At 37.6% G+C, this 140,320-nt stretch overlaps 14 protein-coding genes and 1 pseudogene across 26 annotated transcripts in view; 8 read left to right on the forward strand and 7 right to left on the reverse strand.

The window, feature by feature from the left end:
- Positions 1 to 5,279: 5,279 nt before the first annotated feature.
- Positions 5,280 to 9,552, forward strand: LOC149009484 (adenylate cyclase). 2 transcript variants are annotated; one of them, XM_089163600.1, is made up of 2 exons: positions 5,280 to 6,238; positions 9,316 to 9,552. In XM_089163600.1, coding segments are annotated over exons 1-2 (603 nt in total). In that variant the 5' UTR covers positions 5,280 to 5,636; the 3' UTR covers positions 9,317 to 9,552. The 2 variants fall into 2 exon arrangements, with proteins under 2 accessions (XP_089019726.1, XP_089019727.1); XM_089163601.1 differs by lacking the exon at positions 9,316 to 9,552 and having other exon boundaries at positions 5,280 to 6,239.
- A 1,478-nt stretch (positions 9,553 to 11,030) lies between these two features.
- LOC149009485 (boron transporter 4 pseudogene) lies at positions 11,031 to 14,656 on the forward strand (annotated as a pseudogene). The gene is made up of 2 exons (XR_016174626.1): positions 11,031 to 12,363; positions 12,516 to 14,656. The product of XR_016174626.1 is annotated as a boron transporter 4 pseudogene (transcript).
- A 3,769-nt stretch (positions 14,657 to 18,425) lies between these two features.
- Positions 18,426 to 22,225, reverse strand: LOC149009486 (uncharacterized). The gene is made up of 3 exons (XM_089164115.1): positions 21,636 to 22,225; positions 19,092 to 19,150; positions 18,426 to 19,013 (listed from the first exon to the last, which is right to left on the reverse strand). The coding sequence occupies exons 1-3, from the start codon at positions 21,759 to 21,761 to the stop codon at positions 18,653 to 18,655; spliced, it is 546 nt and encodes a 181-aa protein (XP_089020241.1). The 5' UTR covers positions 21,762 to 22,225; the 3' UTR covers positions 18,426 to 18,652.
- Positions 22,226 to 25,060: 2,835 nt separating this feature from the next.
- On the reverse strand, positions 25,061 to 32,267 carry PTAC17 (plastid transcriptionally active 17). The gene is made up of 10 exons (XM_089163226.1): positions 31,878 to 32,267; positions 31,484 to 31,549; positions 31,110 to 31,290; positions 30,120 to 30,316; positions 29,717 to 29,767; positions 29,520 to 29,611; positions 28,326 to 28,438; positions 26,856 to 26,938; positions 26,493 to 26,597; positions 25,061 to 25,865 (listed from the first exon to the last, which is right to left on the reverse strand). Exons 1-10 carry the CDS (start codon positions 32,187 to 32,189, stop codon positions 25,728 to 25,730), a joined length of 1,338 nt encoding a protein of 445 aa, XP_089019352.1. The 5' UTR covers positions 32,190 to 32,267; the 3' UTR covers positions 25,061 to 25,727.
- Positions 32,268 to 34,765: 2,498 nt separating this feature from the next.
- Positions 34,766 to 48,284, forward strand: TIP1 (Ankyrin repeat family protein with DHHC zinc finger domain-containing protein). Its single transcript, XM_089160993.1, has 13 exons — positions 34,766 to 35,301; positions 35,721 to 35,861; positions 36,573 to 36,685; positions 37,769 to 37,848; positions 37,987 to 38,150; positions 39,542 to 39,680; positions 39,779 to 39,878; positions 45,469 to 45,526; positions 45,701 to 45,778; positions 45,890 to 45,988; positions 46,641 to 46,719; positions 46,851 to 46,999; positions 47,282 to 48,284. The coding sequence occupies exons 1-13, from the start codon at positions 35,032 to 35,034 to the stop codon at positions 47,669 to 47,671; spliced, it is 1,860 nt and encodes a 619-aa protein (XP_089017119.1). The 5' UTR covers positions 34,766 to 35,031; the 3' UTR covers positions 47,672 to 48,284.
- Positions 48,285 to 50,202: 1,918 nt separating this feature from the next.
- Positions 50,203 to 65,416, forward strand: LOC149009489 (uncharacterized). Of its 7 annotated transcripts, none has more exons than XM_089161028.1 (16): positions 50,204 to 50,475; positions 51,904 to 52,206; positions 52,296 to 52,427; positions 52,528 to 52,735; positions 52,908 to 53,054; positions 53,730 to 53,804; positions 54,282 to 54,353; positions 55,515 to 55,586; positions 57,723 to 57,794; positions 57,935 to 58,006; positions 58,885 to 58,956; positions 59,444 to 59,515; positions 60,652 to 60,795; positions 62,567 to 62,656; positions 63,618 to 63,764; positions 64,076 to 65,414. In XM_089161028.1, the coding sequence occupies exons 2-16, from the start codon at positions 52,009 to 52,011 to the stop codon at positions 64,258 to 64,260; spliced, it is 1,758 nt and encodes a 585-aa protein (XP_089017154.1). In that variant the 5' UTR covers positions 50,204 to 50,475; positions 51,904 to 52,008; the 3' UTR covers positions 64,261 to 65,414. The 7 variants fall into 7 exon arrangements, with proteins under 7 accessions (XP_089017159.1, XP_089017154.1, XP_089017156.1 ...); XM_089161030.1 differs by having other exon boundaries at positions 50,205 to 50,475; positions 52,299 to 52,427; XM_089161031.1 differs by having other exon boundaries at positions 50,206 to 50,475; positions 62,585 to 62,656; positions 64,076 to 65,412.
- A 1,810-nt stretch (positions 65,417 to 67,226) lies between these two features.
- On the reverse strand, positions 67,227 to 76,610 carry LOC149009490 (topless-related protein 1-like). 5 transcript variants are annotated; one of them, XM_089160738.1, is made up of 27 exons: positions 76,430 to 76,610; positions 75,955 to 76,055; positions 75,650 to 75,829; positions 75,448 to 75,561; positions 75,196 to 75,354; positions 74,716 to 74,893; positions 74,498 to 74,621; positions 74,256 to 74,368; positions 73,956 to 74,124; positions 73,673 to 73,782; positions 73,498 to 73,567; positions 73,267 to 73,340; positions 73,077 to 73,172; positions 72,905 to 73,000; positions 72,637 to 72,764; positions 72,308 to 72,542; positions 72,044 to 72,208; positions 71,886 to 71,963; positions 71,572 to 71,718; positions 69,860 to 69,970; positions 69,568 to 69,747; positions 69,361 to 69,489; positions 69,180 to 69,275; positions 68,848 to 69,036; positions 68,598 to 68,764; positions 67,938 to 68,135; positions 67,227 to 67,734 (listed from the first exon to the last, which is right to left on the reverse strand). In XM_089160738.1, exons 2-27 carry the CDS (start codon positions 76,032 to 76,034, stop codon positions 67,677 to 67,679), a joined length of 3,444 nt encoding a protein of 1,147 aa, XP_089016864.1. In that variant the 5' UTR covers positions 76,035 to 76,055; positions 76,430 to 76,610; the 3' UTR covers positions 67,227 to 67,676. The 5 variants fall into 5 exon arrangements, with proteins under 5 accessions (XP_089016864.1, XP_089016862.1, XP_089016865.1 ...); XM_089160736.1 differs by having other exon boundaries at positions 75,955 to 76,058; XM_089160739.1 differs by lacking the exon at positions 76,430 to 76,610 and adding an exon at positions 76,142 to 76,406.
- Positions 76,611 to 89,055: 12,445 nt separating this feature from the next.
- On the reverse strand, positions 89,056 to 94,594 carry LOC149009491 (uncharacterized). The gene is made up of 8 exons (XM_089163972.1): positions 94,048 to 94,594; positions 93,034 to 93,118; positions 92,705 to 92,773; positions 91,604 to 91,716; positions 90,824 to 90,935; positions 90,613 to 90,756; positions 89,806 to 89,980; positions 89,056 to 89,683 (listed from the first exon to the last, which is right to left on the reverse strand). The coding sequence occupies exons 1-8, from the start codon at positions 94,097 to 94,099 to the stop codon at positions 89,558 to 89,560; spliced, it is 876 nt and encodes a 291-aa protein (XP_089020098.1). The 5' UTR covers positions 94,100 to 94,594; the 3' UTR covers positions 89,056 to 89,557.
- Positions 94,595 to 95,119: 525 nt separating this feature from the next.
- LOC149009492 (protein PHOX1-like) lies at positions 95,120 to 102,049 on the reverse strand. The gene is made up of 3 exons (XM_089163193.1): positions 99,373 to 102,049; positions 99,009 to 99,274; positions 95,120 to 96,148 (listed from the first exon to the last, which is right to left on the reverse strand). Exons 1-2 carry the CDS (start codon positions 101,333 to 101,335, stop codon positions 99,126 to 99,128), a joined length of 2,112 nt encoding a protein of 703 aa, XP_089019319.1. The 5' UTR covers positions 101,336 to 102,049; the 3' UTR covers positions 95,120 to 96,148; positions 99,009 to 99,125.
- A 1,523-nt stretch (positions 102,050 to 103,572) lies between these two features.
- OS9 (ER lectin-like protein) lies at positions 103,573 to 111,976 on the forward strand. Its single transcript, XM_089162982.1, has 8 exons — positions 103,573 to 103,827; positions 104,549 to 104,625; positions 105,508 to 105,711; positions 107,309 to 107,380; positions 108,345 to 108,460; positions 108,538 to 108,604; positions 108,701 to 108,807; positions 111,699 to 111,976. The coding sequence occupies exons 1-8, from the start codon at positions 103,743 to 103,745 to the stop codon at positions 111,817 to 111,819; spliced, it is 849 nt and encodes a 282-aa protein (XP_089019108.1). The 5' UTR covers positions 103,573 to 103,742; the 3' UTR covers positions 111,820 to 111,976.
- A 4,941-nt stretch (positions 111,977 to 116,917) lies between these two features.
- LOC149009494 (Transmembrane amino acid transporter family protein) lies at positions 116,918 to 119,459 on the forward strand. Its single transcript, XM_089163465.1, has one exon. The coding sequence runs from the start codon at positions 117,387 to 117,389 to the stop codon at positions 118,830 to 118,832; it is 1,446 nt and encodes a 481-aa protein (XP_089019591.1). The 5' UTR covers positions 116,918 to 117,386; the 3' UTR covers positions 118,833 to 119,459.
- Positions 119,460 to 119,661: 202 nt separating this feature from the next.
- CRR2 (Tetratricopeptide repeat (TPR)-like superfamily protein) lies at positions 119,662 to 122,451 on the forward strand. The gene has a single exon (XM_089163464.1). It carries the CDS (start codon positions 120,275 to 120,277, stop codon positions 122,204 to 122,206), a length of 1,932 nt encoding a protein of 643 aa, XP_089019590.1. The 5' UTR covers positions 119,662 to 120,274; the 3' UTR covers positions 122,207 to 122,451.
- A 1,214-nt stretch (positions 122,452 to 123,665) lies between these two features.
- On the reverse strand, positions 123,666 to 131,465 carry LOC149009496 (calcium uptake protein, mitochondrial-like). Its single transcript, XM_089163136.1, has 7 exons — positions 130,855 to 131,465; positions 129,567 to 129,634; positions 128,667 to 128,890; positions 128,429 to 128,512; positions 125,385 to 125,598; positions 124,321 to 124,617; positions 123,666 to 124,232 (listed from the first exon to the last, which is right to left on the reverse strand). The coding sequence occupies exons 1-7, from the start codon at positions 131,258 to 131,260 to the stop codon at positions 124,032 to 124,034; spliced, it is 1,494 nt and encodes a 497-aa protein (XP_089019262.1). The 5' UTR covers positions 131,261 to 131,465; the 3' UTR covers positions 123,666 to 124,031.
- A 3,233-nt stretch (positions 131,466 to 134,698) lies between these two features.
- LOC149009497 (Sterile alpha motif (SAM) domain-containing protein) lies at positions 134,699 to 135,969 on the forward strand. Its single transcript, XM_089163069.1, has one exon. It carries the CDS (start codon positions 134,829 to 134,831, stop codon positions 135,387 to 135,389), a length of 561 nt encoding a protein of 186 aa, XP_089019195.1. The 5' UTR covers positions 134,699 to 134,828; the 3' UTR covers positions 135,390 to 135,969.
- A 175-nt stretch (positions 135,970 to 136,144) lies between these two features.
- The window catches only part of LOC149009498 (Major facilitator superfamily protein), a 6,205-nt gene continuing 2,029 nt past the window's right edge, over positions 136,145 to 140,320 (reverse strand). Inside the window, exons 2-3 of the mRNA XM_089163068.1 lie at positions 137,783 to 138,693; positions 136,145 to 137,358 (exon numbers count right to left, since the gene is read on the reverse strand). Of these exons, the coding sequence (XP_089019194.1) occupies positions 136,872 to 137,358; positions 137,783 to 138,693 (1,398 nt within the window). The 3' untranslated portion in view covers positions 136,145 to 136,871. The remainder of the gene's footprint in view (positions 137,359 to 137,782; positions 138,694 to 140,320) is intronic.

Genomic DNA, 140,320 nt, shown 5'->3' on the forward strand with positions numbered 1-140,320 from the left:
AATTTTGTAAATCTAATTGATCTTTCTTCCTTTTGACCATATTGGTTAGGACGTATTGTTAGAATATTCAACTTCAAAGTTAACTTCAATGGCTAGGTTCAAATATTTTTGGCTGGGGGGAAATTTGTTTGATTAAGTTTTGACAAAGATAACAGAAATGCCATTTCTTTTTTCTTTTTTCTTTTTTTTTTTCTTTTTTTTTTTTGTTAAACAGAAATGCCTCTTCACTATTCCAATGGATGCTTTTCTAAGCCATGCAAAGAATCAATCCCCAGGAATCCAGCATTTCTCGGTTCCATGGGGAAAAAACATAATATCTACTTAGGTGATTCCCAGGAAACAAGAGTACATTTTAGAGTAGGTATTCACCAAAATACTTCAACATGAAAACCAGACAAAATCAAATATGAAACTCCTACAGATTACTAAAAGGTAAAACAATGAACCAAAATGCATTATCTAGACAAGGAAAGGAGAATTAATAAGGGGGAAAAAATACTAAATCCACACGCACCTGATCACGATCCTTGATCCCAAAACTCCTGATACAACCAATGTAGTTTCGACTTGAGCAAAAATGACTTCATACGTGTGACTTGCATTTATGGGGGTTGAAAGCAAGAATCAATCTGCAATCCTTGTAATTTCACAACAACAAAATATATGCATATTCATGGCAAAAGAAGCAAACGATTGTTCAAACTTACCAAGAAATTGCAGATGTTTCACTTTTCTCTATTATTTATGTTTTTCCTCTATCGCCGCTCGCAAGGGTTTTCTAACAAAACTGATTTACAGGGGGAAAATGATCAAAAGAATATTTGAAGAAACCTACGCAGGAAGATTAAGAAAGAATTGGCATTTTTTCTCTTTTCGTTTGGGGAAATTAGAGGGAATTCACAAAATTTTCGTTTTCAGTTAGATTTGTTTTTGGTAATCCTTTTCGGTAATCCTCAAAGTGGGATTCATTATAAACATTAGGAAAAAACTATAGAGACATTTTTAAAAGATTGATTCTAAAACTTAATTATTAAGACATTTACTTAATTAATTCCTCTAAATATCTTTAAATAGTGACATTATTTAGGCATTTATTAATATTGTCTCAAATATAAAATATTAGAAATAATTTTTTATTAATGCCTTTAAAAATATGTTATAAATTTTTCTAAAACCCTATTTTCTTGTAGCACAGTTGATATAGTAGTAAAATTCATCACGTGGGCAGGTCTTGCTGGACTCGAAAGCGGTTTTCCTATGACTCACCACCGCCAGAGAAGAAGAAGAAGAAGAATAAACTCTTGATTAGGGTTTTCATCTTTCTTGCTTTCTTCTTTTAAGCTTCTATGTTGTGTAAAGTTAGCCTCTATACAATGTTGTGCATTTATTCGGTGAGGGTGTGGGTTGAGTCAGGATCATCTCCCCGTCGAAAGCGGTTTTCCTATGACTCACCACCGCCAAAGAAGAAGAAACTCTTAATTAGGGTTTTCATCTTTCTTTCTTTTTTGTACCTGAGGTTCATCTAGACCAGCTTTTTTGCGCACCTCGATTGCATCCTCAGAGGGTGCTTTGTCATCCGCAAGGATCGAACCCATGCCCTCTCCACCGAGAAATATGGATCTTACCTCTACCAATCCTGCATTGACAAGGTTTTCATCTTTCTTGCTTTCTTCTTTTAAGCTTCTATGCTGTATAAAGTTAGCATTTATACAGTATTGTGCATTTATTCGGTGAGGGTGTGGGTTGAGTTAGGATCATTTTCCCGTCGGGGGAGCACAAACGGCTTCCCAACCACAAAAACACAGTGGGGCCCACAGGTTAAAATTTGAGTTTTTTTTCCAAAAAGTGTTTTTCATTTGTGGGCCCATTATTTCTGTGGTTGGAAAGCCTTGCTCTCCTGATGGGGAAATGATCCCGACTCGTGTGGGTTTGGAGACGGCTCAATTCATGAAGGAAGGCTGCACTCAAGTGATTATGGCAAGGTTTGTAATTACTAATGAAGAGCTTGAGTTAATGCAGCAGAGAAGAGTGAGATGATTCAAATTTAATATTAGCTGGATTGCCTGGATTGGTTCACTTCAAAGTAAATGGATAGAAATCGAACCAAACCTAAAGGTTTTGGAGCTCGTAGATTATTTGAATTGATTTATAAATATTTTGGTTGCATGCTATTCTAATATCTCTCTTTTCTAATCTTTCTCTTTTTTTCTTTCTTTATTTTTTTCTTTTCTTTTCTTTTCTTTTTTTTTTTTTTTTTTTTAACCATGTTTTAGTTTTAGATCACTTACGCACACATGAAATCTTTTTTTTTTTTTTGGTAAACAAAAAAAGAGGGGATGCAGTAGCGGCCCCTTGCTACGCAACGTTTGGACTTTTTTATCGAGTGCTAGTCCACAGGCCGGTAGCACTCATGCCCAGGCCACAACTGTCTAATGCAAGAAACAAAAGAGCAGAGGGGATTCGAACATGAAATATGAGGTTTACCAAACCACTTGGGAGTGAGCTTGGGACCACTAGACCACCCCCGGTGGTACGCCACACCGAAATCGAAATTAATTTCTGATTTCAAATTATTGCAGGAGGACCAAAAGTATAATAAGTGATGAAAATCTTGTGATTTAGTGCAACTCATCGGCAAAGGATGTGTCACACACACTTGTCCGAGAAAAATGATCTTTTAAGTTTTAAGTGCTTCAAATAAATTTCACGTACCGTAGCTGTTTCCTGAAATAGGAAAACAACAAACTTCTTGACTTGAGCTCCCTTTTTTTAATTGCTTGTTTCTCTCTTCTCTTTATGCCAATACATTAAGCCTTTACATAATCTATGATTTTGCTTCCGTACAACACCATTAATGCTTGTCTCTGTGTTTGTGTTTCTCTTTTAAGCTAACTCTTGACTTGGGCTTCCCTTTAATTGCTTGCTTCTCTCCTCTTTATGCCAATTGCCAATACATAGTAAGCCTCTACATAATATCTATGATTTTTATTATGGTTCTCTGTGAGTGTGTTTCTCTTTAAGCCTTTGGTTAGGTTCGACTATCTTGGCCTTGATTTTTAGGGCAGAGTCAACCTTAGTACTGTCACTAGTACTCTGGGTTGCCCTTTTTGTGTTGATCAGCAAACTATACGTAAGGAGAGATTATCATTCGCTCGATATTGTATTCTAATCAACGCAAAAGATGGTCTCCGTAATCTTGTAATGATGGGGAAAGAAGGTGAGAAGTCATTTATTCAATCGGTCCAATATGACTAGAGACCACCCCTATGCGATAAATGCAAAAATTTTGGTCATGATACCAACTCCTGTTCATCTGTTCCTGTTGCATCTGATGTACAAATGGTGGTTACTACAGAGATGGGAGAGAAGGCGATCATGGTTGGACGATGGTTCAAGGCAGGGGCAGAACCAGGATTCAATATTGAAAGGACCGAGAATGGAAGTCCAAATTGGGGAAGCACCAATGTTTTTTCGGTGCACATATTGTATGGGCCGTTATAAGACCCATTGGGGTCCCACCTATGAATTATTTTATTATATTAAGGAATAGGCCCCATATATTTTATGGGGCCCACACATATTTGACAAAAATAGGTAAATTATTGATAATGATTTTTTTAAAACAAGATATAGGTAAATTAAAGCATCAGTACAAAAAAAAAATACATGACTTCAACCCTAAAAAGTCAGATGCAAACCAAATTTTCTTGTTTAGGTAAGAGATGCAAACCAATTGTAGTTATTTACCTTACTAACTATAAACATTTTATTCACAATATAAAATCAAATAACAAAAATTGCAGAAGAAATAAGAAACAAAGAATATAAAATCAAATAAAGAATAATAGAAATAGTGTTTTTTCCTCTTCAATATGGTTAGTGTTGGAGGTTAAAAATATCTAAAGAAATGACAAATCATTATTTTGATTAGTTTGATAAATTCAAACTAAATTTTAGATAGTTTTGTTTAGTGAAATATTGAGTGGTTATTTTGCTAAATAAAAACTTAAAAATAGCTTATCAAATAATTTTACTGTTTTCTTACATAAAAATTTTACCTTAAATTATCCTTGCAATCAAACAAAATTAGTATGTGTATTATGAATTCGGATCATCACCCCATCAGGGAAGCACTCTGTGCTCTCCAATGACTTTACCACCACAAATCATGTGGGACCCACAAGTAAAAAATAATAAAACATAAAACTATAAAAATAAAAACCCATCACCCAACCCCTAGGCCCCCTGTAATTTATGGTGGTAAAGCCGTCGGGAAGCACAGAGTGCTACCCCGACAGGTTGCAAATCCGGACTCGTGTATTATTAGCTATGCATAAGAGTGTCAATCAGTACGGTTTCGGTAATTCGGTACAGTTTTAGTACAGTACCAACTTTGAATACCGAAAACTAGAACCGTACCGTACCGAATTTAAACTGTACGGTACGATTTCAGTATTTGTAAAAACAGTTTGGTACGGTTTTGGTATTAAATCGGTACCGAAAAACTGTTTAAACACGGTATCTAATGCGATACACTTTTGATACAAACAAACCCAGGCCACTTTTGTTATTAGTTCATTAAGATCCTAACGGAATTGAGACCAAACAATTGATAGAATTTGATATTAACATAAACAAAACAAGTAAATCTAAGAAGAGGTGAATGACGAAATGAAAAACTGAAATAGGTAATTATAGATAGGGTAAATGTGAAGTGTTTTCATTGTAAAATTACATTTATATCCCTTAATTCGGTACAGTACCAATTCGGTACGGTTTTAGTACATACCGATGGTATGAGTACCTAATACCGGAACCGTACTGAAGAAATTCTGTTTCGGTATGTACCGTACCGAAATTAGAACGGCACGGTTCGGTACGCAATTGACACCATTAGCTATGCACATCTGTGAAGCCTAGATTTCTGGGCTTATTGGGTGGGCTTGGGATTGGGCTCGGGCTCGGAAGGGTGGATGTAGATATATGAAAGAGTAACAAGGGCCAATCTTCAAACCCTACATCGCTGGGTTTAAGCAGTTGGGCGTGGAGAGCTAATCCGGTGAAGTCTAAATCGCTGGGCTTCTTAGGTTGGGCTTGGGCTCGAAGGAGTGGACTTGGATTTGTATGAGAGTACCAAGGGGGCAGATCTCTTCAAACCCTTTACATCGCTGGGCAAATTCGGTTGGGCTCGGAGAGGAGAGGTTTTGGATTTGTTTCTCAAGAACAAGAACAATGACAGGAACAGAGAACAGCGAGAACAAAGATTCGCAGGATTCTCATCCATCACTCACCAGTAACCAAAGTTGTATTGTGATTTGTGACTGCTTAAAGAATAAGGGCCACAACGTCGAAATCCAGAACCAAAAGTGGAAATCGACAAGAGAGATGCTGAGAAGAAAACCAAGTAAGATCGAGGTCAAAATCGAAGACAAAGAAGAGCTTGAAGAAGTTCGCAGGCGATCCGCCACCAATTCCGCCACATCAACAGCCACCACTGCCGCCACAGCCGCCGTCCTCGGTCACCTAGACCGCAACAAAGACCCCTCCAACAAAGCTCAACGCATCGGCCTCTCTAACTAAAACCTAAATCATCACCCCAACCTTCAACAAGGGAGAGCGTTCGGTAGATCAGATAAATGGAAGTAGAAATTAAGCTACGACTCCCTGATTCCGCTTCTCACCAGAACCTCGCCGACGTCCTCAAACCCTACCACATCACCACCCACTTCCAGGAGAACGTCTTCTTCGATGGCGGCTCCGGCGAGCTCTCATCCAAACGCGCCGTCCTCCGTATCCGCTTCTACAACAGCGACTCTCGGTGTGTCATCTCTCTTAAAGCCAAAGCCGTTCTCGTCGATGGCATCAGCCGCGTTGAAGAGGACGAGGAAGACATCGATCCCTCCATTGGTCGTGCTTGTGTTGCTGAGCCATGGCGGCTTGGTTCTGTTGATTCGAGGATCATGAGGAGAGTAAAAGAGGAGTTCAAATTTGCTGATAACAATTTCGTGTGTTTGGGTGGGTTTAGGAATGTGAGGTTGGTGTATGATTGGAAAGGGTTGAAGTTGGAGCTGGATGAAACTCAGTACGATTTCGGGACTTGTTATGAGATTGAGTGCGAGAGCGATGATCCTGAAAGCGTCAAGAAGTTGCTTGAAGCGTTCTTGACGGAAAATGGGATAGCCTATTCTTATTCGGAGGTCTCCAAGTTTGCCATTTTCCGATCGGGGAAGCTGCCATAGTAAGTAAAGCAATGATTCATTGTTGAATTCGTATTAAATTTTTTTGGGTATTCCTCTTTTTTTAATTTTTTTTTGAAGGTATTTCCAACAAAAAAAATCCGGTTTTTCCCAAAGGTATTGAAATTGTTTGTTAGTATGTTTAAATGAAAAAGAAAAGGTTCTACATTTGTTAAGTACATTTGTCCATCAATAGTTACTTTACTCTTGTATGTTATGTGTTGCTCTGATGGGACCTTGCCTGACCATCATAATTCCATCTTTATTTGGGAAGATGTTGATAATCTCCATCTGATTTTGCTATAGTTGTGAAGGTAGTGTAAGCCATTCAATTGGGTTTTAAAGTTTCCTTCATGAAGTCAACTTTACTAACTGAGGTCTCTTTAGTGTTGACTAACTATTTATTCCAAATAGCAAGAGTCCCTGAATGGTCCTCCTACTTGACATCAGGGCTTCAGCATCCTTGATGCAACTTTCATTTCAGAAGTGTGAGATCTGCTGCCTTGACAGCAATTGATTTTCCCAGTCTAATAACCTTTACCTTCTTTGCATTCTCAGTGGTTCGTTTTTTCTTGGGGTCCTGCTTAGACCTTTATTTATTTTCATATAAGCGTACACCTTTATTTATTTTCATATAAGTTATTCATGTCCTATTGAATATCCTCTGATCCATCACTTTACACTATGACATCTTTTTCTGATGATAAATCTCTCTGTTTTTAGCAATCCATATAACAAAAATCCAATGCACTGAATCTTTAGTGTTATAAAAGCTAGAATGCTGAAGTGACCCTTATTCACAGAAGTATGTCGCACGGCTGTTGTAACTTTTAACCATTTTTTGCTATCGTCAATAATCTACTGAGGATTAGTGCTTTGTTCTGCCTTTTTGGGGTACAAAAAAATCAGTTCATTTCGAAGTTAGAAAGTATTCAATATTGGATTTATCTGGAACTCCGGATGACTCCTCAGAAGGTGAAGTTTGGTCATTATTAGTTTAATCAGAGCATAATATTTCGAGATAGTGTTAGAAATTGTCATTTGACCAGGAAAAAAAACTACTGAACCATTTACATCAGTGTCAGTCCTCTGAAGAAGCCTCTCCAGTCTCATATTTGCAACCATTCTACACTGGAAAGCTTTTGCAATCTGAATATTCGGCTGTTATTGTCATCTGCATCATCACGCCTTTCAAGCTCTTTCCCTTGAGATGACAATTAATCTTTCAGGATACTAGGGCCTGCAGGCAAGGTCAGAGCAATATTTAAGTCAGTGGTAATTGTTTCTAAGAGCAGAGTGGACCATGAAGAGCAATTGAGATGATATCATTGGAGTCTTGGTGGGGATGGTGTTGACCACTTAGTTTCTCAAATAATTATCTTAAGATAAATTAGATGAGAATGAAGGATTGATGACCTGTGTTTGTATCATTTAGTAGTCGCTGTGATCCAGTCGAAAAGGCAGTATTAACTTGATATCTCTATTCATTCTAGTTGTTCATTGTTGTTGTTACTCTTGTTGCCTTAAAGAGAGGACTTGAGGGAGAGAGAGGGATGAAAGAAGACTTGAGATGGGGAGGAATTGCTGAGGCCAAAATGCACCCGAGGAAAGGGTAATAGAATTACCATGGAAACCCCTCCTAAGTAATACTGTGTACTAGCATGAAGGGTAAAAGGAAGAGAGAGAGATAAATTTGAGACTAATAATATTATATGAAGCTGAATGTTGGTAACAACACATCAGCATAATAATAATAATAGCTGAGAAGAGAATGTTGAGATGAACGAGTGGAAAAATAAGAAGTGTGTTATGTGCCTAATGGAGCCCACTCTATTGTATGGGTGCTAGATTAGTCTAGTGTGAGATTGGTTAAAGGGATTCACTCAGCTCATTCCATCAGTTTTGGATCAAGTATCTAACAAAGAGAGAAAATGAGAAGAGGGAATTCTTGATGTTAAGGAGTGGCTCCAATAGAAGTTGAAAATATGCATTTTAGTGGAATAGGCATTTGCAGCAGAGTTTTTGAATGTGGTGGCAAGAGGACTTGATATAATGCAGATTGGAGGAGTTTAAAAAACCACATGCGTGGATTGGTCCAAGTGGAATTGTTTGATGATATAGGATTCTTGTAGCTGACCCCATTTAATAGTGAAATGTTTTGAGAGTCTAGTTATACTTATGAAAGCACCATCTTCAGTTGTTTATTTCGCACTTCTTTCTTTACATTCTGCTCTAATTTTATGACTTAGTTCGTTGTAAAGAATCATGACATTAGGACATGTTGGAAAACAAGGGTCCCATCTCAATGATTTCCAGCAAACATTGTAGTATTTGAAAACTGAGCAATTACTAAACCTTCATGGTCCATGCTTCCAATTTGACCCTGTGCAACCCGATTGGCTAGTCAACAGGGTCTGCAGGGTGGGTTAAGGTCATTGAAGAAAAGAAACCAAAGGAGTCTTTGTAGATGGTACAGATTGTGGGTAGCAGTTCTGTTTTTTATGAGGCTGATGAGGGGTTGAGATTACAATTATTATCTGGAAGGATGACTTGAATAATAGAGGTTATGGTGAACATGAGTGCTTGCAAAATAAAAATTGAAGGTATGGTCTCACTGTTCTATCCTTAACAGCAGCTCTAGGAAGAATTGATTGATATATGTGATTGTGATCCCACCACTAGTTTTTTCTACAAACCACTATATTCATTTTCTGGTTCTTGCAAATTTCACATCACCATGATCCTAAAATTTCCTTTTTTTTTTCTCTCTTTGCCCAGAAGAAACAAAATGTAGTTCTGCATTGGAAGTAACAATAGTTTCAACTGCCAACTGCGTTTGATCATTTTGGTTTGAGGGATGTCCAAATTTGACTCTATTTCTGGCATTTCATTGGTTGAGTTGATGTTTATCAGATACTTCAAATAATGCTTCACATTTCTGATTTAAGTTGCATTTTATCTTGCCTTCAAGTTTATTTTAGATTATCTCTTGTAATTATGAATTCTGATTTGATCGCAAAAGCTGTTTAACTTGGTACGTTTTTCGTCTATTTTGACAGGGTCTTTATTCATTTTCCAGGATTATCATGGATTTCTGTTAATGTGGAACTCATGAATTTATTGGTGATGATGAGATGGCTAATTGATCAATAAGAGATGATTTGTTCCCCTACTGTCATAATTTTAATTTATAAATCATCCTTGTGTATCTTTCTTCCTTGGAGCTTTGTATTAACTATCTACCACCAAAGCATGTCTTCGTTGCTACAATTGCTATTCTATCCAATTTCAAGTATTTTTATGATCTTGCTGATCATTTCTGGGGATGGGTTACATTCTTCGCTTTTGTAAATGGTAAAATGTTATAGTTGGGGTGGATATGTCCTTTATTTTTGGATTGAGTTTTCCTCTTAACCACCTTTTTTATGGGTAAAATCCTCTTTACCACTTCATTCCCTTGACCACGGCCTCCTGATGGTGTCCATAAAATGTAGGGACACTGGGAGTATTATCGGCCATTTGTGAATAATTGTCGAACAGAGTTTCCAGTTGTCCTTGACGGCTTGACGTCTGTGTGTTCTAATTTCTTTTTATTTCTGCGTTTTAACAGAACAGCCATGCTTGGACTTATTGGTCTGTGTCCTCCTGGATGTGGATCCATTCCCATTTTGTTTTGGATCCAGTGTCTGTTGCTTGTGCCTCATTGGAATGAATTGCAGATTATCAATGCCTTCCTTTTGAGCAAAAAACGTTAGTATTTGTTAACCAGATTCTCGTCCCCTCTCCTCCGTTTTCCTGGTCCTATCCTACACCTGATCAAAACTTGGCACTTAGTTTTTAATTGCTTCCTTTCTTTCTATAGTCCTTTAATTTCTTCCTCTCCTTGTATACCTAGTAGACTATAGAATTAAAATTTTATTAGAGAAACCTCGGGTGAGCCTAGAAGCAATTATAGGAGCTGGCTGTGGATTTATGGACAATATAGCTGAAAAGAAAACCCATAAAATTAAATCAAACTCATACCGGAACGATACAAAATGATTTTCCTGTTTTTTCGCTGTATAAAGCATTTCAAAACCAGACTACGGGTTATATACTTCCCTCTCTCTCAAAGGCTATAGATTGATGAAGTTGGCTTGCTCTCTTGCTGGGGTAGTCTCAAGGTGATGCTTCAATGGGGTGAAGGATGGAGCAAATTATGTGGTCACTATGTGTTGCAACTTGCAATAGAGTCTATTATCTACGAAACTCATTCAAAGTCCACTTTTAGGTGTGACACCGTAAGTTGCACCTAGAATTTTGATTAGGGTTGTCTAACAAGGAAATCCATTTCGATTCTCCAAGGTTTCTTCTCTAGGTGTTTTTATTTTTTTTTTCTTTAGGTGGCAACAAACTAATACTTACAAGGTTCATTTATCTCTAATTTTTTGGTTAAGCGCACATTGGGGATTTGCTAACTTTTTTTTTTTTTTTTTTTTTTTTGTTGTTAAGTTAATGGCATGGGTAGGATGGACATGAAATATATATTTTTTTTAATATAAAAAAGCTTTTTTAGGTGAGGATGGAACTATTATACATATCATTTAAGAAAAGTCAAATTTTTTACCTCTTTACTAGCAAGTTATTACCAACAAAACAACCCCATGATGGTACATGAAATATTCTTTTATTTATTTATTTTCAGAATGCTCGATGTAGAGGAGACGGGGAGAGGCTGAAAAAAAGAATCTAATTGAGATTTATGGAGTTTTAACATGATACTTATTTAAATTCATAAAATAGTTGTCAGGCTCTTCATGGTTCTAAATTAAACTCTGATAGAGCTGAGAACAGGTAAATACATCGAGTCCAGAACAGATAGATTTTTGTTTATTTTTAGTTAGAGTCCAGAAGTCCAGGAGAAAGAATATATAGATAGAATATGATGGAAGGATGTGTGGTGTGGCTTGTGGGTTTTCACTAATATTGGACTTTTCAGTTACTGTGTTGTTGGTTTTATGAGTTGTTCCAAACGTTTCATACACGTCTTTTGTTTGTCGGAGGGGTTTCCAGGGCAATTGCAGGGAAGAGCTCTCTCTCTATATATTTCTCATACTGTCAGCCAATCTCAAACATCAAACATTCAAACGATCACAATACACGCTCTTCCCTGCAGTTGCCTTTGTTTCACATTGTTTCCCCGTAATTTCCTTGTTTTTTGGCTCTTGGATTTTCCTTACAGATATCGTTTCTTAAGAATATTTGCCGGAAAACCCATATGCTCTTGACAGTTTGCCACTTATTAACTTCCAACTTCGGTAACATTCTTTTGGCGAAGCATTCATTGGAAGGCTTGCCTTTGAATTTTTCCTCCTTCTAAGCTTTGCCCCATTTCAGTATGGCCTGTGGTTGCGCTCCTTAAATATATTCTTCCAGTTTTAACAGTTAAGAGCTCCTCTTTTCTTCCTTCTCAAGCTCTCACCTCGTTCATCTTCGATATGGAGTGTGGTTTCTTTCGCTAATTTCTTTAGCTTAGAGACCAACTGCTCATTCTTTTTTCCTCTTTTCTTTAAACTCAGGCTCTACCTCGGTTCTCTTTAACATGGCCTGTGTTTTCTTCCGCTAAATTTCTAGCTTTAAGCTTTGTGTGCTCTCTCTCTCTCTCTCTAATTTTCCAGTCTTTTCTTCCTTTTCGGGCTCTCACCTCGTTCCTCATGGCTTGTGGTTTTTTCCGCTAAATTTCTAGCTTCTAGGCGCTACGGTTGTCCTGATTTTCTTCCCTCTGAAGCCCTTAGCTTGTTGAATTTAAATATGGGGTTTAGTTCCTGCCGTTAGATGTTTAGGTTAGATATTTGATTTTTCTTCCCTCGCAGGCCCTCAACTTGTTCCTCCACAGTATGGGTTTTGGTTTGTTCCGCTAAAATTTGTAGCTACAGGCACTAAGGTCTCTTGTTTTGCTCCTTTCACTGACTATTAGCTCGTTCCTCTTCAATATGGATTTTGCTCTGTTTCGCTAGTTTTTTTTCCTTCCCCCTTCAGGCTTTCAGCTCGTTCTTGAAAAGAATCTAGGAGGAGCCACACGAACAAAAAGCTATTGTATCTCTTCCTAGCAAGCAGTCTCTAACCCTGCATTGGAAATACTCAAGAGGTCTTGTCCATTTCTTTCTCTAATATTTGTTGGTCTAAACTTGGAAGGACTCTAATTTGTTTTAGCTATGCTTTGGAGGTTTCTGTTCTTAAATTTCATTTTTCTTTTTGGGAACAAGTTGTTAATTCATCTGGACGTTGATTCTTTTTCAGATTCTTCAAAAATGGAAAGCTTCCATGCACCATTCGAAGGTGTTATTAATGATTTCGAGAAAAGATTGACATTCTACAAGAAAGATTGGACCTCTGGACTTAGTTCATTCAGAATATTGGCTCCCAGTACCTACATTTTCTTTGCTTCTGCTCTCCCTGTTATTGCCTTTGGAGAGCAGATTAGTAGAGAAACAGAAGGCAGATTGAGCACTATTGAAACCCTAGCTTCTACAGCTATCTGTGGTATCATTCACTCAATTTTCGGTGGACAGCCCCTGTTGATTGTAGGTGTTGCAGAGCCAACTGTTATAATGTATACCTATCTATATAGTTTCACCAAAGGAAGAAAAGAACTTGGGGCAGATCTCTTCTTAGCTTGGGCTGGATGGGTCTGCGTTTGGACTGCTATTCTGTTGTTCATCCTTGCAATATTCAATGCCTGCAATATCATTGCTAGGTTTACGAGGATTGCCGGGGAATTGTTCGGCATGTTGATTACAGTACTCTTCCTTCAACAGGCCATCCTGGGTGTCATCAGTGAATTCCACATCCCTACACACGAAGATCCAAATCAAGCTCAATATCAGTTCCCATGGCCATATGCTAACGGATTGTTGGCTGTTGTGTTCTCATGTGGCGTACTCTACACTTCTCTGGGAAGCAGGAACGCAAGGTCATGGTGGTATGGAGCGGGGTGGCTTAGAAGCTTCATTGCAGATTATGGTGTTCCTTTGATGGTCATGTTGTGGACTGCATTGTCATTCTGTGTGCCAAGCAAAGTTCCTTCTGGGGTTCCTAGGAGACTTACCAATCAATCTGGATCGCTATACCATGCCACAGTAATTTCTGATATGGCTACAATCCCAGTTGTATATATTTTTGCTGCTATAATACCAGCAATTATGATAGCCGGTCTTTATTTCTTTGATCATAGTGTGGCTTCAAAGATGGCACAGCAGCAGGAGTTCAATCTCAAGAAACCTTCTGCTTACCATTACGACCTAATTTTGCTTGGCGTCATGGTCTTGTTCTGTGGTCTACTTGGCCTCCCTCCTTCAAATGGGGTTATACCACAGTCCCCAATGCATACAAAAAGTCTTGCAGTTCTAAAGAAACAAATGCTTCAAAAGAAGATGGTGAAGGAGGCCAAAGAATGCATCAAACAACATGCCAGCAGCTCAGAAATATATGGCACATTGCAGGATCTCTTTATTAGAATGGACAAAGCCCCTCCAACTGATTCAGTGAAATGCGAACTGCAAGGATTGAGAGATGCAGTTATGATGAGTATTGAAGATCCAAAGAAGAACAAATTTGATCCAGAGAAGCACATTGATGCCAATCTACCTGTTCGGGTCAACGAGCAGAGGGTGAGCAACCTTTTACAGTCTATGATGGTGGGTGCAATAGTATGTGCTATGCCTGTCATTAGACTGATCCCCACATCAGTTCTGTGGGGTTATTTTGCATATATGGCCATTGACAGCCTCCCAGGAAACCAGTTTTGGGAAAGGATATTATTCCTTTTGGTCACTCCTCGCCGCAGATTTAAGGTTTTGGAAGGTGATCATGCTTCATATGTGGAACAAGTGCCATTCAAGAATATTGCCATGTTTACAATCTTCCAATTTGTGTATTTCCTGATATGCTATGGGATGACATGGATACCCGTATTTGGCATACTTTTTCCAATGCCATTCTTCATGCTGATAAGCATAAGAGAGCATATCCTACCCAAATTCATGGATGCAAATGACCTTTATGAGTTGGATGCCGCAGAGTATGAGGAGATCCCTGGTGCTCCGTATCAGAGGCTGAAGGACCCGGAAGGAGCCCAATCTGAGGATAACGAAGCAGGGGTGGACGTGTGTGATGGTGAGATATTGGATCAAATGACCACACGTAGAGGAGAGTTGAAGATTCGAACCTTGAGCAGAGGGAGAACTATGAGCATGGAGAGAACAATTAGTAGAGAGAGAACTTTGACCAGGGAGCACCGCTCCAAAGCAACAATTTACCCTGTGTTTACAATCCAGGAGTAGTATAAACGAGTGGCCTGTAGAGGGAAGATAAGCGTAATGATTATTGTTGTATCTTATGATAAACTAATTGAAAGATTGATCTATTTTTATGGCTCTGGTCTCTGGGGATGAAACTATAACATTATTTTTTTTGGGTACATCAAAGGGGGTTATAACTTAAAACCCAAAAACCAAAACTTGAGAGCTGTTCATATCTCTGCCTAAAGGACTTCCTCTAAGCCTTCGAGGGAGGTCCTGAAAAAAAAAAAGCGTTTGAGGCTTTCACTATCGTTGGCCACTTCGCCATCTAGTCGCCGACACTAATGAATCTCTGTTCGAATAGCCAAGCCTTATGCCACCTTTTATACCATTAACTTCAACTGTAAGCACCAATGTGGTTGTCTTTCCTTGAGCACACGAGCTTGGCTTCCATAGGAAACAACAATTTTGTTTGGCACTCCCAAGCTGAGATCCTGGGAATTCCCTTAAGGTATCAGGCTTCACTGGATTACCAAATATGGATTGGCAGTAAAGAATGGGCAATAATACTCTACCAAGCTTGGTTGTCATTTCCTGTGCAACTAGGAGGAAGCAAGGGAAGCTCAGCGAGCGACATCATCTACCTCTTCTCATAGACGATGGCATCTCATAAGTCATAACCCATCCTCATGTTCGAAACTTTATTTGGTGGGCCTGCTCTGGAGGCATAGCATCAGGTGAGAGGCTCATTTTAAGGAACCTCGTAGTCGTAGTGTATTCAACATGTTTGCATTGTGGAATAGGCATTTTTAAACTCAGCATTTGATGCATCTCTCAAGGAGGAGATACTGGAGGCATAGGAATACTTGCTCGAGATTAGGAAGGAAGGCCGGAGCTCGCAATCTCTTCCCTTGTCTAATTGCCATTGCATTTCAGGGAGAAGCCATAGGTCTCAAAGAGGGTCTTAGACATTGCTGCTTAGCTATGGGCTTTCAGATGGTTGAAGCGAAGATAGATTCAAAAGAGTTACATTACACAGGCTCATCATTAGTCATCATTTCTCAATGGACCTCACTTATTTTATTTTACATCAAAGCCTCGCAACAATAATTTCTGTTCTTTCCACTGTACGTATATGTTCCGAGGGACTCCAACTCAGTTGCAGGTTCTCTTGCATTGAAGGCCATAACTTGTACGAGTGAGTTAGTTTGGCCCTTATCCAATCCCCGGATTCTACAGGCTTGTAATCTAGATTTCAGGTATTTTACCCTAATGAATAAGTCTACTTTTCACCCCCAAAATAAAATTATCAGAGGATGTAAAATATTTTCTTATTTCCTACCATGAAAAATATATTCCTTCTATTGTTATTTTCTTCCTCGAACGCCTAATGTATGTAGAGGAGATGGAGAGGCATCGAATTCAAATTTATGGAGTTTTCAATAGTAGTAATAGCTGTTTAAATTTATTAAAATGCTTATCAGGTTCTTCTTGGTTTCAAGTCCAGAATAGACAGATAGTGTCCAAAACAACGAATAGATAAGAGTATGATAGAACTATAGAAGGATGTGAGCTGTGGCTTGCGCGTTTTTTCTGTACCAATCAATAATCAACTCCATTTTTTTTCTTTTTTTTGGGTAATGAATAATCTATCTCCTGAACTTTGCAGTTACTGTGTTGTTGGTTTTATGAGTTGTTTCTAACCTTCCTTAAATCGTTTTTTGTTTGTAAACCTAACTATGTATTTCTCCTACAGTCGCGAATCTCAAACATCAAACGTCAAATGTTCGCAACAAACTCTCTTTCCCTCTTTATAGCACTCTCTTCGCTGCAAGTGCCTTCCATTCATATTGTTTCTTCAAAATATTGCCGGAAACCCTTGTGCTCTAGATAGTTTGCCATTGATTTCTTCTTTGCTTCCAACGCCTGTAAATTTCTCTTGTCGAATCATTCATTGGAAGGCTTGTCGTTGAATTTTTCTCCCTCCTAAGCTTGCCCATTTCAATATGGCCTCTGGTTGCGCTCCCTAAATATGTTCTTCCAGTTTTAACAGCTTTAAGGGTTCCTCTTTTCTCCTTCTCAAGTTTTCATCTCGTTCATCTTCGTCATGGAGTGTGGTTTTTTCCGCTTTAAGCCCAACTGCTTAATTCTTTTTTCCTCTTTTCTTGCTACTCAAGCTCTACCTGGCTTCTCTTCAACATGGCTTGTATTTTCTTCCGTTAAATTTCTAGCTTTAAGCGCAACTACTCAATTCTTTTTTCCTGTTTTCTTCCTACTCAGACTCTACCTCGTTTCTCTTCAGCATGGCGGCCTGTGTTTTCTTCCGCTAAATTTATAGCTTTAAGCGTTGAGTGCTCTCTCTCTTTCTAATTTCCAGTATTTTCTTCCTCTTCAGCTCCCGCCTTTGTTCCTCATGGCTTGTGTTTTTTTCCGCTAAATTTCTAGCTTTTAGGCGTTCGAGTTCCCTGTTTTTCTTCCTTCTCAAGTCCCTAGCTTGTTAATTTTAAGTATGGGTTTTAGTTTCTGCCATTAAATGTTTAGGTTAGAGATTTGATTTTTCTTCCCTCGCAGGACCTCAACTCGATCGTCCTCTGCAATATGGGTTTTGGTAGTAGCTATAGGCACTAAGGGCTCCTGATTTTCTTCTTTCATAGACTCTTAGCTCGTTCCTCTAAAGTATGGATTTTGTTGTATTTTGCTAGTATTTTCTTCCCTCTCAGGCTGTCAACTCGTTCCGAAAAGAATCTAGGAGAAGCAACCACGAGCAAAGAGCTATTATATCTCTTCCCAGCAAGCGGTCTCTAACTCTGCATTAGAATTACTTGAGGTCTTGTCCATTCTCCTTTCTCTAATATCTTGTTGATCTAAACTTGGATTGTTCAAGGTTCCTGTTCTTAAATTTCCTTTTTATATTTTTGGATCAAATTGTTAATTCTATTTGCTTCTTGTTATGAGATGGATGTGTTTGGACGTTGATTTTTTCAGATTCTTCAAATTGCTGGAAATGGAAGGCTTTCATGGACCATCATTCGAAGGTGTAATTAATGATTTCGAGGAAAGTTTGACATTCTAAAAGAAAGATTGGACCCCTGAACTTAGTTCATTCAGGATATTGGCTCCAAGTACCTACATTTCCTTTGAGGAGATCACAGAAGGACGCAAAAGAAGCACAATCCGAGAATAACGACGATAGAGTGGGTCTTATAAAAAATTAAAAAAAAGGAAGACGGAGTGGACGTGTGAGATGGTGACATATTGGATCAAATGACCACACGTAGAGGAGAGTTGAAGATTCGAACCTTGAGCTGTTGAGCAGAGTGAGAACTATGAGCATGGAGAGAACTTTTGACCAATGAGCAGTGCTCCCCAAGCAAGAATTTACCGTGTTTACAATCCGAACGAGTGGCCTGTGGAGGGAAGATAGCAGTAATTGATTATTGCTGTAACGCGCTTGCGTCACTGTACAGAGCTTGTAACAGGTCTAAATCTGGCAAAGAACAAAAGTCTATGTTCTAGGACTCCGAAATCCTGTGAAACAGAGGCAGAATAGAACGCAGAGTAGCAAAGGGGGGAAAAAAAATGAGAAACTGGAAACGAGATTACTAAAGCATGCAGAACAATTATTTCGGAGAAAGAATCCCTTCATGTGCAGGTTAAACTGCTTGGCTTTACGTCGAACCACCAAACTTGGACAACCCACGGGCACGCATATAAATACACGAGGCAAAGAAACCTGCTGATGTCACTCACCAGGATGTCTTTCATACAAAATTCAAAGCAAGGTTATCGTAGGTTCCCATAGGTGAAACATGATAGATAGGCATTCCCTTCGTTGGATAGATAAAGAATCCTCATTCCTCGGATTAGAAGCACATGAATCATCAGAATCCAACACTGGCCAAACAGGAAAGATAAAACAGATGGCCTGCAATCCTATATAAATTAAGAGGCTAGTGTGTAAGGTAAAGAGAATTGTAACACAAGTATGACCAAAAACAAGTTCATGTAGCAACAACAGGTATAGCAAATTTTCCTACCCTAAGATGGACAAGTTCTAAATCCTCCCCCAACCCTCTCCTACAATGATTAACTACTCAAAAGGATAAAACAGAAGACCCCATTGATAATCAATTGACCTCACTTCCTCTTCTTGGAAGGTGGCTGGGGAGTCTCTTCATCCTCATCTTCCTCATCATCCTCTTCTCCATCATCATCCTCATCTTCCTCGTCATCCTCTTCTCCATCATCATCCTCCTCATCATCATCATCATCATCGTCTTCACTCCCTCCATCACCATTGGCCTCAGCATCATCTTCGGGGTCCCCTCCATCTTCAGCATTCGCCTCATCACCTGATTCATCTCCCCCGTCATCGTCTTCATCATTGACATCATTGACATCATCATCATCATCGTCATCGTCGTCATCCTCAGTTTCACTTGCATCCTTATTTTCAGGACCAGCTTGTTTAACTCTGTGAAGCTCTGCCATTGGAAACCTACAAACCTAGACAGGTAAGTGACAATCCTGCTAGTCAATGACGCAAAATCATAGACTGACAACAATTAGTTCTTACCCTTCGTCAGTGCTGGGCAAATCTGGGATCACATAAGTATCTTTTGACAGAGATCCTATCTGAAACAGCATTTAACAGAGGATGAGAAAATAGACTGAACAGATATAATAACGTACAAATAACCAGTACCAAATCAAATTCAGATATATTAAAATGGTCGAGCATCAACCAACCCGAATAAGTAAGTTAGGTAATATCAAACAGGTAACAGTCCTGGTTCTAGTTAGGTTCCCATTTACGATTTTGGTTCTGGACTCAATGGAAAAGCCGTCTAAAAACCATCCCAAAGAGTATTAAACAGATCCTAACAGTTCCAGTTTAAGTTGGTTCCAAGTTGAATTTTGGTTCTGGACTCATTGGGTAAAGCCATCTCAAAACCATCCCAAATAGTAATGGGACAGTTCAATTACTGAGTTTTGGCGGGATGGTTCCTGGATCCATCCCCAAATAGACAGCTTCAACATTAAAAGATCGATTTCAGTACACATAATGCGATCATCTATATTCAAATTCAACAATTGTAACTGATATCTGACTTTGTTTGGTTTCCACAGGAGATGTAAAAATAAATTCTAAATTTGATTTTGATTAACAGATACCGCATCCAAGATATGCAGTTGCAGAGCAAAAAGATGCAGCCTCTGCATGTCATCTCCAACTGGACTTGAAAGAGAAAACTGGAAACTACAGGACTAACGTCGGCCATAATTCATTAAAGACATCACTTCTTGACATACAAGTTAACAATATTTATCAATCAACAATTCAAAAAGGATGATTTAGAAGAAGTTAAACAAATCAGCTTACATCAGATCAGATATTGAGAAATCTGAATTTTTCATCTGATCAGAATTTCTTTTTCTTCTTTTTTTTACCAGTAAGAGTCCCATCAGATTACGAACAGATACATATAGTTTTCATATAGTTATATTCCACTTGCAGATAGCTTTATACAAACGCAAATATAGATCAAATTCCAATATCCAACTATCCATTGACATAGCTCACACATGATTGTGGCCACCAAAATTTCTTGGCCTACTGCCCCCAACACTATTAGATGTATAGCAAACAGAGACAAAATCAAGCAATATGGAACCTGAGACAGACTTCAAAAAATGAACTGGACACAACTCCCAAAGATATGCAAAAACCAATCAGGTCCCAAATCCAAAGCATGTATAAGATGACTTCCATGTGTAAATATTGATATGGAGCTGACTGTACAGCTGCCATTTTTGCTCCATCAACCATAAATATTAGTTATGCATCTGAATAATGCTCCCCTTTGATTCTATCAATAATCAAATTCTAATCTATATATCAATTTAAAAAAAACCCACCATGTGACATCAAATACCACAGCACCACAAATATAAGAAATAAATCCCCACTTCCAGAGAACTACTAGGCTCCTCTTAGGGCTGTATTAAGATTAGCTCCTTGAAAACCTTAAATTAGAAATCATTAGAAACTCTAAGCAAACTCTAGTCAACAGTAAAAGCTAAACAAAGATCCTTGAAACAAGACAAGAGTTCCAAAAAGATCTTTAAATATTCAAACAGCAAAGAAGCATTAAAATCTGCATTGTATGAAAGGCACAACCACAGCAAAGAAGCATGAATATCTGCACTGTATGAAAGGCAAAACTATTTGATTTAATTGGTTGCAACAACACCACAGAGCTATTATCACATGCCACATCAAACTTTAACTCACAAAAATTCAATCATCAACAAAGGTGAACAGTGTGAGGCCCATATCAAATGTGCCATATGAAGACAAAAAATGAAAATAACCAGGTAGAGAAGAGGGGAAAAGAGAAGACAACGTCTTGGAAGTCAGAACTTCAAATAATTCCTATATCCTAATTCCTGAGTTGAAAGTCCTGTAGAACTGGGTATTCAACAATAAAAGGCAGCACAACATTGTCTTTTGAGAGAAACAATGATTTTCAAAATACCATTCCATAATTTAAGCAAAATCCAGAACTCCATCCCACTAAATCCTGTGAGGAGATCCCCTAATTTCGTAGAACGTTACAGATTCACAGATTCGAGCAAGCAAACAACAGGAACAGAACCTAAATCGCAACAAACAAAAGGAAATGCAGGGGGAAAAAGACAGAGAAATATGGGTCTAAAAAACCCTAGAAACTTAAGAAGCAAAAGCCTTAATATCAGAAGAAAGAGAGATCATAGAGGTTCTAAAAAAATTTGAAGTTACTGTCCTAATAATATCTCAGATTCAATCATTCGAACAGCCAAAAAGACGTAATACAACTGCTTCTGTAACTTTTTAAGCTTGAAAACCCTAGTAGCAACCTTGCAAAAAATCAATCTTTTTTAGGCATATAACGGAAAAAATGGGGAAACATAACAGAACCCTACTAACAGAACTAGACTCCTAGTTCCGTAACAGCAGTACATAAACATATTCATTCTGTGAAGAGATCCTGAGGACTAAAGCACATAACTGAAAAGTAGAATCTTTACGGTTAACAAAGAGATGACATTTTGTGTTCAGCAAAGAAGAAACTCATACCGCGATTAGAAGACACGCCAAAGATTTCCCAGCAACTAAATACGTCTCCACTACCATAGCTCCCAAAAGAGAAGAGACCGTCCTCTCCAAAACAAGCACATTAGGGCAAAAAGTCTCCATCTCCATTGCAGGAAAATTTTATTTACTTTTCTAAAAATACAGAAGGTGACAAAAAAGAAAATCTAAGAGCAAAACAAGAAAGAAGTATAAGTAACAACAGAAGAATAGTAAGACTATGAAAGGAAGGTCAGGGAAAATCTCTCATAGTCCATGACTAAACAAAACAGAACAGACAGAGAGAGAGTTGCAGAGAAGAGAATTTGACACGACAAGTAAAACAAACGTACTTTTCGATTGGGGAAGAGGACGAGTGAACTCGGGTTAGGGTTCTTCTGGGTGGACTCGGGTAAAAGCGACAAGAGAGAGAGAATTAGGGTTTTTGTTTTTTCGGCTTTTCGGAAGGATATCCTCCGGTTGCCTCCGCCCCTACCAACCCTAGGTAGGATTCTTCACTCACGACTTCACACTGTACTAAGATTAGGGTTTTTGGGGAGGGCGGGTCATTAGAGCTTAATTGCGTATCACTGTGTCATTAAGCATCTAATGGTCAGGCATTTGCCTCCAACGGTTACATTTAAATCTTACTTTTTGTTTTTCTTAAATTAATTAATTAATTAATAAGACAGAGGTAGTTACACCGGCTGCGTAGCTTGTATCATCATTCCCTTTGAAATGATGTCATGTTTTTCTGCACGATGTCCTATCACTCCTATCCTACGACAGCTTGTTTTCCCTTCCCTCCTCGTTAATATAGTTTTTTTTTCTACCATCCTCAGCTAGTGAATAGGGATCCCCGTTCCTCATATGCCCTTCCAACGGTTGAGATGGTGGTCGTAAAATCATGTAAGGAAACTGTCCAGAAAAAGAAGATAATATTCTTTTGAATTTAAACTAAGATTCTGGTTTTTACCAGCTTCATACCAGCTTCCTCCCAGAAAGAAAGTTTTTTCTTACCTCACCCTAAGGGTGTCAATTCAGTACAGTAACGATAATTCGGTATGGTATGGTACAGTAATGAATTTAAAAACCTCAAACTATAACCATACCGTGCCATATGTATGAAAACGATATTTTAAAAACATACAATAAAGATGGAATCGGTATGTAAAACGCGTTTCGCATGTTCTCAGATACGGTATTGTATGGGAACAAGTGAAAAAAATCAAACCTAACCAGAAAACTAACAGCAAATTATGCATATGGCAATTGACAAGAATACTTCGGTTAGAAGAAAATTATGTACATGATAGCTTGACGGGTGGAGATAAAAAATACATGATAAACCATTAGCAGCTCTTAAGATAGCCTAAAAGACGTGGATGACAAACAAAAATGGAGACAACATTAGCTATTCTAAAATTCAAACTTGCCCATATGTTTGTCTATTCTCTCCTATACAGGACAACATTTTTATGCTTCCAATATAACGAAACACCCATGTAAATTTCATACTTAAAATGCTTGGAAATTTGCAAATACAAATGAAACGCTATGCTTTTTTGGCTCTTGCTGATAGGAGGTTAATGGTTATTAGGCAAATAAGCACCCTGTTCGGTGGGGAAACAAATAATAGAAATACAATCCCAAATTAGCACAAGTTGTTTATAAACTAACTGGTTAAGATATACGGAAATGGAAGAACCATCTATTACAACTATAATCTTTTAGCACCTTGGTTATTCACCTATTAGGGTTTAAAGGTTAAACTAAAATTACAAAACTAACCTAAAACGGTATTCGGTACCGTTGGTATATCGGTATGTATCAATGGTATACCATCTAAAACCATAACCGTATCGTACTAAATTCCAAAAAACGGTTTTGGTATATACCGTACCGAATTTGAATCGGTATGGTACGGTGCGAACAGTGCGGTTTTAAACGGTATGGTATGGTACGGTATGGTTAAACAGTTTCAGTACCGTATTGACACCCTTACTCACCCCTATAATGCAAAATGAAAAGAAATTTCCCTTTAAATTAACAAAATTTAAAAAATTGTCTTAAAATTTTTCTTTTCTTAGTGTTTTCCTTTAAAATTGTCTTAATTTTTTTTTTCTTAGACAATGTTTTTCTTTGCACAAAACAAGCAATCTAGCTTTATGTCCAGAAAGAATGGGGTGGGAAAATTCTTGAAAAAAATATAGATTTTTTATTTTTCCCTTAAAATGGTAGATAGTTTTGCTGCTTGGGATGGAAAATTTGTCTGGTGATGTGACAGTCCAACTTTTCCATCACAAGCCATTTTAAAACCTTACATATTTGGTGGGACTTTGTGAGAAAGTTAGGAAAAGTAAAATGTAAAACCCACCACTATCACTTCCACAAACCCTTTTCTTTCTCCCTCACCCCACTATACATGGGACCCACATTTTTTTTCCCCACCCCACCTATGCAAACAAATGCAGCCGTATATCCGCGGTGGATATTTATTTCTTCACAATGTCCAATGAGAAGAATATCTAACAATCTGATCGCTGCTCTTCTTACGAATGAGAATCTGCAAGACAATGTGTCTGATAATTACAGCCTTACAGGAACATCTTCGGTGATCAAATCAGTAGAAGCACAACAACTAAAAGAGACTCTGGACGTGAGAGATCACAGAGCCTGAATGTTGAGAATGAATAGTAAAAACTCATACCCCCACATGGTGAGCAGTGAGCAGTAGCGTTTAAATAAGTTTAGCATGTCTACCGTAGACCGTTGGATGAGTGGTAAGTCATGGATTGTTGATCGTTAGATGTAGGGCATCCCCACATGCCCTAGTTGTAGTGCTATACTCACATAAGAAAAGTGGTTATTAGATCAGATCATTCCTCGATTGTTAGGGATTCCATCTGCAAATCTCGAAGTGGCCGCCCCACCTACCGGTCCCTTCTAAGTAGGGATTCTTTCCTTCAAGGTTTAAAGTATCCCACGATACCATAAGATACTAGGAACTGTCGATCATCTCCGTCTCTCTTGTTAACTATCTTGTGCGTCTCGCGCGCGCTCTTTCCTTCCGCGTCCTCCTCTTTCTTGCTTTTCGTTAGCTTGTGCCTCTTCTTTCCCACGTACAGGTTACCAGGAGTATAGTCTAACCAACCGGTTGAATCCTTCCCCAATGTTGAGCACTTTTACCATTTTTTTTTAGGCAGGAAGACATTTACTTGTGTAAGGTATAATTTGGCTTGTGGGAAGACAAGATGAAATTCTCATATGGTACGAGAACTGAATCCCATCATCTTCAAATTTCAAGTTAAAAAACTAGCCTAAAAATTGCATGGTGGAAAAAGTTCTTGATTGATGCAATTTTTTGCCTAGAGATAAAAATAAATTTGAAGATGACTTACACGTGTTGCATTGGCTTTGCCTGAATCATTTAAAAAGACATACAAGGTAGTGATGGAATTTACAAGCATTCCTTTTGATAATTCAAATAATAGTCTTTTTTTTAAGTCTGAATGCCAAGAAGAGGCAACAAAATTAATCGTAAAGTCAGTTCGGCAGGGTACCCCAAACAATTGAAAGAAATTCATTATCTTCAAGCATCCAATTTTAGTGTTTCCCCACCACCTCCTAATTGGTTAACAATGACAAACAGTTGCCTTCCATGTCGTCTTCTTTTTCTTTTCTTTACCTACACGAGATAATATCCTTTTTCATTGCTACAAACTGAGATCCAAGCTTCCAGGGTGGCAAACTGCTAACAATTTCATATAGATGTCCTCCCATTTTCCCATTTGGTTTTCAAAAACAAAAACAAATAGAAAAACACCTGCAAAACAATATTCCTCAACTTTTCTCCAAAACTTACCTCAGACGAGAAATTAAGCGTTCAGAAGGATAAGAATTCCAATGACCTTCACATTGACATATTCTATGGCATAAGGTAGCCACTGAAAGAGCGAGGTTGTGAGCTGCAAAAAAAAGAGCAGAGACAGCATTCAACGTCCAAGAAGAGCTTAACTCTTCTTACATCCCAAAGCAATCTTGCCCTCTCACTATATTGAACGCTATACATCAAGTGACCTGATGTCTTTTATCATCTCACAGTAAACAAGCTTTGAATCCTTTCTCCAACGCCTGTGCATCCAAGTTCTTCCCTATGAAAACAATCTTGTTTAGTCTAGTTTCGCCAGGTGCCCATAATCGATCTGGAGAACCTTGGAATATGTCATGTACTCCCTGTACAATAAAACCATATGGAAATATCATAAACCAATCTTACCTCCCTTCCAAAAGAGATTGACCTTAACCCCCCCCCCCCCCCCCAAAAAAAAAAACACCCAAAAGAGAGGCCAGTAACTAATTGGGTAGTAAATAGCAATTAATAAGCTCAAACTACACTAAAAATTAAATTCCTAAATACATCAAAAGTCCTAATAATCTACAATCTTGTATGCCCATAAATCTCAATGCAGACAATAATCTAGAGTCATGCAAGGACCACAAACCTGAATGCAGGCGTCTTAACATTGACTCTGACGATCTGAATGATAACATTCCATCTACAGGCAAATAACAGGAAGAAACCAAAGACTTGGGTGTCTCATCTAATATGAACTTGTTTCCCATTATTATGGTTTAGACACATCACAAGCACAGCATAATAAGAATATATTCCAGGAGCCACAATTTTCACTGTTACTGTTTACTGTATTTTTTAGAGGTACAGGGATTAGGAATTAACAGCATCATCCAGACAAAAAACCCTAAACGGTACCAGCTCTATAAAGCAAGGAGGAGGCATATCCCAAAACACATGCATACCATAGCAGAAGGCAAATATAACATCAAACCAGATTTACTTACTTGAAAGACGAATCTCTCACCCATTCCCTCAACAGATAGGAGACCTTTCATTCGATATATATCATCACTCCTTTCCGTCAGTAGTATACCCAACCACATATTAGCCTGCATGGGTTACTGAAAAGATTAGCAATCTAATGCATCAGTCTCCAGTCTTGTACCCATGCCAACTAGATGAAACTAAAAGGCACTCCTACAAGGAGCAGTTAGACAAAAACAGTTTAAGAGAAATGCTTTTAAACTACATAGACTACAATGATTGCTCAAAGCACTCTAGTTGAAAAACATATGACCGAAACAATTTTATGTGAACAGACAAAGTACACATGCTACCAAAGAATACATACGAATCTTAAAACCAACCTTCTCAAGATCCAAATTGCCTTCACAAACTATGCTCACAGAAGAAACCCCAGGATCATGAGTGTGATCGTGACCAGCATGTTCTGCATCCAAAATCTCAAGGATATCATGCATTTGCAGTTATGTACAACTTTAAGAGTACTATGTCAGGAGAAGATCCCAATTGAGCATATAAGACACCATCAAATGATACAGATAAGAAATGGAAGGTTAGTCTCTTTACAATCAACGAAACTATCATAGACCATCATAAGTGTTACAAATAGGCCTCAAATTAAGGAAACAGGCATTATACACCTTTACAAACACGTAGACATGTTTGATGCAATACAGGCATGGATATTAGTTTATTCATAAAATCGTAGGAAGGCAAACACTGCCAAATAATGTGGGTACGTCTGCAATAAACCCAATAGAATTGATTTCGAAACAAATTCTGCCCCAAGATTGGGTCTTCTTTTGCCTTGAAAAGATAAGGATGAAAACCTTTACAAATTTAAGAAATAACCAATAAGTAATAATTTATGGGACCTTTGAGTAAGTTCAGTGATCAAAACAATATAATGGCATATGAAGCTGCATTTGGCCCAAGGAGGAAAAGAAAAGAACAAAATCAGCCCAAGATTCTTAAGCATATCGTGATAAAAATTCAAGAGACATAGGAAGTCATCAGTCTCAAGTTATTTATGAGCCATATCTAAGTAGTGACATAAAGAAATTATATCTTGGATAGTTACTATTTTAATAACTTGTGAAGCCTAGAACTCGCCTAATCTTTAGCCCTCTTGGCCTGCAGCAACCAATTACCTCTCGATTGGGATGTAAACAGGAAAAATTGCAAACACATGTTCTATGCTCCACAAATGGACCTTTTAAGCCCTAGTCTAGTCCATATTAAATGTCATAGATGTCTTCTAACAATTGAAACAGATAGTGAGACTCAAATTAACAACAACAAAATAGTGAGATAGTTGCAGCTTCGTTAACAATTTAACTAGTGCAAGCGATAAGAAAAATAGAATCAGATACAAATTTATTATCAAGTAGATACCAGATTCTGAAAATTAAAACAGAATCACATAAACAAGAAGAAAGAAAAAGCCACAAAGATAATAAGCAGCTGTAAGAAATCAGTTTGCTAGGTCTGAAAAAGGATACATGTTTAGTCAAACAGCCAGAATTACAGAACTCTATCATATTCCGAGATAAATAAAAGCCAACAGATGACAGCAACTTCAAAAAAATGCAAACAAAAATCAACCAGTTATTACCAAAAAAAAGAGTTGAGCTGCTGCTAAGAATGTTGTCCAGTTAATTATGAGATAAGCAATCAAACATATCTTGACCATATCAAATCGCATTGTACTCAGAGACACACATCTATAAGCACCAATAAACTGAATTTAAGAGATTCGTATATGATGGAAAAACCGATGCTTCTATACTGGGAACTGATACTAAGCAACTTACCATGTTTATGGTTATGTTCCTCATGATGGTGGTGGCCATGGTCATGGTCATGATCATGATCATGACTTGCATGATCTTCATGACCCTCCTCCGTATTAACAGCACTCTCAATCCTGGCAATTGTACAATGCTGTTAGTTACCAGCACCCATGCATACAGCTAAGCTCAAAAAGTGTAAGGGAAAAAAAACAACATGCATGCATTAAATCAGTAAGAATAACCTTGGCTATAAAATCCTCAAATTTACATCATTTTATTGTGTCAAACTGCTGAAATATGACAAATTCACTAGTGGCAGACCCAAAAAAATAAGTAGAACCGAAATTGGAATAGATGAAGCCTACAACAGACTACTCAAAATTCACTGCTGTGGTTTTCTAAAAAAGGGTTCAGTAAATACAGTCCAACCAGTGACGCAGGAAGAGGTTTTTTCAAAGATAAGTGCACGTTTGCTAACAACTCTGTTCCTTGCATCTGGCATTTTTCTGTGCTAGTAGAACAGGAAACAGAATCTTCTGTTTGGCTATACAACTCTGTTTTTATGTGCCAACGAAACAGACCAGTTTCTTCATTGTACCAGAAGCAAGATTTTGGAAACACCAAAAACCTTGTTTCCTAAATTAAAAAAATTGACTCCAAATAAAGCACCTCCTCCCGAAATTTTCCATCGAAGGCTCAAACAAAAAGAGAGAAAAGTGAACACATGCAATTCCATTTCCATTGTCTTCTACCTCTATCTCTGCCTCTGCAAAGAGTTTTGGAACAGGTTTACCAAGCACCATTTTATGGTTCATTAACATTTTTTAGCATACAGACATAAAAACATTTTGGATTAAAAATGAGTTTCAGAACAGAAGCATTACCAACCAGACCTAAATATTCAACACAACAATTGAACAAATATTGCAGCATGGTAACACAAAACAAATACAGATGCAAATATTTATGCAACCTCCCATGCATGTGGCACACAAAAGGGTTCTGGAGATGGATCCAGATGGACGGAACATTTTGTTGAGCAGTAAATAATATGAAAGAAATTGGACTTCAACAACAAGATGGAAAAGTTTAATAAATTTAGAGGTACATGATATAAATTTAAATGAACAAGGCAAAAAATTATTTGCAGCTCACTGGCAAATGGAATCCACAATCAAGAAACCAAGAAAACATTGAAATGGAAAGAAATATAACCTCTCCAGATCGAAGCCTCCAATCCCAAGAACATAATCCAAATCAACTTTGCCAAATTGAGTACGTTTTAGATGTGCCATGCTATTTATGGTCTACACCAACTCACCAAGTAGCAGCACCAACAAAAAAGTTAATACATAAAATAGTAAACCCTCAAGGCACATGTAAATTTAGATCAGGAGACTATTTTTTTTTACCTTTATACGCTGGATCAAGGAAGCAGTTTCTACTTCTGTGACAAGGTCAGTCTAGGAAAAAAAAAAAAGCAGAAAGCAGGTAAGCGTGTCAGTCTCAGTTGAAAGCAAATCGTTTCATATTTTCCAGAAAATTGATTAAATTATAAAAAAATTTAAAAAAAAACCACAGGACGATCATATTTCCCCTTTAAATTGACGGTTCCAAAAGCTGATTAATTCCTTTGAGATCGTAAAATCATTAAACAGAATAAACTCATGATTGACATCCACCATTTTAATCAAAGCAGTGGTCTAGTTTCAGGTTTCCAACAATTCTAGCTGCACAAACTAGGCCAAACAATGGTTGGCCGACAAAAACCAATTCCAACAGTAAAATACACATGTATACATATATAACGCCTACCTTGTTCACTATAATGCGATCAGCATAAGCAATTTGTTCAACTGCCTCATTAACGACACCTTTGGGCTTAATCTCATCCAAGTGAAAACCAGCATGTTTTGCATCAACCAGGGTTACAACACCATCCAGCTTGACATCATTGAAAATTGTATCCTCAGCATAAAACGTCTGGATGATTGGTGACGGATTTGCTAATCCTGCAAAGTTAGCAAATAGGTTTGGGGGAGGGATGGGGTTAATCACTAATCCATACATATGGAAAGATCAAATAATCATATAATCTAAATTGAAGACTTGAAGCCAGCTGAATTAGAAGTTCAAAGGAAAATAGGATGGATTCCCTTATAGAATTATTATTCTCCACTTCCTCCATTAGATTTAATTCAATAAAGGAACAGAGTTTGAAGAGCTGATAGAACAAAGTTGTCACGCTAATCATAACTATTTTCCTTTCCCCCGTATTAATTGTAGAATACACTGGACCAAACAAAGTGGGAACCTATATTCTCTTCACAACTTCACATGCATTACATAAATAGACAACAAGAAGCAGCTAATCATTAAAACATATGAACTGATAGAAAGTTAAAAAAAAGGTTACGTTTTCCCTGAGCTGCCAGGGCATACTACACTAGCATTTCTGTCTCTGACTCTATTACTCTCCTCACAGGAAATGACCGTACTACTTCCTATGTATGATGTCACTATATTGGACCTCATTTGTGTGGTCCCCCATGCCACTTGGTCAAAGAACCCTCTGACCAAAACATATACTCTTTCATCAGAAAAACTGATGACTCATTTTCCTTGAAGCACGTAACAGGACTTAGGGATGCCCTCACTCATACAATATCATAGGTAAATAAAAAACCCACAAGTCATTGCAATAATTGAGGTCTCCACAGAGCATCTTAACCCAATAAACTATAAACTACAGGAGAAATGCATTGCCTACCAGTAGTTTCTATCACTGTGTGATCAAATTCCTACCTGTAGTTTCTATCACTATGTGATCAAATTTTCCTTTCTTTTTCTGCACCAACTCTGAAATCATCCGAACAAGATCACCTCTCACGGTGCAGCAGAGACAACCATTATTGAGCATGACTATGTCCTCAGCCCCAGTGGTCTTGGCAGCAACTAAAGAACCATCAATGTCCACTTCACCGAACTGGGAATCAAATGAATCAAAATTAAATGTGGTTCATGTTATAGCTATGTAATCTTTTTAACTCCTAGTTTAATGGGCAATATTCAAAAGTATTTCCACAATGTTAAGCAAAAGGATGTCCACACACCCCCCGGCCCCCCTCAAAAAGAAAGTAAATAAACACAATAAAAGCCAGTAGCAGCTGAACCCTTACCTCATTCTCAATCACTGCTATACGCTTTCCATGGTCAGCAGTCAAAATATGGTTAAGTAAAGTAGTCTGCATAAAACAAGACCAAGTTCAAGCAGATTAAAATATGCAATCTTTCCAATTGAACGTTCCACCAAAGAAGTATCCGTTCCAATACTCTACATGCACGACTTCAGATCCACATGAAGAGTGCATCAGATCCCAAACACCATGCTTTCTCCCTAAAGCCCAGAGGAATATTATAAAATGACCCATTTAGAACTTTCTGTACTTCATAAATTTTCAAAACACCAATCCGTCTTCTCGTCATCAGTGAAATGATTATCTCCGGATTCTTGCTAAGAATACGAAAAATTAACCAGGCAAGAGGGACTAACGAGTAAGTATAAGAAAGTACCTTTCCAGACCCCAAGAATCCAGTGATTATTGTAGCAGGAATTCGACCATCGGGAGGAATCTTAGTCAAAACATCGGCGTTCTCGCTCTCGGTTGTGGTAGCTCCCGCTGTAAACAGGCGAAAACGCCCATTCGAATTTGAGAAACCCGAGACCAGTTTCAGGTGCGCTGAAGATGTTTGTAAGCTCCGACATGGGTGAAGCTTGGATCTCCATTGGAGTGAAAATAGTTTATCTGGAACTCTACGACTAATCGCCTGTCGCTTTGCTAATCCAATGAAGGTTGTCGCTAAGTCCACCGATATCGTAGCCATAGCTGCTTGTTCCAGTACAGTTGCTACAGTACAGATAGGAGAGGGAGAAAATAGGGGTTTTGGGTTTAAACTGTTTCGCCTTTCAACACTTGAGCTATTTGAGATTGTGAAATGAGAACAGGGTCTTATCCGGAATTTTCAGGGCCCAGTTGAAAATTAAATTATAGACTTCTAAACATGATGATCTCAGTATCCTTCTAGACAACTCTAGGTCTTTCTCCAATATCATTCTCCTTTTCTGAGAGAATATGATAGTATGTCTTTCACTCTTTCTTCAAAGGACTATGATGGTAACACTGTTTTATTTTTTAATTTTTTTTGTGGGTTTTAATTCGAAGAAATGCCATCGCAGGGTGAACTCATTACCCCCCCGGAAATATGGATCTTTACCACTCAACCAACTTTGCATTGGCAATAGTAATACATGTTTGATTTGGCAATATGGCATCCTAAACAAACGCCACTTTAATGGAATCTTCTATAGTTCTATTCTTTATTATATTTTCCTGTCTAGTGTGAAAAAAAGTGTTACTGTCCCACTTCTATTAGGAATGCCTACCAGAGTCCTTAGTGAAAGTGAGTCTTCATATGGCAATTTTCACTATTTGTAGATTCGAATTTTGCTGATCTATCAATGATCAAGATGAAGCTTATGTGATAGGTTGTGAAAGTTCGAAACGATTGATGTTGAATAATCAACGGATGAGTTGTGGTTATGGGTAAAATGTCATTCAAACTTACAGCTAGCTAGTTCTCTTCAAAATGCATTGACGCGCACTAATTGACAAAATTAAACACCATTAAAGTATAATTACAAAATAATATTAATAAGATTGTCCCAATCTTGATTTTGGGTTTACAAATACTTCAAATACCCTAAGATTTTTTTTAAAAACCATTACCCTAAGATTAATTACAAGTCGTTTCTTTTATTTTTCTCCTATTAATTAACATAAATTAAAGGGAATTTGGAACTTTATCTTGAGTTTGAAAGCTCAATGCAATTCAACCACAACCTTAACTTTAGAAACGGAAATTACACAAGCCATCAATTTGATTCAATGCAATCATTGGGTAACAATAACGATAGCACGAGGAATATGACTATAATATAGAAAGAGCAATGAAATATATAGATACCCCATTTGAGATGGGTGAACAAAAAAAAGATACAAATGAAATCCAGAGAGTTTTTTTGTTACGTTGCCTTAAATCAACATGCGTTGGGTTTGTTTTAGTCTTGTGGATGGCATATAATAAGAATAAAAAACAAACATAACTTTAGTAAGATTTGGTTGGGCTACAGTCAATGCTTGACAGCCAATTCGACTTTGTTTTTAGTCATGATTTCCATTTTATCCAATCGTTAAATGTGACCTTTGTTATGCCTTCTCGTGCTATTTCTTTTTACTTTAATTGGTTTAGAGAATAAACTTATTCAATGTCAACTTTTCTTTGCTATTGATATCGATTGGTAAATTTTGATAGCCATGAATGAGCTTTTCTTTAAAAATCCTAAGTGCCTCCATAAAAAATTATTAAAATATATTTAAAAGCATTTAATGAGATTTTTTTACAATTACTGTTGAGTATGGGTAAGATGTCTACCTAGTATACACTATCCCGATCAGTTCAATAGTAATTACCCCACACTCTAAGAGTTTTTATAAGGTCAAACATGATGATGTTTCACATACAAAGGGTATTATTAATCGAGATTCACAAGGTTTTCCTTTATTGGCCTTTGCATAGGGGGTTAGATGTGAATCTCCTTTTATAGCAAATGCAATAGAAATTTGTTTAGGTGTTTTTCAAGCTTGCAGAAGCCGAGCGAGAATATTATTGTAGAATTTACATGTAAATATCATTACAAATTTCTTTGATTTTAAGATATTCGACTTAACAACTCTTTCGGTTTTTTATGAACCCTTAAGGACCTGTTTGGTTACATGAGTCTGAAGATTTCAAATATCTAGAGATTTCAAATTTATAGATTTCAAATCCATAGAATCATAATTTATAAAATTAAATGTTTGGTTGTGGAATGAAATCTGTGAATTCATTCAAAACTATTTGATTGCGTGATTTTGGATGGCATGTATAACTTTTTGAAACTCGGATTTCACCCCTTCCATTCCGCTACGACTGATCAGATAGATTTTACACCACGGGTTTTCCGTTCGGAGATGAATCTCGATTCTCCCGCCCAAAAAATTTGTGGAGATAATTCCATATATGTATGGTTGTGAACCGTGCCTAACTAACATTCTACCGTGCACTACTATTTAATATAAATATAAATATAAATTCCATCAAAAGTCTACTGTATCATGCACGACCGTTCAGAATTATTTTGGTAGGAGACCGTTGAGATAACCTTGTATCAAAATATGAAAGAAATAGGGCATCACTTATTTATTATTATTATTTATTTTTTGGTACAATAGGGCGCCAACGTAAGGAATAATCTCTGAATCGTTCGGATAAACATATACACGGAAACATTGTAACCGGCGTTAAGAAAAATAATCTACACGTTAGCCCCACTTCCAGATAATAATCAAATTGAAAATTCTACGGGGGTGGGCTTGTGGATTATTCTGGTTTTCTGTTTTGGCCTAGGGAAAAAAAATCATTGAGAGGCTAACCCAACCCAGTCAACACGGAAGGTGCTTTCATCGTTCCTATCTCGAATTCTTCCCTCCTTGGATGGAAGTGAAACCCTAGAGCCTGTAAACTTGAATATACAAATGGTGCGAGGGACGAGTCAAAGCATTTCATCTCTCTAATTGCATATGTGTTTGACCTCGTCTGATGAATTGGCGTAAATCTCTGAATAGAGATGACATCCGAGATCGAGGTCGTTGATGAAGGAGAAAGCCAGAGGGGTTCTAATAGTCGACTTTCGACGGAGGCGACAGCAATCGGGGCAGGTGAGGAGATTCTAAGGAACGATGTATACACTGCAGCGGCCTACGGTGACTTGGAGAAGTTGCAGAGGTTGGTGGAGCACGAAGGGTGTTCAGTGTGTGAACCAGATGGGCTTGGATATTATGCGTTGCAGTGGGCGGCTTTGAACAATAGGACCGCCGCCGCACAGTATATAATTGAGGTTTTTGATCGGATTCTACTCTCATTTTTTTTTCTTCATTTTTTTCATATTGAACCTTCATTGATTGGATGATCGGATTTGCAGCTTGTCTTCTTATTCTTCGTTATTGATTCTGTATTTTGTTTTTAAGTCCCACATTCTTCTTTGTTATCTTTTGAAAGATGCCAGTTGACTCTTACGCTGTTGTTCCTTGGTCCTTGAGCTTAGGTGGTGAATTTTGCTTATTCATCGTTCGTCTCTCATAGTAATTATCAGTTGTACTTTAGATGTGGCAGTTCAATGTTGATATTCGGCTATCTACGATTAATTCGCATTGCATTCCGTTGGATATACTTTGAAGACCAGAATACCAATATTTTTCTTCTTGTTTTTTTCCCATTCATTTTCAAATTTTTATATTTTTCGCCTTCATATTCCAGCGAGGGGGAGATGTGAATGCAGCCGATCACACTGGGCAGACAGCACTGCATTGGAGTGCCGTGCGGGGAGCGATTCAGGTTGCCGAGCTGTTACTCCAAGAAGCTGCTCGTGTGGATGCTGCTGATTTATATGGTTATCAGGTTAGTCTTCCTCCCTGCCCCCCCCCCCCAACACCGCACAGCCCCTCTTTTTTTGTTTATTTTCCTCCAGTCCCTTCGCTTTCCAATCGTTATTGGAGGTGAATTTGTTGTGGTTTGTTTGTTAGGAGAGTATTCTGTTAAAGGCCAAGGAGTAACTTTTATTTGAGTAAACAGAGACAAGTTACTGACATTCCATTTTTTGTGACTTCTGATCATGTGGGCATCCGTGTGCCACAGGGTTCTGTACTACAGTGGAGGATGTTGATGTTGAAATTGAAATGTATAAGTTTCTCATGATTAAATGGAGAAATGAATAGGGTTACTGATATTTCAGTTTTTATTACTTGTGAGCATGTGTGTATCTGTTACCTATGGTATTATGCTCAACACTTGAAGATGTTTATATTGAAATTGAAAGGCGCATTTTAGGAATTATGGAAAGTTAAGAAAATCACCTCTTTAATTGTATCTAGTTTATTTGGGTGGTGGGATGGTGATTTATTTTTCGGGCGAGAAAGAGAGGGAGGGGGGAAGACAGGGTTATTAAATATTGTGCTTCTCATAGCCCATTGTTTGGTAAATTATATACTTCCTGAGTTGAATGAGTCCTGTTTCTCTTGACTTTGCTTTCATTTTCCTTTTAATCTCAATGCATTTTACTGCTTAAATTCTCTGGGCACTAGTTACATCTTTAATTTCACCTTGATGCAGACAACCCATGTTGCAGCTCAGTATGGTCAAACAGCGTTCCTTTATCATGTTGTTACAAAATGGAATGCTGATCCTGACATTCCTGATAATGATGGAAGAAGTCCTCTACACTGGTAAATTACGATTTGGACTACACTCCTTTCCTTTTTCTTTTAATGAAGAAATTTTTGACTTTGCTTGCTTTCAGTTTTGTTTTCAATCTGTATGTGCACTGCCTGGCAGAGCAACAAATTAGAATGGGAAAAGGTTTCACATCTGGGTTGTCTAAGTCTCCTCAATAGAAGACCTGTTCTATTTCCTTGTAGTTATGACAGGGATGATCCTGGTGTAGCCTCAATTGTATGAGGGCCAGTTGCCTTACTGCTGTTTCTGATACTTGCACCCATGACCAAGTATTCCAAGGGAGCACTTGACCAACATGTCACCTTTGTTTTTGTGGATTGGAGAATGATGCTTCCCCTTCCGTTAATAATCCTGTTAAAGGGATTGGTTAGCCACCATACTCCACAACCTCCCAGATATTTCCACAATTGTATAGCAGAATTTCATTTAGGCCTGTTGTCTTTCTTGCATTCATATTTCTTAAGGCTTATTTGGTCTCGTCCCCACTAGCCTTTCATAAATATCTATAATTTTTGGTGGGGTGTCTTGTTGAATAATGTAATCTTCCAGGTCATTTCTGATTGACCTATTTCCATGCAGTTGGTGACAACATACTGATCCCATTTCTTCATAATGTCCCCATCCCTTGCCAATTCTCTTCCATCGTTACCCTTGATTTACTTTGCCTGATTGGAACCACACTATTTTTCCTTTCTCTTATTGCCCTTTAGAATATAGTGGATCATGAATTATAATATGTCCCCTAAAATAGAATAAGCATATTCTGAGGCTTGAATTGGATAGGTGGTTGCTGGCCCAAATCAGTGGTAACCTGTCTGTAAAACTTCAGGTTATCTCATATGTGCTGGCTCTATTCTTTGCTCTATTCTTTTCCAGGAATGTTATACTTTATCTCTGGTGCTGTCACATTCCTATCATACACATATATATTATAATTACCAAATTTTGTTTTAAACTACTTGTTAAGTTTCATTGGTCCATAATTATGGATGATTGCCTTTGTTAGATATGTGCGTTATTTTATCGCTGAAATGAGATTTCCCCTCCCCTAACTTTTCTTTTGGGTTTCACAGGGCTGCCTATAAGGGTTTTGCTGATTGTATACGACTTCTTCTTTTTCTGGATGCATATAGGGGACGGCAAGATAAAGAGGGTAAAATACGCTCCATGCTTTCTCATTAAGTAACATTATGCTTTTGGAGGAGATAGATTCTACAGATTCTACTTTCTATGTTAATTCATCTGGAATCTTAAATGATGTTACTTAACTGTTGTCTCCACCTTTTGTTAGGTTGTACCCCACTGCATTGGGCTGCTATTCGCGGTAACCTGGAGGCATGCACAGTGTTAGTGCAAGCGGGGAAGAAAGAAGACTTGTTGGTGACTGATAACACCGGCTTTACACCAGCACAGCTTGCTTCTGATAAGAATCACCGACAAATTGCTTTTTTTCTTGTAGGTATTCTAAAACCAAAGCACTTCAAGTTTACTAGTGGTGTTCATTTAAACCTTACCCCATTTAGTTGGGATAGGTTATTTTTTGCTATTGTATTAAGACTTTCAGCAATTCACTGTTGGAATCAAATGTCTCTTGATTCTGAACCATGCCTCATGCACTATCTGCTCACCCATTATTATAAGATTGCCAAAAGTTCCTTAAGAAGTACATTTACAAAGAGAATAATCTTTATGGCATTTATCATTACAGATCAACTCAACCTAATTCCAAACAAACAGAACTAGCTGCATAGATCGTTTTTCAAGAAAAGGAAAAACCTTTTAAGGGGAAAAAAGAGAACATAGAGAACTTTTAGTGAATGAGATCATTTGATGGGCTTCTATTGGTTAGGCTTTATGTATTTTGAAATCAGAGCTTATTGGGCTTGTTTATTATTGTTAGTTTTTCTTAGCTGCCTGTTTTATAGGGCTGTGTTTGGAATAGTAGCACTGGTGCTGCTGCTTTTAGCTTCAGCTTCTTGGGGCTTATGTGCCTTTCGATAAAATAGTTCTTATATAAAAGGATCTTATTGATGTTTTCTGATTTTCAGAGTTATTTCTAAAAGAAGCCTAACTGGACTTCGGAATGCATAGTATTTAACTTCTTTTCCGTGCAAGGATTGCAAATCCACATGTGCATATTGGTTGTTGTAGAAACTAATATTTCGATTAAATATTGCAAATTGCTATAGACATAGCACACACACATGTCATTTTCTTACCAATTTTAAGCTAACTCAAAACTCAAAAGTTGATTGAGATATCTTATGATTCTGAAATAGTTTTTAAGATGCTCTTTCACTCTCTCTTTGAGTTCTGAAGGACATTGCTTATTTATCCTTTCCAAGGAGATCCTTTATTTATTTATTTTTTCCTGGGTGGTTTTTGGAAAAGTAAAAAAGGGGGGGGGGGGGGTTGTTGATTTTACCAAAATTACCTTAGGGCCTGTTTGGTTACATGAATCCAGAGATTTGAAATCTCTGGATTCATGAATCTGAGAATTATACCCGTTTGGTTGTAAAAATCTCTAGATTCATGAAATCTAGAGATTCGCCTTTTTACACTAAAAACGTGAATTTGTAGATTTATGGGTAAGGGGTGAAATCCAGAGATTTCAAAAAAGCTATGCATTTGCACATTCACAAAAATCACGTCGATCAAATAGTTTTTTAGGATGAATCCACAGATTTCATTCCACAACCAAACATCTAATTTTATAAATTATGACTCCATAGATTTGAAATCTATAGATTTGAAATCTCTAGATATTTGAAATCTCCAGACTCATGTAACCAAACAGGCCCTTAAGTGGAGTTTGATGAAATTTTCTTATATGGCCAATTTTTCAGGGGAACGCCAGAAGGTTGTTTGATAAACGCTGTGATGGAAACAGCCGCCTGGGTAAAATTTCAAAGCTAGGGCTTGCACCCGTACTCTGGTGTATAATACCTATGTTACTCGTGACCTATATTCATTCTGTCATCATGGGTACGTTGATTCAGTGTTGCATTTAAAAATTTGCCATATGCATTTAAATGCCAATGTTTGGAACTTTCCCTAGTTACTCCTTTCTTGCTTTGTTACAGCTTCAAATCTGCCGAAGTTAACACCTGGATTTGGACTTTTTGCATGGTTGGGTGTTTTTCTTGCTACTGCTGGGCTAGTTATGTTTTATAGATGCAGCAGGTATTTTTTTCCCTACCATTTGATATTATTCCTTGATTAGGGGGTTGGAAAATTGACCACTGGTAGGATTCCCTGGGAGATAATTCTTTGGAGGGGGTGCAAATGACAATAGATTGGTTTATTTGTAATAGCATATGTTCTTCTTTGTTTCCTTCTCTGTTTATTGACATAAATAGGTTGAGGTTCCTGTGCTGCCATTAAATGAAGATAACTGGATAGTTTAGTCATTACTGATGTAATAACTTATCTAAGTTTCTGTTGTTGAGTAAGAAAGCACCTTGCTTCATCTAAGATGCAACACAGTCATGTGCATGATGTAGCCTCAAGTGGATGAGGGCCAGTTCTTCCAAGATCTTTTAAGAGGACCCACTCATATGGAACCAAGAAAGGCTTCATTCAAATTTTGGCGTTAGTGTGTATGGTAGTTGTTCCCCAATTGGTTCCTAACAGTTGTTTTCTAATTCCCTAGTTGGGTTTTGGTTTGTTTGATGAGATATAAAGGGATAAAGGTATATGGATATTTAGGGTATGAAGGATAATTTAACCCGTCCCATCGGAGGTTGATAAATTCGTTGATATGGGGTTGAAAACTTAGGGAAATGGAATAAAACCTTAAAGGAATTTATGTTTTGATTCTTCAAATAATCTTTTGAAGTTTCAGTGATTTGGATGGGTAGTTTGGAGATATGGGGTTTGTTGATTTTGGAGGGAAAGTAGGGTGATAAATAACAAGGATGGAGAATCTAGGTTTGGTTGGTCTGATGGGGCTGAAATTGGGATGGAAGGTCACTAGGGTTGTGGGAACCTAGGTCCTAAAGTTTGGGACAGATTCAATGGCTAGATTGGCATAGATCTGACCTTGAATTTTGGGTGTCTGAAAAAGTCCGAAGATTTGAGATATTTCAAGAAAATAAAAAGAGGGTGATTTGAGAAGAGTTGTTAATTACATAACACAATCCCTATAATGGGTTGCGATGTATATGGGAAGGAGTAGAATCCTTCAACCAAAACCCTAGGTAGCTTACTTGATCAGATTGAGGTCCCTTGACATTGATGAGAAGCTCTACTAACACCTTGCTCTTAGGCAGCAACACTCTCTTCATTAATTGTATTCTCAAATCTGCTTTATTACATGCCCAGGACCTTTATTTATAGCCTTACATAATAAATCTTACTGAAAACGGGATTTAGAATCAGACCTTCCTAGTTGTACTCAACATGCTAATCCAAATTCAAATAGGACTCTTATGACTAAACTTAAAAGGATATTTTTTTAATCATATCCTAGACTTTATCTGACATTAACTTAAACTAAAATAAATCATAAAAGGACTATTCTGCCCTTATAACTTAAGTTGTGCAGAATTTACATAATTAGACCAATTAAACTAAAATAACAACCTATTTTCGTACTTGACCTGAACACTAAACTTACGGGCCATATAATTGGGTCCATGATTGCTTAAATCTGCTGAACAAAGGCCCAACACCCATACCTATCAACCCTAAGTTGATTTCAAAGGGAAGTTGGCCAATTTGGTGTCAAACCTACATCATTGTGTTTTTGGTTTAATCCATGAATTAGGACGTACAACAACAAAAAACAACAAGAAGAAGCCTTGTCCCAACTCCCAACTAATTGGGGTCGGCTACATGGCCTAAGCTATGCATATCATTTCTCACCACTTTTCTTAAGGTTAGCTTAGGTATGCTCTTGTCTCTTCTAATTCCTTCAATCTAGATTATATCACTTCTCCAAATCCGGAAGAGGGGCATTTACAGGCCTCCTTTGAATATGGCCGTGCCACCTCAAACGACTTTTTCCCAGACCAACTCTAATATGATCATTCCTTATCTATTCTTCTTAGTTTTGCCACTCATCCATCTTAGCATCCTCATTTCTGCTACATTTCTACATTATTTTTTTTAATAGCCCAACACTTTGCAACATACATCATAGTTGGTCGAACGAGGGTCCTATAGAATTTAAATTTAAGCTTTAAAGGAATATTTCGATCACACAAGACCTTGGACGCACCTCTCCACTTCACCCAACTTATTTTAATTCTTTGGGAAATATCATCTTCTCTATCACTTTTTTTTATTGATAATTGATCCAAGGTACTTAAAACAATCACTCTGAGGAATCTCCTTACCATCAACTTTCGCCACCTCGTTGTCTGCTCGATTATGACCAAAGTTACAACCTAGATATTCTGTCTTCGTTATAGTTAGTTTAAAGCCTTTGATTCCAAAGCTACTCTCCATGATTCTAACTTGGTATTAATCCCTACTTGAGTCTCATCTATCAACACAATATCATCAACAAAAAGCATAACCAAGGAACCTCGTCTTAAATATCTTTGGTTAATTTTCTATTATAAGTGTAAATAAATATGAGCTTAAAGCTTGACGTAGTCTAACTTTAATTGAGAATTCATTACTTTGTCCCCCACTGTTCTTACACTTGTCATTGAATCATCATACACATCCTTGAGTCCTTAACCATGTCCACATATTTAATTGCAACACTTCTTTTCTATAGTACTTGCCAAGTTAACGCTCTAGGAACTCTATCATAAGTTTTTTCTAGGTCAATAAATACCATATGAAGGTCTTTCCTACATTCTCTATACCTTCCATAAGTCTCCTAATTAGTTAAATAGCATCTATTGTAGATCTTTCTGGCATAAACCCATGGTTTTTCGTAATTGTGGTCAAGTGTCTCAAATGGGTTTCAATTATTTTTTCCCATAATTTTGTAGTATGGCTCATCAATTTAATGCGTCTATCTTTATTTTTGTAAGTTGAAATTAGGATGTACAAGATTGAAAAATATTTGGTCAACTTACACTCGAGGTCTATAGCTCGCCTACACTCCTTTACGCATATGGCTTTAAATTTCATGAACTTCAGATTTGCTTCAAATTTCATGAACTTCAGATTTTCTATTATTATTTTCTTTAAATAGTGAAATTTTTTGCAGAACATAAACAGGCATTCTGATATTTTAAAAAAAAAATAAAAAAAATGGAAGAGCTATCTATATGTCCCCAATTAATGCAATTTGAAAAAGATAGTTTATGAATCTCAAATTTCAAGCAAGCCGAATAATCAATTTATAACCAAGATAAAAGAAACAATTGCATTGTGAAGGGATGAAATCAAATTGATGGAAGGAAAGGAAAAAAGAGATGAGATCAATCTTCTTGACGGAAGTATCCAGTAAAGGATGCCTAGAAGGGCCAACTGGGCTTTAAATTGCTTAATTTTGGTTCGGAGAGTTTTATATACATTAAGCTTCTTATTTTTTGAGTTTTTTTTTTTTGGGGGGGGGGGGGGGGGGGGGAATGTAATGCGCCTAGTTTATACACCCATAAAGTGGGGGTAATGATGTTACACGCAATTAGGTGTTAAATTCAAATTTTGATTTAGTGATTGAGTTAGGTTAGGATACTTAGTTCTTAGATAGATCCTGTTTCGGTTTTATTTACCTTATTGAGTCTTCAAGAGTAATTAGAGTCCTATGGGTTAAATTAGGAATTTTAGAAGGTTTATTATACGCAGTGCAAACCCCTAACAATTAGATGATGAATTGAATTTTGAGTTTCTTTTATTGTTACTGGTGACTTGGTGAGGTACACCCACTCCTGCGACAGGGGCCTCCCTCTCATGTGCTTTCTTCACCTTCTTGATTTTTTTTAACAAGATCAAGTCTAATTTATCGGCAATTTTTTTGGATGAATTTTTTTTATTCAGCTATTTAACATTTTAACCTACATTCTCTTCTAAAATTATAAGTTGAATCATCCCCATCCCCAATTCTTCTTCTAACCTTTTAAATCCCCAACCCTTAAATTACCTTCCTTTTCTTTCTATTTTCGTGGACTTAAGGAAACCAAAGTTCTAATCTTGACCAGTCTGACTGTTGGAAACACTCCCAAACTTTAAGGATCTTTCCCTTATATATATCATTACAATGTTCTCTACAAGTTTCACCCCATTCCAAGAACTTTTCATCTCATATCTCAAGAGCCTGCTGTATCCATTCATACACCCCATTACTCTAATTTCTCCAACTATCCAGATGTATCCCAATCAACTACCCAAAGTCTTAGAACCCTGAACCCTTACTTTTTTGAGATCCTAGATAGGTGGTCCCTAGTTGAACGTCTTCAGGCTAAAGGTTATATTGTAGGAATAAGAGATGGGTTGAGGAGAGGAAAATCCAGGAGACCAGTCCGTTGTAAGTTGCTCAATGGCTCCAGTTTTCTTAAAAGTAATTCATATTCTTCACCCAAATCATCTTTAATTGATGGAGTTTGTATTGCATAGACTTTCTAAAATTCCTGTATGACTTTGCAATGGATTCTTAATCACTCCAATACACTTGACAAAGCAAATAAACTTCTATTTAGCTATTAGGTATCCTAATTTCATTTAAACACTAAACCAATAATCCAGTGTACTGGCTTTATTCCCAATAATTCTAACTTCATTTAAACACTTAACCAATAATACAGTGTACTGGCCTTATTCCCAATAATTCTAACTTCATTTAAACACTTAACCAATAATCCAGTGTACTGGCCATATCGCCACTAACTTGCACTTTACCTAGTGATGCGGTATAGTTGATTTTTTTATGCCTATATTTCAATGTTAGATCTATAGAGTTTAACTGTGGAATAGAACCTTTCAAGTTTCAAAATGTATAGTCGAGTTGAGTTTTAGCTTTACATGCTGGACCTAATGACATGCTGACTGATGACATGAGACTTGTATTGATAAATTCTTCTCGTTCACTCTTATCTGTCTTTTTCTTAACTATGAAAAATAAATACTCTTGTCAATTAGCACATGTATGCTATTCAATACATGGTTACAAGGATAAGCAAATTGGGATGCCAGTCCAGACAAATTGCACTTGTCCAGAGTAGCATTTGATGTATTGGATGGCTGATCTAAACCAGATCACCTGATGGATTTAATTGTTTCACAGTGGCTCATCTAATCCTTTCAGCGTCTCTGTCACTGCTTAGGTTTGTATTCACTGAAATTCACTCGAACTCCTATCCAATTCCTGACCCAAGAACCAGGGTTCTGTAAGACTAGAAAGAAAGAAAAGTCAACAGTGTGTTGCATGGGAAAGTTATGTTTTGCTGCTTATATTTTGTAGATCAAAGTTGCACATAGGCTTTTGTGGAACATGATCACATCACTTCTTTCCAAATGTGACTGCACAATAGAGCTTTTCTGGAGGGTGAGGTTCCATGTAGCAGACCCCATTTACCTGAGATTTTCCTGACTGGCTGGGCTGTGTCTCCTTCCTCTTACATCTTGAATTTTTCACTCATTTCTTTCCACCACCACCCTCTCTTTTTGCATCTCCCTTCATTCCCCTTTTCTAGACTTCAGTTTCCTGTACATCGTTTTGATTGGATTCATTTAGCTGACCCTGTTAAAGTGGGACAAAACTGGACTTGTCATTGTAATACTGCACATGGGAACAATTTAGAGCTTTGCTGTGATAATGCGGACAGGTCATGCTCACACTGGACTGATCTTGTCTGATTGCATTTGTTTATAGGAAAGATCCAGGTTACATCAGAATGAATTCGCATGACTCCCAGAATATGAAAGACGATGTGAGTTTTTTTAATTTCCCATTTCCTGTTGCTGTAATGATTTCTTGCCGGTGAAATTCATTTATGTTTTAATTAGGCTGACATTTTCTTTCTGCCATAGCTTCTTGCTTTTATGTTTTGCTTATCATTTATCCAGAGCATTTACGATCTCTTTCTCCTTTGTGGTTCCAATAGGAACCTTTACTGAAGATCGAGGTCGGTCATCCTGCTTTGCTAGCTGGGAATTGGTCTCAGCTCTGTGCCACATGCAAGGTCCCATATCTTGCTGCTTTTAATACCGTGCATGTGATTGATTCTCTGATATATTTTTTCGTCATGCAAATATTTAGCTACTCTTTCTTTGTTTTTTGTTTTTTTGTTTAGATTGTCAGGCCTCTTCGTGCAAAACACTGCTCTACCTGTGATCGTTGTGTTGAACAATTTGATCATCACTGTCCTTGGGTTTCAAATTGTATTGGGAAGGTAATTTGAGACTTATAATTTGTATCTTTAATTTTACTACTTTTCCGCACCCATCACTTCAAATATCTAGAATTGTGGGAACACTTTTTTATTATTATTATTTATTTTTTTCCGGTTGGGGGGTGGGGTGGGCGAGCAGAGGAGGTAAGGAGGACCATGAGATCACAGGGAGGATACCATGAGCGCACTATCATGAAATGCATTTGGGAGGAGGGGACCATTAAGGATATTGGTGTGTTTTTTTTGTTTAATTGAACTTGTAAATTCTCCTAACCATTTGGGGAAACTAGAAGCTTATAATAATTCAAAAGAAGTAACCGAGTTTACAGAAACTCAATTTACACACCAGAATCTTTCCCTTCGAAGTGTCAAAGTAGAGTTAGAAGGGTGTTCAACTTAGATGGTGCATTGTTTCAGTCAGCTGGTGATTGAAATGTTGGCTTTGGGAGCTTCACGGTGTTTATTGAATGGTTGGTCCATCCTCATTGCTTAGTTACCACATCTATTTTTGTAAGGATCTACTTGATTGCTGTGGGTAGTGCGTCCTAAGGATATATTTGATGGTTCCGTTTTCTTATTCTGAATATGAATAATGATGAAATTGTGCCCTGATCTGTAGTCTGACCTTCTCGGTGTCTGTCTACCATTGCAGAAAAATAAGTGGGATTTCTTCATGTTTCTTTTTCTAGAAATAGCCGCCATGCTGATTACTGGTGTAGTTGCTTTTACAAGTATGTGACCTTATAACTGCTTCCTCATATTAAGTACCCTTACCCCCATGTTTCATTTCTCTGATATAAATTTAAGCAGTACTGTCATCTTTGCCCACTTTAAGGAATTGAAAAACTCATTCCTTATGCAGGAGTCTTGAGGGATCCAAGTTCTCCATCATCTTTTGGAGGATGGATTAATCATGCAGCCACTCACCATATGGGGTCCTTGTCATTTCTGATTGTGGACTTCTTCCTTTTCTTTGGTGTTGCAGTTTTGACTGTTGTGCAGGCTTCTCAGGTAATATTTATAATTTGATTTATTTTGAGGGCATTGACATCTAGATGTAGCTTAGGAATCAAGAATGCAAAAGCTGCTTTATTGTTGTGGGTGTTTTCCTTTTGGGTGGGTGGGGGAGATGGGAGCTAACAACCATCTGAGAGGAAATGATCTTTATAGCTTGCTGACGAATAATTTTTATGTCTAAAATCCTTTTTGGTTTCTAGCTAATCAATGCATGTCATTTGCTTCAGTGATTACTTGTCTAATATTGATTCCCTTTTTTTCCCTATCTGGTTTTAGATATCCCGAAACATCACAACAAATGAAATGGCAAATGCTATGCGATATAGCTATTTAAGAGGGCCCAACGGGCGATTCAGAAATCCATATGATCATGGCATCCGGAAGAACTGTTCTGATTTCTTGGTCAACGGTTACAATGAGGATGTGGAATGTGTAGAAGAACCTAACCATGAGGAGATTGGAATGATGCAGATGGATAGGACTTCGAATGTGCAAAATGGAGAGGCACATTCTCACCATAGCAATATCAATGGTCATGTTTCAATTGATCTAGATTCTTGCAAGAATGCAACAACTCATCGTGGACACGTCCACTCCTCTCAGTGCAGCCATAATAGCCATGGAAAGGCCAATGGTGTCCCATTAGGGTTGGGTATTGGCTTATGATAGAGCACTGCCCATTCTGTTGTAGCCTCATGATTTGTGACATTCCCACTGTACTAGGTGATCAAATTATTCTGTTGTAACCGTTACTGTTCATATGCATACACCTCTTAGTTTTTTTGGTCTCAATTTCTCGTTCTTTTTCTTCTTGTGTTTACAGTTCTCCTCTTTTGAAACTTGTATCTTTATTCTTTTGTAATTTGATGTTATAAAGCAATAACATCGAACAGGTATGTATAACTGCTTCAGTTTTGATTTCCTTGATAGTTTAGCACCGGGAATGTACATTACTTAACATTCTAGTGCAAACCTGTTTTAGTTAATTGATGGGTTCCACACACTTCTTACTCTGCAATGAGCGCCTGAAGCAGAAACCATTCTGAAAATTGAGAGTAAATTCTGTGATGGGTATGGTGACATAAAGCATTAAAGATCCTTAGGCAAATGGTTTATCTATCTTGCTCATGTCAATCCACAACTGTTATAAGTAATCATCTACAATGATTTTCTTCTTTTCTGAAGGCAAATATAGAGACAAAATAAAAAGTGAACACCCAAGACTCCAAGAGGGAAACTACCGATTCTCTTCAACTATGTGGATCCCCCACTTCACCCGAATCATTAAAAGGAACCGTCATTGATTAGAACTTTTTAAGTGGGGTAGATGGGCTAATAGAAAGCCTAAATGATGGTTCTTTGGTAGTGTGGTAGTTGCATTCTTCAATTCAACATTGCTATTAAATGTTTCTTTGCTAAGATTCATGTGACAAATTATGAATTCCATACAATCGATGGGACTACCTAACTGATCCCCTTCTTTTAGAATATACATAAATGTGAATCCCACAAAAGTGACTCAGTTGATGAACACTACTACTTTGTAAATAAGATATAAAAAGTTGGAATCTTATTACATCAGAATATATGCAGTTTAGACCCTAAGAAAAATATTCTATTGTTTTTTTTTTTTGGTAGAAAAAGATATTCTTTCTATTGTTGAATCCAGAAATTTTCATGTACACGTCGACTGTATTTCCCTTGCAAGTTTGCATTTGGGGTCCACTAGAAAAGGTAATGTTTCTACTATCTTTTTCTTTCTTCTTAACAATTATTGCTTAAGTTAAACGTAAGAGTGGATTATTGGTGGTGTTTTTGAAAAAATGAGTGTTTTATCCTATGCAATTCCCTTTTGCGTAAGAGAGAAAAATAGTGGAGTACAAGTGTGGAGATGACGTTTTCCTTGATACCAAGTGTGGTTTATATCCATTTACAATGCAAAATGATGATCTGTCTACTTGTCTTGTGAATGTAAACCTTCAAAATTTTCTTATGCTAATCATAGAATTGTTGGGATATTTGTGTGAGATTATTAACAATCTTTTATGATTTATAATTATTAATTATTCAAAGTCAGATAAACGATTTGATTTGATTATCTTTCAAGTTAGGGAAATCAAGACAAATTTTCCAAATGTTTTTCTTTACTTAATAGGAAAATCATTACCTACTTTTAGAATCATAATATAGCCCGTCTATTTACTCATATTGCATCACACAAGCAAATAATCTATTTCTAATACTTTTGAATTATTATTATTCGAGGATTAATAATAGCTTTAAGTAATTGTTGATATGGAATTAATCTATTAGTTTAGGGTTTGACACCCTCTGGGAAGATACACTCAATGGAGAGTTCAGATTATCTCTCTATTGGAGGAGCTCCGATGTTTTTTCATCACACATATTGTGTTGGATCTTTCTAAATACTAATAAAATGATTCAGGGATGGAACCCATAGTAGGTCTCACATGTGTCTTAGTGAAAAAGCATGAACTAGATTCCTCAATGGGTATGAATGGGGAGACTCGGGGGAAGGGGTTGAGGCCCATTGAGATTGGGGAGAATGGCCCGATTGGCCCAAGTGCAAGGCTTAAGGATTGGGACCAAGCCAAGGGCAAGAGATGGGAAAGGAAGGGTGAGATGGACCTGCGGGGGAGTTGGTGGGCCCAACAAAGTGCAGGATTGGGCCCACGTATTTGTGTGGTTGGGAAGCCGTCGGGGAGCACAGACTGCTTCCCCAACCGGGTGAGGATCCGGTCTCCAGGAAGAGGACGAATGAAGAACTGTGGGGAGGGTTGAGCTTTGATGGGGTAGCGACAGCTGTCACCCTGCGAATCGAAGATGATAATTGGGATTAAGGATGATTAATTAATCGTCTTTTTGGATAAACACGACTAATTAATGATGATTAATTAAGCGTCTGTTTTTGGGTAAACACGACTAGTTAAGATTTAAAAACAGTTTTGTAGAAATAGAAACCAAGAAATAAATTACTCCAGTTGGTAAAGAACAATACGTAGCGTTGCGTGTACAGTTTGCTTGGTATAATCTGGATAAAGCGAAATTAAGAAATAATTAAATGCGGAAGCGTCCAGTGTACTTATGTGGGACCCACCGCTAGGCTCCTTACTTACTTATGAGTTATCTCAATTTCCGAAGCAGTGCAGCCGCCGTTCTTTCCGAACCTTGTCTGCTGAAGTAGTTCTACACGTGGCGTCCATCTGACGCTTAGGAGTGTGGTTCGGGCATCCCTAGCTCCACCGCACTCGTGACTTGTTTGCTGTTAAGCTCTCTTTCCATCTTCGCCTTCTTTCGTGCTGCTTCAGTCATCTGTCTCTCTGCAGTCCTAAAATGAAGATGTTGATATGTTTCGATTTCAAATCTCTCTTTCCATATCGAAAAGAAAATAAAAAATCAATTCCGTGAAGCTTTCTTGATCCGTCCCGCTTTTATCTCCTTCTGCTAAGGTATTTTTCTTCATAAATTTCTTGCAAATTATAGTCTCCATTAACGTAAGAAGCTTCAATTGATGGGTGGGTGAACTTCGGAGTTTTCTTCTCTTCTAGGGTTACATACTCGACGATCATTGAATACTCTGGTTTTTTTTTCTCTCTCTCTAGATTGTTTGATTTCCCCGATTTTCTTCTCTTAGTAACCCAAAAAAGGTCTTTATGCTGTTAGAATCTTCATTTGTTTTCCATATTTAATTGGATTTTAAGTTTTTTCTTTTCATTAAATTAAAATCGAGTGATCAGTGTTCGCGCTTCGGTGGAAACTATGGCTTACAATGTTACTGGCTGATGTCTCTGCAACCAAATAAGCTTTTTTCCTCGGTGTTTTTGTTCTGCCCGGTTTTCTTATGTGAGGCGAATTTTTTTTATTTTTAATTCGAAATAACTTCTACAAAAAGAACGAACTTCTATGGGAGTATCTGAATGTTCCTTCAGAGATAAACATTGAACTGCAGTATTGAACTTCTGATAATGGGTTCATATACCTTTTCACTCTGTTATTCTCATTTCTTAAATAAGTGAGTTTGCAACTGATTACGGAACCGGGAGTGCAGATTGCCGATGTCTATATATTTAACGGAAGATATGAAATTCTGGTCTGATATAGATTGACCCGTGGTGCATTCTATCTGTTTTTGGTGTGATGCGGGTTTAATAACTTAGATGCAAATTACTCCCAAGAAATTCTCGTTTTGAAAGAGTACATCCGATCCTTATGCTCTGATTCTCGCGTGAGTTGTATTGGCTTCATAAAGTCATGTCAGTTGCAGGTCGAGTCTTGAGTTTGTTAATCATACTCTTAAGTTATTGCCTCTGGCATTCTTAATTTTTACTTTTTAGTATTTATTATTATTATTATTATTATTATTATTATTATCCACCCTTGACCTCCTTCAGGATTCAGATCCTTTTTTTTTTTCTTCTTTCTTTTTTTGTCTATCTGTATTTTGTCATACAGCATGCAATTATTATTAGACACACCCTCAGGTAAGATTTATTGTTATTGGTTATAGCACCCGATTCTTTACAATTTTGAGCCCTCAGAGGTGGTGATCATAGCTATTTAGTCACAGTTTTTGCATCTGAATAAAGGTATGAGGTATGAGAATTGAATAGAAAATGAGCATGTTAAGTTGGTCTGTTGAAGTACAGGAATGATAAGCCTGCCTACTTTTAATTGCATGCTGATGGTTGAAATTTGGTCTTTCAAGTGTTAATTTTGTTGCTGCCCATGAGTTTGATGGGGCCGTTGGATGCATTGGTTTGACATCAGTTTGTTGGATTCTAAGTATTTGACATGATCACACTTATTTTCTTTCTGTTCCGGGAGGAACATATAGGTGAAGCATGAAATAACTTATATTTGACTTTTTCTTCTCTAAGGCGAGGCAGACTAAATGCAGCATACTGTTGGGTAAAAAGACTGGGCTGTGTTGTACTGCTGCAGTTTCATGACAGTTCTTGAACTATTTATTGCATAATTTTTCAATGGGAGGAGCTTGTTCGAGGAAGAGGGACCAACAAGTCAATGAAGACAGTGTGCAGAGAAGAGTGTCTGGAAAATATTCCAAAAGTGCCAGTTCAAAATGGATGGGGACCCTTTCTCCTCGATCTAGTGGAGATATTCAGCAGGGAAGAGGCAAATGCCCATCCCTTATGGAACTCTGTATCTATAGAATATGTGAGGTACTAGTTTTCCTTAGGTCATGCTTACTTCAGAATCATTAGTGTGAATTATTTTTGTCCTGATCAATCTCTTATTATCCTTGATGTAGCAGGATATCTGTAATTATAGTACTTTCTCCTTGCTACCAAGGGATATAAGCCAGCAGATATTTAATGAATTGGTATATTCCAATCGTTTGACTGATGTTTCTGTTGAAGCATTTAGAAATTGTGCTCTCCAGGTAATTTCCTTGTAGGCTATCGTAACTTTTGTGGTCTGGTTCTCTTATACTTGTTCACTAGGCTTATAACTCAAAAAAATTGATTTTGCTTCTCTTGCAGGATATTGTTTTGGGAGAATACCCTGAAGCAAAAGACTCTTGGATGGATGTAATTTCTTCTCAGGGTTCGTCTTTGTTATCAGTTGATGTATCCGGTTCTGATGTAACAGATTCTGGGTTGGGTCTTCTTAAAGATTGCATAAACCTCCAAGCCTTGACTCTCAATTATTGTGACCGGATTTCAGACCATGGGCTAGAACATCTTTGTGGTATTTTCTTCGCTATTACATTTAATATGTAGATGGGGATTTTTCCCTATTCAGTATAATTCCCTATTCTTTGATGTTCTCACATTTAGGTTTTTATTTTTATTTTTTTATCATTCCACTGTTTTTGGCCCTAATGGCTTTCACTATCATAATTTATGTCTTGTTCTTTCAGGTCTTTCAAACTTGACATCTGTGAGTTTAAAAAAATGTGGTGCCATCACTGCTCAAGGAATGAGTGCTTTTGCTGGCTTAGTTAACTTGGTAAAGTTAGACCTAGAGCGATGTTCAGGAATTCATGGTGGATTCATTCATCTTAAAGGTATGCAATTCGGTAGCGGCTCTGATTGGAAAATAAACTTGTCATGCTCTTGGCAGACACAGTTTTGGTATTGTGGAAGTCTCACACAATGTCTACAGATTTTCAATGAAGTACATCATTCAAAAATTTTAGAGATTTCTGCATCTTTTTTTTAAAAAAAAGAAGAATAGTACGATTAGCTATTCTGACTTTCAGCTTTGTGTTAAGTTCTTAGCTTAGCTTTATAGTTTGCTTTCTCTCTTCCAAAATTGTACGGACAAGTAGCCTTATATCCATGTTCCAAAAAACTTGCGAAAATTTGGTTCTTTCTACTGAATTCAACGAAGCCAAGATGACATAAGAGGCAAGTCACAGAATCAGCACAATTTCGGTTGTCCACATTGTGGACAAAAATGTTCTGTTTTGGCTGTCGGTCATTTCGCCTTTTCTCTCTCTAAAACTGCCAACTGAAATTCATGCCAAAAAATGCACTGTTATGGAGAAATTTCAGTCATTTTTTTTAGCCTAAAAAAAGGACAATCCGTTTTTTAAAATGCTTATAGCCATAGTGTAATTGTGACTCATATTAGTTTTGCACCAAATTCCAAAATTTGTTAGCTTGGTTTCCTTTTATCTCGTATGCAATTATAAAGATTAGTTGTCTTATATTTTTTAATCATCATCTCATGCTCACAGGTTTGTTGAAGCTTGAGTCTCTTAATGTCAGATGTTGCATGTACATTACAGATGCAGACATGAAGCCGCTCTCAGGTAGTTTTCTTGCACCCAGTAGTTGGTAGTTGGTGTATGCCTTAGGAATCAACATTGTATAGCAGTGAGAAATGGTTGCACTTGTTTTATCATGCTTTCATTATAGTCTTCTACCAGCAATGATTTTCTGTGGTTTTAATGCTGCTAAACAATTGAGGCAGTTCAATGTAAAAATCTCATGCCGCTTATTTTTTTCTCATCTCGGGTATATGTTACTTGTTTACTTCGTATATTTCCTTTGCAAACAACTATTTATCCAAACCCATTTGAAGGTCTTCTGTGCATGGATTAATCATCTCACCAAGATTCAATTTAGTAAAGCTGCAGATACATAGTTTTCTTTCCTAATTTATACTGTATATTATATATTTCCTGAAATGTTGGCGTGTTTACAGATTTACAAATTCCTGCAACAAAGTTGCAAATTTTTGGCAACCTTGTTCTTTTCCTAATAATATATCTTCTATTTTGTTTCAGAGCTTATAAACTTGAAAGAATTGCAAATTTCATGCAGTAAAGTTACAGATTTTGGAGTTACCTATCTAAAAGGTACTTTGTTTTATTTTTAATTAACTAATTCTTCCACTGTTTTTTTGTAGTCATTTAGATACTCATCTCATCAATGTGTGCTTTGCCTTTTGGTTGACAGAAAGTTGACCCTTTTTCTTTTTAAAAATTTTCTGAGGAATGAAAGAATTGTATTGAAATATTATCAGCTATTTTTATGTGCCGGAAAAAAAATGTTATAAATAATGAGCAGTAGTAATTGGACAAGGAGGGCTGACCTTGGCACAACGATAAGGTTGATCCAATATGATCTACTGCTTGTGGGTTAGAGTTAGGAAACAGTCTCTCCATGAAGGGTAAAGGCTGTGGCTTGTGATTCCCATACCCTGCTCTGGCAGGAGCCTTGAGCAGTAGGTATGCCTTTAGTAATTATACAACAAGAACTTGTCAGATATGATATTTCGTCCCCTCGGGTGGTGATTCTATCTCTTTCACATATATAAAGACATTGGAGCTTTAGCCTCAAGGGTTTACTAGACGAATGCACTGCAAGCATAGAATTCCCAAACCACTGGGAACTTGGAGGCTTGTTTCTGTGTGATGTAGGAGTTACCAAAGTTGTTCCTTTCTGGGTAGAACTTCAGGACGTAACGGTCTTACTGGATACTCCATATTTGGTATTATCTATGCCTACGAGATCTAGTCAAATGGATAGGACATTGATGAAAAACTATCCATTTGCAGCTGTGGTTCGTACCCTTCTAGTCATTCACCATTACTACAGTGATGCCAACAAAGAAGCTTAATGACTTTGTAAAATGCTTATTTGAGCATATCAACTATCATCCTCCAGCATGGATGTCAAATTGAGTTGCGGGTCCTGTTGCTGAGGGATAGGTTTGTTTGCCTGTCTCTACTTGTCTGCAATAGTCAATAAACAAATCAAGTGCTTCCTGCATCAACTTTGATTATGATGCCTCTCACCTTCATTTTATTGTGGTTTTGACTATGTCCCACCTATGTTAGAAATGGAATTAAAAGGCTTACAAGCCAGACTGGTCATTATGCTTTTTTTGGTTGCACTGTCTGCTCAGTGAAGTTTCTTTCATTGTTTTTGTACTTTCAACTGAGATGTTTTAATTTTATACCAGGAAATTGCTCATGATTAGCAGAGTTGGTGAAGTGTCAATTTCTGTCTTGTAGGTTTGCATAAGCTTGTTCTGTTGAACATGGAAGGATGCCCTCTTACTGCAGGATGCTTGGAGTCTATTTCAGGTTCATGTTTTCTTAAACTTCTTGGGGTATATTGGCTTACATGCAATGCAAATTATTTTTGCTGATATATTATGTGTTAGCTGAAAATTGTACGGAGAGGTCTTACTGTTGCTTTGGGTGTTAAGTAAAACAACTGGAAGTCAAACTTTAGGAGTACCGTTTGACTTTGACTACTAAGTAGTCTCATTGTTTTAGTAGTTCGAAGCTATTGTTGGTTTCATGGTTGCAGCTTGATCTATGGTTGTCATTTTGCATGTCTATTGACTATATTGTTGATTATTTTTGGTTTCTCTGTTGAATTACATTGGAAAGATAATTTTCCTAATTAAATCTTGGGAATGTGTTGGGCACACCACCCACTCTAGGTAGGCAGGCAGGCTATCTCATGGGGGATCAGCATCCTGGCTGCATACCCTTTACCTTAAAATAAATTTCGATTTTTTGAAAAGTAAGAATTGTATAATTGGAAATGTCTACAAGAATAGGTGATCAACTTAAGCTGTTTCTAAGCTATAAAGAAGCCATATCTTGCAAGAAGGCAGAGGGATTGCTAAGACAGTAGAGTGCTGCTTCCCATCATTGAGGTGGGAGATCAGAATATCTAGTGGAGGGGTTGGGTTATAATGAGATACTCTTTAGGGTCTACAGTGGGATATGAGGGGGTATTTACAGGAATCTGCATACAGGCCTCACCCCAATATTTTCCCTTAAAAAGAATCTACACACTAAAATCTCCTGATGAGGTACCTTCAAGGGGTGTCTGGCTTAGTAATTTCTTCTGACATAGGCCAGCAAAGGGGATGAGGACTTCAAGATCCTGGATTGCCTGCCAAACGCCAGAAAACTATCGTGAATAGTAAAAAGTTGAGTGCTCACCATATGGTATTCAAACTCCTACTTGCACCAGCTCAGAGGACAGAGAAAATATAAAACAAGGTAAAGAGAAATCATATATAAGTCAAATTCTTCTAGAAGAATCTGTATCTGAGAGTGTGATGTGTAAAACGAGTTCACACTGTAAATCTGTAGAAGTACTCAGCCTTATGCCAACCAGATAGGTTCTGCTTCACAGTTCACGCAGTAAATATTTATGTCCGTAAAATTTCCAGAATTTGGTGATCTTAACTAGGGATATAAATGGATAGTCAAAAATCTAGATTGGATTTTGTAATCTATCAGAATCCGTTCAAAAGCTAATCAGATGCTGGTACAAATATTTCAATTTCAGGCCGGGTATTAGCTGATCCTCTTAGGTATGATTGTAAAAATATGATCAAATAATAGTTTATAATTCTAAAATATCCTTATAAGAAACAATACTTTATTAATTAGATGGATGGGAAAAAAAATTCATGAGGATGCCTATGTAATTTCTGATGGTACTTGAACATCAATTTTTGTGTGGTAGAGGTATCATCACTAATTCACCCTATCATCCTCTCAAATTCTTGTTTTATCCAGTTCTCCACAACTCAAATAGATAGTGAAGCTGCTGCACGGCTCTCTCCAGACGTGCAACTCAACTAGGGGTAGGCAGAAACCTATATTTGAATTGTGTTAGTTTCCATTTAGAGGAATCCATATTTGAAGAACCAGTTTCCAGGAAACTATCCAAATCTGTAATCTAATTGGATGCTGACATGGATAGTGGTTCACTTGTTCTGTTTACAACTGTCTTCTTAATTCTTAAGCTGGCATAAAATGTATTTGATACCAAAAATCGAAACCAAAATGCTACTCTAGGATTTGAAGGAAATCTAGAATTCAAAGAGTCATAGAACTTTTTATTCAACTATGTAGTAACTTTTTACCACCTGTTTTACTTAGAAATCTCTAGAAGAGTAAATCAAGATGCTTCCTCTTTTTGGAGATCTTCCATTATTCAACAGTGTTAAAGGTATATGTCTTTTTGAAGCTGTATTGCATGTTACCCGTGGTAATATCATAGCGTGTCCAGAAATATTAAGGGAGTTGCCTTGTTGATGGAGAATTTTTTTTGTTAGCATCCTGTAAAAAACATTCATTTCCCCCTGAAGTTAAGAGTTAATAAATTATAATTTCCCCCTGAAGTTAAAGAGTTACTAATGAATAATTTATTCTTTATCTCTGAAATTTAGATTATTTTTTTATGTGCAGCTCTGGTTGCCCTGTCATATTTGAATCTTAACAGATGTAATCTATCTGATGCTGGATGTGAAAGGTTTTCTGGTGAGTGATGTTTGAGTATCATTTGCTACATTTGTTTGGTTCAAGGAAATCACTGAATATATGCATCTAGGCATCACAATGGTTATCACATGTTGCAATGTGCATGTCAAGCTCCTTACAGTTATCAATTGCGTTTACAGCACTTGAGAATTTGAAGGTATTGAACTTGGGGTTCAACAATATCACAGATAAATGTTTGGTATACCTGAAAGGTGCTCTCTCTCTCCCCTTCTCCCTCTCCTCAACCCCACCCCAACCCCCCCCCCCCCCAAAAAAAAAAAAAAAAAAAAAAAATTTCCCGCCCCCCTTCTTTATTTAAGGTGCTGTGGTTCACATTTCAGTTTTAAATGTGAGTGTGAGAGACATTGCCAAGTTTCAACCTGTGATGTTGTAATTCCTTATCTATCATGAATTGGTTCTCTTTGAAATTTGTTTCCTTACACTGTAAAGCAGAGCAGTTGCTCGATAACGATACCTACGTCAATAAAACTTGGTTCATGCATAGTCCATGACCACATTAACATTTTATACCTTTTAAAATAATGGTTGGTGGAAATTTTGAAAGATGGTTTGCATCCTCTCCCCCCCTCCAAAAAAAAAAAAAAAAAAAAAAAAAAAAAAAGCAGAGAAAGAAAAAATGAGGAAAACATGATAATGGTAGCGTCCTATGTTTTTAATTGGGCTTCTTCACCTGATTTCTGAATTTTTTTTTTGGATTTGGAATAATTTAGGAACTGTTAGATTTCAGCAGGAACCCTAAAGTTGTGTTATATTGTACCCAACTATTATGCCAAACACTTGGCAGGACGTTGTAGTTTCTGCCTTTCTGGTTTTTCTTTCTTTTGTCGATCCAAAAAAAAGGGGGGAAAAAGGGCCTATCTGTCAGCTAGATATTTAAGTCAGACTTCTCCTTTATGTTGGTTAGAAGTCAGGGTTACTTTCATTTGTGTTCGTTGGTCCTCTTTTAAAGGGCTTGTTGTGGTTTTATACTTCTGTATATTTTATCACTGTGATTTTATGATCTTTTTTTTTTATCAACAAAATACTGTTTATTTACTGCAAAAAATGATTGGAAACTTTTGCTTTGCAGCTTTAACTAATTTGGAGAGCTTGAACTTGGATTCATGTAAGATTGGTGATGAGGGTCTAGTTAATTTGACAGGTCAAGTCTTGTATTGCTTTCCCTCTCTCTCTCTCTCTTTCTTTCTTTTCCTTTCCCTTTCCCTTGTTTATCTCAATTAATCTGTATTTATTGGATTTATTTTTATCCTATACATTTGCAATAGCCACTTGCATTTTGTATGATGTGCTTAATTTATATCCTTGTAGTTTTGTTCTCCGAAAGTGGTGATGATGTGTGTGTACTTAATGATTTTAGCTACCCACACAATTCATGTGACAAGTTCTCTGTCTTCCTGAAGGAAGACTACTAATTAGGATTGGTTTAGCTGCGCCTGATGAATTGTTTGGCTACAGTTTTATATAGCTAAATATGTTATGTTACAATTTCTGCAGCTCTCCATATTTCATTGCCATTTTGCAATAACCCTAGTTTGTTTTCCATGCTTGTTGGAGACATGCTTTGTTTGGTTTTTGGGGTAGGATATTGGCATATAGAGAGTTTGATTATTCATTATTTACTAGTGCAGGTCTTCTGCGTTTGAAAAGTTTGGAGTTGTCTGATACTGAAATCGGAAGCGCTGGTCTCCGCCACCTCTCTGGTCTGGCAAACCTTCTAATCAAGATGGTTCATTTTGATAATAATGTTTACATACTCAGTGTGACTTATTTTCAATTTCTCTCTTCATAGCTTTAAAATTATTATATTGGACGGATGGATGTTGAAATATTTTACTCTTTCTTTTACAAAGATATTTTCTTCTTTGTGTAAATTCGGATGCTCTTCTTTTACTGCTTTTTGCTTCCATATATTAATATATGTTATGTAAAGCGTGTTATTCGAAAAATCCAATTTAGTTCTCTTTCTTTGTCATCAGAAGCATATTATTCATCTGGTGGACTGAGATTGGCTCCTTCCTGGAAGTTATGTTGTAGGGGGGGCCATGGCCTAGGGGGGCCACGGCCTTATGCAATTTACCATTTGTTAGATCTTGTAGAATGAAGCAAACCTAGGGTTTTTGAGGACAAAAGAGAGGATAACACTCAAGTCTAGAAATAATTGGTCTTTTATCTTTCATTTTAATTATTGTCGGGCATATATTTACCTGTACTGAAGAAAGAAAAGGTGTATAGTTCTTGCATGTAAGGACGCTTTCTACAGCCTTCCTACTCATATTTTTCCTACCTTGCAAATCTTCTTTGTAAGGGCCAATGAAAATTCTCTGATGTTGTACTGTATTAGTATAGCTACTCGTTGCCTTTGTTATACATTAATAACACCAAATTTGAACTGTAATATCACTTCTGGCTGCAAAAAGATTTTCTTCTACGGTAAAGTGAAGGTTACTTGGAACGTATGGTGTCAAACTGAAAACATATTCTTTAAGTGTACTTATTGCTGGTAAAGATTCTATCTGATTAATTTAATTTCCTGACCTTTTTAGTAGAACAATAATCTGATGACTGTGTGATTGGTTTTGTGCTGTTATTCTTTTTGTCAGTGTTTATGATTAAACAGAGAACCTCTCTTCCTTCACCCAGGATTTTTAATAGAGCAAATGATATTACTTCAACGATTAGATAATATTAATGAACACTTAGCGGGCTGTTGTTTACAATAGCAGATTTACCATTAGCTATGATGGTTGAACTTCTGGGCAGCTTTTGGTTGTTAGCTCAGTCACATACTAATGTGTCAGAATATACACTGATTTTTCTATTGGCCTGCGAACTATAGGTTTGGTTAAACTGGAGAGCATAAATTTGTCGTTCACTATGATCAGTGATGGTGGTCTAAGAAAATTGTCTGGTTTGACGTCACTCAAATCACTAAATCTCGATGCTCGCCAAATCACAGATACGGGGATTGCAGCTCTTACAGGTGAGGAGTCCTGTATGTGATATATTAAACCTTGTTCATGTGATTATTTCCTCTCTCTCTCTGTCTCTCTCTTTTTGCATTTCTTTTCGTGGAACAAACCAGCTGTAGTCGCTGCTTACTGCATGGGTTCTGCACTTTATCTTGGTTGCATGATCAATTTAGCCTCTAGTAGATTCCCCAAGGAATAGGCATATTGTTGTTACTTGGGGTCTTGATAGTTCCTTGTTCTTTTCTAGGCTCTCTTAGCTTGGCTTGCTTTGCCCCTCTCTTTCCCCTCTTTTATCTTCTTTCTTCCCTTTAGGGTGTTTATAATATATTTTTTGCTCACCAAACAAAGGTTAGCTACTATTTTTTTTTTTTTTTGGGGGGGGGGGGGGTAGGTGGGTACGGTCTTCTATTACTTTAGGATCTTAGGTGCTTGTTTCCTGCTTAACTTTTGTTCAACTGGTGGATGGCAGATGTTAGTGTTATTACTGTATTATTGATGCGTATTCCTCCCACTTAAATGTAAAATTGAATCTAAAAGAAAAGGAAAAAGAAAAGGAAAACAAAGAAACAGAGTGAAGAGGGGATGGGGAACAGTTTTACCATTTTCACAAACAGCATAGTAGATTGTATATATTTGGAGCCACTGACATGCTATCTTTTCTTGTCTCTCCCCAGACAAGGGATAAATCCTTATCCAAAAAAGAGCTCTACTTTGGTCTCCATGCTCAGAAGCAAACATTTGATGTTACATTTAGCATGTAAAAATAAAGGGTATTGAGGGGGACAACTTCAGGCACCAGTAAGCTATAAGGACTACAATTTGGGATCTCCAAATAAAATCCTTGCATAGTGCTATTCCCTTTTCTTCTTTGCATGTTATTTTTATAAATTAAAAATTTAGTGCCACTGCTGGGGACTTCTTGTCTCATCTGTAGTTGTGTCTGTTGCTTGTGGAGGCCAGTTGAAGTTTCACCTGTTTATTCTCACATGAATGCATGGAGAAAATGACCTGGCAAACCTGTTACCTGTGGGAGTTCTGATTTAAAAGATGACATTTTTTTATGCAATCGCGTGCATCTGGGGAATAATTTTGTTGAATGTTAATATTTTAACCAGCTTCAGGGCATATATATTTTTTTTGGATGAATAAATATTATATTAACAGAACCGGAAACAAAGAGAATACAAAGAGGGAAAAGAACAGAAAAAGGAGGGGGGGGCACATCAAACAGTCAAGGGGGTGACTGAATCGAGGATCTAAGACTCCAAGAGCTAACAATCAGCCTATTCCTTGGAGAGTCAGAGACGGGGGTGGGGAATAAAAGATACCCTAGAAAAAACATCAAAATAGACGGCATTCCAAATCAAGATTCGAGATCTAGATTTAGAGGTCCATCTCCTCATGTTACGCTCCCAACACAAGTGATGAACAGTAGTGGCAAAGACAAGCTTCCCCACAAGGTCACAAACTGAGGAACTAGAGAAAGTTCTCAGAACCCAATTCCAATCTCTAGCAAAGCTTCAAGGCATATTGATTAATAAGGAGTCCTAGTGTTATCTTTGTCCATCTCCTTTCAATCTAGGTTCTTAATTAATTATTTCTGTGGTTTCTTTATTTTGCCTGTCCCAAACATGTTATTTGCATGACATGGAATTGGTGGGTCAATGGTATTTCATACAAATGATATTTTTTTGGTAGGAATGAAACAGAATCCTCACTTTTTATTGGCCGCTTTCCCCTAGACCTTAATTTGGTTTGGGCTTGTAAGTGACCTATTTGTAGCTACTTTTGCTGTTTCAGGTCTTACTGGGTTGACTCATCTTGATCTATTTGGTGCTCGTATAACAGATTTTGGAACAAATTGTTTGCGATGTAAGTTAAAATCTAATACTTCGTTTTGCCTGCCTGTCCTTTTAGTAGACTACTTCTGACAGTTGTAAACGGTTAGATGACTGATGGATATGCTTGTGCAACTGATAAAGGTTGTCCAACCTGGAAATCCACTCTTAGTCAGGATTACATATCTTGCTTGTTTTTCTTCTGCCTTTTAAAGCATAATGTTGGAAGTTGTCTTTATTATAGGCCAATGAGAAATCCAGTTACACAGAAAAGTGCAGGTGGTCATTAGTAGAGCACTGTTCATTTTGGTTTTGAGACTTCTCAGGGATGGTTTATTTGGTTCATCATTTAGAGAGATGTGTGGAGAAAAGCATTTGCTCCAACCTGTGTAGGTGGAGCAGGTTTTTCCAGGGAAGTTTTCAAGCACAAGCAATCTCGATGCATAAAAGAGATCTTGTGGGGAACAGGTAGTGATGCAAATTTTCAATAAGGGGTGCCTATACCTGCCTAATTAATTGTCTGACTGGAATGTCTGGACGGGAAAATTTGTCTGGAATTATGTTTGGATGGGTTCTTCAGGGCCACATCTAGATGAGATGGGGTTTAGATTTTTCATTCTGTTGTAGGTTGAAATAGCCCAAGAGTATAATGCCCACCAACAATACATCGGCAAATATTTACTGAAAAGCCCCCATTAGGGAGATGTTGGCATGGGCGCCTTTGTTGTTGGTTGGAAGAATCCTTTGGGTGATAGGTCACATGCTTCAAGGTCGGTTGGGACTCAGTTTCTAATGCATTGGGTCTTATGCTGAATACATGTGGTTCAAAAAGTAAAAATATCTAAATCTTAAGGAGTTAAAAGGCTTAAAGCAACAAGGGTAATACCTTTGGTGGGTTCTGCCTCGACTTGGATGAGTGAAATATTGGTAATATTGATTTCTACCTTATGGGGGAAAAAGGGTATATTGATTGTGGTTTTATTTATTTATTTCAGACTTCAAGAATCTTCGCTCTCTAGAGATATGCGGTGGAGGTTTGACTGATGCTGGTGTGAGGAATATCAAAGATATCACTTCTTTGACGCTATTAAATCTGTCTCAAAACTGCAGCCTCACAGATAAATCCTTGGAATTGATTTCTGGTATCTACACCTCACTTCAATCTGAAGAAATAGCCTTTATCAATTGGGTTTAAGTGTTTGCATGGAGCGTTTTCTGGGCCAAAGGTCCAACTAGTTAATACTACTGACCTTTTTTTTCTTCTTTTCCATTCATCTTGGCACCACTTTGGTGTTTTCTAGTCCAGTGATCTTTGGATTACCACATCAATGTCAGTTTGTCAGACTAGAGGATATAGTGGGCTTTCAGAGTTATTGCTTTCTTACTTGAGAGTGCTGTTCTCAATTCATTCAGCTCCATATTTCTAAATTGGTTTTGTATTGTGCTAATACAGGATTGACTGCATTGGTTTCTCTGAATGTTTCAAATTCCCGTATCACCAATGCCGGGTTGCCTTATCTAAAGCCTTTGAAGAATTTGAGATCATTAACATTGGAGTCCTGCAAGGTGACTGCAAGTGAAATTAAGAAGCTTCAGGCCACCGCTCTTCCTAATTTGGTTAGTGTTCGACCTCAATAATTCCTAACCATCATAGGTATGTACATATCATGGGACAGCTATGTATATAGTTCTGATTACAAATATATTAGTACAATAATCAAGGCTGGAGATGCTTGACGAAGTTGTACATATGGAAGGGTGGTTTGAAAAATGTAAGTATTGCTCACTGGGTTTTGGATGGACGAGGGATGCTGCTCTGTGCTGTGTGTGAAGCTTTCTTCCAGTGTGATCTTGTTTTTTTTTTTTTTTTGTGGGTGAACTGAGGTTCTTCTTCCAGTGTGATCCACCGAAAAGAAAACTGTAAATATGCTTCCTTGGCATGGTATGGATAATGCCTCTTTAGAACTATGGTATTTGTATATATCATTTATACTTATTCCATCTTGCCTTTTGAATTAGCATCTTTCTTTTCTTCCTTTGTTCTTTGGTTTGTTATTAGCCATTGGATCCTCCCTGCATGAGATCGAATTAATGAAAGAGAAAGAACCTGGCGTGAAGCTTCTTTCTCGTTCATGAACCAATTGAAGTTCCCAAGTCGAAGGACGAACTGAAACCAAAACCTAAGTATAAAGTCGAATACCAGATTCCATATTGATATAGATGAGAAGAGGGGTCATGTGAAAGGGGTGGATGATTTTTTAAGCTCTGCTCACATTCACTGGGTTTACAATTTGCTAGCCTAACACATGTTGATGGGCTGGTTTTTGTTGTTCTAGCACAGGTTCTCCATCAGCAAGTTTCACAAATATTCCAATTACTAAAAGAGTGGAGGTCTAAACCTGTAAGTATGAGCAAAATGAACCTAACCCCTCTATCTTGGAAGGCATGGGCCGGAGCACAATCACTTTGGTGTAGGTTGACGAAACAAAAATTATATCAAACAGGAACACTTTTCTCTCAAGTTCAAGTTAAAGCTTCTGCTTTGAAGGGAATCTATGATGATCGCTAGGGAATTCATGAAAGAAGGAATCTTTATGCTTCTTGGTAATGATAGGAACATCCACCCCTGGAAATATTGGTGTATTCTCAGTCTACCTACCCTGGTCGTATAGATATGCCTTGCTCAAATTCCTTACAAGTTCCAACAACAGTTGCTGCATTCATTGATCGTGATACCAAGACATGCAAGAGTTCTGGGGGCCCTCGGCTTACTGTGGCATATGAAGTGATATCTCCTAGAATCCAAATTTTTATTTGGAAAATTCTTCTGGGTAAATTGTCTATACCTGATTTACTATTGCGAAAATGGTGCAATATTCCAGGCGAGGCACTTGTGCTCATTTGGTACACTGGTTATAACCCCTCATCAGCTTGTTTTACTCTGAATCTCAGAAGTCAGTAGAATATTTCAGCTTCAATACAGATTGAAGACATCATTCCGACCAGCTAAAGCTCAAAAAGAAATTAAATGGGAAGCGCCAACGTGTGCCTGCTTAAAATGAACGTAGATGGTTCTTCTCTATAGTAAACAGTTCTCCTCAAGAGGTGAAATGAATCTAAGGATTTGAAATGAAATGTCATTTCAAATCTACGGATTCATGGTTCAAAAAATTAGCTGTTTGGTTAGCCTCAAATCTATCGAAGTTCAGAGTTTCGTTGGGTTACTCTGCGTGAATCCACAAATTTCATCAATATGATATTTATGGTGGAATCTATGGATTTCACCGAATATACCTAAGAATGAGTTAGTTCACATTTTTAGGCAAAAAAGTGAAATCCCTGGATTTCATGAATCCATAGACGACCAAACAATTATAAATTTCTGTATTCAGATACCAAATAGGTCCTATTCTCTAATACCCCCTTCTCAACACTGTATTTGCTGGCCTCTGTTAATGGACAATTTAGACTGTATTTTTCCCAGAAGTTTCAAGTTTTAAATAAATTCTTATTTCACCAAAAAGAATTGTCTCACAAAATTGCTAGGGAAGCTGTAGGAAAAGGTGGTAACGTCTTAAAATCTAGAAAAAAACAAAATACCTCAACTATTTCACATTTGATGTTCACTTTTCCTTCTAAGTTGTTTAGAGAGTTCATAGATAGTTCAAAAGGGTATTTAATTACTTTCCTATTTATTCCCGTCTTTCTCTCAAAAGATTCTGATTCAAGGAAGGAGAGATAATGGTTCACTTTTTTGGGAAGAATCAGAGGTGAAACTCTCAAAAAATAAGGATAAATATGAGGGAGGCAGGGGGAGGAGAGAGAGAATTAATTTTCAATGGGAGTTACATGCAGATCTAACTTCTTCTTCTTCTTATTCTTATTCTTATTATTATTATTATTATTTCAAAACAAGAGGTGAAAACAAGAATAAAGATTCAAAGAATCAGAAAAAACGTAGAACTCGCCAAAGAGGATCATCTCTTCTGCTATGTTTCATTCTAAGTTCTCATGTTACTATATTAGATTAGGAGTTGAGATGTTGGGATTTTGCTTTGACGGTTGATAAGCGAAAGAATTTCTAGAATAATGAAATAGATACTTCAGTGGGCACGGCTGAAAGGTTGGCATGATCGAGACATACAAAATGCTCAAAAATGTACATATATACTAACACATCACCAGCTCGTTTCCCTTTCCCTTTCCCTTTCCCTTTCGGGCTTGACCTTACATTATCACCAATGAATCCGTGACAAGGTGACCCAACCGCATATGATGTAGTCATGCAAGTGGTGTCCCTTTCCTCACATGCACCCTTCCCTAGTTGTTGCTCAGGAGTAACCAACAAAAGAAGTCACTCTCATTGATTTAACCTATAAAGAAATCAGATAGTTTATATATGCTAATTGGTTAGTGCAAAATCCTTCAACAAGGAGTACTAGGTAAAAAAGGAGGCCATGTCCAGAGAAAGAAGAACGTAATGGCATGAAGTATACATATACACACACACAGCGAGAGAGAGAGAGAGAGAGAGAGAGAGAGAGAGAGAGAGAGAGAGGGTACGGAGGCTTGAAGGGGCTTAAAGGAGACTCTCAAGTAATCTAACAGTTATCAGCACCTGATGAAGTTGAACAGCCATGAAATAAAACTGGCTAGCATTGGTGCCACTTCTATTGGCTAGGGTTTGTTCTGTCGGTCCAAACAAGTCCAGTTGTCTCCCTCCCCTTTAATTGAGAGAAGTTTCACATTCGTCCCATGTACTGACAAGGTATTGTGCATAAAATGCAAATCAAATGCCAACACCCAACCAACTTGAATGAATAATTGAATCATGATATGAAGAAAAGGTAGCAAATTTCACTAAGAGAAAATCATTAACTAATAAACTTCTTTACATCAAGAGAGTTACTTCTAAAAGACAAATAGATAACTTAAAATGGATCCACTATTCTCAACTACCACATAATGCATAACTCAACCTATTCCTGCATGTTTGAAACCCCACTATCCCCACCACCCCCACCAAGAAACGGAAAAACCCTAATCCTAAATGCTCAGTCTAACATTATATGTCCAATCTTGAGTAAATTATGTAACTTGATATCTTCATACCTGCATACGAAAAATGGTAAAAGCAAATTAACAGCAGATAAAGAAGAGCCAACACATGAGGTTGCAGATGCACCACAAACTAGATAGAGCTTCAGTGATCACAACTCAAATGGCATACGACAAGCATGAATCACGCACAACATATGAGTGAAATGAAAAGACAAAACTAAAACAAAAAAGATACGTTCACGCACATCCATCACCTCTGCTGTTGATCTGAACCAGAAGCTCCACCAGTGGGCATGCTGCTTGTTGACCCATTCTCAACAGGTGGGGGTGAACCCCATTTACCTTCAGATTCCAAAGGCTCAAAGACATGGACACCTCCATCTGTCAACCCCAATGCAAACTGGTTTGGTTCTGATGGATGAGCAGCAATCACCAGTGGATATACGTTGGAGCTGCAAGACAGCAAAAAATATTAGTAATTAATCATACCATCAGAGACAGTGAAAGCAAATATAAACACACAGCATACCGACATGCACATTGAAGTATCTCACAAGTAAGAACCTAAAAACTTTTACTGATTCATCAAATGACTGTTACAGACTTTAGCATCAGGATACATAATGCATAACCTTTTCCTAATAGTTCATTTCTATGGTGGCAAACCAGCAATATTGAATCTGGGTAAACCAGTGGCATTTGAACTATTTGTCACTAGGTAAAGCATACATCCCAACAGTACTAAAATGTGAGACCACCATAAGCTGATGCACCAGAAAAAGTATGAAGGCTATGGTTTTCTTATTGCAATGTGTTACCCTTCCAATTAACAGCACAAACTTGCAAATTCAAGCTGGCATGGTGACTGTCTTACATTTTTCATCAGTTTATAACAAAATGAAATTGAGAAATACCTCACGCTGGCTGGCAGGTAAGCAGTCGGATTAATTCGGCATCGTAATCTTAGATGTGCAGCACTAAATATGCAAATAGCTGCATCCAAAAAGCTAGCATATACCAACTGGCTGTCACAAGAGAATGTTGCATGGGATATTGGCGCAGAAGATTCACGAGGGACCCACTATGGGAAAAAAAAATGAGCATTAGGACAAATGAAAAGGTCTACACACAATCAAAGCACCTTAATCTCTCTCCACATTTTACCTGCTTGACACACTCTAGTTTTGTCGTTTCATAAATAGCAAGCTGAGTCTCATGGACAACCAAGAAGTGTACTTGATCCTGGTGAAACTGTACACGGGTGTCTGATAAAGCCGTTGGTGCCCTCCCTCCAGGAAGTGGCAAGAATCTGCTCCTTTGCTTTTCCCATCCTTCAGAGTTCCACACACAAATCTGCATCAAGAGAGAGTCAATTTTTTAGCTGCTTCTATCAGAAAAACTAGAAATGGTAAATGAAAATCGGGTGCTCCTTTGATCAAAAAAAAAAAAAGTGTGGGTGATTCATGGGACACAAGGAACAAAGATTAGATATTAACCTGTGCATCTGCTCCAGATGAAACTAATACATTTAATACATGCGAAAAGGCAAGCCCAGTGATTCTCTTGGAGTGGCCTTTGAGCTTGCTTTTAACCTACATAAACAAGAGAATAATTAAAGTATCACTACCACTTCAGAAACAAATATATGCAGATGGTTTGCTCAGAACACTACCATACCTCATCTACACGGACATTATATATCTGGATTGTAGAATCATCCATGCCAATAGCAATTATGTTGTTGTCCTGAGGGTGGAAAGCCAGAAATGTTGCCGCAGGTGGGGGAGGCATGAACATTGTCATTGTCTGCTCACAATAGTGGAAGTCAGTAAAATCTTACATAAAGTGAATCCACACCTCAACTGCAATTGTTCAGTTGATCACCTTAAATGTCATCATGTTGAACAGAGAAATCTTTCCTCCTGATGCAGACATTACATAAGAATCATTCTTAGACAAAGCAAAGCAAGGAACAGCCTCTTCAGGATTGGCATCTGTTATGTCATTAGTCATTAGTATGCCACTTGCTGGTTGCCATAATTGAGGCTGAGCACTGGCCGTCGCCTACAAATTTATTCATTCAATAAAGAGTCACAAAATGAGTTCTCAAATTTGTAGAGGAAAAGGATGCAGAGGGAGAGACAGATAGAAGCAACTCAATAGACATCCTTCTCACCTTCCCACTTGAATTGCGGTCACTTCGCGGCCATTTCCAGAGCAGATGAATGGCATTTGATGCTAATGCCAAAATGGCAGTTCCTGAATTTGTATAGATCAACCTTGATATCTGCAACGGCCACCCAAAACACTAATGAAAAACTTCCATGATGGGACCAAGGCCCTACATAAAGTGCTTCCAGAAATAATTTACTTATTTCAACTACCATAGGATAAAGAATTTATTTTTCCAAGTGTTTCGGGATGGGGAGGGATGAAGAGATCTTAACAGTCATCATCTTAATAGAGAATGAGAAAGATTAACTTCTGCTTAAAAATTATTCTATTAACTAAGAATGAAGTATTTTGAAGTTATCTAATTAAATGTGCCTATTTGTAGCCATTACTGAAACTAAAAGAAAAAGGAAAAACCAAAAGAGAGGTCACTTTAAAGCCTAGAGCATATAGGATAGCATTTTCTTTTCCTGTTTTAGCTTTTGATAAAACAAAGAATCATATTAACCCTGCTCCTTCATCACTGTTAGTACACATTTATAAATCCATCTAAAATAGTATTTGGCTGAAAAAGAAAATCTTAAATAGTATCCTGCCTTCACCAGAACAATACCACCATTACGGGTAATGTTGTCCTATGACTTCTGCATCAAAGGGCCAACAAATTCTACCCATTGGCATATCCAACAACTCAAACAAAGAATAACCAGGAAACTGCACGGAAGCATCACTTCCACTGACCATTCAAAAATTACTGTTCAAGGCCAGAAAAATCGGAGTATGAAACCTCATTCATGGTAATGTCAAAATCCAAAAGATTCCAACACTACAATTTTGTTTCTCTGATAACAACTAGATCAGGTATAGGATCTTCAGACAATCTCATTCTTTGAGTCAAAAGAGGGAAATTGGTGGATAATAGTGGTCAAAATTTCAGTCTCAGGAAGATATTTATACAGTTAGCAGTATGGAATATCACAGGAAGCAGGGATCCACTTGAGATGAGATACTATGAATTTATAGCACTTGTGGCTAAGTTTAAGGTTTTTCTTTAATTTCAACTGGGAGATTCTTCTGGTATTCCAAGAATGTTATAATGCTAGTGGCTATTCTTCAGCTCAACTGGTATCTAAATACAACAGACTAGAGCCAATATGAGATGTAAAAACAGTGGCAGAGGAAAACTGGGCCCAACCCCCACTCTTCTGAAGCATGTGAAGAGTAATATAGCTAAAACACAACTTCCTCATAGATTTAGGAGGAAAAAAAATGATACTCCAAACAAATTTCAATGATTATACTAAATAAAACCATACATATAAGCATAATGCATGGAAAAATAATGCTCAGACTACATACAGCTATAAAATGAGTATTCAACAATCTTATTAGGATTATCATTGACTTGACTGCAATAAGAAACAATGATAATATCTTGTTATGCAACCAAAACTACAGACAAAAACTGCAAAAATGTGACTTTTGAGTGAATTTGGACATCTCTAAACGATGCCCTTGAGACACCACAGAATATGAGCGAGCACTCATGTTCTTTTGGTAAGAAACGGTCTATTTTCTCTTAATATTCAAATATACAGAACACTGCTGAATATTCAGATGCAAAAGTCTTAACTCCGTACCTGCAATACAGTCAGTCAATCAATAATTATGTTGAATTACCCACAGAAATGCTGACTATTAGTGAGACCACCCTACCTTGTTTGTTCTGGAACTATCAGGAAGTTTCAAAGCTCGACACTGGGATGATTCATTAATTTCTGTGATTTTCCAAATCTTTGATTTGTCATTTGCTTCTTCACTCAATCTAGGCTTTATATCTGCAAAATTTCGTGCATCTCCATTCTAGAAAAACAAGTAGTTGCTTCAGAAAAAGTTTACAGAACACAGTTAAAAAAAAATGATGACTAGAAATTTGTTTACGAATGAAAGGACAGAGGAATGAGAACCATAGAATACAATGTGGTATAGAATTTATTAACAATGAATAAAAAGAATAATTCGAAACAAACCACTCCAGCTATGGAAACCACAGGAGCTCCTATAGCACTACTTGCAGCCACAACAGTTGTAATCGGGCTTATTATAGCCTGCATGAGCGATAGCATGCATCAGCAAATACCAACATTTCCAACCAGACTAGACATATCACAAGAACCAGTAAGCTAACCTTCGTTACAGATTCAGAGACCACTCTTGAAGCATCGAAAGAACGGCTTTCAAATGTTCGGAGCAACCGTAGACCTTCTGCATTTGCCAAGATTTTGATTCCGTTTTCATTCGTAGAAACAGCCAATAAAGTTCCCTCTTTATTGAAGCGGATACGTGGGCTTGCCTTGATATTGTAAGAAGTGAAAATTAGCATGTAAAACCACAAGATCTTATTCTCAGAATCTTTCATCATAGTTCATCTAGAAACATTCTAAGAACTTACTGGTAAGCCTCCATCAGCATCAATGGTAGTCAACAGATTAACATTATCCATATCCCAAAATTTAATCCCAAATTCGTCACCAGCAGCCAAATATCGATTCCTAGTGGTATCAAACTGCACCACACCCAAAGAACGTTTCCGGAATCCCAGATAAGTCCTCTTCACGGCCCCCTCACTTTCATTCCATTCAACAATGTATGACTCTCCATCCTTACTGGTCCCGCATGAGAAAAGCCTAAAAAAATATTCAAGGAAAACATTATCAGTTTGTCCCAAGACCAATAATATCTAGTGAACTGAAACATGAAAAACAATGCAGTCAAATCAACCTTGTCCCATCAGCACTATATGCCATTGTTGTGCACCAGTGACCTGGAGCATCATAATCAACCCTTGATCCCAAATTATCATATAACCATGCCTTTATTTTTCCATCTAGTGCTGTTGAAAAGATAAACTGGATACATGAAAGCCCAGTGAGTGTTAGGGACAACCACAGACTGGCCATTAAACAACAAAAGTAGCATGACAGAAGAGAAATTCTGCAATGTAATGGTACAACTTAGAAAGGAACTTTTTAAACATGGGATCTCTGACCTGGATGTTTTCCTTGTAATGAGGGCAGACAGAATAAACAGCAGCTTCATGACCTTCAAAAGTATATTGCTTCGCACCGGTAGCACCATCCCACACCTGAACTAACAACTTTCAATATAAGAATTTGGTCTATTACAATATGCAAGTCAGTTATCTTGTGCAACAGACCAACCTTAATTGTTTTGTCATCACCACAGGTTATAACACTCAGTTGTTTATTAGGGTGAGAGAATGCAAGATCATTCACACCACCAATATGAGCATCAATCTGGACATTAAGAAAAGGTTACAACTGACAAGTCAAACAGCAAGTTTAAATAATGAACCGGATATCAGACAAGAGTCGAAGTCGAAGCATATACCTCCAAGTGCTGCCGTACATCATCAGCACCATGGTAAGAATATATTTGCACAATGTGCCTTGAGAATGCAACTCCTGTTTAATGCCCCGGGGGGTGGGGTGGATGGATTTAATGATGCTTGAGTTAGAGTTAAATCAGAAACTAGATCATAAATAAAAAAATACAGGAGAATAGATCAGAAACTATGATCATAATTCAATGAATGTAGGAGAATAGACAATGTGACCTCACCAAATAAGGTGCCATCAGGGCACCATATTACACGGTTAACTGATACGCCAGAATCTTTAACTAATGCTGCCTGAAATAAGTTGTTTGAGTTTTAGATCAATCAAACAGATCAACCAATGATATAGAAGCATCATGGTGCACATTCAAGATAAATAAAGTCAGGAAGAAAGCTTACTTGGAAAGGCATTGAACATGCTCCAATATCCCAAACCCTGAAATTTTTCAGAACTAATCTCTCCCTAGAACCAACTTCCCACAATCCTATTTCCCCCACATTGGTACCAACTGGAACACCAATAACATCATTTGTGAGCCAACAGGCAGCTTTAATATAAAGTACATAATTAAAAAACTTAATTAGATCCGCAACACTAGAATCCAAATACAAAAGAAACTTACGAAACATCAGATATACAATGTGGAGAACAAGAAATGTGAGTAAAGAGAAAAGCAGAGACCTAGAAGTAGAGTTTGTTGGATAGGGTGAAAATCCATGCTCATGGGACATGACCCCTGATTAAGGTTTCGTACAACAGTCTTGGGCAGGTCATCAGGAGTGCTAAAAGGTTGACCGTGAGTCTGACCAGGATAACTTACTGGTAATATATTATTAACAGGCAGATTTACCTACAAAAAAGTGAATGAATATTAACAGATGAAGGTAACATGTCATAGGCATAATAAGGTTTATATTACAAAAGAACTTCATGTATGAAATACAATATAAATGCAGGCCACCAAAAGTAAACCCAGTATACCTCATCAGAAATCCCAATTGGCCTATTTCTTTTGGACACAGGATCTGAGTCCCCAGATGGGTAATCTACAGCCACGCTGTTAGCTGGAGGAGTCCGAGGATGCTTCAAAATTGCTACCACAAGGCATCAGAACAACTTAAGTCTAACGAGTTAAATTAAAAGAAAAGGAAACTACTTCCTAAATGAAAAATGTAATACAAGCATAAGAAGCATAAGCCTAAGTCTTGATTTAAAACTAATACCTGGATTTGCAGGACCACCCAGACCAATAGGTCCCCCAGACACTACTGGGTGAGTAACAGTTGATGGGTTTGACATCCAACCAGTGAGGGATGTTTGAACAGGTGGTGGACCAGGTTGGAAAGGCTGAAGACAAAGTTTAAGCATGGTTAGAAAACAGAGAAGCGCATGAAAAAGATAAAAACTGATTTCATGACCAAGTTGGCTATAGGTCACCTACCCCGTGTGCACCAAGAGGAGGAAAACCTCCAGCTTTTGGTATCGATCCCAGGATTGGATTATTTGCTGGTGAAGGGGCACGAGCGCCATTCGGTTGTCCACAGGTATGATCAACAAAGAGAGTCTTTATATCAGGATTAGGTCGTGGGTTTTTGCAAAGCTGATGCTGCCAATTCAAACTGCCCAACAATATCCAAATCAACTTAGAACATAAATAAATAAATATTGTGAAAGTGAATATTAGCACACAGTTACTTAATATTCCCAGCAGGCATTGTGACTATTGCGATAACGCAGTCTTATCAATCCAATTTAATTGGTGTGTAATGACAAAGAAGAAAAAAACACACACACACACACGCACACACACACACACACACACTCACTCTTTGACCGTAAGCAGCACGAAGTGTTATATTCTGTGTAAAAAGGGTAGTGCCACGGCGCCACCATAAAACTAGAAGAAACTTGCTGAAATTACCTTTGATTGATGAGTGTCCGTAGCCTTGAGTTTTTAAGGCTAGGAAACTGCAATTTGTCACGGAAGAGAGGATTGGCTTCAATAAGCTTCTTGAGCTCAACTAGCATGATTGTTCTAGCAGACTTCGTATCTCCATACTTGGAAAGTTGCTCATTTTCCCTATGGAATTCATATGATCTAAATAAATATTCTTTAGAAGATATATAAATCCTATGTATACAGCCAAGGATTTCGTGAACAAATGAACCGTACCTGAAATTCTCTAATGTCAAGAGCTGCGTAATCTCCTTGAACAACTCTTCATTAAATGACGCAAAAACCTTTAGATCCTTTACAAGGATTTCTACAGCCTTTGCACGGTCATGCCTATCAGTTTCAAATGTAACCAGTTAAAAAGCTAATTTTCATGACGATAACCTCACAAAGGGAAGGTTCCTAAAAATCACAAACTCACTTGTCAAGCGCCTCCAGATACTTTTGCTTCCTGATTTCGAAAAATATCTTCATGGAGTAGCGGTTATCATCCACTTTAGTGAAGCCTGACAGATATTTCTCAACCTCATCCCAATTCCCATTATGGACCTCGTCCTCGAAATACTTCATGTTAAAGAAGAATCCTGATTCCTGTTCAAGCCTATTTAAAAGCAAACAATCAACAGAGTAAAAAATACCGAAAATGAGGGCCCAGCCCCTCCCCCCACCCCCCCCCCCCCCCAAAAAAAACAACAACAAATGAAAAACTTGCTTAAGAAAACCCACCTGTGAACAGTTTCCTTAAATTTCTCCTCATCGAGGAACTGCAAAATTAAAAACACAAGCTCCCTACTGAGAGAAGACATCAGGAAGAACCAGCCCCAGATCTTCTGCGCAAAGAAAAAAACAGATAATTAAACACTACGGGGATCTACAATTGAAAATCAATAAAGCAGAAGTAAATCACAGAGACCAGAAGCAAAAGATTGAACTAATCTCAGCTAAAACATGCAAAGACCAGAATTTCCCATCACAAACACCACAGAATGGAGAAATCGAAGGCGGCAGAAACTCAAAATGAAGAACTAAGATGAAAAATTAGGGCTTTAAACGATCGGAAATACAAAAGAAACTTTAAAGCATTGGAATCGAAGATGCAGAATAAAAGGGGAAGATATGAAAAAAAGCAGGTCAAGGGAAAAGAAAAAGCCAAACTTCAAAAGCAAAGATTCGAACAGAGAAGGGGTAACCAGAAGCTTACCTTCAACAGAGAGTAAGTACAGAGATCTATAAGAACAGCAGAAAAAACACATAAAACAGACAAGACCGAACCAGCAAACTATAATGAACTGCTTTCCTCTCCTCTATCTCTCTTCCGACATCATTTCTCTCTTGCCAAGGAAAATATAAAAACCAAATCGCAAGTTCGACAACTTGCAGAAAAAGGCATATTTATAGGGGGAGGCGATAAGATAAGCAGAGTAACTTATATCGTCGCACTCTGCTGCTTATCATTTGATAAGTTATAAACTTATATAAGTACAGTGATCATCCTGCCCCACGGAGCCGGCTACGTTATGTCGACTTTAACGGCGCGGAATATAGAGCAGACAGCTGTCGTTAGCCTTTAATGATATAGAGAGAGAGAGAGAGAGAGAGAATTTCCGGTCTTTGGACCCTTTCTCCTTATTTTTGCTCAAAAGTTAACTATATATTACGAGTCATGCCACTGGCAGTGATGGAATTTTCAAACGATCACGTGATTGGTGAGGGAGATTTTAGCTTTTTGGGTAGAAGTTGATAATGAGATGAACAAACAAAAAAAGTAATATATCACGAGAAAATGATGAGATTTAAATTTGGGTATAGAAACTGTTCGCCTGGTATTATTAGGGCAATAATCTATCTTAATGATGGATAAAAATGGAAATAAATAAAGTGGGAAAAAATCGTAATCCACGAAAAGTGGAATCGTTTTCCTCTAATACAGTAATACTCAATACTCTCGTGGTGGGGGTATTTCTTCGGTATCTGTGGAAAAATTAAAATCCAGGTGTGAGTGAGTAAGTGTGTGACCTTGTTTCCTTCAACTGTGTGGGGCCCACTACCGTACCCTGGAAGTTGCTTTCTGAGTTCTGAGTGACGACTCCATTCCTCCTATCGTCATCATCAGGGGATTTGTTTTGCTGTTAAATGACACAGCTATGAATAGTGGATATATGCAATCAGATCCGTTAGATGAGCATCTGCATTTTACTTTCGTTAGTTCTATGTTTCGGGAAGTTGTTTGGGGTGAATGATTTGAATTCAAATTTGGATACGAATCAATTGACTGATCCTTACTTCATTTGGCTCGAAATCAATTGAAATTGAAATTAATGAAGACAACGTGGAACACATGAAGAATTTTAATTACTTATCAATTTGCAATGAATTTTTGTTGGTTTCCTCCTAAATTTACGATGAACAATATTTTCTCTTAGTAAATCAAAGTTTTCATTTAATTGCTCTGAGAAATTACTGTTAGCTAATGTTTGGGTTTAAGTTTCTGTCAGTCACATTTTCTCATCATTCAATATAGATGGCCCCACTTTTGTGCGTTGATAACCATAAATAAGAATAAAATTTTAATAAAGACATTGTTTGATAGAAAAAACGTGAGAATAATACAAATTTTGATCATGTTTATATCCATTTCATTATAGATGCAATTACATAACAATGAAGGGGAAGTGCCAAGGCATGATTCACTTGTTTTGCTGGATTTGGTTCTATCACCTTGTTCACCCTCTCCTCTTCTTCACCTCTTAGCTTCCATCTCCCCCCAATCCTCCTTTTTAGAGCTTTCATCCGATTTAGCCTCCACTCAAGTGCTTTCATCTTCTTCCCGATCCCCGAGCGAGAAGAGAGGGCCACCAGCTTCATACAAACTTGAACATGAGGCGGGGGGGGGGGGGGGGGGGGGGGCCCCCCCCCACGAGGGGGGAAGCCACAACCATTCCCTTTGCATCCATTATACATCTAGCCTTGAAATTGCCCATCTTGTCTTTCAAGTGATTGAACACCCCTATTCATGATCGACAATTTTAGGTCAAATCATGGGATAAAGAAAGATAACGACAGAAAAGAAAAGGGGTTATGTTCTAACTATTTGTGGAATCTATTTACTACCTTGGGTCACCTTATACCCATGTTGTCTAAGGAGTCTAAGTCGAAGAGCTGTAGCATTTAGATCAATTTCCTGTGTTCTCTTTTCCATGTCATCGACGCAAACAATGATAAACAAACGAAATGGAAATGGTTGGTGATGTACAGTATGACGATGATCCACATGTGAGACGTCAAGAGCAATTTTCATGGCTTCCATCGAGGGTTTCAGAACAACCAAGAACTCATATGTCCAACTAAATTTCGCTAGGTTTGGATTCAATGTCTCAGAGCAAATGATCTCGCTAAAGCAATCTTGTAATTCTAGCCTCTCCAACACTGTAACCGCATGGTTCCTGTCTGAATTCGTGAAAATCTACCAAAAAAACAACGAAAGTTCATGAATAAATTAAAGCTAAAATAATAAAAAGAAGTCTAAAGGACATAAGGGTATTTTTGTCATAAAATCTATTAAACTAACTATTTTTGTTAAATGTGTCCTTATTTAATCATTTCTTAAAACTACAGGGGAGCCATATGCAAAAAAAAAACTTAAATTGGACTAAAAATGACCTGGACCAAACCTCGGGGGTCCAGATGAAAATTACCCTTAAAAATATTATATAAAAAAGTTTATTTTAATTTAACATTTCGATGTGATTAGAAAATATGTATCACTCACCTAAAGAAAATGAATGATACACTAGATAAATTTCAAAAAATACAACCTCTATCTTGATAGATAAAAGTATTTGGACCACCAAATGGGGTAGTCCAAGTGATAAGCAGCTTGGTTCGCTTAAGTAAAGTTTCGATACCGACCATAGCCAGGTGTGCGACCGGGTCGAACACTGGACTAGTCAAGGCAAAGCCTTGGAAACCGGGGGCGACCAAAAAACAAAATAATATTTGAGCCATGAGACGTTGCTTTCTCTATCGTGTTAAATGCTGCCACGTGGATTTGAATATGTGGGCCATTAACTCATAGCAGGATAGGGTTTTAGACTGGTTTCGTGTCTCATCTTGACCTTTCCAACTGGCGGGTTGACGGGTTAGGACCTAAGGGTGATATCGTCATTTCAGTTAAGCTAAAGCGGAAGCTGCGGAACTGCGGAAGGGCGAAACGCCTTCTCTGTCACGGCTTACGAGATACTCGGATCTCTATCAAAAATCTGTGTTGCATAGGGATTGATTGTTAGGTCAAGTCAACCAGATTTGGAAAGATGCGAGGAAACGAAAGTGGATTTTGATGAGATTTTAGAAAATGGAGTTCTAAATTATTATCTCCAGTTCTCCACACGATATATCTCGAATATATCATATAACACGATATATTCGATTGGTTTGCGATACACGAGGCATCTTTCGCTTTCTAGCCCTGGAATACGATGTCAGTACTCCGTAGTTACACTTACACCTTACAACACATCTTTTCTCTTTTTCTTTTCTTTTTTCTTATTTGTCTTTTATAAGGGAAAGTGAGGTACGCTATTTATGGGACCCACCTTCTTGGTCCACACATAATCACCATCTCTGACCGTCGTGTCAAGATAACTCCCTTGGTTTGTCTTTGCCACTTGTCCAAGTTGATGGCTTTTCGCAAATGGAGGGGTAGTAGGATGGTTTCAACCCTGACCTGGAGTGGCGAGGTATGTAATATCTCTATCCCCAATTTCCCTACCGTATATATAAAAGCTCCTTTGTACCAAAAAAAAAGTTTATGACTTTTCTATAATAACGTAGGTCTTATGTGAAAAACCGATGGATTAATAAAAGAAAGATGTGAAAGACCAAACCGGCAAATTTTGCCGATATTTAGTCAACATTTCAAGGGCAGTTATAAGTTTTTACGCTGGAATCTTCTTGAGTTCTCCTGTACAAACACAATTAAATCTCTAAAAGCAACGGAAAAAAATGCTTCCAACAATTAGAAAATGCTATTCCTCCTGGTCGCATCTTCCATTTGGCTTCTTCATCCTCGGACTTTGATAGCTCTTCTCATTTGGTCTACCATTTAAGTTCAATCAGTTCCATATCATCCTCTTCTTCACTGCTACTAGTAAAGATTCAAAGATTGATTAGTTTGCATATGTTTCTAGATTATTATTTTTTTCTTACATTTGATTGCCGACAGTTCCCACTCTGGCTTTTTTCAAGTTTTGCCTTCTACATTTAGTGTATATCCTCTTCTTCACCACAGCTAGTACAAATTCAAAGTTCAATTGGTTTGAATGTGTTACTGGATTTCCCCACCTTCTTTTCTTACACTCTACTGCCAATAGTTCCTACTCTGGCTTTATTTTACTCTACTCTGATTTTGAGTTTCGCTCTTACTTTCAAAGCAAGTCTGTCAACTTCTATGAAGTTTTTGTTTTTTTTTGCTGGTTCGTCAGAAAATTGATGATTTTTCAGTGATTTTGTGAATATCGATTTAGGTGAGTTATTATATTTTGGTAGAATTCGAAACGATCGGAATTTAACAACTTTCAGCTGAATTTTGACAAAATGTTTTACCATAGAGACCTAAGTTCTAGTCTGGCAAAACAGGTGTGCCAGTAAAACAATCTTATTTGAGCCTAGAAATATAACCCAACTCAATATCTGAACCGTCTGTCTTTGAAAGTGGAACCCATCTGACCGTTTAAGTTGTACCAGTATCTCACGAGTCTGAAACACCTCCCCTTGGAGATTATAGGTGTTGAGCTACATTTGAGTATTGAAAAATAATTCACAAGATGAATTATTAGTGAATCTCACATAAGTCCTATCCCTGTTGGATGATAGAGAACTATCAAGGAAGTAATATTTTTTTTCTGACCTGAAGTGATCCGGACGTGCATTCCACCATCACTCAAGCGTGTTGTATAAACGAATCGAATGAGCAAATCTGGGCTGTATTGAACGACTAACCTGGAGACCAAATGTGCCCTTGGCTTCAATAGTTACTTTAGTTCACAATGAGTCTGTTTTTCTCACATTTTTCTACCAAGAAATTAAGAGGGAGTTCATATATAGAGTTCATTGAGATCTTACTGTAAAGTGAACTCCACCCTTAACGTATTAATAAAGAAATATAAAGAAAGCTGGGTGATAATTAGCAAATACCCAAAAATATAATTCTTATAGTTAATAAAAGATAGGGTAATTTTCATCTGGACCCCCTAGGTGATCGATGTCTTTTAGACTAAAAAAATTACAATTTTCCTCGAAGAGGTCTTGGGTTCCAATACGATCAATTAAGGGCAAATTAATTATGATAAAATACCCTCATATCGATGTAATCGTAAGATTTGCATAATGTTTTCGCAATTAAATCCAATGGTGAAAAAACAAAGGGAAATTCCCATATATATATATATATATAATATCAATCAACTTAAATCTAAAACCATGCATTATATATCACTAGTAACCTCGACCCTAAACACTTTGTTCCCTGGGTGTCTCAGCAGCATCAGTGACCGTTCGTTTGGGGACCACTGGACCAGATCCGTGTGAAATTTAGACTTTTTTGTAGTATAAGAACAAGCCTTTTTCTGTTTATTATTATTATTATTATTTAATTTCTTAGGTAAAGCTGCCGTTTTTTATTTAATGGCCGTTTGGTGCATTCAACTGCAACCTTTAACTAAATGGTCAGATGGGTCCTACCAGTGAAGTAAAGGACACCCTTTACATGAGTCAGAGGCTGAGAATGCCTGACAGGGTACGTGTACGTGTTTCATAGTTACGAATTTTGTATATTTATTAATGACGTCAGCAGGCCATGCAGGAGGTTTGGTGGTCTTGAATGCGTGATTGAGAAATAAACTCTGAATTAAAAAAAAAAAGGCGTGAAGAAAATTCTTCAATTGATAAAATATCAACGCCTGATGTATGTATGAGGTCAAGACTAAAGAATTCAAATCTCCTCCAGCGCAAGGCAAAGTTTAATTAAATATATTTTAGTACAAAACCGGGCTAGCAAAATTACATAGATGTAGCAACTGGATAAAAATCTCCATCAAACTTCGAGAGAGGAATTTTCAAAGGAGGCTGAATCAATCTTGGTTACATGAGTCTGAGATTTGAAATATCTAGAGATTTTAAATCTATAGACTTCAAATATATGGAGTCATAATTCATAAAATTTGTCGTGATTCCTTGGTGATGCACAGTTCCTTCTAACAAAGCCACCACTTTGGCTAAGTCCAACTCCACCAATCACCACTAATGATAATGTTCCTTCGTTTAGGGATGTAAACTGATAGTCGAAATTTGAATTCGATTTATATTTATATCTATTTAAGAGATGCGAATTTTATTTTTGGGTGGTAATTTTCCTCCGGCCGGCCCCCCCCCCGAGGGTTTGCTCTATGTCATTTTTAGTCCAAAATAACTGAGACTTTGCATCTGCCTCCCCTGTACTATAGAAAAAGTCAATTTAAGGACAAAGTATCAATTTTATGACCAATTTGCCCTTTATTTTTTTTAATTTAAATTTTTACATAATTTAAAAACTTGAGGATTCAGATCGAAGAATAATTTAAAAACTTGAGGAACCAGATCGAAGAAATTCCCTTTTTTTAAAATTTCTTCAATAGTAGTTATGCTTCAGGATTCAAACGCATTTTCAGTGGAAATTCCAAGCTTCAAATGCATCTTCCTGTATGGACCTGAAAAAACAGCATATTCCCCATTTTGAGTTCTAACTGAGCAAATCTGGAAGCAAACTAATTAGAAAAAGGAAAGAGAAACCAAAAAGAACTTCCTATTTCTTACCATCTGAAGATTTTCTAACGCTCTTTTGTAATCAATGGACAATTATTTGAGCAGGTTAATGGCTTATGGGATTTACATGTTGTGTTGGCTAATACTTTATGCCCTTGTCGATTAGTTGTTCTTTGTTGAATGACTCCAAAAGCTTCTTGGGCAATTTGCTATAGAACCTTTTGCTTTTTCACCATCGATGGAGAGGAAGAGAATTAGAGATGTAGAATAAGGAGAAACCATGAATTTTTCTAACCAATCTTGCAAACGTCGGCCGCTACATAGAGGGAAAGATCGGCCACTACACAGAGGGAAAGATCAAGAATTTTTAGGGTTTATAATTTGTGTACTTTCCCTTGCAAACGTCGGCCGGCCGCTACACAGATGGAAAGATCAAGTATTTTTAGGGTTTATAATTTGTGTACTTTCCCTTGCAAATGTCGGCCGCTACACAGAGGGAAAGATCAAGATTTTTTAGGGAAGGATCAAGAATTTTTAGGGTTTACAATTTGATTTGTGTACTTTCCCTTGCTCGGCCGTAAAGAGAAAGATCAATATTTTTAAGGGTTTACAGTGGGTACTTTCCCTCGTAATAAACATTAGCGATGGTAGAATTAGAAAAAAAGAAGAAAATAAACATGAAGATTATGTATGTAAAAAATTTTAATTAAAAAAAGGGCAAATTGGTCATAAAATGATAATCTGTCCTTAAATTGACTTTTTCTATAGTACAGGGGAAGCAGATGCAAAGCCTCAGTTATTTTGGACTAAAAATGACATAGAGAAAACCTCAGGGAGTCCAGATGAAAATTACCCTTTATTTTTTTGAATTAGGATGATCCAATTAATAATTGGATTCGGATGTATCAATTTTAAGTTGGATTCGATTCGATTATATTTTTTAAGGACAATATTGGTACTTAATGTTCGTATCAAATTAAAGTTTAATTTTAGAGAATACATTATTATTCATTCATTAATATTCATTAATAGTAACTAATTACATTAAATTACCAATAGTTACTATAATCGGATGTCAGATATTCAAACTAAATTCGTATTTTTATTCATCCTATTACTTTGAATTCATATTGGATATTATCCGAAAATTCGATTAATTAAACAAATTCGAATTCGGTTATAAATATACATATTCGACAAATATTGGATTTTAATTCGGATAATGTGTTTAATAATCGAATTCGAATTCGGATAGTACCATATTTGAGCCGAATTCAATCCGTTTACATCCCTACCTTTGTTCATTATTGCATCCTCCATCCCCTCTTTGATAGCTATTAGCTCTACTTCTATTACTAAGTCTCATCTCTAATCGCAGAGAACTCCGCCCAGCTGCCAACTATTGTCTAGTTGTTGCATTAACGTGCCAAAATTATATATATTTGTGGGTCCTTGCCAAAGGGAGTTTCCATCTTGATGATCTTGCCAATGCCGACGGCCTTGCCACCAATTGTTTACAAGACAACCAAGCTTTCCTAACGGTTGTATAAAATTCATTGATTTTTATAGCATTGTCGTTGGGTATGATTGTCTCACTCCCTAACTTCTATATTTAAATTATATGTAAAAGTTACTTCTTGAGGATATAATTAACCTATATACAAAATTGGCTCAAACAAACTTTATTTCCAATAGTGACACCAACTCGATTTATTGTCGACTTGAATTGAAAGGTTGTGTACAAAACAATTATTTGCACTAGTGCCAAAGCATCCAAGAAGATCATGGGATGTCACTTCCATTTTTTTTTTAATTAGTAATTTTGTATATTAGAAATGTGATATTACATAATATAAAGTAGGCTTTGAACTTTGATCTTTTATTTGGAGGTGTTGGTTCTCCAACTTTTGAAAGAGTGCTTAAGAATACCTAAGATTAATTATTAAATGCTATTAACTGATACGTCAACTACTAACATTAAAAATACATGAAAGGGACTGAATTTGACGAGTCTCTCTATGAGATTGAGAGTGACACTAAAGTGATTAGATTTTTTTTTTTTTTTGTGTAAGCCACATGTGATTAGATCACCCACCAAAATAGATGATTTCGTCCCTAACCCTAGATCAACTTATCATATGATTAATGTAAATTCAGCCATTGCCCACATACTGTAATTGACAAAAATAATGGCATTCACCTCCGAAGTCAAATAATTTTGGTGAAATCAAAGTGGTACGTGTTTATCGTTGTCAAATGTTAGTTCGATTTAATTTGTATTTATTTATTATATTATTCTTTTTAATTTTCAAGTTGAAAACGAAATGTAGGTATTAATGGGGGCCCATTTACAAGTTGAAAGCGACGCGTAGGTATAAAGGTGGGCCCCATATGGGCCCGTTAGGAAGGCTGGTTCATGAACCCACATGGTCACGTCAACGTCATTATCCATCACTAGTAAGGTATGAGTATGTATGACTCCTTTCTTCCCATTTCGTGGATGGTGTTGGCTAGCTTTGAGAAAAGAAAAAAAAAACAGAGCTTTTAATTTTGCCCATTTTTCAGAAATATTAAAACGGCCCATAATGGAAAGAAAGAAAAGGAAAACCAGGAAGATATATTATCGTCTTTTTCACTTGCATAAAATAATGGAGGAAGAATATAGATTAGATCATGAGAAGCCCACCTGGGAACAGAAGGTTTTGACTTTATTTTCTTCTCAGACCTTTCAATTGATGGATCCTTGTTTTCAATTAATTTTCTCAATCCACTATATATAAGATATAATTTTAGTTTTTAATTAATTAATTTTACTTTTTGTGGGTCACTATGGTTACCACCCAAAAAAAAAAAAAAAAAATTACAGAAACCATTGCGAGCGTCTGTTTAGAAGAGCATTCGCTCCAATAAGTCCAGAAAACAAAAGAAAGAATATATTTAAGATTTTAAGTAGCATTTAGTATTGTTGTGTTATTTTGCACCAATTAGAACAGCTTGGTCTTGAACTGGACCATGGGTCGACCAATGATGGACCAAAGGAGTCAACCGGATGGAGAAAACCAAGCATGTCTCGAGAACTTGTGTCGGTTGTTGTCTCTTGAAAGAACAATGCGACACTACACCTAGGGGGTTTGTCCTAAGTTCCCGGGAAAAAACACTAGTTGAGTCCTTGTCCAAGGACTCCCACGCTTGTATGCTTAGGAGATCCTCGTATCTCTGCAAAATGACTGTGTCCTACATCTCAGTAGATGCATTGACTTTACTCATATTTGCCTAATGCAAAGCTCTCGCCGAATTGTCAACCGCTCAAATTTGAAACTGTCACATCAAGTTGCCCTTGCCACTCCAATGTCAAGAGTTCATAAGTTAAAATTCTTTTACACAATGTGTCAACCACTTAGGATATCTACACCAACTGGAGGATCTAACAGGCCCTAGAAAGTCAAGTTCAATTATATATATCCTTTACCTATTACACTTAATGTAAACTGTCATTTACTCTACAGTCTACACTACATATTAAGCTTCTCAACTTGGATAATTAAAACCCTTTCTCATGATGGTTGTGTTTTCAAATCTAACTTAATCTTTGGAGGTAGTTGACTGTCCATCAATGTCAGTTTACACTCACTTTCTTTTTTGTAAACATAAATCTCAAATAAAGCAAATCATACTTAACCATGGTTCACTCAGCTTGAGAAGATATAGACTTGGATGCGACAACTATATTTCTTTCATGTTTAGAATATTTTCTAAGAAGTCATTGAAACTACACAAGTAGGATCTCACTTTCCAACGTAGTTGCCATGAAGATACCAAGTAGTGCATATATGGAGTGTTTTGACATATATATAATGGAAGTTGGTCTATAGATGTCGTTATCATCTTGTCTCATGCTTTGGTAAACATCAATTAGATATCTTAATCTTATAAATTAAGACCAGCAAAAAGAGACATTAGAACGAGGTTGAGAGAATAGAATATTTATGTATGATATTAATATGTGATTTGTGGTTAAGATAGGAGATGGTGGTCCACGATAATCTGATGTTACATGTAACAATTATTATTTAGTAATGTTTATGCTATGTGTGAAAGTATCGTGTAAAGAGACCAAAAAAAAAAGGTGTTGTCACATTAACAAAGTTGAGAGTTAAAAAGTTGAATGTTATCGCTAGAAAAAGGATTGATTGATTGATGGGGAAACAGGGAGGTTCGTCGAATGTGAAACTATGAGTTTTTGAAGACCTTTGTGGTTATAGTCTTATAGATATGCTTTGGAATCTAGAAAGGGAAAGAAAGTCTTGCCCACTTTGCTTGCTGTTGAAGGTTTTTCTTTAAAGAGACATAGATTCCCTCCTTCTCCCTCTTTTTGAGTGAGAATTGTTAATGGTAATTTAATCAAACTCATTTACATGTACCTCGATTAATCTTTTTATATATAGTGGTGGAGCCAAAATTCGATATTGAGAAGGGGCGGGGAACCGCTGGTATTTCATATTGAAAAGAGTGCCAAATGCATCAATGCAGAGTTGGTAGATTGGTAAGAGCCATATTTCTCAATGGAGATGTCATGAATTTCTATGAAAAAAGCTCATTTTTTTCTTCCAAACTCTTGGCGTTTTATGTAGAGATAGTAAATTCTAAGAAATGATTCTCCATTTGCTTAGGACTAGTTTGATGATGACCAAAAAAATGAAAAACTCCTAACCTTTCATTTTTAAGGTTGAGGTATTCACCAAGTAAGCCAACTCTTTTGAGATTAACAAAACATAGATTTAATGCTTAATCTTTCTTTCTTTTTTCTTTTTTTTTTTGGTTGCCAACCCCGGTTTCTAAGGCTTTGCCTTGACTAATCCGGTGTTCGACCTGGGTCACACACCTGACTGTAGCGGATGAGTCTCCCAGTGAGGATTTTTTACATCCACAAAGTTTCGGTACTGGAACTTTGCTTAAGCATGTCAGTGGTCGCTTATCATGTGATGTTTATTTGATAGTCCAACCGTCCAAGTTCCACGGGGAAAGTTGACTCTTGAAGAAACTTAAATCATTTATATTAACGTTGACTTGTGAAGATATTTAAAGCATAATTTTGATATAAAGTTAGGTCAAACCGGGCTGAAAAAGTAGCCACTGATAACCAACCATACTATAACGTGCCATTTATATACAAAATGCTGGAAACCACTAGAAAAATGGAGAACATTAAAGCATCACAGGTGTAGTGTTTGATTAGCAAGAAAAGCAAATTTAAAATTTCTCTTGAGTTATTGATAGCCTCTCATTTGATCATTATACTTTCATTGCAATGCCAGAATGCCACATAGAGAGAGAGAGAGAGAGAGAGAGAGAGAGAGAGAGAGAGAGAGAGAATTGGTGAAGGGTGGTGGGTTGGTGGCCTTTTGTTGCCACTAACGTTGCCTTCACTCTCCCTCCTGTCCTAAGCCTGCTGTGGTGCGTGTAATGCAAGAAGTAAGAATCGATTAAAGAAGGGACTTGCAGGTATTGCTTCCCTTCAGAGTCTAGTTAATTAGTTTTTCAAAAGAAAGAGACAGTTAAATTAATTTCTAATCAAGAATGATTCTCATATATAAATGGGCTTTTGGCTGTTTTGGGGAAGGGGTATCTGAATTGGAACACAGAACCTACCCTATTGCCTTCTTTTCGTGTTTTAAATAATACTTAGTGAATGAATCTTGTTTTCCATTAATTTGCCATTTAGGTCCCAATTATTGTTTTGTCATTCATGGCTGTCCTACTGTCCTTGTCCTGGTATTTTGTTATTTTAATGGCAATAAAAATGCCAGGTTGACCTTCTAGGAAGTTTTGGCTGACCTGTGATGGCTTGTTTTTCCATATAACAAAGCCCAAGTCCAGTCAAGCCCCCAGTGAAGCCCATAAACCAGATACTTACCACCATTTGGACCAGAACAGACCTACAGGCCAGCTTCCACAGCTTAAACAACAATCCCATGGGTCCTCACCTAACCTTGTAGGCTAGTTTTTGGAGAAGCTTAAGCAGTGCAGATATGGTTTTTTGAGGAGAAACCCTAACAGATTCTGACTTGCTTCTTTCATGTATGAAGGTTCAAAAGTAATCAAGAATTGGAAGTTGGAACCTAATTCCAGGCTCTAGGAAATTAATTTCTCATCCAAATCAGCGGGCACTATCTCAAATAAAACAACAATCTGAACAATGCTTATGGTCATTGGGAGATTCTCCTACACTGGCAAGCATGTTGATCCCCTGCTATAAAATAATATTTCTTTGTATTCATATTCACGACTCAGTTTTGCATTAGACACAATTCCTGTATACTCTGCATTGAGGCTATGGAGCCAAAGAATAGGGGTGTGGGTTGTTCTGTTCAGCATATCATTTAATTTAGCTTTAACATCGACAAAGTTATTGTAGCATTAATTCTTTGGAATCAGCACATGCTTACATAGTACATGGTAGAAACCCCCCAAAAAACCCAAAGTCACCATAAACATAACTTATATTACTGTGAACAAACTTATTTCTGTGGCTTCAGTCTTCTACCTTTGCTGCTGCAGAAGCATAACTTACACTGCTGTCTTTCATGGTTTTGCATTGGCTAGACTGTTCATATCTTAAGAAGTTAATCTTTATCTTCACTGAGCAGTTCTTCAACATCTGATAAACCAATTGATGGAAGCAAATATTTAGAAAAGCTAGGTAAGAAAGATCATAAGTGGTTGGAGGAACATAATCTTATTATTTTGTCTTTTTTCATATGTACCAGAGGAGATACTTACATGGATGAAAACACTAATTGGGTGCCTGCCACATATGGTGTTCTCATACTCTGACAGGTACTGTTTGAATGCATCTGGGTACCCTGTCTCAATGATATCCATCCCCATCCTGTCCAAAGCCTCAATGGACTTATAAATAGGCCCATACTTTCGGTCGTAATGCATGTAATCAAACCTGGCAATAAAGATAGAAATCAAGCTCCCAATAATAAGATTTTTGTAATGAAATTTTTACTCCTAAATCTTCATGGTGTCACCTATTAAATAGATAAAGTTCCTCCAAAATCTGTTCATTTAAAAATTGATTATGATTCACGGACCACAGTTCAGCAACTCAGTTGCATTTGAGTACATATCATAGTTGTCTAAGCATGGCTTATTTGCCCCGTCTCTGCTGTCTTGACATCCAGCTCTCACCTTCCTTGGGTGCCTAGATGCCGTGTAACTATGATATGAATAAATAACTGGCTAGTTTCTGGCTTTTTAACAGGGACACCAAATTTGTTTTGCCGGTGGATACCAAATTTATTGGCACCTTGTGCACTGAAACCCATAAGATGGGTAAAAACAAGGCAGAATATTGTATGGCCTATTTAATGAAATGGGAACAAAGAAAATAAGATTTGCACTGAAAAGAAATCCGCAAAACTTTTAGTTGAAGAATAGAGTATGGAGATTACTGCTGATTCCCACTTTATGTTCAGAATTTAATTGTCATTATGAATTTATACAAACCATCATAAAAGAAAATTGCAGGGGAAGCTAACCATACACCAAAGTTTAATATAAGTTAGTTGTGAAGCATACCGAGATCCCCAGTGGCAAAAATCTGAAGAAACAGAAAAGAAATTCTTCGGGTCATCAACATATTTAGCCAGCAATCGTCCATACATGGCTTCATTTTCTGAATTCAGTGCCCCAACCAAAATGGGTACAATTTTGACTTCATAACTGCATGCATCCAGTCAATCATCAGGTGAATAACATGAGAAAGAAGCTTAATGTAAGAGGAAATTACCCCTGAAATACTTTGGCAAGATATGGCAAGTGCATCTCCATGCTATGTTCTGCTTCATCTACATGAAGATCCATGATTTCAAACCTCCCTGTGGCTTGTAGTTCTTCATTGACTGTCAACCAGAGCTGGTGTGACTTCATTTCAATCAAAAGGGCCAGTAAAAGAAAATTAAAGGACTCTAAGTGTCACCCAAAAAATTAGAATGCAAAGCATGAGAGATGGATGGTTATTTCAACTTCAAGTCAATGTGAATAAACAGAAATTATTTGATCATTTTCCAATACAACTTTCCCAGACTCGTTGGCATCACTTTTATATTTACAATGACACCTGATCTTTTTAGGATGCCAAGCACACTGAAATATGACAGTTATGCTTTTGCCATCAAAGTCTGTAGACATCAGCTTCCTAATTAAACCATTCTAGGAGACCAGTAATTTTATTTATTATTATTATTATTTTTTTAATATTTTGTAAAAATCAGTAGGAACTATTTTCAATTAAAACACTCGTAACTAAAAAAAGCATGAAAACAAATACAAGATCCTATGCGTTGTCCTAGACTACAAAGCCAAAATGTTGCAGTTTAGAAAACTGAAGTAATAGTTTCTCAACAGCAGTGCTGAGGGGAGAAAAAAAAGAATTCTCCTCCTTTTTGATACACAGAAGATACTGCCTCATGTAGAGAGGAGCAAAACAGCCCAACCATCAAGTTGATCAATAAAAGAGTTGTCATTCACATACATTATTCGACAGAAAAGGTAGAGAAAATTACAATACCTTCCAAATCAATTGGTAGATCACCCAAAGGAGTCTTGTAAGATGTGGCTCTTGAAAGAGCACATCTTGGAGTGTAATAATGATGAGATGGCCCCAGAAGGAACACCCTAGAACTGAATTCAGATAGCAGTTCATGAATCAGGAATGAAAACAAAGCAAAAACAATAGTCCTTACTCATTACAAGCATCAAAACGCATGAAACAATATGCAAAAGGTAAAACAAGTTAAACCTCACACAAATAGACAAGTTTTTATCCAGAATCAATGGGATTGTTAGCTTGGAATTTATGAATTCAACAAGCCATCCCACCAGGGAGGACTTTATCTAATTATAAACCTATATCTGATGTAAATTATAAAAAAAAATCACCACTCCGTAATTGAGTTAAAAACAAAGAAAGAAAAAAAATCATAATTTCAAAAACTTATCTACAATCATGGACATGATACTTCCTAACAACACATAGTCAAGAGGTCATGGTTTCAGTTTTGAGTGAGTTTCAGTCACCCAATGGTGGTAATGAAGCTAAAATTAGAATCTGAATCATAGTGGTGCAACCAGGTACATTTTTGAAGCTTCGTTTGCTAGTGTTGCCATGTTATTTTTCCCCCTCAAGGCCTTGATCCGCGTGGATGCTGTGACAACTATGCAAATCTTTCATGATGACTCGATTGTTGCAAAGTGGGTATTGATGGAGGATATGATGCCAGAAAAGTTTTGTCTACTGGAAACAGATATGTTTATCAGAACCAAACCCATTGTGTTTTGCTCGGAAATAGAGCAAATCCCACCCCATCACCAACCCTGAAGCTTTTAACAGGCATACCCAATTAAGTCACATTTTGCAAACTTCTTGTTAAAGATACAGTTTTGGTTAATTACACTACAGAAATGGTAAAAGCCAGTTAGCATTATGGAGCAGTGGTATAGAATCAGAAGGTTTTAAGAAAAATAACCAAACTATTTAGCCGCTCAAATTACATACGATATTCAATTAGATGTATGTAATACATGAAAAGTGCCATGGTAGATGGAACAAAAAAAGTAGGAAGAACAGATGAAAGTAATGCATCCCAACAAATTATGAAAATGAACACACATGTTTGCTGGATCAATGTTGGCAAATGCAAAAGCTGCTGCGCGACCCGAATACGAATAACCAGCATGCCTGTTGTTTCAGTGACACCAAAAGAAAGTTAGATCACCAGCAAGTGATTACACAAATGATTATAAAATGTAATGCTAGCATCACTGCAAGGTCAGGGGAGGGTCACAATGTATGCAGTCTTACCCCCTGCTTTTGCAAAGAGATTGCTTCCTGATTCTAAGGCTTGACCAATTGGTCACCGTGGAACAATCTTTACCATTGCACCAATATACACCAATGATGCTACATGTAATGTTAAGAAATGAATGAGATAAACTTACGGGGCAATTACACCTCTTACATCCGGAGACTTGGCCAGACCAGTAGCCCTCAGCCATCCCTCAAGCTCTTCTTCTAGTTTGCTTGCTGATACAACAGAAAAGAAAACAGATAAGGAGAAACACATTCAGAACTAACATAAAGCTCGAAGAAACTTAGGAAGGATCTCATAATCTTTCTACTCATATTAATTATGATGTTTTTTGATCTTTTTGTGCTTCCTGATCAATAAATGGCACACATAGTAAATTGCATAGGTTGCAACATGAAAACTGATTCAGTAAAAGCAAAACTGAATTGTCTTATATGTACTGTCGCATGCATCACTGAATACAACAAAATTCTAGTGCCTCAGGAATGGAAAGATAACCTCGGCGTCATTATGGTTTAACTTAAAATCTTACTGAAATTATAGTAATTGGCATATCTTATGTCCCTTTCCCTTCCTTGACTTCCAAATCAGACCTCACTTTAAAGAGAATCTATATCAATGATGAATATAAGGTATCTCACATGATTCACATTTTTTATGTGCTCCAGGTTCTCCAAGTTTGGAATAAGATCCTACGTAAACAAATGCAAAGAACTAACCAAAGTGCTCACATTCAAGCAGAGTGACCGCAAATAGCTCAAATCAGGCAAATTGATTACTCTTATACTGGACTATCGATCATAAACCACATTTAGACAGTTTAAGGGTGACAAATTTCTCACCTTCATGTTAAATTATCAATCAACACCAAAAATTACAAGCGAAAAAAGTCCCGCCTCAAAACCTAACTACCACTGTCATGTATGCCCAACAACCGCCGCAATTCATAACTATCCCTGTTATGAGTTATCACCCATTATAGCTTCAGTCACATTAAGACAGATGCAATAACTATACGATCAGTCGAGACATGAGATAAGAATATACCCCAACACAAAATTAAAGACTAAAAACGAAGATAAATGGTTCAAATTGAATGCACTAAGAAGAAGAAGAACTGAAATAAAAATTTGGAATGACTTACGGTTATCGCTGTACCATGATCCAGCATGAGATGCTCTTCGGATTTTCGTCATTTTAAGTAGAAATCAAACCAGGTCAAAAATCCTGAGAGAGCAAGGACGTAGAGATCCTCAACAAGTAAAGAATCTTTTAAAGCACTTCAGGAGTGGAACTAGACATATATATACAGGGAAGAAGGGTGTTCGTCTGGTAGACTTAGGTCCACTTGATGGAACCTAGCTCCCTCACCGTAAACTGGCCTTGTTAGGTTTCGTAGTAACGTTCTCTATACACACCTTTGAATAGAGAGACGAAGCTTTCACAGAATCATATAGAACACAGGACTCTTAACACCATTAATAAAAAAAATAAAAAAATAAAAAAAAATCTAACTTTTAGATTAAAAACGGATCAAGAATCCAAGGGTAAGAAAGTTTCCTTTCAATGTCATAGAGGATCCAGATTCTGAATTTTTTGAATTCTCTCACTTTGATAATTTCTTTTTGGATTCGTAGACATCAAATTCTCTTGCTCACATGTAAAATCTTACCCAAATCCAACTGCCCAGATCGGACCATTTACAGCCGTAGGAAAGTGCACTGTAATGATTAGAGGCATCAGGTTCTTCTCTTAAAGGCAATAAGTGCATCTATGACTTAGATACGTGATCCATACAAGCACCCATTCTTAGGCAGAGGTCCCCAAGAGCCAGGGGCCGGGGCCATGGTCCCTTTTGAATTTTGAAAATTTTCATCGCCCTCCTGTGAAATATTAACACTTGGACCCTTAACCTCTTAAACATCCCCTTTTCTTTCTTGACTTTTCGAAGTTTTACTATTTACCCTCTTTTCATGTTTGAAATACTAATACTTAACTTCCGATTGGAGAAAAATTTTAATGGTATTGACAATAAATAAAAAAATCATTATGCTTCGTATAAAATATTAGCATTTGACCCCTCCCCCTTCCCAATTGTTAAATTCCAACTCTGTCTGCACACATTCCTAGAAGTGCCCAGCTCATTGGGTGGGTGCCTTCAAGGAAAGGAGCCAGACCTTGGAGTCCTGTGAATTGGATAATTGAATTAAATATAAAGATTGATATGTACCTTAAAGTAAGGCATGTAAAAGAAAAAGGTATCATTACTGTAAAGCAATTTTTGCCCATAACTTTGTGAACAGCACTCAGGTTCTATTTTGTAGATGGATGATCATCTTCTGAGTTCTGACCATTTATTGTCAAGATCTCTACCAAATAAGGACATCTTGAAACCTTATAGCATTTTTTCATCTCATGTGAAATCGTTGAACAGATATGTGCAGCAAAATATACTGACTGAGAAGCAAACACATCTCAGCACTGTCCATCTTAGATGTTCTCCTGGGTAATCTCAAATGACAAATCGTGAGAAACAATAGCTGTTTAAGCAAGTGCATTTTTGAATAAGAAAACCAAAACCTTGAGGGTTTTTGAAAAGAAATTCGAACAGTTAAGATACAGGGTAAATCTTAAAATCTGCTAGCTTGTCTACAGGCAATTGAACCAGAGAAGTAAACTCAGTCCTACTGATACAAGAAGAAAGGGCTTTCCTGCTTCTAACTGCAGAGTTTCTCCAAGAATAATTTGAATTTAGATTCTGTACCTAATACTCGAACATGGTGGAAAGAGAGTTCTGTAATCAAATTGAGAATAATCAAAAAATGAAGGACATGTACAAATTAAGATTAAATTAGCAAATGAAATAGATGTACAGATACAAAGATCACTGCTGCTTCTGTATAACACTCACAAAAATTACAGAGGAGAAAACTGGCGTGTATCAATAAATTACAGACCCCTTAAACAAACAAGCCACATCATTTTACAGGTGTTATTGGAACAATAAATTACAAATGCAATCTTCTACCACTATTGCAGATCTAGAAAGAAACCAGGGTCAGATGCAGAAACCAACAAAAAGAAGTCTCTGCTACTTCATACAATCTTTCCGAGAATAGAGCACTGGTTCCCAGATGAAAAAGTAGTTGACATTATTGGCTCCTTGGCATGCACTCAAAACTTCACGCAGAAACCAACAACCTTTTTCTCTTCTTTGGTCCTAACAGAATATCAAGCATAATAATCTGAACGGGAACAATGAAAAAATATCTCATTAGAGCCAGATATGGAATCAACCTTGAAAGTAGACTCCATAGGCAGCAAATTCAAATAAAAAAATAAAATAAAATTGAATTGAACTTGTATCAATAATAACCTAAAGATAAAAATATACTTTTTTTTTATTCAATTATAATTGCTAATCCATCTTAAAAGAATATAAATGATAACAACCCCAAAACACCCCACCCTGAAAAAGAAGAGAGAAAAAATAGAAAAAAAAAAAAGATATACTATGTTTATATGGGATTTAACTGTCGAAAAAAGCAGCAAAGAACAACCACCAGAGGAAGAATTTATTAGAATTATGGTGCAAACAGAATTAAACTCTAAGGCCATGAGATGCTCCTACTCATTTGTATCAGTAAACCTTTAAAAATAAATTATGCAAAATTTCCTATTTATTACAAATATAACAATAATATAATACAAAGACACGATAAAATTTAAAACCAAACACTTCTTATTCGCCAACTTTATGCCCAAAAAAAAAAGTTTACCAAGTCTCAGCTGCAGGAATTAAGTAAACATTAAAGAAGGAATTCAATGAGGTAGAAGAGGATGAAGTACCAACCAGATACAAACATCTAAGCAAAAACCAGCCCCATGTGCTAAATTCAGAACCAGAGAGAACACACAAGAGAGAGAGAGAGAGAGAGAGATGCCAACTTAATAGCTCAAGCTTTTGGGATAAGCAGTTGTAAAATTTTATCGGAGCCAGGAAGCCAGATGTTCGCTCCACGCAAGTGTGATTGGTTCCTGTTGTGCCCCTGAAAATTTGTACCCTCAGTGCCATGTGATGGAGCCACCATTTGGTGGTGTCACTATGCTGCATTGTGTGTGTATATATGTGCGTCTGCAAATGTGGGAGGTGTCTACATACATTGTGCTACTCTTATTAAAGGCTCAAGCTTTTGGGATTAGCGGTCATAACAAAAGATATGGAGAGAGATGAAGGCTGGCAGGATCTGCACCTAGAGAATGCACAAGGAACTTTCAAGGTGGAGTCTGCAAGTACCAGGTTTCTAGAAGATTTCTATGAAGACTTGAAGACTTCAGGAGTTTCTAATTATGTTCCTTCTTAGTTTCTATTTTCATGTAAGCTTCTAGTTTCATAATTAGTAACTTTCTAATTTGAAGCAAGGCTTGTGCTCTATAAAGATGAAATAAGCTGCACAGAGCCTCCCCGTGATTTTTGAAGATTAATTAAATTAAGCTTTGCTTTGAGTTCTCTTATTTTCTTGTCCATGTATGATAAGGTTAGAGCCTCATTGTGAGAGCTCAACACCTAGAGCTGAGTAACCTCGCTGAAAGAGCTGGACCTCTATATCCTTTACTTTCTAGTGTTCATTACTGTTCCTCTCTTGTTCTAAATTTTCTGGAGCTGCGATTGTGCTGCTGCTGTTGATTGAAAGAGACCTTCAAGTCGAGATTATCTCTTTGGAACCCCTCATTTGAACAGGTGTGACTAAGAATTTATTGACTGCTGAACTTTCTTCTTCCACTTCCATCCCGCAAATCTGCTGGGTCTGTTGGGCCTTCCATCCCATCTATTCTCCCATTCAATTGATCCACCTTTCACTCCATTCATTTTTTCTGATTTCAGTCCCCCTACATCACTGGGATCCAACCATCAAAATTCTACCAGAATTACAGCATCATCTTACCACTTAAAGACCACCATTCAATGCAAGTTTTAGCTCATTCTGTTAACTATTTTGACAGACGGAAACCTGGTTATTAATTCAGTTTTTTGGATCATAACTCCCAATTCAGCCACTAGATTTGGCTCAAATTTTCAGCAGTTCCTTACTACCATCCTGTCACATTCAACGCAAGTTTAAGTACTACGTGGCTGGTTTGCCTAGAAACTCTAACCTTCTATTCACTGTCGTTTGTTTCTAATATGGTTTTGTGGATATTTTGGGGCTAAACCCCTCTTAGCCCTAAGCTAGAAATTAATCATGAAACTGTTAAATGTTGTGCCAAGATGTTAACATCAAGGTGAAGCCTGAAGAGCTATTTAGGAATACAAATAGAAACTTAACTGGAGGAAGGCAGCAAGATGATAACACCATGGTATGACCACAACCAATGCCATGATTTAAACCAGGTTATCATTTATAGATGTGCAGATCAATGGTTCCATTATACTATCAGCAATATTCACAAGAAAATAAAAGTTGTAGAACTTGATCTTAGATGGTCCATAAAAAGTTCATCAAAAGCATGGCTATGGAGATCTTTATGACTCTTGAAGGTGCAAGTTCCCTAGTCTGAATAAAGTTTTTTCAGAAAGTGCAACAAATCTAAAGAACTTCTAATGCAAGACTATACTGTTCATTCTCCTGTTCAATTTCTCCAAAATGGTGCTTTCAGACTCCATTATATAGTACAATCAGCAACAAGAAGATATCTACTCCCTGTACACTGAATGAAAAGTAATGCTGGAGTCAGTCACCTCAATCTTTCGCATTGCTGTGCTGTTTGTCAGTTGGCATTATTGTTGACATAGTATGGTTTTATATTTGATCAGTTTATTAAAAAATTATTATAACATTTACAGTTAAGATTTATAACGCAGTGTAAACCCAACCATTTTATCTTGATCCCCTTGCATACCCTTTCACTACAGAAATTTATGCTTTGCCCTTTCCTCAAACAAGTTCAGTGAGAACAAATATGCAAATAAAAAAAATTGAAAATCGTTCAAAATTTTCAGTAGCAATTTCATACCCAGATGCAATTATAAGATCAGGTATCCAGACAAAAGCTATAACAAAAAGATATTTATCTAAATAAAAAATTGATGGGCATAGTGATTACCTATTTCCTTCAGCACAAATACAGCCACGGGACAATCGAACATAGAAACTGAATCCCTTCACTGCGTTAAAGAATGCAGACTAAAACTCTGATCCAGCTAAATCAAAGAAAGATACATCACACATGCTCCAAAAGATGGTGAAGTTTTGGAACTCGTCTTCGAAATAATGGTTCCAGCCGGAAGGATGGAACGCCACTCTGCCACCTTTTAGCATCATACATTTCATTCCATGCTTGCACTATCTCATCAATTTTGAACCCGAAACCTGCAGTTAAGGTAAAATGGTTCAGATATTTTAAACCAATTAAGGAAAAAGAAAAAATAAGTAAGATTTAACAGTTTTTCGTCGGTCATCATGTTTACCATCTTGTGCATTTTCGTTGGAGCAATGGTTCTTTATCATAACTGCAATGTCAGTAGGAGAAGCCCCAGCAAGTTCAAATTTTTCAATAGCCACCTCCAGACACTCTTCCCAGACAGGCAGACCTAATTTGAATTCCACAATAGACCGTTCATACAGCATAGTACCCCATAAAAGATTTATTTGAGATCTCATATTTGCAGCGTGTTCTGCAGCTTCTTCTGCTGATACATCTTTAACATCCAAACCCGTTATCTGCAACTGGTTTTTTACCTTATCCGGTTTCAAGAGTTCATTAGAATGCTGCTCCTCCATCGCCCCCCACATCTCTGTGCCCTTCTCCATATTGTCTTCAGCACTATCAAAAAGTTCTAGAACTTCAGAAGCTGGCCATTTCTCCAGATCAACTTTGTTTCCTATAGCATAACACCAAGAAAGTTTTGCCTGCTCAAATTTCTGTTGCCCAAGTGCAAGAAGGCCTTCATAGAAGTCTGGTTTGATTCTTAGAGCTTCTTCATATCGGTTTCCTGCTTTCACATATTCTCTTTGTGCCCACTCATATGTTGTTTTAACTTGTTCAAGTATAGAGTCTGAGCCATCATCTTTGAAGAACACCCTTTTCCTGGCCCTTGACATGTGAACATTTCCCCAGTTGAACAGGGCTAGAGCTGCCATCTCTTGGAACTTCTCTGCTGCCATATCAAAAAGGCCTTGAGCTTCTTCACTCGTAACAATATCCTCCATGGCTTCTGAATAAAGCTTCATCCCAAGTTCATGGAGATCCAAATATGCATCTGAATTGAACCCAACATGGTTTTTGAACAGACGTGCAAACTGGATGATCCAGTCATCAATACAAGTTAACCCAGTTTCCATTTCCCCATTCCCATTCTCGGTGATTTTATTTTGGCTCTTCCAGGATTCGTCCTTGCCTTTACCATTTTCTGTTGCCTCAAATAATGGCTCTTGCTCAGGTTGAACTTCTACAATGTACAGTCTAAGCGATCCCTGCGAATCTGCTGACGCTTCAGCCAGTCTCAGCTCTTCAGTAGTGGTGATCGTAACCAAATCACCTTCTGGATCCCTGTATTTGATGAGAACCGCCTTCGAGCTTGGGAAGCGATTTCTAACCGTCTCCCTCATCTGGATAATGCTACATTCAACCGGTAATTGGGCCCATCTTATATCCTCTCCAAATACTAATTTCACTGTTCTAGTGGCTTCTTCCTTCTTAGAACTACTAACGTGTTCTTCCACAACCACCTTATCTTCAGCTTTCTTTTCGTCAATTTTACCTTCAGCTTTTTTCTCCTCAGTTTTGTCATCGGCTTTGTTTAACTCGTTTTTATGGCTCTTCTTTTTCTTCTTCTCTTTAACTACTTTACATGGAGGTGAAACAGCAGGAGGTTCAACGAGTTCTGGGGCCAAAATGATCCCTTTATCGTCAACCTGGTTACCCTTCTTCTCAATTGCCTTCTTCAAACCTTCTTCAAGCTCCAAAGCTGTGAGATTATTTGGCTCTGCGCTAAGAACCTTATTAACATCTCTCAAGGCTAATTCGACTCTGTTCATAGCTTCATAGCACCGAGCCCTCTTCAGTAGAGCTTTACTGTACTTTGGGGCCACTTCAAGAGCCAAATTGCACTCTCTGATGGCCCTAGGGTATTCGGCCAAACCCATTTGCATGTAACTAGCAGCCATGTTACTGTGGAGGTAAGCTACATCTATGTGGTTTCGGGGCAGCAAATTGAGGGCTTTCTCATACTTCAACATGGCTCCTTCACAATCCCTCTTCTGAAAGAGCTTGTTCCCTTCCTCTTTCAGCTCCTGAGACATGGCGATGAAGATAGCTGTGTCCTCATCAAAGGCCTTGGTGCCCTGGTCCCCCAATTTGTTCTGTTTCCCAGTTGCACCATCAGACTTCCCATCTGCCTGTGCCTTCTTCTTCCCTGAAGACTTCCCCATGGCCAACCGGAAATGATACTAGTATTTTCCCTATCTATAACCCCCAATAATTAAACCCAAACAAAATCAAAGAAGACCGGCCTCTAATAACCCAAGACCGAGCTTCTCTCCTTACCAAGCCCACAATTGTTTTCTAACAGAAAAAACCTCAAACCCCCCAATTCCTCTACAACTACAGATACAAAAAACACCTAAAATAGACAAAGAACAAATCCAAATGAAAGAACAAAAACCTATTTAAAAAATATAAATGTTCCTAATTCTCAATCAGTAAAAAGGATCCCAATTCGCCAAAAGGATTCCTTTATTCTTTACAGAAAAAGAAAAAAATTCTGACCAGGAAACTTATCTGCAAGTCGTATCCACCTCGACAAGAGGAATACAGAATACCAAGGTGAAAGCTTCAACGGAACTTGATTCTGAACAATTGCAGGCTGAGCAGCTTCGGTTTTAGGAACGAAATGGAAACCGACAACAGTTTAACGTAAACGCCACAAAAGCTGCAAAAGCCAATCTCTCTTCCTTTTTTTTTCATTCAAAATCTTCCTTAATTAAACTCTAAAATTACAGTAATAAAATCAGTGTTGGGACCCGCCATTCCCGTGAACTCCAAGCATCTTGGAAGAGTTTCATGAGTTAGAAAGACCCAAAATCGCCAGAACTCACAAAATTTCTTCATTCTTTCACCTCTGTGAAGAAAAAATGGAAGAAGAATCGGAGATGCTTTCAGCCTCTCACGTCGTTCATTTTCTAATACATCTATACATCTACAGGATCGACGCTTGTGACCCTTGGATTGGAATCCAATATAGCGTAAAAACATAACGTTCATTTGAAATGACAAAAGTACCTTTATATTAGTTTATTGAACTTTCATTATTAGCCATTGGTTTTATTACAAGAATATTCTTTTTGGACGGCTGTCAACAAAGTGATCCCTGGTAAGCCCAGGTAAAGGGTGGACAGTCGCTTTCACGTTAAAAGGTAAGAATACTTAACGAAGCCCAACTGTGTGGGTTACCAAATAAGAAAAGCCCAACTAGTGTGGACCCCATGACTACGTGCCAACACATCTACGTGGATGGGCGTGGCTAGTGACTACTTGGTAGTCTGTTGGTCATATCACCATTCAACGATATTTAAAAATTAAAAACCAGCCGGCTATAATCAGAAGGATTCGGCCGTTACGACATGTGATCTACCGGACGGTTCAAGTTGGATATTAGAAATTACACTTTATTGGTCGCTAAAATCTAATTTATTTGTTAAATATTCACTATTAGAATGCCATCTGTTTTTTCTTGTCTTTTTTTTATCTTCATTTGGAACAACTTATCAATCATTGACAAGGTTGTGCTTCCAACACATTGACGATAGCTTCGTATGTCAAGATAATAAAATCAATGAGATGTTACGTTCAAACTTCTGTTATTCCACATTTCTCTTTCCACCTCCCTCACACCTCTCCCATCTCATTCCCTATATAGGACTATAGGAGAAATGGCTTAGTGAATAAGGTTAAAAATATTTTACAATAAATTATAACACTTGTCGATATGTAATCATATTAGATACAATCGATACCATACATATCAATACATTTCTCTATTGGATTGTACTAGAATACAATAACTAGTACGACATAATACTCAACAAAGTAAGTTACGTATCTTAAAATCACTTAACATATACGATACTCTAGAATGATACCTTTTTTTATTTTCTTTTGTTTAGTAAACTATAATGATACTTTAACTTGCTAGTAAAACCTTGCCAAGTGAGTGTAGTGCCTTATGATGGTTTTTTCATCCTTGCTATCTTTTCCCGGAAATTGATTGCATATTAAGGGGTGGTGCCTTGATGTCATATTGAGGAAAAGGTAATGATATTTCCCATTGCACATGTTCTATGCGCCATATCACATGGGGTATTGGAACCTGGGGGACAAACCAACTGTAAAGCTTTGGCAATCAAGTGAAAAAGAAGGCAAAATCAAATTTCTGGGTTCTTTAAATGTTTTTTTGAATGACTGGGCTTGGCAACTTTAATGGGTAGGGTTTAGGAGAAAAAAGTTGAAGCACATTTGGAGTGAGACAAAAATGGGCTTGTTTCAGTTGAAGCCCATTTAGTACAACAAAGATGTTTCCTCAGGCTTCTACTGTTGATGGACTAGTTTTTGTTGAAGCCCATTTAGACTGCAACAGAACTGTTTCCACAAACTTCTACTTACCATCTGTTCGGCAAATTTCCACCGTAGGTTCGTCGGCGAATGTTTTTTCTTCATTTAGAATTTCATGTTTCCAAAATCTTTTGGGCGAATATTTCAAACTCCGAATTGGACTCCTAAAGCTAGAGATTTTGATACTGGTGAAGGCGGGGCAGCCAAAAAGAGGGAAAGTAGAGAAACATGAGGTTATCGTTGTTAATTATACTTCTTTTGATTAATCTCCTGAAGCATGCTTCAGCTGATCAGATCTTCGCAGCTCAAGCAGGTATCCAATTGATCAATCTCATCGTTGTTTCATCTATCTAGAGTCTTTGAAATTTTCTTGATGTTGTTTGATTAAGTAAACATTGGTGAAGTTCTTTTGGTAGTTCTGGGTTTTTCGAGGATAATCGTGTATGAAGATTTCTTTCCCATATTGGTTTCAATTTATCTGGTTTGGAAACTACTAAGGTTGCAGGGAGGTCTAGGATCGTGAAGTTTTTGTCGTTTTATGGTTTTCAAATATAAGACTCGTCTTGAGGTGGGTTAGCTGAATGTCGTAAGTTCCTTAAAGCGCATTCAAACATTAAATACTTGATTTTTCATTGATCTCTGAATGTGCCTTGGATGTTGTTGGTTTTCTGCGATTCACGCCCTCTCCTGCTGTCAAGTTGTAAGACCTAGAATTATCAGTTTTACTTCTTAATAGAGAGCCTTAATTAGGTTTAAGTCTCAAGTAGGGTTATGCAGGCTATGTGAAATTATTTGATTCTTTAATTTCTCCTTGATCGTTTGACTGCACAATTGCTTTAACATCATTCAACTGTTATTCTTGTAAGTTGTAACTAGCTTCCTGATTATTTTACCATTAAAAAAAAAAAAAAAAAACCAGCTTCCTGATTATTGAGCTTACCATTTTATCCATGGAAAACTCAGTTCTTGCTAATCTCTCTGTCTTTGTCTGTCTGCTCCACTCGCTGTTTCACTTGCTAACACTTCGATGGCAGGTGGAACATTTGGTCGCAGCTCTCATGAGCCAAAGTACAAGATTGAATTCCATTCAGATGAGTTACTTTTCCACCCTGTAAGTAAATTTCATAGATTTTATCATGTTATTGGGCTAAAACTATGTTTGATACTTTGCACTCTGTTTTATTTCTGTGAATATTAGTGGTTGGTCTCTTGTGGTGTTAGAAGAAATTCTCACAGACAGTTATACTCCGTTTCCTGAATTTTGAGACTGCCATCAGTTGCTTACAGTCTTTTAATTAACAAACACAGTGAATTCTGAAGTGAAATTGGGATGCATCTTATCTGCACTGTTGGGTTACTCTCTTACTCTTCTTTATAGTAAGAACATCTTCGAGACAGGGGCTTAAGTGAGCTATTATTGTTACACTATACATGGCAATGTCATTGTGTTAACCTAAATATGGTACCGGTCTCCAGAGCATGAGAAGTTACACAAGTACCTCTATTGTTCTTAGAAGGGACTGTACTTGACTAATGCCCACTGGTTCCCATATAAAGTTTTGTATCTCCGACTTTTTCACTTTCCAAGGTAGCATGATTTCTGGACTTTCCTCCTTTTATAAGTACAGTTATGTTGGAGTTTGGTGATGTTGGTCTCTGGGGTCTATACAACATTCAACATAGGCATTCTTTGTAAACTCCTATCAGAGTCCATCCTTTTTTCAAAAAAAAAAAAAAAAAAAAAAAAAAAAATCAACTTTCATTTTTCAAGCTCTTGATGACAACCATAAGGCATACTGAATTTTGGATTGGTGGGTAGAGTATTAACATCAAAACGTCTGTCAGAGTCCCTTTGATATGCTTGCTGTAGTGCTAATTTATTTAAGTTTTAAACAGTTCCACTAGAATGAAAAGATTTTGTTGGTGGTGCTTTGAACTTTCAGAGGCTTGATTTTCTATAATGACATAATATTGTGGAAACTTGGTTGTGCAGGATGAAGATCAGGAATCAATGGTGATGTCCAATAAAGATGGGCAGAAATATTTGTGTTTCTTGCCTAAGGTTGAGAAAACCAAAATTGGGAAGCCAGTCACTCAACATAACACTAGCAATGTGATAGTGGAAACAGAGAGACGGGTAAAGCTGAAGACTCCTGATGAGCTTCTTGAAGTGCTAAAGGGTGAATGCCTTATCAGGGTGAGGATCTATCATCTATTTCTGTCTTCATATAGGCTTTTATCATGATTATAGTATTGCCAAACCATTAAGGGCATCTCATGCAAGAATTCAGTTAAAGCTTAAAGCAAAGTTCTACAGGATCACTGTCTGATCTGCTATGATGTAATGGACGGAATGTTGGGCCTGTTAGTGAAGCCATGAATTGAAGGACAAGGTTGTTAAGGTGGATGTACATCAAACTAGGAAGGATAAAATGGGGCAAACATAGTAGAGCTGATGTAGGAGTTGCCCTGATTGGTAATAGCTCCAAGAATGTCATATGGGTTTTGCCACGGAATGTCCCAGTAAGGAGGAGTTATCTGATCCTCGGATTGAAGGAGCAAAAAGCTCTGGGGTTGGCTTAAAAATGAGTATAGGTGAGCTTGGGCAGAATGATATGCATAGCTTGGGTCTTGTACCAAGTATGACCTCAAACAGAGCTTATTGGAGCAAAAATGTCCATGTTGCTGGCACCTTGTAGCTGAGATATGCTTGATTCACTGAGCTATTCTATTTCCTCTCTCATTTAATCTCATTGCTTCCTTTTCATTCTTCGGGTTTCCTACTTCGTTCTGAGGGATCCACATAACCAATCCCATTTAGTTGGGATTAGGCTCAGTTGTTGTTGTTGTCAATGAGTCAAATTTTACTCATTTGTTTATTTTGATTTGGCATTTTCAAGTTGGATAATCGTGTCCCATACAATTAGAGCATATCCATTGGGTCAGGTATTGAACAGCATGTTCAACCTGATCTATCTGGCTTTATTATCTTAGAATATGTTTAAATTACATATGTTACATTAGACAGTAAGTTTTCACGAGTAATTTCATAGGTAATTATGGTTAGGTTTTGAAATTTATGTTTTTCTTCTTAATTCACACATTTAAATTCTCCTGGTTGTTAGACCATATTCTTTAGATATTAGAAATTTACTTTAGTTTGACATTTTATTTATTTATTTTTGATTTACTTTGATATTTGACATTCAAATTATTAGTCAGTGTATTGGGCGCTAAAGAGCTATCAGATATTTAAATGGAAGTTGCGTATCTAGTTAAATATTCTGATTGGATATTGAAGAAATCAATGCTTCACCTGCTTACAGCCTAGAAATTATTAATATATATATTTTTAATGGGAGAGGAATAGGCATACCACACATGGTAAGCTGAACAAGGCCATCACTTTTTGGGTCAGGACACAGCATTATGCAGAAGGGTCAAGGGTTTATTTCAAAGTGGAAAGGGAAGATAGACACAACGAGTGGGCATGCGGGTGTTGTGTGCGGCCTTTTCCTCTCTTTTTCTTTAGGAGAACAGTAAGGAAATTGTATTATGAGCAAAAAGAGACTGGTGCCCCCAGGATTTTGTACATTTCCTTTTGTCCTATGGTCAGATCTAAGTCTCACCACATAATACTCTAACCTCATACCTTCTTTACAATATGACAAATCCAAGAACAAAATTCATCCTACCCATTTCCAAAATAACCCACTTTTCCCGGATATGCATTTATGAAACATTATTCTTCGTTCACTGAAAATGTAATTGCTTTATCTTTGCTTATTTTGCAGCATGAGGGCTGGTGGTCTTATGAATTTTGTTATCAAAAACATTTGCGGCAATTTCATCTGGAGGATGACAAGGTAATCTCGTAAATGCATTCCTTGTTTGTTCATTATCACAAGGCCTTCGTTTTTGTCACAGAATTTTATTTCTAAGTTCTTTCTAAATTTTAAGTTACTTCATAGTTTCTACACCATGAATTATTTTGGTACCATAACAAGTACAAGTGTTCTGAATGCACACATATTGCATGGCCTTTGTTTCTGAATGCATACAGTTTACAGATGGTGTGCTTGTTGTATATGCTGATATGTGTATGTATGAATAAACAGTTAATGATGTATACCTTCTACATTAGCCGTAGGCTCTTCCTGTATACATGCTTAAAAAAATTGACACTACAGATCTAGCATAAACATGACTCAAGTGGGCATTCATGCCTCATTTCACAGAGAACCTCATTTTTCTATCTTAAATAATATTCCGTTTGATGTGCCTTACATTCAATATCCCTTGGACGTCAACAATATATGGAAGTACTTAAATTCTGATCTTGCCATGTTCTGTATCTTGAATATATCAGGAAATCTTTCTATGAAAATTGTATGCGTGTAAGTGAAGCCCCTTTCCTTTGTGTTTGATAGTGTTTTGTTTTTTACTTTTTAAATTTTTCGTTTTTGTATGCGTGTAAGTGAAGCCCCTTTCCTTTGTGTTTGCTAGTGTTTTGTTTCTCTACTTATAAGTTGATCTGTCTAAATATGGTTTTGGCAACTTATTGTAAATTTGCCATAAAATAAGCATAAGGAATACCTAACCCCCCCCCCTCTCTGGATCTCGTCAATCCAAAGAAGGGAAATGAAAGAAAAAACTAGAAGTTTTGATTTTAGTTCGGCTTGTGGCTATGAGACTCGGTTTCATGGCAGTTTATGTTTTCCTGGAGGCTAGATGACCTTTGTATTTGCAGCTCAGAGGAATTATATCATTGCATGTTCATGAGCATGGATACAGAAACATAAAGCTTCACTGTTGTTCCACTTTTTACAGGTTGTTCAGGAATTTATTTTAGGTGTCAATGATGTTGAAGCCACTGCTACTTTCAACCAGAACCTTACCGATGTATCTACATTGAAAGATCCTCGCTCAAAAGATGCATCTCAAAGGTAAAAAGTTTACAAATGTGCATCAAAGGGGGGATATCTTATGTTTGAACAAATATATTGATCAAAAATATATGTAGGTATCATGCCCATCAACTTACAAATGGAACTATGTGTGATCTCACAAATGAGCCTCGAGAAACCGAGGTATAAATAAATTAAGTTTGAATTTCCTTAATTTCTTTGCAAATCAGAAACAATTTATCCTAATTTTGTTTTACTGTTTGCTTTATTTATATACAGGTGAGATTTGTCTGCTCTGATTCCAGAGTTATGATAAGTTCAATCACAGAACTATCCACTTGCAAGTATGCACTCACAGTTCAATGCCCACTGCTTTGCAAGCACCCGTAAGCCGATTCATCCTTCTCTGTCTTTTTGTGTGTGTGTGTGTGTTTCGTTTATCTTTCCATTTGAAGATGAAACTGAAATGGTATGCATCGATACAAGAAGACAACTTTTGGTTGAACTTTTCGTCTCATTTTTCTTTTATCTTCTCAAACTAGCCAACATCTTTGCTGTGTGACTACTAGATCGTATAGGGAAATAAGTATGCTATGGCAGTCAAAAACCAATGAAATTTTACATTGAGGATTGTATCATTTGAAAATTAAACCCAAGCTCTGAGCTGTAGTTCAGCGGGGAAATTGAAGCCTTTTTCTGGCGGCAGAATGAGGGATGCCAATATCTGTTAATTATAGGAACTTTATACACCCCTCATTTGTTCTCCAACTTCTATTCCACCTTCTCTCTCTCTCTCTCTCTCTTTTCTTCTTCTATTTAATATAATCAGCAACTAAAAGAGTGTCAAAGAAGTGATCCATCCCACAATGAGAACAATGAGATATACGATATGAGTACCCCAATTGGCACACTTATTTATAGAACCAGTATTTCCCAACCTACAACATTTTACTTGGAGAGGCTTGACACAATAATTGCCCCCCGACTTTCTTAGCTTAGTTCAAAAGAGAGTTACAAGATGCTAGATCCCAGAAGAACTAGATGTATCTTTGTGGGCACTCGGGTCTTTCTTTCTTGATTATATGTGAATATCATCATTTGTTTGTGACATAGATTGGATGACCAAAGCTAAGTAAGTCCACATCTGAAAAATTGCCTCCAAGCATGATTCCATTTGGGTCACCTGGGTTCATCCATATCTCCTCAAAACAGATTCCCTCTAGACTGTCCCATCCCTTTCCACCTCATCATGAAGTTGGAAAAAGCTCTTTTCTTTGCGGCCACGTGCTCTTACTGCTCTCTCTTTCCGGATATCTTCTGGATCCTCCACTTCCTTCTAGCTTGATCCCTGGCATCCGATGGTATTTTATTCTCCCTTCTTGGTCCCCGAGCTGTTTATGATTCTTGCATTCCCAAAGCTATCCATCTCTCCTCTTTCATCTCTAATGGTGTTTGGTCCCCTGTCCCCCATCCTAGTCTCACAGAAGTTTGAAACTCCCTCTCTCCCCTCTCATTTGTTGCTCAAGATACTGCTATTTGGCCCCGTCCCACACCAAATCTTTCACCACCACCTCTGCCTGGAACCTCCTTAGATCCACCTCCCCCCGTTCCCTTGGGCCCCTCTAGTTTGGTTCAAAGGCCACATCCCCCGCCATTCCCTCACCCTTTGGAGATCCCTCAACCTAGCCCTCCCCACCCAATCCTTCTTTATTAGTTGCCCCATCCCTGCCAAACCAAGTTGTACCCTCTATTGGAACGGTGTTGAAGACCTTGACCACCTTTTCTTCTCCTGCCCCTTCTCCATTTCTATCTGGAGTTTAGCCCTTGTTTCTATTTGGCCTAGGTCGAGACGTGTTTATGGTTTTGCTGGAGATTGGAATTGGGTCCTGAGAACTTTCTCTGGTTCCTCGGTTTGTGACCTTGTGGGGAAGCTAGTCTTTGCTGCGACTGTTCATCTCTTGTGGTGGGAACGTAACATGAGAAGATGGACCTCCAAATCTGGATCCCGAATCTTGATTTGGAATGCCATCTATTTTGATGTTTTTTCTAGGCTATCTTCTATTCCCCACCTCCCTGTCTCTAACTCTCCAAGAAATAGGTTGATTGTTAGTTCCTGGAGTCTTAGATCTTCGCTTCAGTCACTCCCTTGACTTTTTGCTTTGCCCCCCCCCCCTTTTCCTTTTTCTGTTCAACTTCCCTCATTGTATTCTCTACGTTTCCGGTTCCTTTAATATAATTGTTTATTCACCCTAAAAAAAAAAAAGTCCACATCTAGTGTGCTACTAGTCTTCTAAACAGTATGTTAATAAACCTTATGTCAAAGCGTTTGTCTTCGTTGTATTTGATTTTTGTGGGAATAATATGTGACAAATCCACGTTACTCCTGGAGCATTATTTCATTTGCTAGATTTCATGCACCCCAAAGCTGTGTAACTCTACTGGCTATATGTTTGTCATCTTTAGTTTGATTCCTATTTTATGTTATTAAGCTTTCTCCATCATTGTCAGTAGAATGTGAAGAGGCCATTCAGTCTCTGAGTGGCATGCACTTTTAGCTCAACCTGAATTCATAGTTGGGTTATAACTTTAGCTATATGACTTGAATTGCAAGGTGATTGATTTCTGGATAGCACCAAGACTAGATAATGTGCTCTAAGAAAACAAAAATTATGAAGCCCATTATCATGCCATCCTGTATTTGTTGCCTTAATCTAAACCCACATATATGGTTGAAAATGCTGTATCTTGCTATAGAGAGTTTATCTGACTGTTTCATCACAGGGTACCGTTCTTTGCAAGAATTGATCCCCAACTAAAAAACTTACTTGTATTGAAAGAGGACTAGGTGCATGAGGCTTCCACTGCTGCAGTGCGGGAGAGGCTTGCCTCTCCTGTGAAGCAGAGGCCAAGGCCGTGTACTTTTGCCCCTCCCAGACCCTACAGTACCGGGAGCCTCGTGCACTGGGTGCTGTTTTATGCAAGTAAAACAGTTTTGTGATCATTCTTTTCCCCTGCAGAGAACAGTTCCCTTGCCACCAGCCAGTCAGATAAACAACTCTTCCTACTAGACCAGGATAAAATATTTTATGCAATATCTGCTGTGCTTGTACTAATTCTGTGATATTGGTAAAGCTGTTTTACTTGTATTTGTAGTGCTAATTTTGTAGGAGATTGAGATACTTATCCACATATTCTTAATCACCGAGCCAAACCATAAACATGCGTAATCCCCTGTTAACATTGCTAGTTGTTTTTGATGTTACGTATTTATGTGCAGCATGTTTCAAGAAGAGAGACCAGTGTGGCACACCATCAATTGTAACAATCTTCCCAATGACTACAGGGACGCAGATATTGAAAGTGTATCTCATTATGATTCAGAACATTATGCAACATAAAAATTTATGTTCCTAGATGACATTATTGGGAAGGGGAAATTATTTTTAGCTTTTGTATTTAAATACTCTGATAAGATTACGCTTCAATTTTAATTCCTTCCCTTATTTTGGTCCTCATAAGCTTCAATAGCAGGTTGACCCACCACGTTTTTTTTTGTTTGTGTGTGTGTGTGTGGGGGGGGGGGGGGGGGGGGGGGGAGGTCCAGGCAAAGCATCTGGTTTCTCAGCAATGATTTTGGCGAATAGCAGCATCAGTCACTCTCTCTTCGTCTGCTAATTCTTCTTTGATTGATATGGTGCTGCAAAAGGGGGTTGTTGAACATTGGATCTGGGAGTCCGCAGGCAAATAAACAGGGTGCAATCCCGTGTATGGTAGATTTCGTTTCTGGGTTTCTTAATTTGCCTTTGTTGAAGTCATTTTCGTTTCTTCCAGGTGCTGCTGCAGCCGGGTCCTTAAAATCTGTAAAATACAGTTTCAGTGATTATGAGGCTTAATATGATGGATCATTATTAATCAAAGAACATGGCCTCTCTCTCGCAAGAACACTAACATCTTCCCATGTTAGTAGAGTGTCTTTATGAGGATGAACATGTTTACTGCCCATGTTAGTAGAGTATCTTAACGGGGATGAACACATTTACTTCATGGAGACCAACTCCACCATTCACTGGGGATTTCACCTCTGTTTCATCTTATTATATAATTCAGAAGTGAATTTTTCCTCCTAATATGTCGAAGAAATGTAAGGGAAATACAGACTTTCACCTTGAGATCATTAACTTATTTTCTGGAGTGAGAAGTCAAAGCAAAAGGTCAATCTATTTGACTGAGATTCAATTTCATGCTAATGGTATATATCTCCCCCACATTTGGGATTTGGGATGGATACAGGGAGGGAGGCTTTGCTGCACCATCGTTTGGAGGCGAGACAAACGCACAGAGATTTCAGCCTTTCACCTCCGGTGGCTTCATAATCATACCTCTTCTTGTTAATTGTTATATTGCAGTTTGTGTTTAATATAATAAGGATTACTTCTGGTTACCAAAAATAAATAATAATAATAATAATAAAAAGGAGGGTGGATTACTTAAGGGGGCGTTTGGTTCTGCAATTCCCTGAAATCCGCTTCTGAGGGAATCATGAGTCTGTGGAATTAGGTTCTGTAGAATCATATTCGTAAAAAAAAACTGTTTGGTTACCCTGATTCTAGAAAGTGAATCTGTCTGAAAAACCATTTGGTTACCCTGATTCTGAAAGTAAATCTGTCTAAAAAACTGTTTGGTTACCCTGATTCTAAAAGTGAATCTGTTTGAAAAACTGTTTGGTTACCCTGATTCTGATTCTGTGAGTATATTCAACATGAATCACTTTGAACAACCATTTATTACTGGGTTGAGGGCTACTGAGATGACAATTTTTTCCTTTAATTTGGATTAATTTTTTCCCCTGTTAAGAGTAATATATAATTTTATATAAGTGTAACTACATAATATAAAACATGGCAAGACCAAAACTTTATGAGTACCAAATTAAACAAACCACCACCAACAACAACTTGACGTACTGAGTCCAATGTTACATGGTCCTATAATTGAAGATATGAGGTCTGACGAATACCCAGTTTAATTAGGATCCCACCTGACTAATGTCAACCTCTTGAATCTCTTTCCATTTATAGGCAACCTGCCATTGGCTATAAATCTAGAGTCCATGCTTTGTTATTGGCATCGCAGCGAGTGTGCAGAGAAGTGAAGGAAGTGAAATTAAATGAAATCAAAGTCTAGGTAAAATAATCAAACACTTGATCATTTATTAGTGTTTAACTCATGTGAGTTTTGTATTATGCCTTTATTTTTCTTTAAATTCCATAGCTACCATTTAAGGGCCTATAGATGACCTAAATTCCTTTTTCATCAATCAAGCAAAACCCTTTAATTTATGATGATGTTTAAAACTTTAAATGTATGTCCTTATAACTTTCCTCATCCAACTGTATGCGATTGAACCATTGTACAAGGATGCCCATCTCTTCAACTGTTTTCAAGGTCAATCTCTATATCAATAGATCCATTTTTGCCTTGAATTTCATTTTCGTTTTTCCATTTGGGTTTTCAATTTCATTTAATGAGCATTGGGGATTAAATGAATTGGTGAAGAAGGTAACTTCATAGAAAGGGCACTAGAATTCACCGGAGAACGTGCATGCATAATTTGAGGCAGCCCCAAGTCACACAGGAGCACGAAGAAGATAAAAGACCAAGATGGAACCTGGACACTGGCTAAACATAACTCTTAACTTGATAAATTCAGAAAGTACAAAATTGATAACAAATGGATGGCTAGAATTCAAAAAAGATCCATAGAGTCAAAATTGGACCTTCTCTACCACTATGTTTTACAACAGCTCAAATTTTGATCCATCTACAGGCCAATTGTTGGATTTCTGATCAGATGATCTTATTAAAAAAAATGACAGAAGAAGAGCACCCCATGAATGAGGCTCTGGCTGCTGCAATATCTGAGTGAAAGAGGCCCTCCAGCAAGGCCAACTGCTAGGCTACCCAACTATGAGCTCTGTAATCTGGAAAGAGCCAAATTATCTATTTTCAATCTTGAACTTGAATGGCAACTTACTTTCTGAAAGTGATGGAGATCCTGCAATGGGAAAACCAGTAAATAAAATAGCTAGATAGATGAGGTAACAACATTTCAAAATGTGGAGTTTTTATCACAATGTAGCATCCAAGGGGGGAAGGGGGGGGGGATCTCAAACACATAAACACTCTCTAATTAAAGAAGCGATATAAAAGCTTTCAGCACGTATGATTTAGAAATAACTTAACAGCCATTAAAGGTTCACAAATCATACAAATTAACAGCTCATGACAGAAATGGCAATCGTACACTTGCACATATTAAGCAATGAATACTAGGAGAATTTTAATGAACCCATGCAAAAATGGGAATGATCAGATAAAGCAGTTGAGGATCAAATTGGGTTAGAGTGATCTCATGGGTGGATCTAAGGAACGGTAAAGCTCAAATTAAATGCACCCAATAAATTTGTCTGGAATTTAGGACAGACCTCTAGGTCAATGATTTATATTACAGCACTAGGGTTCCAAAAACAAACCAAAATCTGGACTGGAAGTAATCCTGAAAACCCAAATTCTGTAATAGAGGAAACTGAGAAAAGAGAGAATCTTGAGTAACTCACAAATTGGAAACCAGAAAGCCCCAAACTGTGGATGAACAGAGGTCCTAGGTTGGGCTTATGCTCCCAATGTTTCATAGCAAACTGCCATAGGTTTTTCATTTAATCGAAGATCAGCTATATGCCAAGATTATACCAAAACAGTGGATGCACAGGAGGTATAAACTCAGAATTCTGATTACCAATTATCAGGAATTTTTTGAGTCATGAAAGGACAATGTTTGTTGCTGAAATCAGGTACCAGATCTTGCCAATAAGTACTTGATATCGCTGTTGGCAGTAGAACATAAAAAGAAGAAGACCTATCTCATGCTTAGGGTTTCCCACTTCCACTGTCTCAGACAGATTCTTAGGCTAAAGAGCACCTAATAACTTCAATTGATTCAATCATATGGAGCTCTGCAGCCTTACATTTATTATATAGACTGAAAAACCTTTCTGTCTCAGACAGATTCTTCAGGACAGATAGACTTCCACCCAACTGTTCATACAATTGAACAATTTAAGCTAACCAACTACAATGTGCAAGGCACGCGCACAATTTTGGTGAAAATGACGATATGACGATTTGAAATTGGAGGATTCAGATCAGTCTATCCATTTCAAAAGCTGAGCTCTAATAGCACATATAAGAAATAAATGCAGAATACAGGTAAAGGGGAAGCTGAACTTGTATAACGAGCAACTTTCAGATCAATAGTTCAATGAAAAGAAAATCCACCAAAATGGAACTAAGAATGAGAAAGGAGAGGAGAATAATTTATTTAAAATTTGGTTGCATTCAGAGAGGGGAGTGACACATAAAACACAATGTCGTTGTATGTGTATGTTTGCCTGAAAGAGATGACTCATGGGTGTGAAGCCAAATCGAAACCCCTGCAACAGAAAACCAGAGGTCTCATACCTAGGCAAATGCTTCAGAAAACCAGAGGTCTCATACCATTGCAGTGAAGGCATCGAATACAGATGTTACCTTTTTTTTGCAGAAATGGGTGTGAAGCCAAATCGAAGCTCAATGAACCACCAAAACTCAGACGACGATGGTCTGCAAAATAGTTTCACCAAATCAAAGTTACTGGCTGAAAGAAGAAGACGGTCTGCAAAAAATCAAAGCTGCTGGAGCTCAACGAAGAAGACGACAACACTCTGCAGCTGTAGGAAGCCCAAATCGAAGTTGCAGGAGCTCAACGAAGACAGACGACGACGAACGGAAGAGTAGCAGAAGCTGGAGCTCAACAAAGACAACTACTGGAGCTCAACGAAGACAACAATTGATTATGCTCAAGGAAGACGACGACGGCGAGAGCTCAAGGAAAACGAAGACGACGACGACAAGAGCTCAAGGAACCTTGGACGACGACGACGATAACTCAGGAAGACGACGAAACGGAAGAGTCGCAGAAAGCCCTAGAGAATTTTTTTTCACGATTTGGATGACTCCGTAAGAATTATCCGTATTTATACCTAGCTACAGTAACGGTGAGTCTGTTTGGAAACCACCTCAAGAGGTGGTTTCCAGGTGATTCTAATTTTTGGCGTAAAATGAAGAATCCGGGTGATTCTTGGAATCCGACTCAATCCGACTCAATTTGTAATCAAACGATTAATTTGATTGGAGTCATGATTCCCTGGAATCAGATTCCAGGGAATTGCGGAACCAAACGCCCCCTAAAGCTTAAGGTGCAAGTCCTCAAGTAAGTGCTAGTCAATTTGGACAGGTGGCATCATCTGAATGGTTTGCGACAGCGAAGTGGCTTATTATTCACATTTTAATTGTACGCCATTGGATCAATTAAAGTTAATCCAATTTGTTTATCAAAAGTCGACCTAAATAGTAACCTTGTATTAATTAGTAACGAAGGTAGAGTAGAGTACACCTGGCTGCGTCAACGGCGGCTCATCTCCGTTTCTTAACTACCAAAAATTCTTCCTCTCTCTTCCTTTTATTGGCCGGTGGGATTATCCCAGAAGCTACGGAGAAGGGCACAAAAATCTGTGCCCATCAAAAACTCACCATCTTCAACATTCTGATTGAATGAATTTTGTTTTAGATTGTTCTCTCAACCTCCTCCCTCACCCTGCTTCGTTGGCCAGCAAAGGAATGAGCGGAGGCAGCTTTTTATTTCATTTCTGCCATCTAGGGTTTGTACTGCTCTCTTCAAGCTTCAATAAAAGTATAAAAAAGTGAGGTCGTTGCTTTGATCTTCAATCTCAGTAAGTTCTCTGTCCATGGCTTCTTTGATCTGAAAGCGAAAATGAGGAAGATCTGAAACCCAGGAAAGTCTTCTGTTTCTTCCCCTTCTTTTATGCTCTTTAATTCAATTTCTAAAAGCAGGGGATAGATTGACAGAATGCACACTCATTATTCCGTTCTTCCAAAGACTTCAATCGTAGACATTCATGACGATGTTATTTCTCAGGATAATCTTGATTCCCCAAACGTTATGTCTTCTCACCAGAAATTTGTAAAATTACTTCCATTAGGAGATGGAGAAGTCAACCACATCGATGATGACGATGATAACTCATTCATGGTTAGTAATGTTAACGATGGCGGATCTGGAGTCCCTGGAGCCGTTTTCAACCTCTCAACAACCATTATTGGTGCTGGAATTATGGCCCTTCCTGCCACCATGAAAGTCCTTGGAATAGCTCTTGGGCTTATTATGATCGTTTTGATGGGGATCTTGTCGGAGGTCAGTGTTGAATTACTTGTTAGGTTCTCCGTTCTTCGCAATGCTCATTCTTATGGCGAGGTTGTTCAGTCAGTGTTGGGTCGTCCGGTGAGGATTCTGTGTGAGATTTGTATTATTATCAATAATGCAGGGGTTTTGGTAGTTTATTTGATAATCATGGGCGATGTCATGTCGGGTTCTCTAGATCATGTTGGAGTTTTTGATCAATGGCTTGGACATGGGTTTTGGGATCACAGGAAGATACTGATATTAATCATTGTGTTGATTTTTCTTGCGCCACTTTGCTCTTTGGACAAGATTGATTCCTTGAGTTTGACTTCAGCTGCTTCAGTGGCTTTAGCTATTGTTTTTGTTGTTGTTGCTTGTGTGATAGCTTCGGTGAAGCTTGCTGAAGGGCGGATAGAACGAGTGAGGTTTAGCCCAGATTTAGGGTCGAAGAAGGCTATAATGGATCTGCTTGTAGTGATCCCAATCATGACAAATGCATATGTCTGTCACTTTAATGTGCAGCCTATCTATAATGAGCTCAAAGGTCGATCTCCTCAGAAGATGAATCAGGTGGGGAGGATCACTACTGTTTTGTGTGTTTTGGTTTATGCTGCGACTGCTGTATCTGGGTATCTACTCTTTGGAGAAGATACAGAATCAGATGTGCTGACCAACTTTGATAGAGACCTTGGCATCCGTTTCAGTTCAGCTCTGAACTACATTGTTCGCGTAGGATACATTTTTCATCTGGTGCTAGTCTTCCCTGTTATCCACTTCTCCCTAAGGCAAACTGTGGATGCCTTGGTGTTTGAGGGATCAGAGCCTCTGTCAGAGAGCAGGAAGAGGTCATTGGCCTTAACAGGGGTATTGTTGACAATTATTTACATTGCTTCCACTATGGTTCCCAGCATTTGGACAGCTTTTAAGTTTACAGGGGCTACAACGGCAGTTTCATTGGGTTTCATATTTCCATCTCTGCTTGCGTTAAGGTTGAACCAGCAAGGGGTGGAATTGAGCCAACGAGAGAAGCATTTGTCATGGGCAATGCTGGTATTGGCAACAACAGTTAGTATTGTAGGAGTAGCTGGAAATATATATAGCCTCAACGGCTAATCTTGATGACATTTCCATGTTTGATTCTTGATAATTCGTTGCTAGGTAATCGGTTTCTTTCTCAACATTCATGCTGATGTTGTTATGACTTTGAGTAGAAAGTTAAATGGCTAAGGATGTTTTGCACTGATGGGAGAAAATTATCTCCAGCTTTGGCATGGCTGTTCAGAGTTTGGAGATTTTGCTGATTGTGCTGAAAGATACTTCTTGATGCCTTTCTGTGGAGGCTCTGTCTCTTCTTGTAAATGCTTTGTCTGGAGCTGTTAGATCATAATAAGGAATTTGAATTATTGTATTATGCTGGAAGAGAAGTTTCTTGTGGAGGCACAATCAGATACATTGCAGGAACTGGGGTGGGTTTTATATTCTTCAGTTCGCTCAATAATCTTATCAAATTCATTCAGGGAAGACCACAAGGATTCCCATGAAGGCACCAAAATTGTAGGAACTGATCTCGTTTATACTTTTTTTGCTAGAACAGATTTATGTTTCATGTTTTTTGGGCCCAATATAATCTTCTATGCAATCTTCAACTTTACGATGCTGCAGTGATGTTGATAATCATTAATTGATCAAAGTTTTCTTCCAGGAGGTTTGTACTATTTGTGCAACATGCTATAGTTAGGTGGGTTAAACATTACTGATTTTCTGATACTTGGGTTGTTGCTCATTGTTGTGATGCTCACATGTGGGATGGCTTTAATTTATCATTTATGTTGAGATCTGCATGATACAGCTTGGCTAAACTTCTTTCATTTTCAGTAACAATGTCATCTGAGAATGTTCTCCTTTTCGGAAGAAAATTTCTATCTGCTAACCAAACAGAAGAACAATGCTGTCCTGCCATTATTCTTCTCTTGTAATATTCTCAGATTCGTCTTTGATGAAATTCTGCGTTGATGTACCAACCCAAGGAGAATATACTCCGCAGGCAGTGGTTTCCAATTGCCATCATTGTAGTCCCAGTGATTTAGAAAGAGAAAGGAATTCAAAAACCACAAGAGACCTGGAATTTTCATTTAAAGTAAATTAGCCAAAATTAATCAAGCCAAGACTCCCTTTTATCAATCTCTGTCAAGAGAACTTGTGTTTAAACCTTAATTCTCCTAGCGATGATTTATTATGTGGGAATTGGGATTGCCTGCAATCTCTACTAAAGGAACATTCATAAATAAAAAAACTCTTAAGATGAGAGAAATCATGGATAAGCGTGTCTGTTTCAACTCGTTCATCTCATTCTTTTTCTATCGTATGACAAGATAATTCGAGGCTGCTCTGCGATGGAGTGCATGAACTCGAAATGGGTCCGATTCAACTCAGTGAAACGCTAAAAAGACCAGAAATTTGAACCTCTCAACAGAAGATACCTTAGCCACTTCTTTCTCACCTGGCAGATAAAAAGCCTGTAACCAACGGTCGAACGCGACCGGCGCCAATTTATCATGTTGACGTTTCAAATTTCCCCACTCCTTCAGAGATCTTTCGCGCCTAAATGTTCTTCATCAATGAATAATCCCTCGGTCGCGTTACAAGATTCGAACAGTAATCAATTAATCCAATCTCTCTGCAAGCAAGGTAACCTCAGACAAGCTCTTCGAATCCTACCCAGTGAACCCAAACCCACCCAGCAGACCTACGAGTGCTTAATTCTCTCTTGCATAGATAGGAACTCTCTGTCTGACGGTTTAACTGTACACCGTCACATCGTTGAAGATGGGTTTGATCAAGATTCATTCTTGGCGACCAAACTCATTAATATGTATTCCCATTTTAACTCTATTGACAATGCTCGTTACGTTTTTGATATAATTCTTGAGAAAACAGTCTTTGTGTGGAATGCAATCATTAGAGCGCTTGCAGTGGCAGGTCGTGGGGAGGAAGCACTTTCTCTCTACTGTCAGATGAACCAAACTGGGATTCCCTCTGATAGGTTCACTTACCCCTACATACTTAAGGCATGTGTTTCATCATCATACTCTTCGGTTTTGCTTCTGCACAAGGTGAAAGAGATCCATGGTCACATTTTACGACATGGGTTTGAAACTCATGTTCATGTTGGGACTACTTTGGTGGATGTGTATGCAAGGTATGGCTATGTTTCTCAGGCAGCACGATTGTTTGACGAGATGCCTGAGAGAAATGTGGTTTCTTGGAGTGCTATGATTGCCTGCTATGCAAAGAATGGGAAACCTTTTGAGGCATTAGAATTATTCCATGATATGATAGCCAAAAACGAAAGTGCTGTTCCAAATTCTGTGACTATAGTTAGTGTTCTTCAAGCTTGTGCCACTTTGGCTGCTTTGGGACAAACAAAGTTGATACATGGTTTTGTCCTTCGAAGGGGTCTTGATTCAATTCTAGCAGTAATAAATGCCCTTGTGTCCACATATGCGAAATGTGGTAGTCTAGAGAATGCAGTTCGTGTCTTCAGTCGGATGGATAGAAGGGATGTTGTTTCTTGGAATTCCATGATCTCAGGCTTTGGAATTCATGGTTTTGGAGTGGAAGCAATCCAGGTTTTCCACAAGATGATTGAAAGTGGCTTCTCACCGAATATTATTACATTTGTGAGTGTTTTGGGAGCTTGCAGCCACATTGGGCTTGTTGAGGAGGGGAAGAAATTGTTCAAATCTATGGTTTATCAACATGGGATTTTCCCAAGTGCAGAGCACTATGCTTGTTTGGTGGATCTACTTGGGCGTGCTGGCAGGTTAGAAGAAGCCATCAAGATAATAGAAGAGATGCAGATTGAACCAGGACCAACAGTTTGGGGCTCTCTTCTTGGTGCAAGTAGGATTCACTGCAATGTCGAGCTTGCAGAGAGAGCTAGCCTTAGGCTCTTCAACCTTGAGCCTTCAAATGCTGGTAACTATGTGCTTTTGGCTGATACCTATGCAGAAGCTGAGAAGTGGGATGAAGTGAGAAGAGTTAAGAAACTTCTGGATGATCGGCAATTAGAAAAGGTTCCTGGCTGTAGTTGGATTGAAATAAATAAGAAGATATATTCATTTCTCTCTGTTGATGAATTAACTCCACAGATAGAACAGCTCCATGCTTTGTTGGTCCGGATGTTAATGGAGATGAAGGACAAAGGTTACGTTCCAGATACCAAGTTTGTGCTCTATGATCTTGATCAGACAGAAAAGGAACAAATTGTATTGGGCCACAGTGAGAAGCTGGCAGTTGCCTTCGGACTCATCAACAGTAGTAATGGTGAAACTATCCGGATTACTAAGAACCTGAGATTGTGTGAAGATTGTCATTCTATGACTAAATTCATTTCCAAGTTTACAAATAGAGAAATTCTTGTTCGAGATGTAAACCGTTTCCACCACTTCAGGGATGGCATTTGTTCGTGTGGGGACTATTGGTAACCTCAGTCAAATATTTTTCTTGTTTTCTCTTCTTCTGAAGGCTTCAATCTTGTGAAGTTCCAATCACAGTCAAGAGATTTTGAAGATGTAATGTTGTGCAGTGTTAATTCCAGTCAGAAAATGAGGGTGTAAGATCAACAATTTAAATTTCAACATTGTAATACTTAATACTTTGTATCTTATTTTTCTTTCTATAAATACTGTATCTGTAAGGTGATTGTATTGTAATGATAATGATGGATTTTCCTGCTATATGTGTTGCATTTGCTCATCTATATGTACTGTCTAATTGATGGGCAGCCACTTTGGAGATTTCATTTGAATATTTTAACAGCATACTTCATATTTGGTATTTTGTTATCTGGCCTATTGGTAATAGGTGTTTAGAAAAGCAAACGATATGTACACCAAAAATGGGAATACAATGTATCAGAGAAATGCAATTCCTTGAGAAAACTGTTCAGATTACTCACAAGGAAAAACATAGAACTCCATGGGGGAAAACACATATTTGTTGTGTCAAGCAGAGTGCAATTCCATGGGGAAACTGTTCATATTCACAAGGAAAGACATTAGAAGTCAGGAGAAAAAGAAACATATTTGCTGTGTGAAGTGAGCTGCAATTCTCTAGGGAAACTGTTCAGCCATCACAAGGGGGAAAAAAAAACATTTGCAATCACTTGTATAGATCTTCATCATAGCATCTTTCTATTCCATGGGCCTGCAGCTTGTGTTCGCATTCTATTAAGCTTGAACCTACTGCATCCATGGTTGGCCTATTGCATCTGATTTTGTAGTGTCACAGATTAGGGAATAATTCACAGTTGATCTTTCATGGTTCTGATGTCTTGACAAACATATTACATCTCCTCACTGGTTCGTTTCATCATTCCTGATGGTCTAGTTAAGGTTCTATCAAATAAAATTGTGACTCCATTAGGTCCCATTATCCTCCTTGACAAATTCAATGCGAATTCGATCCTTAAATTGCAAAAGACAAATTGGAGCTTCTTAACATTTAGTAATAGTAGTTTAGTGTCGCCTGGCAAGACTGCTTTCCAGTCCCTAGTGTGTCGATGTCAGGGGAGAGTGTGAGTGTGAGGATATGTAAGTTAGATTCCCATTCTTTACTTAGTAGCAGCAAAGCTACTGAACTAGAGAGGGGCATTAAGAATTAGAGAAAAACCGGTATTACTTTTTGGCAGGTTTTATATATATCCACTAATCCAACTGATCCCTTCTTCTCAGAAAATACTCGCCAACAATCAGTTTTGAATTTCCTGTAAGAAAGGGGCAGACTAACATCTGATGTCAAGAAGCAAGGGAATGCTAATGAAGAAAAAGAGTCGTGGTTGGCAGAACAAACAGAATAATAAAAAACCAGAGTGAGAGGGTGGGTGGTATTTCAGAATTTACAAATAGAAAATGCATAAAAACTAGTGAAAGATTCACACACTAGCAAGAATTGAAGAGATTGATATAGGACTACTCAAATGCAGAGAAATTCTTCCTCCTTGGTTTTTAGTTTTTACATGATAATAGAACAAGTGGGCAACAACGATACATTGATATTGGAAAAAGAGAAAATATTTACAAACATCAACTTTACACTTCCTAGTAGCATCCACAGACACAAAAGAGAATTTTCTGTTACATCAATTTCACTGGCAGAAACATCCCCGCCTGAAGATGGGGCTTACTCCTGTAAGCATTTACCCAGCCCTGTACAATAATCTCGTGGTCTCCCAAGGCTTAAAGGCCAATTGACAACATCTTTATGTAAGCTTTCGATGGTAATGTAAAAGCTATGGAGTCATATATGCTCTTAAGTCAAAATGCGGCTCTTTGAATTGCTTAACCAGCCAGAAATCAATCCCACGAAACCTGAATCCATCTGGGCAATGTCTACCTCCCGTCTCTCCAGAACTTTCAGAAACTCTTCCACACTTAGTTTCCCATCACGGTTTGTATCAAATATATGGAAAACTATATCAATCATGTTGTCGGTGAGATTTACGCCACACACCTGTACCAAACACACAATCTTTATGGTATAAGATGATGAATTACTATCATTTACAAAACATGGAAGGGCTGAAAGTGGAAAATAGTACATGGGATGCAGCACGTTGGAAATCCTCCCTTGTCAACAAACCATTTACTTTTCCAAAACCAAAGATCGCCAGAGAAAATGGCTTTAGCTTTTTCCGTAGCTCTGCAAAATCCTTAAATTCCTCGAATGTAACTCGAATGTCTCTAAGATGTGGTTTATCGTTCAGCTTTTCAACCCGGTGAAGGAATTTGTTTATATGGCTCATGTCAGCTGAAGCAACCATGGACAAAGCAAAGTCCTTCGCTGATATGGTTCCACATAACCTGTAATCATAATGAGCGAACTCCAACCGCAAAATCTACAAAGTTCAAAAAAGATATGATGATCATCTAAACTGTCAGTACATAACAGGAATTCACTTCAACCAAAATCAAAATTGGCATGATGATTGACGGAATAGTAAACAGGAAAACCAAGGCCCCGACAGTTGCATTGATCTCAACAGGATAGACAGAATAAGTGACACCAAAAATATCAAATATCTCTTTGCCATGGTAACTTACTTGTTTTTGAGCAACTCTCCAAGGCAGAAAAAGGCTTGACAATCACATTTTAAAGATGCCTATAGGTCTAAGCAGGAAAGTTTTTCATTCTAGGGTTTAAGGTGGTAAAAACATTGTGGCAGGATGCAATAGAAATAACTGGAAATCCCTAAACGATTATTGTTTTTATCTGTTTAGAAAAATTCATATTCCAAAAATCACAAATGCTGTTACATTAAATTGAATCCGATTGTTTACCTGCCCTTCCGGAAAAAAACTATTTGTTAGCCCGATTCTAATCCTAGACTAACCAACTCAGATACACATGACATATTAGACCCTGCCTTGAAGACCTACTCTTGCTTTTCTTTTTATGTCATTTTAAGAAATGATCTTAGCCCCCCCCCCCCCCCCCCATCTCTCAGGAATCACACCATAAGAAACGATCATGTGAAGAAAATTCATGTTCAGTTGAGGATTAACAAGAACAATTCTACAGATGTAAGGAGCACCCTCAGTGTGGATTAATGCAAGAAACAAATCAGGAAAGGGGTGAGAGAAAAAAATGAAAGGGAAGACATACCTCATCATGTAAATTTCTCAAAAATTCAACAAACTTTTCATGTCGGAGTCGGGCTTTCCCATCCTTGCCAAAGAAGTATTCCAGCAAACCCCCATTTTCAACAGAAGTCCCAACTTTAAGCCCAGGTCTCCGTCCATCCCTATGATGAATACCTTGCCTGTTATAAGCTCGCATCAAAGCCATCACTTTCTTAAATTCCTCCCGGTCTATCTCTCTGTAAATGGATGCAACTGATAAGCAATCATAATTGAATACATGGAACTGGCAAAATGAATAAGAAGCAAACCAAGCAAAGGTAACTGAGAAAATCATTTGACATCAAGATACAGTAAACAAAGAGTTTAAAAAAAAAAAAATTATAAAATGAAAAATTTTCTTAGGAACATTGATCAAGTCATGAGGGGAGAATAATAATGTAAATGCATGAATAAGCAGACAAAGTTGAAGCCCACAGTCTGAACCAAGAAGTTAACATACACACTTAATTTTCTCATAATGCACCACCAGGCATAGGATTCGGATCCATCCAAAACAATACCACACTCCCATACAAAAAATTCTTATCATACTTCTGACCCAACTTCTTCTTCTTCTTCTTTTTTAAATCATACCTCTACAGTCAGGGACTCAGGATAGAATACTGGTATTGGTAACCAAGTAAGATGCATAAGCATTTTTCGTTATCTTTTTTTTTTTCTTTTCTAGGAGGATGTCTCCTTAGTGTAAGGAATTGTTTCTATAACTATTATTATTTGGATTTTTCTATTCCATTCCTTATGCTTTCTATTGGCTTGCATACATCATTGGCCCTAAAATGCAGCATCCCTTTATGACTCTATGTCAAAGGTGCCCAACCTACTTAAGGCAATAAGGTTATGCCCTCAACACCACCAGGTGGAATCAATACCAATGATGGTCCCTAAGCCTTAAAACAGCCAACAATTGGCATCCGAGCTAAGATTGCAAGTTCAACTTACTCAGAAAATTCTAAAAGGGAGATTGTTGGCCTTAAACACATAAATCTCCTGTAAACTTTTTGATGTATTTGTTCAACTTGCTTTAGGCAACAAAGTTGCACCCCCTACCACTAATTTACAGTAGTGTCTGAGGCTCGAAAGTAAGAAGATGCATTATTATTCTACACCACACCACCATATCATCAGAATTACTTAGAAGGAAAATAATCAAAAGAAACCCTCAACCGGCTTCTCATGCCCTGGCTGAGGAAAGAAGATGAAATCCTTGATTTCTGCAGTGATTCCAAAGACACAACCTGGCTCTGGCGATGGGCTGCAACTTGAACTTTCTTCCCTACAAGTTCTTTTGTTCTCTGCTTTATTTTCTTCTCTCCATTCTTCTTTTTATCAGTTCTGTTTACTTTTTCATTGTTCTTCTGCTCTGTTCTGCCCTCAACTCTTCTCTTTCAAGATTTTTCTACTTTCCATATCTCTATTCTGCCAGTTTAATTTTTATCTGTTTCAAATACTTCTTTCCCACTGACATCATGATTGCACTAGCTCCCCCCCCCCCCCTTTCTTTTTCTTCAATAGTCCGCCTCTGTGGACTTCTTTTTCAGTCTTCCAAGTTTTAAAGCATCTAGGCAACAAGAATTGAAGAGGGTCCAAGTTAAGACAACCAAGGAGACCAAGGCATTGGCCCAGGTGACCAAGGTGCATGGACACCTAGGCGATGCATCGACAACTATGGCAGCAGGTGATGACAAAGAAACAGGTTGTTCCTTCCAAAGGTGACCAAGGTCCTTATTTATTTTATTGGAATAATTATTGTTATCCCCTTGTAGTTTGATTTTATTACTACTTTATCCTTTGTACTTTTTAAAATTTCTAATCCAACCTTTAACTTTGCCTACACAATTACTAATGTCCCCCCTACCGTTAAACTCCGTTAGTTTACTGATGATGTGGCATCTATATATTTTTTCAACATTCCAAAATAACCTTGGAGTCATCTCTTTACTTATTTACCCTTTTGTCAAAGTTATAATACTACCCTTAATTAACTATGGAAAAAACTAACCTTAAATTCATTTTCTTCTCTAAAAAGAAACCACAAAATAAAGGAAATATGTGATTTTTCTTCTCTAAAAAGAAAGCACCCAATAAAGGAAAGATGTGATTAAATAAAATTCAAAAAATATGAGAAAATATCAAATTTAATTCAAAGTTGAAAATTGAAAATCCCCTAATATATGTTAACCATTGTGCATGTTACCAAATTTCCTATCAATAACATCTTATATGCTAATTTGTTTGTAAAACTTCCATCGTTGTGATTGTGGAAAATTTAAGTGGAGCATGAGAGTTTCAATAACCATAAGTGTGTGGTCCCACCAATCCCCAAATTAAATTCTCAGAAGAAAACAAAAAGAAAAATAATTTTAGGACAACACTTCCATTGAAGATGAACTTTACCTGAAAATCTATATGATTTATATTTTTTAGTGCAATAGTAAGACCCTCATTAACAAGTATCACGCTGCAGCTGAAATCATTCTTGTTTTGTTCGTTTGTTAAATTTATATTGCGAAACAGTTCGTCTTTACCATGATGCACATTTAGATAGAATTAGGGAGGAAAAAGCAAGATCTCAAGAGTAATTCATTCACAAACTTTCTTGATCTAGGTCTTCATCACATTTTAAATGGAGACGACTGATACTCTTTCAAATCCAAAATTGATTATAAAATATAAAATTTTAAGGATATAATTGGCATTCAATATAATTTCTATAAACAAGGGTAATGTCATCTTTTTGACTTCTTAATTTTAATGAAGGACAAAATAGATATTACATATTCAATATTAACAGCCACTTAACACCGTCAAAAGTGAGGGGGGTAATAATAATTTCATAAAGAAGGAGGTCTGATTAGTAATAAAACCAAAATATAGGGGGACAATAGTAATTATCCCTATTTTATTCTATTTTTTTAATTTTTTTGGGCATGCACTTTGGGTGGGGAAGGGTTGGGAGATCATTGGAAAGAGTAAGAATACAACAAAAAGATGCAAGGAAAGACATACCCATTACGATCAAGGTCAAACATTTTGAATGCTACAGAGAAGCTATATTCTGGGATGCTGAGGAGTGTCACAAAAAAAATGTACCTGATAAGAAACAATATGATTGATCTATTAGAATTTGAATCACAATTAAAACCCATATATTAAAGAGAAGAAAAAACTTGAGTATCTAATTAAATCAAACCCTCATATTCAGCTAATCATGTTGAGAAATGGAGAGCATCAGTTGGCAACTCACTCTGCAAAAGATATAAATCCATCATTATTAGTATCAAAGAGCAAAAAAGAATTTGAAGGATCACATCTCAACTCCCCAGGGCTCCTTTCCCCTTTCAAATACCCTTCTCTTACGAGATTTGATTCAGATGGAGGAAATACAGGAACAACTGCTCGCATCAAATCTGCTGGTGTCATGAATACCTCCCCTCCTGGAGTCCGAAAAGATGCAAAGTATTCAAAAACCTGAAGACACAGCACAGAAAAGGATTAGGGGATAGACTAGTCGTTGAGTCCCTAAAAACATTGCTAACAAGTTCACCATCTTGATGCTAAATACAGCTTGAAGCTAAAGGAGTACGGCATATGCAATTCAATCTAGGGGCCCAAGAATGATATTAAGTTGATTGGTGATAAATAACATTCACAATTAAAAAATACAAATACGAATCTACAGATAGAATTACCAATCGAACTTGAGTCAAAAGCAGGTGAAAAACTCGAACAATACTCAATGTTCAAACAAACATAGTACATTTTGTTTGAGTACAAGTTGAAACAGATAAAGAAAGGATGCAAGTTTAACTGAGTACATAGGCATTCTGCCAAATATAGTAGCACATATAAGGTGTTCAACAAAACACCGACAATAGTGCAATAAAACACCTATATGGACTGAGTCTGCCAAGGATGCAGGGTGGAGGTTTCCTTTAACTTTTTCCAGATAGGTACATGCTCTATGGGGGAGGAATGAAAGATGATAACCAGGAAGCTTCAAGACCTCCTGGTCGGGTGGGCTTCTACGCTTCACACTACTACCTTATTCATTCATCCAAAAAAAAAAACTGTCCAAGGCAGTTGTTTCAGGAAGTATCGTTGCATGACTGTACCAATAAGGAAAACATTGCTCAAAGTTGAATACCTTTTCAGGAGGACTCTGCATCCTAATGCGCTTTTCATAGTTAAAGAAAACCTTCCTCCTATATGCATCTGCAGTAACCGTAAAATGAGGAATGATTAGGTTATGTGTAGTATCACGACTTCAACACAAGGGAAATGAAACATAACCCACCAAGAACATGAAGTATGGTGAAAGAGAGAAAATGGCATACTTCAACTGATAAAACATAACTATAAATGAGGATTTTATATTAGTAAAAGAAGAGTTTGAGGAGCAAGCATAACTTGTCAAATCATGCTAGTCAGCAAGATAATACCTGGAGAAGTTACAAGAAGAATTTGGTTTTAAATCCAAAATTAATAAATAAAAAGAGGTAGGAGAGATAAAAAGGAGAAAACCTGGTAGTTAAAAAAAAAAAGAAATCCTGCCAATGAACTCAAGGATCAATAGCGTTTTCTTAGTTATCTCGAAGGCATTGATTTTCTTCTTCATTTTTCAAGGAAAAACATCCATAGGACTCACAGACTTAAGAAAACTAAACAGATGATAACAACAAGAAGCACACAATAGATACCACAACATGGAGAGGGATTTACAATCAGTGAAGAAAAAGTCTAAAGGAAGTTGAGGACAAAAACAAATTTTAAATACTCCGTCTTTAGAGTTCTATGCAAAATCAAGTCTCGAAATTTTCCCCAGAAGATTAGGTTTACAGCAACAAAAAGATGTACCATTATCAAATCAATCCAATATGAACTATCAATGGCAGGCAGATGATATGAAAGTTATTAAAAGGTGCAACGCAGAAAAATGCAAATCACATAAATGAAGAATTTGAATGCACCTAAATGTGTGATCCTAAAATCCAACAATAGCGTTCCTGAAGTGGCAAAAAACTAAACAATTCACAAGATAATCAAAAAGTCTAACTAAGAGTAAATGTACACTCACTGATGAAGAGATTGGGCCACGGATTTTCCTCATAAGAAAAAAAAAATTGTTGATTTCACCACCAGGAACTCAACGTTAAAACCGAACGACTTCACTGACTAGAAAAACATGATCGGAATCAATTCATTTCTTTTCAAACAGGAGAATACAACATGAAACTATTATCAACCACAAATTGGAGTACACATCAATGGTGATCCAATCCAACAACAAGCTCAGTCACCCCAAAATAAAAAAAGAAGTTCCTCATAAGCAAAGAATCATCTAACGAGAAAGAAAAGAAAAATCAAATCATATCAGATTTTTATAGAAATTGAAAAGCAACACAGGTAGGAAGAGATGAAACAAAAGGATATACCTCCAAGTAAGTAACAGTATTTTTTCCCCTCGGCCGCTTCTTGAATGGTAGAATGGAGTTGCGGATCTTCCTGCGCTATGGCATGTGTTGCAGCCGAACAATCGGCGAAAGCTGTACCAGTAGAAGAAGAAGAAGAATACCAATAAAAGAACCCTAAGCCCGAACCGACCGTAATCCCTGTTATGGACTTGAGAAAAAAGTCAAAACCAGAGTCTCCCCACTTATCCACCACCTCAATGCCCGACGCAGCAAAAAAGTTCGATGATGAAGGTGATGAGGACGATGAAGACGAAGATAAGCCTTCTGCTTGATTGAAAATGGAGCGATGGTTCAGGCCCCGGATCCCGGGAAGTAGATTGACCAAGGCTGCAGATCTCTTCAGTGAAGCTGAAGCAGAAGAATACATAGTATTAATTCGTCCGGATAGAGAAAGGATCGCTGTGAAATGAAGGGAATAGAGAAGAATACGCGGAGAATGGCGACCGAGTTTGTGAGCTCAATGTGAATTGTGAATTGTGAAATGTGAGCTATGACCGAGAGAGAAAGATGAACGAACGAACAGCGTTTTAGAGTTTTTTCTTTTTTGCTTTTTCTGTCGAAACAGTGTTGGTAGTTGGGAAAACGTTTTTCACAGCTTTCGCACGGCTCAATATAAAATCTCTGAGGAGCCGACCGCCCACAGTTTAACCCGTTTTCCGGTCTAATTTACCCACAGTTTAACCCACTTTTTTGGGGATGGAATATTGGAATCTGGGGGCTGGGCAACAGGATTTGGGCAAATGCATGTATCGATGAACCGGGTCACCATAAATCTGCTCTGCATCACCCAAAAATGGTTGATGTGCGTGTCCAACGCTTTCCATAACGATTCTGTTGAATCAAGATCATCTGATCATGAGATCCACGAGGACAAGAAGCTACCAAGTGGCTCACAGTATCAAGAGATAGTGGATATCCTCAAAGTAGTCCCATGCAAGGTTCGACATGTCGACTCGTGTCGCCGTGTCGGACTCTGGCGACACGGCGACACGGGCGACATGTCGCCAAAAGTCGCTCGACTTTTGGTAAGGGTTCGATGAAAAATCGAACCCCTGTTTCGAAAGGTATTTGGGGTCATTTTGACATGAAATTTGACGTGTAACCTAATTTGAGGCCAATAAACACATTGGGGGTGTTATTTTGACCTAAAACATCACCTAACCTAAAGTTTATAATTGGCACATGTCCAACTATATGCGGGCAAAACTGGAAGTTTGGAAAATTCATATAAACTAATGTAAATATGCAAAGAGAACACAAATACACAAGTAGTAAAGAGATGTACTAAAGTTTACAATTCATTATACAACTATGTTGAGTATGGCTCATGTTTCACATATTGTTGCCGACGGATACGGGGCCCTACATCACTTTGGCAAAAAGCGAACGAAAAATCGGCGAAAAACAAACGAAAGGTTGCTATATATGGCGAATGTAGCGACATATCGCCGACACGGGCGATATGTCGCCGACATTTGGTAAATGTTGTGTCGCTGGGGGGAGTCGTGTCGCCCCCCATCGACATGGCGACATATCGCCCTGTGTCGGCGATATGTCGCCGACACAATGAACTATGGTCCCATGCCGTTTTCATGATTTAAATTGAATTTTCATTTTACACCCAAAAAAAAAGAATTTTCACGTGATGCTTACCCAAAAAAGTTTGAATTCTCACGTGATGGTTAAATTTTTTTTTTTTTTTGAATTTTCATGTGGTGGTTAATTAGGGCTTTTCAAGCCTCTTGTCCGTCTGATATATTTAATCATTAGATGGGCAATGGAAGTTTAAACTCAAGATTTTATTACTCTTGTTATTTCTACTCCATATATAATATAGATCCTCTTCATCAAATTCACCATTCTCTTATCCCCACATTCACAGTTGGGCTGTCCGTGGTTACGTCAACTCAACTATGATGTGGGAGGATGGATGGACAGGCCACTTTGGTGGAGAGGATCTATATAAGAGGCTGCCGCTAAATGTGTTAAAAGCAATGAAAGAAATTTTGCTGACATTGGTGAAACAGTCGAAGTCCGAAAAGTCAGTGAAATTTCACCGATATTTAGGGTGATTTTGATTAGAAAAAAAAAGAAGAAGGTGTGTTTGGACAGAGTTAAATGGAAAATGACAGATTGGGCTTAGATAATATTAATTGAGAGAGTAAGAGATTCAATTAGATAGCAATGAGGGCCGCGGGCTTAATTGAGTTAAGGCTACTTGGATTATGAACTTAGCAAGTTAGGATGGGCTATGCGTCTCGAAAGATTTTGAGTTTTTATTTTTACTGATGTATTGCCGAATTAACCAAATTTTAGAGATATTTTGAGTTTTTTGCCATATATCGCCGATATTTGGCTAACCTTGTTTCGGTGGGGTGTCTCGTGTTGATGTTGATATCTATATATCGCCGACTTGCGTAGCTTGGTTGGGAGCTCTAGTTATTTGGTATTCCCGTCACTAATTCTGAAATCAAGCGCTTCCATCTGGTAATGGGCCCGACCCATAATCAGAGCTTGTGGACCGTGACAGTAACGTTTGGCACATGTATGTAGCCGTTAAAGGCCGCAACTAGTTTGGGCCTACTCCTCCCAACATTTCCATTTTTTGACCGTGGAAAACAAATGTTGCGATCTGCAGATGGGCTGGGCCATGGGCCCAAATTAATACCTACTCTCTCTCTCTCTCTCTTTTTTTATATTTTTATTTGGTAAGAATACCTACTCTCTCTATAATCATACGATTCATACCAAAGAGGAATAGGGTCACTAGTGTCCCAATAATCCTGTCACTTTGCCGACAGGTAAGTGAGGTAACAGGTCCACGTCCAATCCTCCACTGGGTCTGACCTCTCACATGAGTCCCTAACAGACATCCAAGGGAAATTGCTGGCCCAAGCAAAGGATTTTTTTCTTCATAATAATCCAAAAATCGGTCAAATTTGGCCTGACTCAGTCCGAGTCAGTAACGAAAGACAAGTATTAGTTGGGATTTGACATTAATTGATTAGCAGCAGTTGCTTTCCTTCCATGCAAGTTTGAAATCCCTGGGAGGGTGTGCTTATCTGCGCATGTAACTAAGAAATGATGGATCAAATCATCCCCTTTTAATTAGGGTTTTGTGTAATACATAAGGAGAGCGCGGAGGTCCACCACAAAATTTGTTTATTGTTGCAATAATGATTATAATTAATAAATTAAAAATTAGTTGGAATAGTCAAGTAACAAAATCAAGTCAAAACAGTTCCAAATTAACAGCTCTTTTGTAAGTCTCTGTCTCACCCGGCCAAATGGCTTTTTCTGCATAAAGTAGATTCCCAGGTTGCCATGGACAAAACTTTCATACACAACACTTCTCTCATACTTTGTCATCTAATCAATTTAGATTGCTATAATTCCGCAACCATAACTTTCACCATTCAAAGACTGGTGTGGGTTCAAGCCTTCAAGGTATAGTCTAGAGTCAGATTTTCCACAGAAAGCTTTATTTGAATCTTATTGAAGGAGGTTGCTTTTATTTAGTATAACCTAACTTAATAACTAACAGGAGAATAAAGTTTGAAATCTTGAATCTATATACGTATCTACCCACAATACACGCAACTCTAGGGGAGAAAGAGACCCCACACACCATCCTTTTTCCATGCCGTGATTGATGCCAATCTTTCCCAAAGGAAATCTTAGGGCTCACTCACAAGTGTTTGATCATGTGACCTGCTTTTAGAAGAATAACAACTAAGGGTCCCAGGAAGCCAATTTGTCACTCTTATCTCTCTCACTTTCAACTGCCTTGTAATTACAAAAAAAACAGAGTAGAGAGAAAGCAAGAAGATTTAAGTGAACTCAACAACTCCTCCACTTCCATTCATGAGTTTTCATCTCCTGCTTTATATATATCCAAAACCCATCTGATTCAGACACCAATCTTACAGAAAACCATGGACTGGTTTTCTTGGTTATCCAAAACTGAGCTTGAGCCTTCTCTTGTATATGAATATGGCCTTGCTTTTGCACACAATGAGCTTGAGGAAGAAGATATAGCTTACTTCAACCATGAGTTTCTGCAGAGTATGGGCATCTCCATAGCAAAACATAGGCTAGAAATACTCAAGCTTGCTAGGAAGGACAAGGGTGGAAGGTTACATGCTGTGTCTAGGCTTATAGCTGCAGTGAAGAAAACCAAGAAATCTGTTGCCAGGTATATTCACACATGGGTTCATCGCAACGACTCTGCTCTGGTTGTTGTTTCGAAGCCTAATTATAGCAAGCGTTGGAAGGGAGCCATGCTGAAGAGGAATAAGAGAGTGACGACAGTGAAGCCAGAGAGGTTGATGCTTACAAATGGGAGTCCACAGGTTGCAGGGCCTCCCAGTGGTTGGGCAAGTCCGGTGGTATACCAACTTCACAACGATGACAAAGTCGAAGATGATGACTATTGGGCTAATGCTGTTCAAGAGATCAGGTGGGATACGATGTTTCAGGATTTGAAACCAACATGAAATTCTCATTGCAGTTTTCTTACAATTGGTGAGAGAGGGTTTTTCAGTTCTTCCACCAGTTTTGCATTTGTTTCTTTTAAACAGTTTCTTCTTTTCTTTCTAAAGATGGGGGCAATGAAGATACCCACTTTACCTTCCATAGGGTCTGCTTTTGTCATGACGATGTGTACTTTGCTTCAGTATTTATTTTTCATTCTTGGCCTACAATCCTTCCCCACTTTTGTCCTTTTTTCTTTTTTTTTTTGGTTGTTGTTGTTGTTGCTGTGATAGGAAAGAATACATGAAGAATTTAGTTTGTGATGGAAATGATCATATTAGGCCAGTGTGTACAACCATGTAATGATAAGAGTTTAGTAATGGATATACCTATTCCCACAGTGGTTTTAAATATTCCAATATGCTATTAGTGAGATATTCAGAAAACACTCAGTAGTTTCTTTTGATGGTTCAGGGTAAGAAATTCAGCTACTTAAGTTATTCTAACAGTAGATGAATTCAGCGATTCAAGCATCTTAGCCTACCGGCAGTCTTTTAAGAACCCGAGTAGCAGATTTGCACACCTTGTAGCCTTTATAAGAACTAATTCCACCAGTGTTTCAGAAAGTGCTACCAGAGCCAGGACTTGATAATTGCAGTATGCTTCAGTCAACTGCAAAGGCTACCAGACATGCACCTATCTCTTTATACTAATTAGTTAAACATTATTTCTTAACAAAGTTCCATATGAATTAGCTATCCATCAAAGAGTACTTTAACAGAAGGGTAGGCATGTAGATCTCAATGGCTAAGCGTTGCCATTGATTGTTTTTGAGCATGGCCATGGTTAAAAGACAGAATCGAAGCAGCTTCAGTACTTCTTTTAGGAGGAAACATGTATTGCAGCCACACATACACACAAAAAACATTTAAATAATTCCAATCAATATCTCAACTACCATCTACCATTCGTCAAGCAATCACAGTTGTGGCTTAAAGAACCCAAATTGAACAATAAATCCATGCAACGACTGCATTTACAGGGCAAAGAAGATGAGCTAACAATATAAAGACTTCTGGCATTAATATAATCAAATTATGTTTGCGTAGTTTACAGGGTACCTCCTAGCAGCCTTAAATATGTAGCTACCACACCTATCCTTGAAAGCTATAGTGTTTGCACCAGATCCAGATACAGATATAATCTTCTGTTGACAGTACGAAAGCTTTAAAACAGATGAAATTTCGGATAACATTGATATATCTTATTGGACTAGGATAAATATATATCAAGTACAACAACGGAGGAATCATCTTTCCTCTAGTATGCCATACATAACCCAAAAACTGCAAAATCTTCAAGGAGAAATGGTACTCCCAAATCCTTTGGGTTTGTAAGGGCACAAGCAAAGTTTGGATAATAGCTCAAACGTAGCCAGGTCAAAACATCCTCCATAAAAGCTTCTCATCTTATTAATATTCATGTCCAAGATAATGAACTCCATATCAGTGACTTGAAGCTTGAGGGTGACGGAAGGAACCCCCTGCATATAGCATCTGGTAAACAGGTTTGATTCTAATACTGAGAATTACTCCCAATACAGAGCCCACACAGCAGACCCCAGCTAGAACAAGAAATGTAAGCCTAAAACAGTTAGGACCCAAGCAGGAAGCACTCTTGGCGAGCAAATTGAACCCCTGCTGTTTTGCAGCCTCTTTATCATATACATAACCAGCAAGAAGACCTGAGAAGAGGAAAGCACCAACAGGGTTGCCAATCCCCATGAAATTGTAAATTATACCAAAATGCTTCAACCCAAAAAGCTCAGAGACAGTTGAGATCATGATAGAGAACTGAGCTCCATAGCAGACCCCGAGTAATCCAGTGGCAATGTAAAGGGTACCACTGAGAGCTGATGCAAACAGAAGATATGAAATGATCATGATTACTTGTGAGCAAGTCATCCAAACTGTTCGAGGTATTGTCTTCGTCCTGCAGGGTAAAGAATCTCACACATCAGAACAAACACATCTGGTACCAAAAGGAAATATGGGGCATAATGTAAAACACATCAAGTCCTTATTTCCACAAACCAAAAGCAAATGGTTTCACTAACACTAACTGCAAAAGGCAAGGACCACTCCATCACTGGTCATCCTATTCGTCCTCTCAATTGCTTTATTATGAATAAAGCTTTTAAAAGCTAGGGTTCTCCAATCAGCGGCTTTTAGAAATACTGTCTCAAGGTGAGACACAAATATCAAAAAAACATTCCCAATCCTAACAGTTTCTTTACTCTGTCTGCTGGACATCTCTGGTTGATCAAAACCAGCAGTGTCCAGTCCATGTGATTTTTAAGCTATGGCTCAGCACTTTGTGTGTGTATGTGTGAGAAAGAGAGAGAGATTGCACTCACCGGACAAAGTGCTCGGAAACAGCACCTCCACCAAGGCGGCCAACGAAATTGCAAAAACTGAAGAGAGAAAGCAGAATTGTTGTATCATCCACACCTTGAGCAATCCCAATCTGAGCTAGATTATTGAGAACAGTAATTCCAGTCCCAACCCCAAAAAAGTAAACCAAAAAGAGAAGCCAGAAATCGGCTTTCACAACAGCTTCTTGAAACTTGAAATCATCTCCTCTCCTTGGTCGTTTCTTTTCCTTCACCGCCCCCTCCCCTTCAGCCAGCAGTATATCAATGTCTGAAGCATCATCACTCTCAAAAAAATTTCCAAGCTGTGTTGCCGATGAAGACGGAGTCAACAATGGTGTTTTTTTGTCTGAATTGCCTTCACCTGGAATAAGATGATCTGAAGATCCACCAGGTAGGCCAAGTGTACCTGATTTCTTAGGCTTAGCAGGGTAGAGAGTCATCTTTATAGGGATTGCAAATGGAGCCACAAGCAGGAGAACCATGATAGCAATAAATATGTATAAGAAAGGAGCACTCAAGTCCAGCACATCAGTCAATATGGTTGTTGTGACAAGAAAGATGCCAAGAGCAACACAGGCGATTTGAACAAAAACAAAATGGCCATGTTCGGCAGAATCATCTCCAGCGGCTGGTGTACAAGGCCTAACAAAATACATTACCGCAAAACATACAAGAGGAATACCAAGGGTGAGGAACAACAACAGCTTTGAAGAAGAGTACTGCAACACTGCCATGTAGAGCTCTGTGTATACTGCAGCAGATATTCCCCCATATCCTTTGAGGATGCCAGCAACAATGCCCCTGGTGAGAGGGAAGTTCCGCATGTTAGTTACGAGCACAGCTGTGCTGAACCAGGCACAGCTATTAGTGGCGATACAAAGAGCAAGCCATAGCTGCCATAATATAACACCATCGTAAGACACAAAGATAAAGCTCAAACGGGATAAGCAATGCAAAAGTAAGATCTCAAGCAGAATATGCAAACTAAAATTGGAATAAGAGAAAATTGATAGAGCTTGCTGGGAGCAAATTTGCTAGGGAAAATAAAGATAAGCCAAGTGATATTTAGGTTCTGAGAGATCAAATGTCAGCAAAGAAAGACTTGAGGCATGAATAAGTAAGAGTAAACTGACTTGCTAGCCAATCAATACTTTCCAGGAATTCTGTCATCACTCCATTAGTTGGTCAGTGATCATTTGATCTTTTCTTATTCCATAGATTGTTATGAAAGCATGTGCAGGAGAGGAACTGAAGAAGCTGCAATTTCGAAAAGCTCCAAAAACTCTGAATTGTCCTTACAACATGTTTTGATTCTCAAATCCTCTAGTTGGCAGTTCCATATACTTTTCACAAATCCATGTGGAGCTGGTTCAAAAAAATTTGAACCAACAGTCTCAATTTAAGACTTTATGTTATCTTAGTTGGAAAGACATTCACTTTTGTTGTGGTCATGAGTGTCTAGCATTATTTTCTCCCATAGTTATGACCGTAGTACCTCTTTTCCCCCCATTTTTCGTGTCATGTCATTTGTGCCCTCTTATGGGATAACTCTTTCATTTCTGTTCCCTCTCAAGGATAACTATCAGTTAGATGATATATATATATATATATATATATATATATATATATATATATATATATATATATATATATATATATATATATATATATATATATATATATATATATATATATAATTTCAATTATTTGTGTTTCCAACCATTCTGTCCAAACTGCTAATGATAATAATAATAACCACGAGACCTTCACTTGATCTTCCTAATCCTTTAAAGATCTTACTAATTATTTAGATGCAATAGCCTAAAGAAGACAGGACAAAGTACTATTAAAACCAGCAACCAGGCTTACAAAAGTATCTTCAGACACAATGACTTGAAAGAAGAAGCAAACAACTCCAAGCGGAATTTTTAGTCCATTTATAACATAACCATCGGATTGCATGAAGTGAAACTTTAAGGGACAATCACCAGAACTTTTTATCTTTTAAATCCTCTAAAATAGGATGGATTCATTAATTTGCTAAAAGATGCCTGGCTTTACCACAAGTTCATACAATGGTCTGTCTGCCCATGTGTCAACTATAGTAAATATTTCCATGTACAAACACAAATTTCCACTGCATGGATAATGCTTTTCCTACTTAATTTATAGAAGACATTTAAATATTCGAAAAACAACATTAGTCGAATGAGAGCATACAGTAAATACACATGAAAGTCTCAGCAAATGAACTAATTTGACATTTAGTTTGCATGACTAGAATACTCACACACAAAAGAAAAACACATAAGAGTACTCGAGAGCTCATCTTCCAATTCCAAGTTCACTAAGCAAGACATCTGATGTGTACTCAGGTACTGACCTATAAGATATGAAAGATAATATTCCTGCTTGGATCAATATATACACAAGCTTTTGGGATCTTTCGAAAATTGATACTCTTCAAAGTCAGTCCAAGAATTTCTCCCCTAAAATCAGGTTTACTGCAACTGTTGGGGT

The sequence above is a fragment of the Hakea prostrata genome, chromosome 7, assembly GCF_041222555.1.
Source record: "Hakea prostrata isolate BN-2017 chromosome 7, UWA_Hpros_2, whole genome shotgun sequence".
In the NCBI taxonomy this organism is placed as follows: domain Eukaryota; kingdom Viridiplantae; phylum Streptophyta; class Magnoliopsida; order Proteales; family Proteaceae; genus Hakea; species Hakea prostrata.

What these genes read in the sequence shown, in the direction of transcription:
- LOC149009484 (XM_089163600.1), top strand. Translation starts at nt 5,637, where the DNA reads ATGGAAGTAGAAATTAAGCTACGACTCCCTGATTCCGCTTCTCACCAG.
- LOC149009486 (XM_089164115.1), bottom strand. Translation starts at nt 21,761, where the DNA reads ATGGAGATGGAGACTTTTTGCCCTAATGTGCTTGTTTTGGAGAGGACG. An exon ending in TGGCGTGTCTTCTAATCGCG is followed by an intron (nt 19,151 to 21,635) that starts GTATGAGTTTCT and finishes ATGCTGTTTCAG; the next exon opens with ATAGGATCTCTGTCAAAAGA. An exon ending in TTGCCCAGCACTGACGAAGG is followed by an intron (nt 19,014 to 19,091) that starts GTAAGAACTAAT and finishes CTAGGTTTGTAG; the next exon opens with GTTTCCAATGGCAGAGCTTC.
- PTAC17 (XM_089163226.1), bottom strand. Translation starts at nt 32,189, where the DNA reads ATGGCTACGATATCGGTGGACTTAGCGACAACCTTCATTGGATTAGCA. An exon ending in GATTCTTGGGGTCTGGAAAG is followed by an intron (nt 31,550 to 31,877) that starts GTACTTTCTTAT and finishes TGTTTTATGCAG; the next exon opens with ACTACTTTACTTAACCATAT. An exon ending in GGAACATAACCATAAACATG is followed by an intron (nt 26,939 to 28,325) that starts GTAAGTTGCTTA and finishes TTTTGGATGCAG; the next exon opens with AACATGCTGGTCACGATCAC.
- TIP1 (XM_089160993.1), top strand. Translation starts at nt 35,032, where the DNA reads ATGACATCCGAGATCGAGGTCGTTGATGAAGGAGAAAGCCAGAGGGGT. An exon ending in CCGCACAGTATATAATTGAG is followed by an intron (nt 35,302 to 35,720) that starts GTTTTTGATCGG and finishes TTCATATTCCAG; the next exon opens with CGAGGGGGAGATGTGAATGC. An exon ending in GGAAGAAGTCCTCTACACTG is followed by an intron (nt 36,686 to 37,768) that starts GTAAATTACGAT and finishes TGGGTTTCACAG; the next exon opens with GGCTGCCTATAAGGGTTTTG.
- LOC149009489 (XM_089161028.1), top strand. Translation starts at nt 52,009, where the DNA reads ATGGGAGGAGCTTGTTCGAGGAAGAGGGACCAACAAGTCAATGAAGAC. An exon ending in AGACATGAAGCCGCTCTCAG is followed by an intron (nt 53,805 to 54,281) that starts GTAGTTTTCTTG and finishes ATTTTGTTTCAG; the next exon opens with AGCTTATAAACTTGAAAGAA. An exon ending in TGGAACAAATTGTTTGCGAT is followed by an intron (nt 62,657 to 63,617) that starts GTAAGTTAAAAT and finishes TATTTATTTCAG; the next exon opens with ACTTCAAGAATCTTCGCTCT.
- LOC149009490 (XM_089160738.1), bottom strand. Translation starts at nt 76,034, where the DNA reads ATGTCTTCTCTCAGTAGGGAGCTTGTGTTTTTAATTTTGCAGTTCCTC. An exon ending in TATCTGGAGGCGCTTGACAA is followed by an intron (nt 75,562 to 75,649) that starts GTGAGTTTGTGA and finishes TGAAACTGATAG; the next exon opens with GCATGACCGTGCAAAGGCTG. An exon ending in CGGACACTCATCAATCAAAG is followed by an intron (nt 74,894 to 75,195) that starts GTAATTTCAGCA and finishes ATTGTTGGGCAG; the next exon opens with TTTGAATTGGCAGCATCAGC.
- LOC149009491 (XM_089163972.1), bottom strand. Translation starts at nt 94,099, where the DNA reads ATGACGAAAATCCGAAGAGCATCTCATGCTGGATCATGGTACAGCGAT. An exon ending in GTAAGAGGTGTAATTGCCCC is followed by an intron (nt 92,774 to 93,033) that starts GTAAGTTTATCT and finishes CTGAAACAACAG; the next exon opens with GCATGCTGGTTATTCGTATT. An exon ending in AACATTGATCCAGCAAACAT is followed by an intron (nt 91,717 to 92,704) that starts GTGTGTTCATTT and finishes ATCTGAATTCAG; the next exon opens with TTCTAGGGTGTTCCTTCTGG.
- LOC149009492 (XM_089163193.1), bottom strand. Translation starts at nt 101,335, where the DNA reads ATGGGGAAGTCTTCAGGGAAGAAGAAGGCACAGGCAGATGGGAAGTCT. An exon ending in CAACGAAAATGCACAAGATG is followed by an intron (nt 99,275 to 99,372) that starts GTAAACATGATG and finishes CCTTAACTGCAG; the next exon opens with GTTTCGGGTTCAAAATTGAT.
- OS9 (XM_089162982.1), top strand. Translation starts at nt 103,743, where the DNA reads ATGAGGTTATCGTTGTTAATTATACTTCTTTTGATTAATCTCCTGAAG. An exon ending in ATGAGCCTCGAGAAACCGAG is followed by an intron (nt 108,605 to 108,700) that starts GTATAAATAAAT and finishes ATTTATATACAG; the next exon opens with GTGAGATTTGTCTGCTCTGA. An exon ending in CCACTGCTTTGCAAGCACCC is followed by an intron (nt 108,808 to 111,698) that starts GTAAGCCGATTC and finishes ATTTATGTGCAG; the next exon opens with CATGTTTCAAGAAGAGAGAC.
- LOC149009494 (XM_089163465.1), top strand. Translation starts at nt 117,387, where the DNA reads ATGCACACTCATTATTCCGTTCTTCCAAAGACTTCAATCGTAGACATT.
- CRR2 (XM_089163464.1), top strand. Translation starts at nt 120,275, where the DNA reads ATGTTGACGTTTCAAATTTCCCCACTCCTTCAGAGATCTTTCGCGCCT.
- LOC149009496 (XM_089163136.1), bottom strand. Translation starts at nt 131,260, where the DNA reads ATGTATTCTTCTGCTTCAGCTTCACTGAAGAGATCTGCAGCCTTGGTC. An exon ending in ATACTGTTACTTACTTGGAG is followed by an intron (nt 129,635 to 130,854) that starts GTATATCCTTTT and finishes CGGTTACTGCAG; the next exon opens with ATGCATATAGGAGGAAGGTT. An exon ending in TTTGACCTTGATCGTAATGG is followed by an intron (nt 125,599 to 128,428) that starts GTATGTCTTTCC and finishes ATCCATTTACAG; the next exon opens with AGAGATAGACCGGGAGGAAT.
- LOC149009497 (XM_089163069.1), top strand. Translation starts at nt 134,829, where the DNA reads ATGGACTGGTTTTCTTGGTTATCCAAAACTGAGCTTGAGCCTTCTCTT.